Source organism: Malania oleifera, chromosome 2, assembly GCF_029873635.1.
Source record: "Malania oleifera isolate guangnan ecotype guangnan chromosome 2, ASM2987363v1, whole genome shotgun sequence".
NCBI lineage: Eukaryota > Viridiplantae > Streptophyta > Magnoliopsida > Santalales > Ximeniaceae > Malania > Malania oleifera.
The window spans coordinates 143,341,356-143,485,534 of record NC_080418.1 but is presented as its reverse complement, the minus strand read 5'-3'; the positions used below and the strand labels follow the sequence as shown (position 1 = coordinate 143,485,534).

The window sequence follows — 144,179 nt, the reverse complement described above, 5'->3', positions numbered from 1 at the left end:
TGAGCCCCACTAAAGTTATTTTTCTTCCCAAAATACCCTCAAATTTTACTCTTAAAGCAAGGAGTCAAATAAAATAAAATAAAAATTTTATTCACATTAGCAAAAGGGTTACGTGTCAGTCACCCTTTTATTCGTCTTCTTTATTAATGCGAAATTTTCTGGAACGGAAAGGCCCTGTTCTGTGTCACCTTCACTCGCCTTCTAACCAGAAAGTGCAAATCAACGTCTAAAGTACCAACATCTCCTCAATCCTACCTCACAGCGTCCTTGTATTTTCTTCCTTCTTTGTTCCTGGTGCAAAATAAGTTCTTGCAGGTTAGTTGTCGAGCATTGCAAATTTCTCTGGACTCGACTCATTTGAACTTCCGGGAGAGGCAGTTCCTTTTCTTATGACTTTGCAATTTAAGCTTTTCCTTTTGTGGGTTTCAAGTTTGAAGTAACTTTTTTTACGTTCTTTGAATTTTTCTAAGCTGTTCTTTTTATGGGTTTTGAGGTTTCAAAGCTGATATTTTCTCATGTACGACTTTTATGAGTTACTGAGTCTATTTGCAGACTATATCTTTTTATGAGTTTTGGGTTTTGAAGTTTCTGAGCTTGTAACTACTTTGAAGTTTCCAATTTGAAAGAGAAAAAAAAGTCATTAACTTGCCCAGTTTGCAGTCATGAAAGCGAGATGATGCACTCAACTTTTCTCCTCTGCCATTGAATATTATTCTTTTGTTTGATTGATGTTGGAGTTCCAAAGGTAGCGGAAGTCTGAATTACAAGTTTGGCTTTTGACCACAAACGTCTTTTGTTTTTTTTTTTTTTTTTTTGCTTTAAACATAAATTTGGTGGTTCTTAGTTCTCATAGTGTTGTCGCTGTTCTTAATTTGCAATTAATATTTGGTTTTGATGATGATGAAATTTGCAGGCAATGGGCTCCATTTGTGAAAATTTGTGTTTTCTTATAGTACCATTAGCTTGACTGAGTTCAGTTTACAGGACACGGCCAGCGTTGGAGCTGTGATTTGTGGGCAAAGGTGATTTGGTAATCATGGTAGAGGAAAATGGTTCATATTTACCAAGGGAGAAGGGAAGAATTCCCCTGTTCATATTTCTTAAGGATGCAAGGTACTATTTAACTTTTCTCACGTTGCAATTCTTATTATTGTAGAAATGCTTACTTAAATGCCGGTATGATGAATGAATCATAAAGTGGTTAGTGACTGCATACTTGTCACTAATCAATTTTGGCTTCTGCTTTTTCTTATGTACTTTGCATATGTACTATTTAGATGTCCTGGCTGCTTGTTAACTTACTCCAATAGTGGCCCTAATCTATTTAGAGTTGCCATTATTCACTAACAACAGTGATTTCTTAAGAGTGCCATTATCTATCTGCCCCTTTAATTCTATGAGCAGAGTCGTTTTCAAGCTGGATGAACTTGGGTTAGAAATAGCCAGGATTGCTCTCCCCACTGCATTAGCTTTGACAGCTGATCCTATTGCTTCTCTGGTTGACACAGCATTCATTGGTCAAATTGGTAATCTTCACTTTCTATTTCCCATTGATCTAGCATATGTTCTGCAAAATCTAGTGTCAAGTTTGGTAGCTGATATGAAAGTGAAAATTGTTGCAAAACTTCTAAGTTCTTATGTTGCTTTGTGTTAGTATTCCTGGTTGAGAGTGCAGTTGTTTTGCGTGGCTAGCCTTCTTTGCTTTGTCTAAGTTTGATTAAGGACATTTTTGGAACTAAAATACGTTTTCAGCCTGATCATGGTCCACCTATCCCCAACTATTTGTTGTCATCTGTGTTTTGATTCCACAGTTGATTCCTTTAAAAGTTTCACTCAGTATTTTTTTTAGCCATAATATTTTTCAAAGGATCTAATCTTCTTAGCATCGAAATTTCTATCTTTTATCTAAACAGGTCCAGTAGAACTTGCTGCTGTAGGAGTTTCTATAGCTGTGTTTAATCAAGCATCAAGGATTGCAATATTCCCACTTGTAAGTGTCACAACCTCTTTTGTTGCTGAGGAAGATACTGTTGGAAGAGTTAGCCCAGAAGCGCAAGAGTGTGAATGCTTGGAAATGGGTTCAACCGTTGGTACTGAAAGTAAAGAGTTGATACCAAAGAATGGTATCCACTTTTGGCTCATACTGGTTCCTGAATACTATTATTCCTTAACATCAAATAATTCTTTCATATTTTCTTTAGCAGACTCCGGTGAAAGGACATGCAATTCAAGGTCATTTGGTTGCACAATTGATATGCCTAATGCTCAGAACAAAAGAAGAAATATCCCATCAGCCTCAGCAGCACTGGTTATCGGTGGCATTCTTGGCCTAATCCAAGCTGTAGTTCTCATTTTTGGAGCAAAGCCTATATTAAATTTCATGGGGGTCCATTCAGTGAGTGCCTTTCTTGGTAAAACAAGGAGAGACTCTTGAATTTTTGTACTTATTTTTTCCTTTTCCAGCTTTTTCCTTCCATTCATTCCTCTTACATAAAGTTGTCAAATCTTACTAAGAGATCTTAAAAACGTTGGATCTCTCCTTAAATTTTTTGGTGAAATAACAAAAAATATGGAGCATGATATAAATTACTTTGGAAGAAACATTAAACCAATCAGATTGAGGTCTCACACTACTCTTTAAGGTTATTCAAGCCCTCTATGGCTTAGCAAATCCTAGAAATTGGTGGAACAGAAACACTTTTGTTAAATCATCTGTCTCAAACCACTCCTGCAAAAATGGATGAGCCCAGAGCTTGCCCAAAGAAACACACTTCTTTGAAAGTTAAAAATCCCTAGAATTATCTTAGTGTGTTAGTACCCTTTTGTGTGAGTTACATGCGTTTGCACATAAAAATCACGTCCAAGCTGGACCTATTTACGGTCATATAAAACATCCATGAATCATGAACACATGAATGATAATGAACCTTGAAGGATACTTGCAGATATGCATGTACATGTACATAAGCCAATGAATCATCCAAGATGCATCTCATTTTTTGAAAATCACTTCAAATTCCAAGATGTGTGCATGATTCAATGACTGCATTATTATCTTTAATATTTAAATGCACCAATGCTTAGCAACCATTAACCAAAGTTTATATTTCTACAGGATTCCCCTATGCTATCTCCTGCACAACAGTACTTGACATTGAGATCATTTGGTGCTCCTGCAGTTCTTCTTTCCTTGGCCATGCAAGGGGTATTCCGTGGATTTAAGGATACAAAAACTCCTCTGTATGCCACTGGTCAGTAAAGCATCATGGATGTGTGTGTGTGTGTGTGTGTGTGTGCGTGTGAGAGAGAGAGAGAGAGATAGAGAGAGAGAGATGTGAAGTGAATAATTCAGATAATGTTCTAACTTTTTCTGTTTCACAAATAATTGAAGTATCTCTTTTATTTGGGTTCATACCTTCATTTAGGTAATACGTGTGTTTTATCTGATTTAATGTAGTGGCAGGAGATATAGCAAACATAATTTTGGATCCAATACTTATGTTTGTTTTCCATTTGGGAGTCAGTGGTGCAGCTGTTGCCCACGTTATATCTCAGTAAGTTAAACCCAATTGCTGTCCATATGAAGATTTTATTATCTTGCTGTATTGTTTATTTTATCCTACTTAAGACTTATCTAAGCTCCATTTTCAGGAAAATTCTCTGATGCTCGAATCAATTTTATGGCCATTATAGGTACCTGATTTCTGCTATTCTCATGTGGAGATTAATGAAAAAAGTCTATCTCTTACCTCCAAGTATCAAAGATCTGAAATTTGGACAATTTCTTAAAAATGGTGAGTTCTTGATTCAGTTCTGCTTCCATAAAAACTTTACCAGCATTCAACAATTATTTTTATTAGCCACAATGTAGTATGTACTACAGTTTTCCAAATCTAAGTTCTATATTCCTGAGGCACTGAGGCTATACTTTTAGCAAGAAATTTCTGATGTTAACTAAAATATACCTCTATGTAGTCCTTCCTCTAAACTTCAGAAGATAGCATGTTGTCTAGTCACATATAAGTTGTAGCTGTTGTGCCAGGTACTACTACTAGTTAAGTGTGAGGAAAACTCATTGAAGTCATCGCTTTTTTTTTTAATAGCAAAAGAAGAAGTTCATTAATAGATTAAGAATATACAATAAGGGGGATTAAGACATCTCCTTAACAAAATCTTGGACAAACCAGATGAAGATACCCAAAAAATAAGAGACGAGAAATGAAAGGATAACAAAAAAAAAATTCCAGCTAAAGTCATCTCTTATTTTAAGTTGTTGATAAGCAACTGAGGGCCTACGTTATGTTTGTTAATGTTGAATGTAAAACATTTCTGTGGTTTTGTAGAAAAAAACTGCTTAGGTTCTGGTTAGAGAGGCTCCAGTTATGCGAAGTTGGCTGTATAATGTGGAATGAGAATTTTGGGCTGTGTAGAGTTGAGCAGAACCTTTTTGTTTTTTTAAACTTTTGTAATTGGTTATAAGGGTGGTTGAGTTTGAGATGTTGTTAGTAGATTTGGATTACTATGCTTTTGTTTATGGTTCTGTATGTGGGATCTATCTTACGCTGCATTTGGGTGCATGGATTTGGGTCCTTGGATTTGGATTTGGGTGGATTTGGATAAATTTCAATACAATTTTGTATTACATCTTATTCAAATCCATTACAACTCAAATCCAATGTCTTTCCAAACATAGGGTTAATATACTTGTTGTGTGAATGAAGTTTCAAAAAGAGGAAAATTAAATACTAGTTCTAGTAGAAGTTTTCTTTCTGGATTGTTTTTGTTTTCGCTTCTGATGTATGGAGGGATCAAAGTGCTTGGTAGCTACTGCAATACAAACTAATTTTTGGCTCTTTCAATTTTTCATACCCCACAGGTTTTATTCATCTTTTGACAGGTATCTCAAAAAAACTGAAAATAGTATTCTCAACTCTGACTGTACTAAAAACCTCAATAAAAATTCTAACATATATTTATATGAATTAAGTAAGACCTTTGGGGCTCTTCATAATAGTATTTTATCCATTTCAGACATGAAATACCTCCTTACCTCTCAAAAGTTTCTAGAAGTTGACTATGGAAAGGAGATAATCCTTTTATGATTCTGGTTGATTGTCGATGTTTGTATTTTCTTTAGTTATCTTAGTCTGGTGATTCCCACCCTCTTCTCCACCTTTGAATAGGTTAATAACATTTTGTATTGTAGATTAGGACTAATTATCACTTCTCTGCTTGAACTCTAGGTTTTCTACTCTTAATGAGGGTCATCGCTGTGACATTCTGTGTGACCCTGGCTGCATCATTGGCTGCACGGAGGGGTTCGACACCCATGGCTGCATTTCAGGTCTGCTTGCAGATTTGGTTGGCAACATCTCTGCTTGCTGATGGGCTGGCTGTTGCTGGGCAGGTTAGGAGTGCAATAATTTGTGAATACAATTGCTTTAATGATACATATTCAAGTAATCGCTAAATAAAAATCATGAAGTACTTTTCCTTATCTGAGTTTTGAGAGAAAAAATTCATTTTTCCTTTTGAACACCTTGCTCTCAAAAGCAACCATCATTACTTCCTAATAGTAACTGAACCCAACCATCCATATTTCACCGTCTTGTGATAAAAATTTAACTTTCAAGGCAGTAGTTCAACTGTTTTGGAACATATCATTTATTGTAATATTCCAAGATTTTCTCAACCCCTGTTTGCAATTTCAAAATTTGTCATCTATGGTTTATTTAAAAATTTTGTTGATAAATATTTGTCCATTTGTTTTCTTATTCAAAAAAGAAACTACTTTGTTGGAATTAGTGTATTCCCAAGAAGTGGGGTGAATTGGGTATTTAAAACTTTTCTCCTAGGTCAATTCAAATTTCACAAACAGATTACACAAGCCTAGGGTCTTTCTATATAATCATAAACCCAATCAAATATTCAAACAATCAAACACATGTACTGCATATAATAAATCAAACATAAAACATACATGTGCTGAAATTGAAAGTGCGGAAAAATAAAAGCTGCACCAGATATGTTATCAGGGTTCGGCCAATACTGCCTAAATTCCCACCTCAAGCTCACAAGTAAGAGGATTCCACTATGGTTCGCTTAACGGGTGGAGCGGCACCTAATACAACGCCTTAACAAGATGGTGCACCTAGTTTTCTTAACCGGGTCTGAACCAATCCAGAACTTTTCACAAGACAAGTCTCCCTCTTCCGATCACACGTCGGGAATACAATAGATATTCAATTTTTTGTACAAACAAATATGCTTCTTACACTAAGCAGATATGTACCACTACGCACAATCAATTAAGATACTAAGCTCAAGTGAGATTTCATTAACCAATGTGTTAACTCACAACAATACGTGTGTCAATATGTATATGTGAGAGTGAGACCTTTGATTTTAAGATAACATATTTGCAATATGAATATTCAAAGCATCTCTAGAACCGTAAGCAGATATCTCAAAAATATTTTTCAAATATCAAGCACAATGGGTATTAGGGTTTAAGCTTGCTAAAAATGATTTTATCAAAACACAAAGCAAGCTTATGAAACTTGCAATAAGGATGCAAGTTCTTAAGCCAATGAAGAGTTTTTCCCAATCCAATATTTATAAATAAAATACAATGGGAAAAACTTTAAACTACTCTCCAAAAATCAATACACAACAAATGCAAGTGTGAGAGAGAGTTTAGCTTGTAAAAATGAATGTGAAGAACAAAATGATCTCTCTCAAAAATATGTGATTGAATCAGTATGAGAAAGAGATTTTAGCACTCTGTTTGTAAAAGATGGGAGTATGAAAGATTTAACGCAATAAATTTCCAAAGAAAAATTTTGCTAATCTATATGTCAATCTCATACTAATTATGACAAATGAGGGGGTATACATAGAGTTGGGCAAAAATATAACCGTTGGGGACATCAAGAGTATTTTGAAATTTGTTTAATTGAGTTTAATGAAAATTAACCTTGATTTACTGCGATAAAAATTTTACCAACCCGAGAGGTTTGATCGACCATATTCAAGGTTCGGTTGACCATATTATTGAGTTCGATCAACCGTGGCGATTTTGAACTGGAGATATGGTCGACCGTCTCAAGGAGATTTCGAATTCTTCATAAGTTCAGTCGACCAAGGCAAGTTCGGTTAACCATTTTCTAAGGTTCGGTCGACCAAGTCAGTTTTGAACTAATGGTTTGGTCGACCAAGTTGTTGGAGGTCAGATACATGTCAGTTCGGTCGACCGTGGAAGGCACATTCATTTCAGAACGATCAACCGTGAAGTCAACATATTGACTTCTGGTCAATTCGGTCGACCAAAGCTTTTGTACTACTTAGGGTTCGGTCGATCAAGACTGCCTACAATGTGCATTTAAGTCCTGATTTGGTTTCTGTGCTTCATCAATCCAGTGTAAATAAACATAAGGCATTTTAGGCTATATGATTGATGATTCCTATGGTCATTCTAAGGTTTCTTGAGCATATACACTCTATCATGCATGACATGCAAATATTACAGACCATTATTACAAACTCAAAAACTAAATGCAATTACAATAAAAACAAATGTCTTCAGTCTCCTTGCTCTTCTCTTTATGGAGTATGTCAGGTGTATGTGTATTATCCATCTTGGCCTCTATTCTCCTGTCCCTTATGTGTAATCTTAATTATGAACTTGTTGACATACTAAATACACACATAAGTTCTGTTGGGGGTGGATCTATAAGCAACAATCACACACGAAGAATAAACACAAATACATCCACACTGGAACACTGAAAATTACGTGGTTCAGTCGAATCGACCTACGTCCACGGAGCACACACCACTGCACTATACTGGGAGAAAAAATTACAAAGAGGAGCCACTGTTCAACTCTCTCTGTCTCTCTCTTCTCTCTCTCTTACTGCAACTCTCTGCACACACTCTCACTTCGCGCAGGTTACACTTACACCACTCACAGCTCACTGCAACACTGCATACACAGCTCACACTACACACCCATTCACTGCACACACAACAAGCCCATATATACACAAGGGAGAGCAAAAAAATTCAAAGGGCAGTGGCTAAATGTCAGCATAGCCGGCAGAGTAGGTGGAGGGCTGCTGGTCTTCATTTCAACATAGGCTGCATGGGGAGGTGCTACTGCCGACGGTTCCACACCAGCAATCCCAACAATCTCCCACTTGGAGACAGAGGCAGCATCTCAACCAGTGTATAGACGAATGATGTGCTCATGTCTGTCTTTAAGCATGAAGACCAATTGAAATTCAGCACAACTTCAGCTTTTCTGTAGTCACCATCTTCCTGTCTACTTGATTTCTGCAGACTAATTTGATGGCTATCATCTTCACAACTTCACAACTGGTGTAAAAATGCCGGTGTAGTCAATCCCTTCCTTCTACTCAAAGGCTTTAACTACCAACTGAGGCTTGTACCTTCTGGAACCGTCATGCTCCTCTTCAATTCTGTACACCCACTTGTTGTGAAGGCCTTTGGACAACTTCCACGTTCTGTTGAAGATGAGGGACTTCATCTCATCCTTCATCGCAAGCTCCCACTTGCTCGTATCTGCCACCTAACATGCTTCATCATAGCATTCGGGCTCTCTTCCATCTGTAGGAAGTAAGTAATCAATATACCTTCTGTCTGGTATATGGGACCGAGTAGATTTCCTAAGCTCCGGAGTTGGAGTAGGAGACGGTGGTGCGACGATCTACTCCACTGGTTCCTCCACCTGAGGATTCTCGATATTCTGCTGATGTGTCTAAACACATTCTGAGTGGACCAGTTCTAGTCCCTTTTTCTTTGGGGCATGGGTGTTTATTTGGAAACTAACCTTCTTCTGTTTCCTGACTATATAATCCTCACACATGTCAATCTGCACTGACTGTAGACCACTCAATTTTTCCTTTGAGTGCATCACCCCGAGTCCCTTCTCGCACATGTGACCAAGTCGTTGGTGTTAGATGTTGCTGTCATCATTTCTTGCAGCAACTGAAATAGACATGGAGGCATTGGAGGTTAAAAAAAGTGTTCCGCTTTTCTTACCTCGCGCAATCGTTAGTACACCCTTTGAAACTTTCCATTCATCGCCAATGAATTTCGTCGTGTATCCCTCATCTGCCAGCTGACCAACTGAGATCAAATTCTTTCTCAGGTCTGGAATATACCTGACATCCTTCAGCTTCCATACTAACCCGTTTATATTGATCTTCACAACTCCCTTGCCGGTTACGTCACAAGGTTGATCGTTGCCAAGGTACACCTTACCAAAATTACCTTGTGTGTACTCCTCTAGGCAATCTCTACAGCATGTGGCATGAAATGAGGCTCCGGAGTTTAAGACCCAAGACTCCTGCTTGCTTTCAAAAGAGCAGATCAACATTTCATCATTCTCGGAAGCAATATTTGCTTCTTTCTTTGCCCTCGTATCGAATTCTTTCTTCTGACTCTTGCACTAGTTCTTGTAATGACCAGTCTTTCCACAGTTTCAGCACTCAATAACTTTTGTGCTCTGGGAACCTGTGTCCTGAGTACCTCTGGGATTTCTAGATTTAGACCGTCTGGGCCTAGATCTGCCTCGGTTGTTTGATCGTCCATGCCTGTTTCCTCTGCCTCGACCCCTCGTGTTCAAGGCTGAACTCGAAGTGGAGCCATGGTTCGACTGCATTCTTATTTCCTCCGTCAAAATCATGCTGACGACTTCATCGTATACAAGCTTCGATTTTCCTGCGGAGCTACTGATGGCAGTAACAACACCATTCCAACTTTCAGGCAACTGACTGAGAATCAATAAGGCCCGAATCTCATTATCAAACGTTATCCCGACTGAGGTGAGTTGATCCGACAACTCGTTGAAATTATTCAAATGCCTACTGAAACTTTCACCTGCAGACATGTTCATCGTAAACAATCTTTTCATGAGATGTACCTTGTTTTCGGCTGAAAGCTGTTCGTACATATTAGAGAGCGCATCCATCAGAGACTTGGTGGATGTTATATGCTTAATATTGAACGCTACAGACTTTGACAAAGTCATTCTAATGGCTCCAAGGGCTTTTCGGTCAAGCAACTCCCACTCGCTCTCCTTCATAGATTTTGGCTTCTCCATCAGTGGTAAGTGCAACTCCTTACCAAACAAATAGTCCTCGATCTGCATTTTCCAGAAATCGAAGTTCATGCCGTCAAACATCTCGATCCGAGAACTCTTTTCGTTCGACATCTCGATTCACTGATCTAGAGACGGAATTAACTCAAACAGACAGCATGGTTGGATCCGAAACGGCCGAAAACCCTAGAAATGACTTAAGTTGCTCGAAAAACGGACCCAAAATGGCTTCGAAAAGCCCGGTCAAACCTGGTCAACTTTAATGAAATATTCCTCTCATGGACGGAATATTCCCTGGTGCCGTTAACTGCACCGTTTGCTAACGTGGCACCACGGTCCCCCTACTGATGTGGCACGGGCCCACCTCCTGTGGGGCCCACTTGCTGACGTGTCCTGGGGCCCACCTGCTGACGTGGATGATGTGGACTGCTAACGTGTCGCCAGGCCCCTGCTGACGTGGCCTCTGCCTGTGCGGCTGACACAGCACTGACGTGGCGCGCTGACGTGGAAATGCTGGCTAACGTGGCCCGCTGACGTCAGCGTCTTCAACCTCCGATTCGTGCGCCGGACGTTCGCCGGCGCGTAGGCGTACATGAGGACACCTTCTGTTCTGTTGCCGGTGCGTAAGGGCGCGTGACAACACGGTCTTTACGTCGGTTGTGCGTGCGGCTTCGTCCGAGCTCCGGTTACAGCCGTTGGCTTCGTCTCGGCGAGAGGAGTTCGATGGTAGCCTCAAAATTAAATTTTGAGCTATTGGACAGAGGCTCAAAATCCGGGAATTTTTCTCCGATCTGGCAATTCTACTCCAACCAAATTCTGATACCAATTGTTGGGGGTAGATCTATGAGCAAAAATCACGCACGAAGAATAAACACAAATACATCCGCACTGGAACACCGGAAATTACGTGGTTCGGTCGAATCGACCTACGTCCACGGAGCACACACCATTGCACTATACTGGGAGAAAAAATTACAAGGAGGAGCCACTGTTCAACTCTCTCTGTCTCTCTCTTCTCTCTCTCTTACTGCAACTCTCTGCACACACTCTCACTTCGCGCAGGTTACACTTACACCACTCACAGCTCACTGCAACACTGCATACACAGCTCACACTACACACCCATTCACTACACACACAACAAGCCCATATATACACAAGGGAGAGCAAAAAAATTCAAAGGGCGGTGGCTAAATGTCAGCATAGCCAGCAGAGTAGGTGGAGGGCTGCTAGTCTTCATTTCAACATAGGCTGCATAGGGAGGTGCTGCTGCCAACAGTTCCACACCAGCAATCCCAACAAGTTCACTGTGTTTCGTCAGCATCAAAACAGAGATCGGACTCAAAAAGTCAACATACTTTACTTTTACTAAATTTACACTAGTACCTACATTTTTTGAACTTTCAGTTCCAAATCATTTTCCACATTTTTTTCATTTTCCTTTGAACTAGAATTTGAAATTAGAACGCAAGAATTATTGTAGAGTTATCATGCTTTTATTTGAGGACATACATAAATCTGACTAATTGCTGTTGAGATTCTCCCCATTGTATTGTTTATTTCTGTATCTACAATAATAAAGTATGGGGAATGGGGTAATGCAAGAGAAAGCAACTCTTTTTTGGCAAAGGAAAAAATTCTTTAGAAACTAAGGGGGTCACTGTATTTCCTTTGCTCCTTTTTTTTAACAGTATATAGATATTTCTTATCCCTTCAGGCAATTCTTGCAAGTGCATTTGCTAAGAAGGACTACAACAGGGTGACTGCAACAGCATCTCGAGTACTGCAGGCATGAAAAATATTCCATGAAAGAATGCTCACATCTTTGAAATCTAATATGATCGTCCTTAAGAGTTTTTGGTTGATCTATATTGCAGTTAGGACTGGTTCTTGGTTTGCTACTCGCAATCATACTCGGTACTGGACTGCATTTTGGAGCAAGATTATTTACAAGTGATGCCAATGTCCTGCACCTAATCAGTATAGGCATCCCGGTAACTCCTCTTGTTTGAAAACAAGCTAAGAGAATTGCACTCAACTTGTTCAACACCGCATTTATTCCTGAACTAAATACTTCTTTTCCTCATATCAGTTTGTTGCAGCAACTCAACCAATAAACTCCCTGGCCTTTGTTTTTGATGGCATCAATTTTGGAGCCTCTGATTTTGCATATTCTGCCTACTCCATGGCAAGTATATATCCTTTTAACCTCATACACTCGGAGCCCTTTTCACTTCATTGATAGGATTTTTTACTAGTAAAAAGGCTTTCGTAGTAGAAGTTCAACTTTTTGAGGCTGACATGCTATCTATTTGTTTTTTCCCTTTTCCAGTCCTGTAAGCTTTTGACAATCAGAAAATGCATGATGTGCATCATAATAGATTTTCTCATATCTAAAAAAACTTTAAATTCTTCTTTACTTCAGGTTCTGGTGGCCATGGTTAGTATTTTGTGTTTGTTCATTCTCTCATCCCATTATGGTTTTTTCGGAATCTGGGCTGCTCTGAGCATCTATATGAGTTTACGATCAATTGCGGGCTTTTGGAGGTAATTGCCTAATCTGTTTGGTCATTCCCACTGCACTTCAGAGCAGCTAGCTTCTCAAACAGCTGAATGTAGAAAACCCCATGGATGCAATCTGAATACCTTTGGGAATGACAGTCTATAGTTAATATTCATAAATAAATTAAAAAATATATATTTATGTGCGAACCCATTTCGAAGACATTTTTAACAATCTGATCGTATAATATTGCAGGATTGGGACTGGAAGCGGACCATGGTCCTTTCTCAGGAGCTAAATGTGTGCTTTGATTGTGGCTGCAGCATCACTCCCCCAGACTTTCATGTGCAGCTGTTTGTTTTCATTATTTTCTGTTCATGGGAACTTTCTTTTCTTTTTCTTAGGAAAATACCAAGAGCTAAAAGAAACTGCACAGCACATATCATGGAAGACTGTTATATAAGGTAGCATTCTTCTTGCTGTCTTCTCAAGTTGTATGCTTCAGGTAATGTAGCGTTTATGTATGTACAAGAAATTCATAGGCTGTTTGTTGCACCCAATATGGGGCGAGAGAGAGAGAGAGTCCCCTGGCTTGTAATGAACTTCAAGAATCTGCAATCCTATAATTAGTTGAAAAGAGTACAGTAAAGGATCTCAGTCTGTGCATAAGGTTTTCGTTTGCTGTATACTTTTATTAATATATGTTTTATTCTTTATTTTGTATGATTGTGCCACTTAAATCTTTAATGAGGAGATCCTACCAGACAATAAAGTTAGGAATGTAAATTGTTCCATCAAGAGTATGATCTAAGAAAGAAGGTGGGAGCCTAAAAAAATTGAGAGAAGATAATTGTAGATAACTATTGACAAGTTTAAATATAGTATAGGTGAACAAACTTTAAGGTGAATAAACTTTTAAAAAGCTGCATTTCTAATATGCTTTGAAGTTATTAGACGATTTTTAATGTCATTCTTCTTAGATAGCGATTCGGAATTAGAATGACTACCCCTTTTTTTAATACCTTATCAAAAGGAATAGCAGTGGGTGCAGATTGTGTGCATTGTTTGACAAGTTTAAAAGTTCTTGTGTTTTAGTTTTTTAAATAATAATAATAATAATAATAATAATAATAACTGCATTATTATTTATAATACTACATTTTTAAAAAAAATCAATAGTAGTTGGCGTTCAAAAAATTATACAAATTCTGCATTCAGGAGCATGGAATTTAGATGCTAAATTTAAATCTAGTATTAAATTATTTTTAATTTTTTAAAATTTATTTAAATTTAAATTTAAGTTTTAAAATTCAATCTTTGGCATAAGTGTAAGATGGGAAGTTGTCGGTAAAACAGGAGCCAGTTCTTACACTCAGGCTTGGGATAGGTCATAGGTTGAACCCACTTCTTCAACCCACTTGACTTCCATATATAACTGAAATACAAATACTTAACGGTCGTTAACGGCTATGTTCTTTTCAAGGGTAAGGATTTCTCAAGCCTTAATGGACATTTCTTCATACTCAAACGTCCAAGAACTTCCTCTTACCCAAGAAAACGTCAAATCAAACACCCAAGAGATTGGAATTCAGTCATCGAACACCACACAAAACAGAAAAATGATGATGCAATTCTCACTTCATATACCCAAATGGAAGCTTTGGGCGATTTAGCCAACGCTTCCACTTTGCCTCTGATCCTCAAAAGCACGTGCAAGGGTAAAAGCCGTTGAAAGAGGCAAGAAACCCATTCTATTGTTTGAATCACAAATTTTATCATGGGTGTTAAGAAGCGCGGTTTATGTTTGATGAAATGACTGACAGAGATGCAATGCTGTGGAATGCATGGATGCTGGGTGTTCTTGGCATGCGGAATGAACGGTTATTGCTCGAGGAATGGACTACTTGACTTGGATCCCCATGTGGGTCCTACTTTAAAACCAATATTTGACCTAAGAATTTGACATCTTGTGTTTGATCTGATGATTCAAGGAACACTGACTTGAAATGCAAATATTTTGTGGGTGTTTTGATGTTTGGGTTCTGATGCAAGTTCTGAATCATTTTTGTGTAAATGCTCATGGGTCCTTGTTCAAGCTCATATCCTTTTAGTAGAGTTTCTGAAATCTGATTAGTATCAATATCCCTATCTAGGAGGATACTAAAGAATTTTTTTTTCTTGAAGGAGTGGTAGATTGATGGGCTCAAGGCTGAAAATGAGTACTTTGTGTTGGGAAGTGATCCACGAGCAATAATCGCACAAGCAAAATTACGCAACAAAAAAACGAGACCAGATTTACGTGGTTCGGTCCACTGTGACCTACATCCACGGGAGCACACAAAATCCACTATAACCACTGGGAGAATTATACAAGAAGAAGGAGGAGGCTACTGCCCTCAACTCCTCTCTCACTCTCTGTACAAGGATTCACTCTACCTCACACATAGCACACCACACCTCTTACAACGCACAGCTCTCAGCTGTCACACAATACAGCTCTCTGCATGCACACAACACAGCCCAAAGCCCACACACTTCAACTCTGCACTCACACACAATTACACACAGATATACACACATATGGGAAGGGGATAGTCAAACAAGGCAGCTGCAAAGTCAACATGGTAGGAAGAGTTTGGTGGTTGTCCGTCTCCAACGTCAACGATTGCGGCTGGGTGGTGCAGCTGTCGACACCAATACAAGCCACACCCTAACAATCTCCACCTTTATGAGTATCAACTCCCAAGTCTACAGCTCCACCTTGATACGAACTCGATCAAGGCAAGTCTTCAGAACTTAGTTCAAACGTCTGAACCATGTAAAGAGTACCGCCTTCTTCATATACAAACCGAACTCATATGTTCGTTCCTAGCGACGTGCAGCTATCATCATTTGAGGTCAAACCACCAACCACTGTGGTTCCCATCAACTGATATAACCCATGAGACTCCTTCCCAATAAATATTATTGAGTCACGTCAGGTCACCTCCATAACTCCGCCTGCGACATAGATTTAACAATCCTTAAAATCCAACCAACTAAGGGAGATCAAATTTCTTCGCATCCTTGGAACGAAGTTTACGTCATCCAAAGTACAAACCGCTCCAACTGTTGGGACCCTATGAGCATCCAGAAGAAAATGACACCAAAAATTTTACGTGGTTCAGTCAAGAACGACCTACGTCCACGGAGCACACGCCAACTATTCAATAACTCGCCGGAAAATGTTACAATTCTCTCTCTCTCTCTCTCTTCCTCCCTTCTTCCTCACAGCTCTCTCTGCACTCTCTGTGCTCTCTCTGCACTATGTTGTGTTGTTATATTATATCACTTTCCACGGCCTCTTTATATAGGCTTGGATTTTACATGATAATCAATACAATTTAATCACAAATTGGAAGTTAAAAGAATAGATTAAATGGAGAATAAATTCCACCGCATGAAATTAAAATTCACCACGTGTTTTCTGACTCGGCAATGCCACGTCTCCAGCTGTGTTTCTGGCTCCATCTCTAACAATCTCCCACTTGGAGACAGAGACACCTCCTCAACCAAAGTATCATAAATAAATGATGTGCTCATAATATGTGTCTTCAAGCATGAAGACCAACTGAAGTTGAACACAACTTCAACTTCTCTGTAGTCGCCACCTTCCTGTCTGCTCGATTCTTGCGGACTAATCTAATGGTTGTCTTCACAATTGGTGTAAAAATGCCGGTGTAGTCAATCCCTTCCTTCTGTTCGAAGTCTTTGACTACCAACTGAGGCTTGTACCTTCTGGAGCCGTCATGCTTCTCTTCGATTTTGTACACCCACTTGTTATGAAGGCCTTTGGGCAACTTCCATGTTCTGTTGGAGGTGAGGGACTTCATCTCATCCTTCATCGCAAGCTCCCACTTGCTCGTATCTGCCACCTAACATGCTTTATCGTAGTATTCGGGCACTCCTCCATCTATAGGAAGTAAGTAATCAATATACCTTCTGTCTGATATATGGGACCAAGTAGATCTCCTAAGCTCCGGAACTAGAGTAGGAGATGGTGGTGCGATGATCTGCTCCACTGGTTCCTCCACCTGAGGATTCTCGGTATTCTACTAATGTGTCCTAACACATTCATGGGTGTTTATCTGGAAACTAAACCTCTTCTGTTTCCTAACTATACAATCCTCACACATGTCAACCTGCACTAACTGTAGACCACTCAATTTTTCCTTTGAGTGTTTCACCCTGAGTCCCTTCTCGCTCATGTGACCAAGTCGTTGGTGCCAGATGTTGCTGTCGCCATTTCCTGCAGCAACTAAAATAAACATAGAGGCATTGGAGGTTACAAAAAGTGTTCCGCTTTTCTTACCTCGCACAATCGTTAGTACACCCTTTGAGACTTTCCATTCATCGCCAATGAATTTCGTCGTGTATCCCTCATTTTCCAGCTAACCAACTAAGATCAAATTATTTCTTAGGTCTGGAATATACCTGACATTCTTCAGTTTCCATACTGACCCGTTTATACTAATCTTCACAACTCCCTTACTGATTACGTCGCAAGGTTGATCGTTGCCATAGTACACTTTACCAAAATTACCTGGTGTGTACTCCTCTAGGCAATCTCTGCACCATGTGGCATGAAATGAGGCTCCAGAGTCTATGACCCAAGACTCCTGCTTGCTCTCCAAAGAGCAGATTAACATCTCATCATTCTCGGAAGCAATATTTGCTTCTGTCTTTACCCTCATCTTGAATTCTTTCTTCTGACTCCTGCACTGGTTCCTGTAATGACCAGTCTTTCCACAGTTCCAACACTCAATAACTTTAGTGTTCTGGGAACCTGTGTCCTGAGTACCTCTGGGATTTCTGGATTGAGACCACCTGGGCCTAAATCTGCCGCGGTTGTTTGATCGTCCATGCCTGTTTCCTCTGCCTCGATTCTCCATGTTCAAGGCTGAACTCGAATTGGAGCTACGGTTTGGCTGCATTCTTATTTCCTCCATCAAAATCATGCTGACGACCTCATCGTATACAAACTTCGATTTTCCTGTAGAGCTACTAATGGCAGTGACGACACCATTCCAATTTTCAGGCAACTGACTGAGAATCAGTAGAGCCCGAATCTCATTATCAAACGTTATCCCGACTGAGGCGAGTTGATCAGACAACTCATTGAAGTTATTCAGATGCCTGCTAAAACTCTCACCTGCAGACATGCTCATCGTAAATAGTCTTTTCATGAGATGTACCTTATTTTCGGCTGAAGGCTGCTCGTACATATTTGAAAGCGCATCCATCAAAGACTTGGTGGATGTTATATGCTTGATATTGAACGCCACAGATTTCGATAACATCATTCTGATGGCTCCGAGGGCTTTTCGATCAAGCAACTCCCACTCGTCCTCGTTCATGGATGTTGGCTTACCCTTCAACGGTAAGTGCAATTCCTTCCCAAACAAATAGTCTTCTATCTACATCTTCCAGAAATCGAAATTGTTCCCGTTGAACATTTCGATTTTTGAGCTCTTTTCATTCGACATCTCGATTTGCTAATCTAGAGATGGAATTAGCTCAAATGGATAGCACGGATTGATCTGGAACGATCGAAAACCCTAGAAATGGTTTGATTCGCTCAAAAAACGGACCCAAAACGACCCCGAAAAGCTCAATCAAAGTTTTCAGTCAAACCTGGTCAAACTGCTGACGTGTTAGTGGGACCCACTTGATGACATGGCAGTGGCCTACTGAGGTGGCGCCTCTACCACGTGGCACTCCTGTTGACGTGGCCCTGCTGGCGCGTGCGCGGTATGCGCGCTAACGTGGCGTTGAGGTCAGACCCGGATCAGTAACCGGATCTCGGGTTCACCCGGATCTGAGTCACCTATAGGGTTGCGTCGGGTTCTCTTCAGGTCGGGTGTAGGCGGAATGGGCGAAGAAGACTCATGCGGTGCGTGCAGCGCGTGGGGAGATGTTCGCCGGCGCGTGAAGAGGCGTCTTGCTCCGGCAAGGCACGTGCGGGCTTGTCTGAACTCCGTTCAAGCTCCAGGGGGCACTATTCTCTTCGTATCAGCGAGAAGAATACGTTGGTAGTCTCAAAACACACTTTCGATCTACTGGATAGAGCTCTGAATTGTTGAAAATTCCACTTGTGAGTTTGTCCCACATTGGAAAATTAAAGTGGATAATGGGTGCTTATACACATGGATGGACCCAAGACCCAATTAGCTTGAGCTTTTGGGTCAAATTGGTGTTCACCTATGTGTATCAAGCCCACCCATGGGCTCCTCCAGTCCTAACAAGTGGTATTAGAGCCGACGGTTCGTAACTCTAGGTGAGCGACATCGTAAAAGTTGAGACGGGAAGCTAATTCTCCTGACGTGCTAACAGTTGGAGGACCAAGTGTGTGGTTAAGGCCAATAAGGATCATCTAGGCTGCGGATGGATCCGAATAGGGTCAAGACATGGGAGGTAGGATTGGTTTGGAGGCACGTGGAATGCAATCTGAGGCACGTAAGACGCCAGTGGTAAGGCCCACTTGAGCAACTGTTGGAGAATTGTCCCAGAAGGGAGACGGTTTTCGTTCAAGGGGGAGCAGGAACTCACAAGTGAGGGGGAGATTGTTGAAAATTCCACTTGTGAGTTTGTCCCACATTGAAAAATTAAAGTGGATAAGGGGTGCTTATACACATGGATGGACCCAAGACCCAATTAGCTTGAGCTTTTGGGTCAAATTGGTGTTCACCTATGTGTATCAAGCCCACCCATGGGCTCCTCCAGTCCTAACACCAACGGGCGTCTTCAGCTTCACAGATCCAATCCCTCTAACATCGCATGAAGACCCATCACCGAGTAATTCCGTACCACGAACTTCTTTGAAAGAATGGAAAAATTCTTTCTTAAAACAAACATTAACTGAACTCCCAGAGTCCAAAACCCATCCATCATTGTTTGGACTGTCATGAGCATTCATGTTCTTTCTCGTCAACTTCTGGCACTCCCTCTTCATATGGCCATACTTCTTGCAATATCAACACTGCATATTTCTTCGATTTTGTCAATGTAAGTTGCTCACCGTTACAAGGACCTCGTCATTACCATGCCATGTGGCATGCTTCGATATATTGACACCGTCCCGTGTCTTCTTTTCTTTTTCGTATCGTTTTCGATCTTCACAGTCCCTCTTGAAGTGCTCCTTTTTATCACATCAATAGCATACGACCTCGCTCGTATCTTATCCTCTTGATTTTGAACGTCATTGTTTACCTCCAAGCTTTCGATCTTTGCTTCTTCCTTGTCTCTCACTATTAGCTACCAAAGCTTGCTCACAAGCCGTCACAATCGGTTTTTTTAACGTCTCAAAATCTTGAAGTGATGTCATCACATCATCCAACTTCAAGGTATCCTTCCCCATGAGCAATGCAGTTACCAAACCATCAAATGAAGCTGGTAGAGATGAAAAAAGTAGAAGCGTCTTATCCTCTACATCAATTTTTACGCTGAGGCTCAACAACTAGGTCAAAATCTTGTTGTTATCATTTATGTGATCAAAAAGACTACTTCCCTCGTTCATTCAAAGTTGATAAAGTTTCTTCTTCAGAAACAATTTATTGGTAAGGGACTTTGACATATACCTTTGCTTTAATTTCTTCTAGAGCTCCATCGGTGAGGTTTCGTCTAACACCGAATATTTAACTTCATTTGCCAAATACAATCAGATTGTGCTGACCGTCTTCATCTCCAATTCGGTCCAATCATCATCTTTGAAATCATCTGACTTCTTCTCGATCAACGGCTTAATCAAGCCTTAATGAACCAAAATATCATTTACTGTGCTCTCCCACAAACTGAAGTTATTCCGCCCATCAAACTTCTCCACCTCAAACTTTGAAGTGCTAACACTTATCATTCTACTCCGAATCTCATAAAATGGACACCTTCAATGGCTTCGGAACGACCGAAAACCTTAGAAATGGTTCAAGCCATTTGAAAAACTGACCTGAAATGGCTCTAAAAAGCCTGGTCAAACTAGTCAAAAAAAAGTCAACTCTTCGTTAACTTTAACGGAATATTCCCTTTCTTAACAGAATATTCCTGACGGCGTTAACGACCATTGACGTCATTACTGACGCCGTATGCTAACGTGGCGCTGCGGTCCCCACCTGTTGACGTGTTCTGGGCTCACCTCCTGTGGAGTCCACCTGCTAACGTGGCACCTGACCCATCTTATGTGGGGCCCACTTGCTGACGTGGCACAGGGCCCACCTACTGACGTGGCACCGGGGCCTACCTTCTTTGGGCCACCCACTAACGTGGCACCTGGTCCACCGTGGGTCCCGCCTGATGTCGTGGCACTGTGCGGCTGCTGACGTGTGCAAGGCCCGTGTTGACGTGTCTATTGACTGGGCAGCTGACTTAGCGCTAACATGGCGCCATGTGGCCCATTGATGTTGCCTGACACTTCCTGACGCAGGCGCTGACTCAGCGCTTACGTGGCCACTGACGTCAGCGTCTTCAACCTCCGAAAGTGCGCCAGACTTTCACCGGCTCATGGTAGCGGGTGACGCTCTTTTCTGATCAGTTGCCGGCGCGTGAGAGTGCATAAGGACGCGTGGCGACGTGGTCTTTCGGCCGGTGGCGCGTGTGAGCGCATGTAGCTTCTTCCGAGCTCCGTTCAAGCTCCGGTTATTGTCGTTGGCTTCATCTCAACGAGAGGAATGTTTTGGTCGTCTCAAAATCGAGTTTTAAGCTACTAGGCAGAAACTCAAATCTGGGAATTTTGCTCCAATCTGACGATTTTGTTCCAACCTTGCTCAGATACCATTTGTTGGGAAGTAATCCATGAGCAACAATCGCACAAGAAAAATTACGCAACAAAAAAACGAGACTAGATTTACGTGGTTCGGTCCACTGTGACCTACATCCACGGGAGTACACAAAATCCACTAAAACCGCAGGGAGAGTTATATAAGGAGAAGGAAGAGGCTACTGCCCTCAACTCCTCTCTCACTCTCTCCAAGGATTCACTCTGCCTTACACACAGCACACCACACCTCTCTTACAACACACAGCTCTCAACTCTCTTCCAATACAGCTCTCTGCATTCACACAACACAACCCAACGCCCACACACTGCAACTCTGCACTCACACACAATTACACACATATATATACACATATGGGAGGGGGACAGTCAAACAAGGCAGCTGCGAAGTCAACATGGTAGGAAGAGTTTGGTAGCCGCCCGTCTCCAGCGTCAACGATTGAGGCTGGGCAGTGCGACTATCAACACCAATACGAGCCACACCCTAACACTTTGCAAGTTTTGGCTTCCCAAATTGCACATGCAAATCCATCAATGAGCATCTAGTCAATGCATGCTAGTGGGCTTAACCATTTAATCCCAATAAGCCTCATTTTTAAGTTGAGCCCGTGTATTTAACTGAGCCTAAATAACCCCACTTGACAAGAATCAAACATGTTAACTAGTCAAACCCTGTTTGCCTTGGAAATTGTTGAGAATTCCACTTATGAGCTTGTCCCACATTGGAAAATTAAAGTGGATGATAGGTGTTTATATACATGGATGGACCCAAGACCCAAATAGCTTGAGCTTTTGGGTCAAGTTGGTGGTCACCTATATGTATCAAGCCCACCCATGGGCTCCTCCGGTCCTAACAAGTGGTATCAGAGCCGACGGTTTGTAACTCTGGTTGAGCGACATCGTAAAAGTCGAGACAAGAAGCTAATTCTCCTGACGTGCTAACAGTTGGAAGACCAAGTGTGTGGCTGAGGCCAATAAGGATCATCTAGGTTGCAGATGGATCCGAATAGGGTCAAGACGTGAGAGGTAGGATTGGTTCAGAGGCACGTGAAATGCAATCTAACGCACGTAAGGCGCCAGTGGTAAGGTCCACTTGAGCAACTGTTGGAGAATTGCCCCAGAAGGGAGACGGTTTCCGTTCAAGAAGGAGCAGCTGGAACTCACAAGTGAAAGGGAGATTATTGAAAATTCCACTTATGAGCTTGTCCCACATTGGAAAATTAAAGTGGATGATAGGTGTTTATATACATGAATGGACCCAAGACCTAAATAGCTTGAGCTTTTGGGTCAAGTTGGTGTTCACCCATGTGTATCAAGCCCACACATGGGCTCCTCCGATCCTAACAGAAAATTCAATGATGATTAAAGGAACCTGAAAATGTTTTATGTCTACAGCCATTATCTAACTGTGTCAAATATAACCAAAATTTTCTTTCAAGTCTGTTCCATTTCTATTTTCCACGTACATTTTGAAAGTCATAGTTTCATAGATTGTTAAAATTGCCCAATTTTCCAACCTTTACAAATTTTTGTATCAATACTGTTTGTCATAGAATTGTTGATAGCGGGGGGAGTTGGAGGCTAATATCATGTCTTGAACTATTGTAGCTGGGCTGCTAAATTATATTCTGTGCTTGGTATCACTGACAAATTGGGCAATGCCAAACAAAACATGAAACGTCAATGAGCTCATGTACTTAAGTAAATCCTATTTCTTCCAGCTTTTTCTTCTAGCGAAGCTGCTTTTTCTGTTTCAGAAACTAATGAAATAACTGGTGGTGTAGGTCATACATGGATCCCCTCAATGTAGTGCTGTTTTTACACATTATCTAAAATGTGATGATATCCATATGACCCCAAAGCAACCCAGGATTCGTCACTTCAAATCAAAAGCCATATATGATGAGAAAGGAATGCGGCAGCAGAGCTGGGGTCTCTGATTCTTCATGTATTATTTGATGCAAGGTATACAACTTTATCTTTGTCAGCTGTACCACCTCCCTAAACACTGCGAAGTATCCATTTTCACAACTGTGATAGGTCATTTTATTAAATTTTTGGACTATTTCAAATTGCCATTGTACTTCCTGCAAATGACACTCATATCCACTACCTCATTACATAAACATCCTCAACATGCATCTTCATCATTCTTAATTATTGCTGACCACCTCATCACGGATGAATCTATATCTTCATTTGCTTATGATTTTCTTTCCTACTTGAGTTTCCTTTTCTTGCTGAGAAAAGGAATTCGGGCCTACTTCCATTAAATCAAAAAATAAAATAATATTTCCTGTATTTGACTGCACATTGATCTGGAATTTCGTTTCATTATATTTGCTGATACTATTGGTGTGCTTCTTATCCATTGTATTTTTAATTCATGTATACAGTGAACCTCTAACCCCAGATGGCATAGGAGCCTTGTGCACTGGGTGTTACTTTTTTCCTTTTTTCCTTTGAAGTTCACACACACACACACACGCACAGGGTAATTCAATATCTGAGTTTAATAATCTGCTCCACATTTTGTAGGATTGGGACAGATGACGAACAACCATTCTAAGGAGGCTGCTTCTTCCTTTGTTATGGTTTAGATATTGACGTACTATAGCATTTCCTTTTAGATGACTATACATGCCTTGCAGATGCCTTTGCCACTCATAAGGGTAAACATTCTTTTTAGAAATTTGACTTCCCTGCTCAAGACTTTTATTTCTACATTTTTTAAACAATTGTGAATCATTATACATGAAGTTATAATTAATTCAAAAGAATTCAAGTAGAGAACCTCAGATTATTGGTGCATACGCTCTCCCTTTGCTGTATATTTTTATTAATTTATTTTCTACTAGTTGTTTTGTACGATTGTGACACTTAATCTTCAATATAAAGGGAACCTCTAATAAAATAGAGTTAGGAAAGTGAATCGCACCTTAAGAAGAAGATTGAGATGGAGTATGAAATGAGAATAAGAGGGTGGGAGATCAAAGATACTGAGAGAGAAGAATCTTGTAGAGAGAGATACTAGCAGATTTAATTGTAGTAGAGGTGAATAACCTTTAAAAAAGAGACATTTGCGAGGTGCTTTGAAATTATTTGCTGTTATTTCTGCGCTTCATGTGTCATCTTTTTAGTGCCGTTTCTTAGATCAATAGAAATGGCTTTCCCAAATTCCCGATTGCCTTAGGCATGAAGGAAACATTAAAAATTAGGCTAGGCCCAGCATGCCATTTTTAATACTACCAGTGGGTGCAAGGAAACTCTTAATAGTGTGGGTAGACCAGGCCTAGAAAGGAAGATTAAAACTTCATTTTAATAATAGTCATTACGTACGTCCTTATTTTTTGGTTTTAGAAAGTAATTGTATTGTCATTGTTAGTATTATATCTCTTACATGGTACAAAAGATCAACAGTAATAGGTTATTCTAAAATTTTCAAAAACAAGACTGAAATGGGGGGAAGTGATGGACGAAAAAGGAGATGGATTCTTAAATTCGGGTATAGAGTAATGGATGTCATGTGGTTTGGAGAGGTACTTGGCTCATCAACCCACTTGACAACCATAACTGAAATACAAATACCAATGTATTTGAAGGATTTCTCAAGCCCCAATGACCTTAAAATTCTAACTACCATACGAGTTCTTTTAAGTAAGCTAGCTTCGGACTATTGCAAGTTGCCATAGCCCATCGTATTGCTTACAAATGACACTAACGTCTACTACCTCATCGCATGGACATTTCAACACTGATCTCTCATCAAAGCTCCATTATTTCCAAGTTCCTCCATCTAGGATGAAATTACATCTTCATTTTCTTATGATTTTCTTTCCCATTGAGTTTGCTATTTTCCTTCAGCATTTCTTGCAGTTAATGCAGAAACTACCTCACCATGACTGCATGTGCACCATTTAGTACTGCATTAGAAAATATATGCTGGCACGCACACTGGCACTTAGGAGCAATTATAGGCATTGTGAAATGTAAATCTGTGGTCAATAACAAATTGATAGGCATGGGAATCTAGTGAACCAAGTATTGTCTTTTGTTTATAGAGAGAGGGAGGGTTATTCAATATCTGAGATTAATTATCTGCTCCTCATTTTGCAGGATGGGGACAGTAGAGAGGCTACTTCCTTTTAGATGACTATATAAAACATCCTTTTCAGAAAATTTTGACTTCCCTGCCCTCAAGACTTCTATTTCTTCTTTTTTTACACTATTTAAAATCATTGTACATGAAATATTGTGACCTGGATTGTGCCGCACTGCATTGATGTAACATTGGTCGGTTTGAAATTTGGGTTCGATAGGATTCAAAGCTTCAATCAATTGCATGTTTGAATGACAGTCTGTATTTAGAAATTTCAATATGACAGCTTATCATCTTACTTTTATGTGAAGACCTGGACAAAATTGTGAGATAGGATGATCGTGATATTGTGAAGTGAATTATAGAACTTTATATGCATAGTTCCTTGATTAGAAGAAAAAGTTTTCTTGATTAGCAGCATTATTAGAGAAAATAAATGCTCTGACATCGACCGACGGACCAAAGGTTACATGAAAAGAATGGCCTTGCTTTTGCAGGAATACCGTTTGTCACATGGTTTGAGTCGCAGGATCAAAGTCGTGAGAAGTGATGTGGCATCCCATGATTGGACGATAATTTCATCGCAACAAAGTCCGAGGAAATGAGAATCAAAGAGGTGAATTCAACCAATCATATAGAGATAACAGTTATAGTGATAATCTTGAAGAATCAGTCCATGGTTTACTTGTTATTCCTTTTCTCTGTGGGTTGATAAGAACTGGTGGGCAGCCCACTAAGTACAGGGATTTTTAGATAAACAAGATGTAATATGATAACATTGAGTTGAGTTGATTGCAGTGATAGCAAAAGAGTGTATAATTGAAATTTTAATATTTTAAACCTACAATGAACACATGGCAATCTTACCATATAAGAACTTGTGATGGATCATTATCAAAACCTAGCATTTATTTGTGTTTATTTTATATACTGGTAAATATGTCACGTGAATATTGCACCTGATTGCAAATGGATAATATCACCAGAAACATTTAGATAATTTAAATTTTGTTTAGATGTTTTTGAAAATAAATTAATATACATTGTCACAATAAAGCTTAGAAATTAAAGTAGAAATACTCAAGAGTTATTTATAAAGATTTATGTTTTTAAAAAATAAAATTTTAAAATACAAACACAAATATGAGATATTACAATGACACAATAGAGATATATACGACAATATGTATAAAATAGCATATCATATGATAAGAAAACAATAATTGAACAAGTTTTGAGTTTAAAAAATAACTTATTGAGTCGAATTTGAGTGGCATATCAATAAAGTTTGTGTTTTGTTATAAATTTTAAAAAAAAAATGTTACATATACATGAGATTATTTTTCATATTAATTTGTAATTAAATCAAGTTTAATTGAATCAAGATTGAGTTTAATAATTTTGTGATCAATTGAGCGTCAAGCTCAACATTTTCGAGTAAAATCAAGTTTGAGTATAGTCAAACACCCCCTAATCTACCTGAATCCCAAAAGAGTTAACCCCAATTTAAAATGGATCTAGCTTGACCCAAATGGAATTCGGGTGGATCCACCAAACCTCACATGTTCCTCAATGAATTCTAACAAATACTATGGGGTTGAACCATCCTACTCAATGGACCAGATTCAGATCAAGCTACAAAAACTATGGGGTTGAACCATCCTACTCAATGGACCAGATTCAGATCAAGCTACAAAAATTCAAATCAAGTTGAACCAAATACGGATCTTTAACCCAAACTAAAAAACAATTTTTTGCAATTTGTGTGTCCTCTCTCTCTCTCTCTCTCTCTCTCTCTCTCTCTCTCTCTCTCTCTCTCTCTCTCTCTCTCTCGTAAATCCACACAAATTGAAATCTAAAACTCCAAATTCACACACTCAAAAGGAAACATTGATTCCAAGTTTTGAATCTAAATTTGTGGGAATTTAAACAAAAGCTTGATATAATTTTGTATTACATTTTGTTCAAATTCACACCAGCCTAAATCTAAATAACCTTCCTTTCTAAACACTTTTCACACCAACATTATTTTCATGAACCGTTTAAAGATATTATTTTTATTAATTGGGATCAATCTCAAGACAGTTGAATAAAATTTCTATATTGATTTACTGTTGTGCCCCTCTTTACTCTATTAACCAATACCCAAGCTTGCTTAGAAAATCTTGATCATGCTTAGAAGCAAAAATTGGAAACCTACTACATTGGAAATCAGGGTCCTCTTTAGCATAGGATTGAAAGGGATATTTGATTTTCATCAAAGGCTGATTCTGCTTTTGAAAAAAGAGATGATTACTCCCTTTAGAGTAAGTTAATTGCATGTTCTAATTGTGTTCCTGAAGTCAGAGTAGAGATGCAAATTCAGATTTACAAACATTTGTGGCTTTTGCATATTGGAGGGAGTTTCCAAATTTCTCAGCACCCAAACAGGATATAATTAATTGTTGGTGAACCAAGGATCACTCATACTGCAATTGACAATGGCACAATATAAGATTACAAGAAATAAAAGAAAATTAAACAAACACAATACTATATATATATATATATGCAGCTCAACACTAAAATTACATACCCAAACAATTATTATTTTATCAGAGAAATTCAACAAAATGTTTGCTACTATCCAAGTGTGAAAATAAAGATGTCACGAATAAGTTTAACACATACGATTTCCACAACTTGTGAAAACTTACAAATTCTTTCTCAATCAAATAAAAGAAAGGTATAGAAGAAAAAAAATCTAAAACTCTATTTGGGACTGAATTTTAAGGTTTGGATTTAAATTTGTATAAATTTGAATAAATCTGAATACAATATTATATTAAATTTTATTCAAATCCACACAAATCTAAATTCAAAATAGATAAAGTGAACACCACATAAATTCTCTCCTTGCCTTGAACTTAGAGGCTACAAAATTCATAAATTTCTATTTATCTTTTTCTTCTTTTCATGTACCTTGAAATAGTACTCATTTTATAAGCACCACATGCATATATAATAACCAACATTGAATAAACAATCATACTAAAAAATCATGACATAACTTAAAGATATGCTCTAGCATGCTTAGGAGCAATAACACACATTATTTATATAGAAGGTTTTAGAAAAAAAAATAATAATAACTTCCTATTTCTAATTCAAATCTTAAAAAATAAAAAATATAATTATAACTTTATAATTTTTTGAAAAAATATAACATAAAATTATTTCTCATAATCAAACATATACAAGGATATAAGGTCTTAATTTCCCATATAAAAACTTTTCTCCCCCTTTTTAAGTTTATTTTTATAAATTCCATGGACCACAAACTTATAACTTCTACCTCAATTTAAAAATAAAATCACTATTTGATGCCTACAAACCCTATGTTTGGAAGAAAATTCAAATTTCAATTTGTGTAAATTTTAAAATATATTTATATATATATAAAATATAAAATTATATTACATTTTATTCAAATTTAAATATGAAATCAGTTATATAGGTTTACCATAACTTGAAACAAAAGAAGCTCATCATGACCTCATCTATCAAAAAAACAATCACCCTCTCTTAAAATTAAACCTTTGTTTACTTCTTTAGAAAGTTCCACACTTAAATCATCACTCATTTTTTACATTAGTATGTTGTACTAATTAATTTGAGCAACTTTTTCATTTTGATGTCTTACACCCTAATTGAAATCGAGTTTTGGCATTGGATTTGAAATACATCCACGTCACCTTTGATTTGCAAAATGAAACATGATAATAATAAAATGAAGCTTAAAATTAAATTATACATACACAAATAAACACAAATTCAATTCATTCCATTTTATTCCATTCCCACCTATTTTTGCCAACTCACTCAACACGTCAGTCCAAGTACTAACATCAATCAAAGACTTATCAGTGTTGAGCAACTGTAAAATTTCCCATGATAACATCAATAAAAGACTAATGTTGTACAGATCTTGGTAATGGGTGCCCTTACTTACATTCATTAATATTAATAATTCCACATATATATATATATATATATATATATATATATATATATATATATAAAAGATTCAATACAGTTAAAAAAAAATTCAATCATCTACAGAATTAAGTGCAATTGAAGTTTTCTTAAAATGGCATTTAAACGGGAGTGCATCCATTAACTTCAGTACTTTTTAACCCAACAGAAAACAAGCAAACTTATTAAATAAATAAATAAATAAAACCATTTTTCATTCAATGCAGTCGGACACCATCAGTCAGAACCAACGACTGCAATAAATGAAATAATGTAGGTCACCCAAACAAGTCACTAAAAAATTAAACCAAATGATGGTGCTGCAGTAGGTAACCAGAATATATATATATATATATATATATATATAGAAGAATAGAAGTACCTAACCAATATCATACACAACAAAACCAAGATGCAGATAAGATGAGCACTCCAGCAGAGTTTAATTCCTTTCCTAAAAGAAAAGGACACTAAAAATCCAAATCCAAATCCAAATCTCCCTTAAGAATCCTGCCTTGATGGATAGGCTGGGTGCGTTTAGGTTTGTTTTAAGAATTTAAATTTTTTCTAAATTATTTACCATTTATCTATTTATAGCTTATTTTGCTGGAATCAAAATTTTTCTCCACCATAAGTGAGAAATTTTCTAGTAAAGAAAAAAAGAGATGTCCTCTTTTACCAAAAAAAAAAACCCTTGCAAAACCAGTTTGTTTGGTCCGCGAAACAATAAAAAATTAAGAAATTCCCACTCCAGCAAAGAGCCAACAAGTTGAGGGATTAGTGGGGAAGGAACATAGAGGTGGCACATGATACCTTAACACCCCCATTATATGAAAAGTAGGTTCTGCATCACATCTCATTTTCAAGTGAAAATGCCCCACCCCCACAACATCTCATCTCATCTCATCTGATCTTCTCAATAAAGGTGGAAGGTCCAAATGAAAACCCTTTTGCACCACCAGCAGCTCCCCATTGGGATCCACCTCATCGCTTACTTATTCCCACGCTTTAATGAAACAGAAAGAGGGAGAAGCAAACAAATAAAAGAGGAGAAAAAGTAAATGCAGAGGCAGCCAAAGGAGAGAGAGAGAGAGAGAGAGAGAGAGAGAGAGAGAGAAATGAAGGATACAAATAATCGTACTGATAAAAAATAATAATAATAAACTTTAATACACTGTTACATCACCAAAGAACCAAATGCCCCACATACAGTCACTTTCTGCCCCTACAATAATTCATTGACAATTGGAAAACACATCATCATCGTCACTATATTTCTTTCTTTTTTTTCCTCCCCACTATATAAATGCATTCCTTTTTCTTTCTGCAAGGGCCTGGTCAAAGCATGGGGAAGAAAAAACCCATGCAAGAAGAAATATAACATCCCCCTCCCTCTCCCTCTTCCTGTTCAACCCCAATTACAATGTTTATCCCAAATGAATAAATACATTGAAGTTAAATGATAAAAGGGACAGCAAACCAAAGCTTTTGGTTTCATCTTAATGAAGCATGTAAGCTATTTATAATATAAAAATAAATTATTGGGAAATGAAATGGGGAAAATACCTGACCAGGGCCGAGCCTTTGCTGATAACCCTGCCAGGCCTTCTCATCCCTTCCTACATCATCTGTAATAATAATAATAAATGATGAAAATGAATCTACTTTTTCTGAACTTCGACCTTCATGCGGCCTCTATTGTAACTGTTACCTTCCTTAGTTCTTACTCTCGCAGCCTGCACCACCAATCAACTAGAAAGCAATTACATCTCCTGCTTTCGCTGCCTCAAGCCCAAGTCTCAGTAAAAATGACTTCATTTCCTACTATGCAATAATTTGATCAAGCTGCATCTGTTCAAGCCATGCTCCTAAAACTGTTGCATGATCAACGTTATCAACAAGAGAGTTTGAATTTGAGCCTTCGCCAGATGCAGGTGCACCTGAAACTGGAACAGCAGGCAATTCCTTAATTTCAGGTGGTGACTCTTTCACCAGTAACTGAACCCATGAAACGTCAGGTTCCTCTCCATTATGCCCATTTGAACAAGCCCTCTGAAACCGACCCAGTTCTCCTTTAACAGACCAATCAACTTTTCCATTAGACGATTCCCATTTTGACCAAGAATGGGCAGGGGAACCAACAATTCCTGCACCATTAGACCCAAGATCCTGTGGGAGGCAGGATCCAAGATCCCGCGAGCTGAAGCTGCGTAGTTGTTGCTGCTGCATATCACGATGAGCAAAAGCAGATGGCCAAGGGCCCACTGGGGACAGAGGCTCAATGCTTCGAGGTGACATCCTCCCAGGAGATGGAATGCTGTAAGAGGCCGGCAAGAACGGACGATCAACACTTTTTGGGGAGAAGACATTTGTGTTGACTGGAGATAACACACTTTGCTGTTGCTGGAATTGATTCAGAATCACTGATTTGTGAGATGGGGAAAGAACTGACGAAGCAGCAACTTGATCGGAAAAACGCGGAGATGAAATCTCAGCTGAGAAAAGCTCATCAAGGTTCGAAGGCGTTAGAATTTTTGATCGAACAGGAAGATTTGTGGATGAAGAACTAAGATGTGATTGTGAGAAAGATGACAAATCATCAAGGAGCTGCTGCTGCACTTCAAAATCCTGCAACATATTGAACTCCTCCGTTGGAATATCCCGTGCATTAATAGATGATCTAAGACGGCTAGTTTGGAGATTGCTGCCAGGAAGGTGCAAAGTTGGAATATTTTGTTGCGGCCAAGCCATAGTTGGATGTGAAAAACCATTACCAGATGGAGACATGGGCGGAGTAAATGGAGAAGGTGACATGACCGAAGCAGCTGAGGGAGAGCCAGGCAAAAGGCTCATAGCTGCAGCCATATCCATGACAGTAGTTGAGGCGGCTGATCGAGGGGATGGAACAGCCGATCCAGTGGACACATATAGGGGCCGGAGTTCCTCAGGTGTGTGGGCAAAGAAACAGACTCGTCGAGCACAACTTGTGCCATCCTTGCAGAGACGAGTCCTATATTGTGCTGGATGGAGCCAACATTCAAAAACCCCATGAGCATATTCACACAAATCACCACGTCTGCATGCCCCCTTCCGAAAATCAGGACAAGGAACACAACTGTAATGGAACTTCCTTGGGTCTCTTCTTCGAGCATTCTCACCTGGATGAACAAAAGGGCACTCAGTCCAATCATGGGAATAGGCTCGGGAACAAGGCCTGACCTTGAATGAGAACATCCGAAACTCATCTGTAGAATAGATGCTGTTTTTTATATCGGGAAGAGACGGATCAATCGGGTATTCTTTCTTCTCAGGGGCAGAAGAAACATGGACATCATAGGTCCTAGAAGTGAAGGGGGAAGATATCAAATCCAAGGCAGATGAAATATCTGGAGACGAGGAAAGGGATGGTGAGTTGGATTTTGAACTGATAGTGGAAACCTGCAAATCCTTTAAAGAAACAGTTTCACTATTTTTGAGTAGCTCTTCAAGAGCAACTCTCAAATAGGGAAGCTTCTGATGAACAACAATAACATCTATTGGGCAACGTCCATTGGCATCAGTGGAATTAAGATCAGCACCAGCAAGTACAAGCATCTTGACAACATCAGCTGCATTAACAGACCCACCAGAAGCCGCACAGTGAAGGGCAGTGCTCTTATCTGGGCTGCAAGACTGATTTACATCCGCCTCAGAAAGAGAGAGTATTAGTTTAACGACATCAACACTACCATACATAGCAGCAACCATTAATGGGGTTCTATGCATAAAGGTCATCTGTTTTGAGCCATTCTGGCGCCCATACCAAAGCCCCATCTCATTGATAGCAGAAGCATTACACTCAATACATTTCTTGAAACCCTCAACATCATTGTTTGCTGCAAACTCAAGCAAACTTGAGAAAGAATTGTTGGTATTAACCATTTCAGTATGGTTATTCATATTTTTTCTTACAGTATCAGTTTCCAAGGGAGATGATGAAGATGGGGTCTGGGGATTTAACTTCTCTGGACCACTACACATGCTTCAAATAGCTGGAAATCAAACTGAAAACACAGAAGCCACATAGAATCAAATACTAATCCACACGAATAAACAAATAAATAATGATTCCCTGGAATCAATCCACCACAAAATATAAAAAAAATAAAAAAGATGCCCATCTCAATCCACCAACTCCATCACCTAAAACCAATACAGAACAAAACTGTAAAAAGAGTGAAGCGCATAAGGACTTGAAGAGACTCACTGAAATTGCAGAAATACTTCCTAAGGGCTACAACAAGAAATTGGCCAAAATACATTAAAGCTTTGGCTGATTTATATACAATAATAAGACCACAAACACCCAGAAGATAAGGAAAGAAAACTCTGGTGCTAATATGGAAAGTGCCAGGAAAATTCAGATTTGTATCCAAATAAGTCCTGACTTTCTGTATACCTTTAGAAAACTCTCGTTTGATAGTATTGCTAAAAATATATATACAATAAATATGGGAAACGTCCTAAAAGAGTAGAGTGGGATGCCAAGATATGAAGTGCGAGGAGATGCAGAACGAAGAACTATGGAACGCTTCGTGAACTACAGATCAAAATACCCACATAGGAACACTAAAAAAAAATGTTACTGATGGGGACATATCAGAAGACCTTTTCTTTGTCTATGCCATAAATAAAACCGTACTACAGATGCTCTGCTGGGTTGCTGAGCAAATGCTGCAATAAAATAAATAAAAAATCTTTTTCTCATATTACGTATTATGCTATTTTAATTTCCAAATAAATTAGAAAACTTTCTCTAGAGTCCAGAAACGCGAACTGCTGCAGTTGCTTCTCTCGCTCAAAAAATAAAAATTATTTAGATTTACAGTTCACATATCTTTTCTTTTTCCACATTTTCTCAGCAACCAAACGGAGAAATTCCCCAAAAAAGGATACAGCATCACATCATTTTAAACTAAATTTAAAAATCAAACTGCGCGGGTATTGCATGACTCAGAGATCAGAGCACAATCGCGGTGAGTTCAAGATACTTACAGGCCAATAAATAGTATCAAGAGAACCGTCGCATAGCATAAAGCACTCATCCAAACAATTTGAAACAAGAAAGCAAAAACAAAAGCAAAAGCTACTCACTGATTTCCACAGTATTAATCGAGAGCGAGCTAACAAACAGCGTCATCATAAAACCGCGAGAATCTGCAAGGAACTCCGCAACGCATTCATCGATCTGCCAAGCACAAGCAGAAAGAGAGAACGAAAGCTTGCATTTGCGACGAAGGACGACCAAACCCCGCCATTTTCACACACACACACAGAGCACGAGTCGTCACAGTTCAGAGTCTTCAGACAGAAACGAGAGAGAGAGTGAGAGAGAGGAGAGAGAAGAAGTTGAAATCGTGATGAAATGAAATGACTTTAATTTGAATGGAATTTATTTAGGTTTGGAGCGGAGTTGGGGGAGATGAAATGGTGTTGAAATTTACCCGAAATTCACCGGGTTTAAATTCGGAGAGTAAGGGGGACCGGCTGAGGCGGTGGAGGGGGAGGGCAGTAGGTGTGAACTGAAAAGAGGAGTTGGTAACCGGACAAGGCGGTGGACCCCGTCTCTTTGTCCAGTGAAGTCGATTGGAATAGTAGTGGTGTCCGGGGGTCGGATGTTCTCTACGGATCCGTTCGAACGGAATCCGTCGGATCTTCCTTGGGTCGGAGCTTTTATTCGGATCGTATCAGATTGTACGTTGGAGCTCCTTTGGTTGACGCAATATTTTTATCCTACTAATAAATATAACTTTTTATTTATGTTGAGATATGTAAAAACAATATCTCTATTTGTTTGGAATGAAAAAATTGTGCATGAATTTGAATTTAAGTTTTAACAAAACTATTTTGTAACTATAAATTTACTATGAGCAAACTCAAAAAATATTAGGAAAAGAAAAGAAAAATATTAAGAAATTTTTATTTTTATTTTTGGTTATCGAGAAAAATAAGAAATAAAATAAATAATATACCAAATAATATAAAAAGTATAATTTTATTTTTGATAGAATTTAATGTAGAAGGAAAATATAATGGAAAACAAATTTCCTACTTATTTCCCTACTTCTCTTTTCCAAAATGAAATTTTTAATCCAAACAGACCCTTAGTATTTTAGTAAAAATAATGGCAAATAAATTACTTTAGTTAGTACAATTAATGGTAAATTTCATAAGTTTAAAGAGCATTATTAGGAAGCAGTGTAAACACCAAAATTATACTCTTTTTTTTAAGGTTCATGCTTTTTTTTTTTTTGGAAAAATTGGAACTTTGCTATAATAAGCTAAATTGTGTGTACTCGGATTATTCGAATGATTTACTTCTATTTTCTCAAGTTGAAAATTAACCCAGAAAAAAAGTCTAAGGTCCATGAAAATATATGATATAATTTAGTTACAAAATCTCATGCCAACTTCACACTGTTTGTAGCATACTAGCATCTAGAGTTTCACTATTTTAAAAATATTTAAAACCTAGCTCTTTTATTAATTTTTTGTTTTCTCCTCATTCTAATCTTCACGTCTTCTCTTTTGTATACCTCTACTTTTATTCTTAATTTTTTTCTCTTTGTCTTTTTTAATTTTTAATTCCTTTTGCATACAAGTGTGCGATCTCTCTCTCTCTCTCTCCCCCCCACTTTACTTAGAGTGGGCACAATCAAGCTTTTGCTATAATTTTAACTTCAAGGGGACAAAATCAAGCTTTTGATATTGATGTAGTTCTCATTTTGTTGTTGTGAGCAAAAAGATTTAAGTTATAAGTTATGCAATCAGCGATTAGTCGTCATTGAGACTCCTTAGATTCATGTCTATTCTTTTCTCTCTCTAATTTTTCATCTTTTATACAATGCATTTAGTATCCATAATTACCTTGAAAAGTGTGTGTGTGTGTGAGAGAGAGAGAGAGAGAGGGCTGCATTTCCAACCCCTTACATAGCAAAGATTTTACTAAATTTTAGATTCCTTTTTCAATTTTAACCTTGAACATTCATGACAACTTGCTACCATAGTTATTCTATTAAACCCTATATTTTAAAACAATATTTCCCTCAATAAAAACTAAATGCTTGGTTGTAGCGTTATACAAGTATAAAAATTATTTCTACTAAATTCTTAAAATTCAATGCCATTATTTTTTTTTCCAATCACATCATTTTATTTGTTACAGGCTAACAAAATTTGATCAAATATTTAGCCTTTGAAAGTAAGTACTTAAATTTGTAACACTATCCACACTGTATAATGTTCTTTTGGTATGTACCATTTGTTGGTTCTAGATTACTCACTATTGATAATAAATGCAAGAGGAGTAAGTGTAAATATCATGCATGTATCGATGTATTACATCTAACTATTATTGTAAATGATGTCTAAATTCTTTATTATTATTTTTTAAATAATCAATTGTCGTTACTGGTACAACCAAGGTATTCCAAACCCGCTTGGACCCTCACTCCCGACCGCCATATGTCAAGCTAAGGATAATTAAATTCAATTTTACAAATATTTGTAGATTCTATTTCATAAATTATATAGTCTTTCTTGTATAAAAACTATAGTTTATGGACTTCATTGCCAAATGAATATTGTTCAAATAACTCAATAGTCGAAGTAAATTTTCACCAGTTTTTTTTTTTTTCAAAGAAGGGTGGCACCTCTATTTATTTATTGATAAACCCTCACTTTTGGTAGAGGAATACCGTGGTTACAAGACAAGTAATCGGAGATTACAATAGAAAAAAAAAAAAAAAAAAACTTTAAAAACCTCTCAAAAAACTATACCAACATCCAGCCAAAATACAATTTGGTTTATGTAGCTAGCTTAATATATACAACTTACTCCATTCAGCATCTATGCCCAATTCATATAGTATTTGCAAAGTATAACCAACTCTAGCTAATTTCTCTCCCAAATGAAATTCAACCCATGATTAGCAATTGCGATACAATCATTCTAGGGAAATATTTGTTTTGGAAGATGTCCATATCATTCTCATTCTATATATTGTTCAAAAAATCTAATTAGCAGTTTTATAAACTTGTTGTCACATTACAATCTTCCATTCTTTTTTGTGATTAATTCTTTTATTGGTATGCTACAATGTTCTGTCATAGCTTTTAATGGGATTGAAGAAAACTTTAGAGAAAGTTAATATTTAAATATACGAGTTTAGTTTTTTTTGTTCGTGATAAACAATTGATCAATAAAAAATAGATATAACTTATATTGTGTTTAAATATTTAAAAAGTCCATGTCGTACTTTTCGGGTCAATAATGGTCCATTCTTTTAAAATAAACTTTAGAAACAGAAAATATAATTTCTTCTTTTTTTATTCTTGAGTTTGTATTTTAACCAAGTGACTATAGGTTTTGAAACTCGTCAAGACTTAGGGTCTCAAGCCCAACATTGGTCGTGTGTAGCTCCAACCCCTACCAAAATTCCTTTAAAAAAACACCAACCAAAATTATAAGCCCGTACTTTCATGAATAACAAAAAAAAATTGACAAAAATATTGATTAATGGAATTATTGTTACTTAACTAAAGGTTATTATGCATAAAAAACTATCAATTCATTGAAACTTCTTATTTATGTTGAAATATGTAAAATAATAATAATAAATTATGCACACGTATTCATTTGAATTTGAATTTTTACTTTGTAGCAAAACTATTCTGTAATTGGGAATTTATTTAAGTGCTCTAATAAAATTAATGGGGAATATCATAAATTCAAAGTTTAGTAAAAGGAAGCAAGCGTAAATACCAAAAAATCTTACTTAAAAAAAAAAACTAGTTCCTTATGACTCTTTTGGGAAAATAGAAACTTTGTCTTAATAAGCTAAATTTATTAGGCTTATTAGAGTGCTTTTGTAGGAACCCGAACCAAGAAAAGAAAAGGAAAAAAGAAAAAGACAAGAGAAAGGAAAAAAGAAAAGAAGGAAACGGTTTGGGATAAGACCAAACCGTCGACGGTTTGAGGAACTTTAGGAAAACCATCGACGGTTAAAGAAGGGCCACGGTTTGGTAAGGCCAAACCGTCGACGGTTTTAGAAATCTCAGGAAAACCATTGCCAGTTTTTCCTGATCTGAAATTACTTAAGTGAGAAGTAAGCTTAATTTTTCACAACTCTAATATTTTGTTCTCTCTCTCATTAGGGTTTTAGAGTCTCTCTCTCTCTCCCATCTCACCCTCTCACGTGTCTCTCTCTCTCCTCCCGGCTTGCCGATCCTCATCCTTGACTAGTTAAGAGGCTACGGTTTCGTTCTCCAAAGCTCTAGGCAATTTTTCAATAAATGAAAAATGTAAACCGATTAAACTAAAGTATATGGATACATGTATACTATGTATGATTTTCTGATTGAATCAAGCATATGAAAATGAAGGTTTTGGTATTTTATACGTATTTGAGGAAAACTAAAGCGAGTGGGATGATCATCTCCTTTTTCCTATAAATCATATATTTTGAGTTAAACTTAACCCTAGCGATAATTATACCTTTATTTTCAACAAAATGTATTTTTCCTGGGCAGTTTATTATAGTATGATATATCATTCAAATCGTGTGGCATGAAAATGTTGATTATTATTGCATAATTAAACCCAATGGTTTTTATGGTATTATACAGTGAAAGATACAGTTTTATACTAAATTATGATATGACATGTTTTATACAGATCTATGATATATGACGATTTTATACCGAGATATGATATGATGGTTTTATACCGAGTTATAAATATGATGGTTTTATATCGAGTTATGATATGACCAATTTTATATAGATTTATGAACATAACGGTTTATACCAATTTATGAAAATGAGATCATGTTACCGTTTTTGCTATGTAAATTATATATATGGTTTATGAACCCTAAGGGACTAGTCATTATGGAAGTTTGGTACCGCAACTAGTGAAAGTATTAGTGCAGCCATAGTATAGTGGAAGTGCAGACCATGGGGATAGTTGATTTGGATTTGGACGCAAAAAGTTGTTGTACCCCTCTAGAGTCCAGACTAGGCTGGGTAGGCAAATCAGACTTACAGACGTACATGTTTGACTTAGCCTTGTGGTAGGCCAGCCATGGCTAAGTCCAGTTTTCGGATCGCACAACCCGATCATGGGGGTTATTCATGATGTTATATGATGGCCCAATAAGGAAGGTTCTCTATTCATATATGTAATTTATGAAAAATGAGTTATAATTAGTCGAAAGTATGTTATCAAGGAAATTATGTTTTCTCAGTTATATAGGTGTGAGTACAATTTTCAAATGTTATTTCACCTACAGTTAAATATATGAATGTATTATGATCACACTAAAACTCATATTAGCCACACACTAATAATAATCTAATTCATCTTACTGATAAGTATGTCATGCCCTGAACCCTAAAATGGGACCCAAAGGTGAATTAAGTAACATAACCTGTTTCTATATCAATATAAAACATACATGATACCATATACAAGAGGGTCGACCCCGTGGGGTAACGGATGCCCTATATACATACATACAATACATGTCCATACTCATCAATATACGCAACGGAATACGGTCTTTCTTTACATCAAACTGTACCATACCAGAGTCTATACCATACAAGGTTAAACATACCTACAAATACTATACATACCACGGGTGTCTACAAAATCCATCAGGACAATCCGGTTACAAAATTTGTACCTATCAGGTACTAATAGTAGCTAAACACACACCCCGCTTCCGAATGCTAGGATGCTAGTTTCGGCTACCCGAAAGATCTGAAAAACATTTGTATATATATTCGGGGTGAGACACCTCTCAGTAAGGGAGAAAATAAGTTATATTAGTGTGTGGCATACCAGTGTCATTTTCATACTTCATAACACATACATACGATACAGTTTGAAACACATACGTACAGCTTCAAAACAAGTTCCATACATTCCCATACAATTCCATACAGTTCCAGTATTTTCACAAAACCATTCCAGTTCATACGATACTCAAATACATACATACATACATATGGTCAGTGTCGTCACACTACTCACAACTGCACAAGTCACCTAGTCTCACAGCGGTTACGTTCCAACACATTAAACTACGAAGGTTTCCGACTCAGGCCCAATAGTGAATCCATTGCTACATATGCAATTACACAAGGTCACCTGGTCTAACCCCGATTACGTTACCATGTGCAAACTATGCTGCGTCAACCTAGGCCCACTGTGGTCTGTTGCTACATTCGGTGACCAGTCAAATCATACTGGTGATATTTCGCACCCCGGATATAGAGCCGGCCACTCTTGCCCACGGTAGTTAGCCGTTACAAGGCATAGCGTACGGTAGTTAGCCGTTACAAGGCATAGCGTACGGTAGTTAGCAGCCCCTAGCCGTTTCACAAAACCTGGAATCACTTTGGAACTCACGTCCCTATACATTTCAACGTACGGTAATAAGCCGCCACATAGCTTTTTTTCACAAATACTTGGAACAACATACAAACATACACACATACCACACTTATTTGGTTTATGGCAAATCATATCGTTTACAATTTCAAGTATACAGTTTATGCAAATATGGATTACGGTCACCTCAATAATACATTTTAAATAACATAAACAGTTTTCCAATCAAATAAGAGATGATACCCGAAATCCCCAATTTTTCCGAAAACTATAACCCGAAAATCCCGTGTTTTCACCCGATAGATTTTCCCAAATAAGTAGTCAAAACATACATACCATCGTAGCCTACAGGCTTACCGATCCTGATTTCAAAAATGAACTGATATAAACAAAATCCCCTTACCTCAACCCGAAACCGAACCATGAACTCTACGGCCCTCAAAACTATGAACCGAGACTCCGAAATCTACAAACCACAATACTAAACATGCTTATAATCCATACTACTACACATATACCGAATCAAAAATGAAAATCGAGCCTTACCTCGATTTTGGCCCAAAACCCGAAAATGCTCGAACCAAGATTTCGATCCACAGAAGTTGTAGAGAATCCCTCCACGATCCTCGTGGTAACCTCAGATTTTCGATTCTATTAATGACTGGCTAGGAAATCTAGAGAGAGAGAGAGAGAGTAAAGAGAGAGATATGAGGAAACTTAACGAAGAAGAAATGAGAAAATCCCTTTTATACCCCTTCTGACCCGCCCGATTTTCGTCGACGAAAAGTACCTTCATCGACGAAAAATCAATGATTTCGTCACGGATGTCGGTAGCCTCATCGACGAAGTCTGATATTTAAACTTTTTCAGACCTCTGGGCTTCTTTTCGTCGACGAACCTCTAAATTTCGTCGACGAAAAGTCTACTGCCTTCGTCGACAAAATCTGCAGAAATCCCTTTATATTTTTTGGGTTCTTACAAAGTTTCTCACCCCAATATCCAATTTATTTTTCAGGACCTACAGGGAATCGAGCCTAACGTGCTACGGGGCTGGGTTTAGATTTTGTAGTTATTGTAAGTGTAAGCAAGACACTTGTTTATCATGTTTTGGTTTATTTTGGCATGTAATATATAACATGGAGACATGTATGGGTAATAGGGATGGTTAGAACTCTGGTAATGTGTTCGAGGTTTAAATATCTTCTACTGCATGTTTAAACTAAGTTTATGGACGAGGACACCTAGGACCCCTATTTGGGTTCGGGTCGTTATAATTATGGTATCAAAGATATATGTATGGAATAATAGCACTATGGACCTGTAACGACCCGAAGAATAATGGTATTTAAATAATAAGGAGGAAGGAAAATGGAAATAGAAACAGAAGAAGACAGTAGACTTCGTCGATGAAGGCATGTTTCGTCGACGAGAAAATACCGAGAGAATGTTTTGGGTGATTCTAAATTTCGTCGACGAAGGGAAGAGTTCATCGATGAATTGCCTATTAGACTCGTCGACGAGATGACGTGACTCGTCGACAAAGGCTGCAGTATAAATAGCCCAAACCTTGGTTTAATCGTAGAAATTCGACGAAATTCTTCCTCTCTCTCTCTCTCTCTCTCTCTCTCTCTCTCTCTCGCACTCGCTCTCACTCTCATTTTCTCTCTCTCTCTCTCTCTCTCTCTCTCTCTCTCTCTCTCTCTCTCTCTCTCTCTCTCTCTCCTACGGTCCTTCCCTCTTCTCTCTTCGATTTCGGCCCCGTTAGTCGTCAGATCGACAATCTGAGGCTACCACGACACTCCTGGCGGAGTTCTCTCCAAGTTTATTGGGGCGGATCGTCGGTGGAATCAAGTTGAATTTCTCCCTAGAATCAGGGTAAGACATTTTATTTAGTTTTTAGCCTTCTGGTAGTTGTAGGAAATGATGAAGACAAATATTTAATGATATTTTGTTTTGGAAAATGTTATTTTTAGGGTGTTGAGTAGGAAGCCTTACGGGTATTGGACCAGTATACCATAGGGGCTTTTCAGTAGTCAGGTAAGGGAAACATGCTATGTTAGGAAACTCTTTTATGATTTCAGTACGAACTATATGTCTTTACCAAGTTATTATTTAGATTATATATATTTACAGTTTCCAGAACTTTATAATATTAATATTTATTTGTGTGGCTTGAGTTGATAATGTTAGCCTTAAAGGCTACGTAAGCTTAATTGTCTTATTTTGATGATAATAACCCATTAGTGGTTCTAAGTAAGATTATCTTTGCACAATAAGTCTTAGTAAGAACAAACACAAATGCAAAGATTAAGTAGATTCTTAATAGGTTAGACATCATCAAAAAGGGGGAGAATGTTAGCTCTGTCAGCTACACTATCTTGGTTTATATGTTTTGATGATATTAACCTATTTGTTGTTTCTAATATTTTCCATCCTTGCAGATCTTATCTAGTATAGGTACAAAGTGTCAGATACATAGAGGTACCAAATCAGAAGCAAAGATCGGACCTAGTAGATATCAAATAGAAAAGATCGGAAGGACATTGACTCAGAAGCACCAAAGCACATACCGGAGTTTTTATTGTGTATAAATTAATTGTAATAAGGGTTGTGTGAGTGAGTGTGTATTATAACTCTTGCGGTTTGTGTCTTGCATGATTTTTGAGTAAGAGTTGAGCCATTGCATAAGCATATTAGGACACATGAGCATATATGATCTGCACAAAAGTAACAAACTCATAATTCATAGTTTTCAAAGTAAAAACAAAGAGGTTGTCAAAATAATCCTATACTCAATTAAGTTTTCAAAATAGGACAAGTGTTAAGTAATATATGAGTTATAAAAATTTTCAAAACTTGGTCCCGATTTTACAAAACTAGCTCTACGTCCTAAAGTCCTAAAAGTCAAGCATATTTTCAATAAAGGACATACTAAGCATATAAGATATCGAAACGAGTTTTCAAATATGTTTTCATAAAATAAGATATCTTATATTTATGGGGAAGCTCTCTTGGACAAGTTTTAATCTTAATTAGAATCAATATATTTCATATACTTTTGTCCAAGAATGTTTTAAGTCATTAAAATGCTTTTTGACAAGGAAAAACAAAGCAATCGCACTACCGTAGTGCAACCTTGAGTCCTAAACACTATTCAGTATTTTGGGCATGACTTTTTCTAGAAAAGTTCAAATGGAACAATCTTGGTGTCCCTGGAAAGTTAAAACAAAATTCAACAACTTTCATGTTGATTACTTTTTCTGATTCAGGGATCTCATCGATTAAAATAGGGGATTTGTCGACGAGGCGCAATGTATGATTAGTCGACTAGTGCGGGGCCTAGTCGACGAATTCAACGGGCAGAACTGCTCCAACGGGCGGAAAATGGCTAGTTTACTAAATAAAATAGTTTTTCTTCCCCTCAACGGCTAGTTAACGGCTCCTTTGGCTCTTGGACTATAAATACAAGCTATTAGACTTGTATTAACATGGTTTTGAAGGTCTTTGATCATTGTTGGTAAAAAACATCATTTTATACAAAACCTAGCACATTGCATATTAGTTCTTCATTCCATGTGCTCATTCTCTCTTGCTCACTTATTGTGTTTGATTAAATTCTTGAGAGAATAGTGTGAGGTTTGAGTTGTAAATCATATTTGCTCATTGTAAGGAGCATTCTTTGTAATTTTCCATCTTCTTGTGAAAGGTTCTTTGTGAACCAAGTTATAAGGTTCTTTGTGAACCGAATCAGTAAAGACTCTTTGTGAGCGGTAGGGATTTGTTCCCGAGTTTATAAGGCTTGCCCCATTGCGGAAGGAGCGATTATAGTGGATTATAGAATTCTTGGCTTGGTGCTAAGGCGTGGACGTAGGCTTGGTGCCGAACCACGTAAAAATACCGGTGTTGTTCTTTCTCTCCCTTACACTCTTTATTTTATATCTTGTGCATGATTTATGTTTATATCGCGATATAATTTCTTGTATCTTGCCAAGAGTTTTTATTTTGTAGAAAAATACATATTCCACGAAAAGAGTCTATTCACCCCCCCCCTCTTGACTATATACATCGGATTGAGACTCCCAACAGATAACAAAACAGTACTATATTTATAGAATTTGTTAATACCATGCTTATAGTTATTAACAAAAAGACATGATATTTGCATGTTTATAGAGTGACGAATTTTTCAGTGTACAATATACTAAAAAATATGCATTTTCAGTAATTTTAGTATAACATGTTTATCAATACCATAACGCCCTAATATATAGATATTCAAACAGTAGTTCAGTTATACAGAAATCAGATTTTCAGTCAGGTTATTTAGAATGTCAGATAAATTCTATGGGGTTATGGTTATTTTAGAAACCACAATAAAAACAGTATATTACAAATATCAGTTACCTATATAGTATCAGACCCTAATGGATCAGACAGTAAAGCATGGTACCTTAGCTACAGATATTCAGTTCAGAGTACAACCACTTTACTCAGATAGTAAGTGGTCGATCGTGCCCACGTCAGGACAGACTCTTCGTCAGATAGGGATTGAGAGGGTCGTTCAGACTGTCAGAGTTCAGTTGACTTACCCTGGTCAGCCAGCCAGGATAGGTCCCGCCTTCGAGCCGCACAACCCTGTCATGAGGGGTTAAATCATGACATACAACCATCCAGGGAAATTTTTCAGATATTATGAGTACTATTAGATTTTAAGAAATAGTAGTATTAATATGAAAAGTAATTTCATATAGATTGGCATGTTTAGTTACGTAGTCAATGGTTTTTATTATACGTTATGTAATATCAGCACTTTTGGATTCAATTATACATATTATTATTAAATCAGATTATTTTTACCAAACTATAGCTTAGTAGCCACACCCTAGTAATAGCATGTCTCGTCTTACTAAGCATTGGCTCATCCCAGTGTTAAATTATTTTTCAGGTGAACCAATTAGGCGAGCGAAGTAGGCTCGCAGGTAGAGGGGCTGTTGTACTGCCCTTTTGAGAGTGAGTATTATTTTTGAGTGGCATGTTTTGTAAACCCTTGGTATATGTAAGGGTAGTTTTTGAGAGGACAACAATGTTTGTGCCATTGTGGAATGATTTGACACTCTGGTATTGTATTATGTGTAGTTTTATTTTATATGATTGACCTCCCACTGTTTAGGTTAATGATTGAATTTAAAACTAGTAAAAAAGATTTTATTTTATTAGCAAGTCGTTTCAAGACCCCACCGAGTTCGGGGCGCTACAGTTGTGGTATTAGAGCCCAAGTTGATAAGTCCTGTAGACTTTGATAGATAATCTTACCATAGTATGGGTTCGTGTTAAAATGAGGATAGGAACGGGTATATGAGGATACTGGTAGGTTATTTTAAGTTTTGTCTCGCATACTGGAGGCAAAAATCCCTTGACAATCTTTTGCGTTTTTCCTGAAACGACAGTTTCAGAAAAGCCACGGTAAATGTAGAGACCTGAACCCATAAAATAAGGAAATAAATAAGAAAAATGGTCAAAAGGCAATTTTAACAGGCTTCGTCAACGAAGCCAAGGTTCTCGTCGACGAAGGCCCTTCTGTGCTTCATCACCCAAATTCAGAGCCTTGGCGATGAAGAGATCTCGACCGACAAAAAAAAATATCGGACAAGGGTTCGTCAACGAAGGAAGAGGTTCGTCAACGAAGAGCCTTCTATGGATCGTCGACGAAGGCACCATTCGTCGACGAGTTTGACTAGGTCAAGGGGTCTATAGATATCATTTTTAGTTGCTTAATGGTTAAGAAACCACGAAAGCTCTCTCTCTCTCTTTCTCTCTTTCTCTTCGATCCTTTGCTGTTCGTCACCCAAATCCACGATCCGACGTTACTACGTGGATCAGGGGTAAAACATCTATGATTAGAGCGGATTAGATCTTCGTTTTGAGGATTTTCGGGTTTTATCCCGAAATCGAGGTAAGATTTTAAGTTCATTTTTTATTCGGTAAATCTATAGTAAATAGGATTATGTTGAAGTATTGTGCTTTGGCTTTTAGGTTTTGAGAATTCAGTTCGTTGTTTTGGAGTTGGGTAGTTCGTGTTTCAATGTTTAGGGAAATAGGTAAGGGGATTTGTTTATATCAGTCTTTTTTATAAAACTAATCCGCTAGAAAGTTAGCTTATATTTATATGCACATATTGAATGCTTATTTGCAAAGTTTCACCGGGTAAAAATGCTGGTTTTACGATTTTATGGTTTTGGTAAAAATGAGGGTTTTGACGTATGATCTCCAAACTTTTCAAAATTTTGTTATTTGCATTAATCTTAACGTAGGAGATGCTTGAACCCCTTGTTTTCTATTTAAAAGTTATTTTCAAGTTATATACTATATATAGCAGATTTTTGACCAAACAAGTGTGACATATGATATGAAATGGAATATACTGAACTGTTATACACGTATATGAATTATGAGAACTGAAGTTCCATTTTAATATCTGAAAATGTGGAAAATAGGTGTTGGTTATATACTGAGCTTTATATGTGAAAAGGGATAAATCGAGAGTGTGTGTGCCCGTTTATACCACAGTATGAATGAATGAGTTTGTGAAAATACTGGAACTATACAAGTGATTTGTGAATTTGAAATAAGTTAATTCGTTTTATTATAAATTGAATATATGATATTGGGACCGCAGTTTGTTACTATGAGAGCTTTAAAAAGCTCAATATTATATGAAACCTTAAAAAGCTTAAGCGCGGTTTCGTTGCTATTTTCTATATATAGTGCAACCACACATCTGATTTTCAGTGTGGGTATCGAGATAATCGGCTAGGTAGGAGTGGCCACTGGTGGATTAATGGACCAGGTGGATTCAGTCAGACTATAGTAACCATAATGACTGATAGTCTGCGTGAGGTAGGGCTTGTTCAGGGATTTATGATCGCACAACCTGTGCCAAGGGGTAGTGTTGACATTAGTTATAAAGTTCCAAAGTTGGACGGTGTTCTAAATATACATATACATAATTTAAAAACTAAAATGGGCAAAGTCATAGGTTTGAGTACAGGGCGGAGGGATTGTACAGTGTATGAGCCTGTACCCTACCCTAACCTCGGGAACTCTCGATTGCAATGATGCTGAATTATTTATTGCAGGAAATATATAAATATCTCCTATATTACAGTATTTAGAATATGCTTTATATGTAACTGCTTTCAACTGAAATAAACACATGTTGTCACGCACTGATGTAATATCTTCCACCTTTTTGAGAAATGTCTCACCCTAATATACAAATATTGTTTCAAGTCCTACAAGATGTCAGTCCTAGTTGCTAGAGGGACTTGGAGTGTCGTATTGTGTATAGATTATGTAAGTGTTTTGTATATGTAATAGACTTAGATCAGAATATATTTTTAGAGATTGTAAGAACAGGTTATGTTTTAAGCACGATCGTATGTATGTGAGGATATAGTTAGAAAAGTTGTGTATGAGATTACAAATCAGTATGAAACACTTGTACATCCCTATTCAAGGCGGGTTGTATATGTATGTTTATTAGAGACAGGTGTATTATACAGGTGTAGTAGCACTCCGGGGTCGTATAAAGGGCCGAGGCATTACAGTAAATCTATCGACAACTTTTTTGTTTTTGAGTAGAGAGATTGAAACTTGAAAAATTAGAATTAGAACGTTAAGTTGGTTGGATATGTCATAATTTTTGCTGTGATTAGAGGTCAGTACCTTTAAATGACTAAACGTATACAAGAAAAAGGATTAGTGAAGTTTTATGGGACCAAACCGTCGACGATTTTCTGTGGCATCCACAAATTGTCAACGGTTTCCTCCAAAATAGGCTCTCGGGATCTCAGGTTTTCCATCAACGATTTCAGAGGTCTTGGTAAAACCATCGACAATTTTGTGTCTGAACAATGTGAATGAACCTTAACTTGGACATTATATTGGTTTCTTTGTTTAACAGTTGTACCAATCATGTTAAGATATTGAAATTCTAAATTCATTTCTATCCTATCTTCAGGATAGATCCCAAGGATAACAACGAGAACGCCGGAGGAAGTAGCAACGAGGGGACTTCCAATGAGGACGACATTGATTCTACATTAGTGCTTCGTGGTTTTGCCCAGCAGTTCATGGCCAAGATCATACAGAGTTCAAGGGGGCAGAACTGTCCCACCATTCTTCCGGGTTGTACCATTGAATAGTTTACCAGCATGAATCCTCCAACCTTTGCGGAAGGAGCCGACCAAATCATAGCAGAGAATTGGGTTAAGGAGATCAAGGAAATACTGGCAGTATTGCGCTGCACTGATGAGCATAAAGTCCTTTACGCCACATTTAAAATGACGAGAAAGGCTAAGCGTTGTTGGATAGCTGTGAAGCTACTTGAGGAGCAGAGACCAATACTCGCAACCCTAACGTGGAACCGTTTCAAAGTGATATTCTTTGATAGGTACTTCCCTGCCTCTACCAAAGATGTTAAGGCAGAGGAGTTTTTGAACTTGACCCAGGGGCACTTGGCAGTTCAGTAGTATACAGTCAAGTTTATTGTGCTGTATTGCTTCGCCCCATATATGGTTCCAAATGAGTCCAAGAAGGCGCGGAGGTTCGAAAATGGCCTGAGATAGGGGATCTACGAGCAGGTGGTGGCATTTCAGGTGCAGGATTTTTCGGAGTTGGTGGATAAAACCACTGTAGTAGAGACGAATCTACATAGAAGTGCAGAGTTTCAGAATCAAAGAAAGAGACCCATGTCTTTTGGTTTTCACGCAGGTGCGAGTCAGGGTCCTTGGAGAAGGCATGGTAACAGCGAAGGTCAAAGATAGGAGATGGGAAATGGGGCATTTCAAGGTAACCCATCATACCCTACTTGTCCTAAATGTAATAATAGGCATCCGGGGAAATGCCAAAGTGGATCGGGTACCTATTATTGGTGCGGTAGACCTGGCCACGTTGCACGAGACAGTAGTGGGCCATCAAATAATGCACCCCTGCCTAATCAATACCAGGGAGGGAATCAGGCATCTTGAGAGTAAGGCAACTACCAGAGAAACACCGCCTAGACGCAGGTTTATTCTCTTACCCTGAAAGACATAGAAACTTAGTAACTCAATCGTTGAAGCGAAATTTCACTAATTATTTATATTAAAGCCTCTATAAGTCTCAAATGCATTTGGTTTATGTAGTATAATAGACTACAAAATTTTATCTCATGTTAGTGAAGTGTAACAAACTTTAACTAGTTTCTCCCCGAAATGAAACTCAACCTATCATTAGTTATTGTAATACAATAATTTGGGGAAGTAGGTGTTTTAAATTTGTGATTACATTACAATCTTCTTTCATTTAGTTGTTGATTTTTTTTAATTGGCATGTTGCAATATTATGCATTGTCTTAAATTGGGATAGAGGATTCTTGATTAATACACATAATTTAGTATGAGAAGGAAAAAGGGATGGGAGAGGGGCTACACCCTATTGTGTAGCTCGAACTCAGTGCGAGCTTCTAATGAAATAAAAAATCATTTAACATTAAAATTAGATTATAACTATTTTATCTAATTATTATATTTTAAATTTTTTTTTAGCACTTGAAGAACAATTTATTATGCCTGATAATTGAAAATTGGTAAAAATTAAATTTTGAATGTCCTCATTTTTTTTTTCAAAATTTTAGAAATTCTATGAATGGTTTTATTTTTAAATTATTTTAAATCTGCACAGTCATTTTATTTAAAATTTTTATATAGAACAAATGATCAGTCCGCAAAAGTTAATTCTTGAAAACAAAATATTGAATCAATAAATTGTCACAATAACAAAAAATTGTAAAATTCAATTTTTAACTTTTGTAAAAACTAATGATACAATTAGAAAATAAAAAACACAAACAAATGCATGGTTATAACTTGTTTTTTCATTGTATAGCAGGGAAAATGTGAAACAAAAAAAAGAGGTGATACCAAATAGGACTTTAGTTTATAAATTGTATAAAAAAATTTATCACACACATTATGCACAATCTTTAATTTTTAAAAATAAAAAATCATCCAAGAAGAGGAAGCGAAACTAAGACACTCTTCTCCAAAAGTCGAAACACTAATTTTAATCCCTATCTTGATTAAACTTATTTTATATTTACCATTATTCTTCATACAATCACTAATATTAAAAAGATATTGACCTTTTTTAAGATTTGACAAAAAGATATTTACAAAACAGATACTAACCCCGTCTTACATTTTGCAAAAAGTCAAATGTTTTTAAGAGAAGTCCGTGTCTTTTCAATAAACCTCATGAGAGGTTAATGAAAATTTTAAAACTTGAGGGAGATAGTTATTATTGCATATTATATATATATATATATATAAATTATTTAGTTTATTTTTTAAATTGTACCTCTCACCAACTTTTACATTATTATTTTTATTAATTTTTAACTTTTGAATTATTACAAAACATTTTCCTTTAATTTATATTACTAATTAACGTGACACAAAATATGAAAACTATTCCACTCCACGTAACAATGTTACATCATCTTAAGCCAAACTAAAGAAAGTAAAAGAAAGAAAGAAAGAAAGAAAGAAAGACAACACCTACAATCTCTTTCTCTCATAAATAAAACGAAGCAAACAACACAAACGGCCCTTTCTCTCTCCTGCTCTCAGTCGAGTAGAGAGTATCTCGGACACGCACGTGCGGCGCACGCATGACATACGTGCGGCGACGATGCCAGCCTCAGCTTCGTCTCACCGGCCGGAGGCCCTAATTGCCCGGCTGAGCACCGCCGACGGCGAGGCCAAGCTCAGGGCCCTCAGAGAGCTCAAGAACCAGATCATAGGCAATCGCACCAAGAAGCTATCCTACATCAAGCTCGGTGCCGTCCCTGCCGTCGTCGCGGCCCTCTCCGCCGCATCCGCCGGTGGTGACACCGACGCCGAAGCCGGCGTCTCTCTCCTCGTGCAGTCCGCTGCTGCCCTCGGCAGCTTCGCCTGCGGCGTAGATGTTGGCGTCAAGGCCGTTCTCGACGCTGGCGCTTTTCCACGCCTTTTGCAGCTCATTTCCCATCCTAACGACAAGGTCTTTTTGATTAATTTATTGATTTTCTGTCTAGTTTTACATTTACTTTCTGTTGTTTGCCGAGAATATTGAAGAAAAGAAAGGAAGACAATTTCTGCGGTACTTTGATTGCTGATAACATGTAGGATGGTAAATAAAAAGATGACAAATTTGAATCCTGTATTCTTTGTTGATTTAGTTTTGGAGAATCAATGAGCTAAGCTAGACAATTTGGTTGAAGCTGAGTTGGGTGGAGTTCTTAATTTTGATTTCTGAAGTGCATTCATTTTTCATTCTTTATTGCTGTTCCTGCACACTGTTCCTGTGCCTTTATTTATTGATAAACCTTGTCTACCTATCAAAAAGACAAAAGAAAATCATTGACTCGTTGGTTTTGCAATTTTGTTGGGTTGGTTGATTTCTGCTTTGAAATTTAATGCATTTAGAAAAAAGTTGAGCTTTTTAATTTTAAAATAACGTTTGGTTCAACATTAATGAAGTGTGAGAACTAATGAATGGCAATATCATTAACAAATCATGGTTTTCCATGATGTTGGTGTGCATCTATAAAAAAGTACAAACCAAAGAAATTTTACTGATGCCTAAGGGTCAGAATGAAGAGACTTAATACTGCAAGATTTTGTAAAGAAATGCTGTATAAGCATTTGTTAACAATCAAATTTAGACAGAGGAATACTGTTGCTACAATGTCCTTTTATTTTTGGTTCTGTAGATTGGGCTACTTGGTAAGTTAATATGGTATTTGTGAACTGCTGCTTTTTTGATGTGATCATATTGCCAAGAGTGGCTCTAAATGGAGAAAAGGATGTTGAAAGTGGTGATGTGTATTGAGCATTAATCATGGAAGTGCTAGAAGACTGTATTTTTGCCTGTGGAGGACCGAGGACTTAATAAAGTTACAAAGCATTCACTTTTGGGAATTGGTTGTACTTGACATTGGAAGATAATTTGAATGATGATTCAGATTGTTGTCAGATAAAGAATGAGTATTTCCATAAATGTATAGATAAATGTGAGAACATTGAAGGTATGTAATATGCTATAAAATTGAGCAGCACTTGTAAAAATCAATGTTAACACAGAAATGCCAAACTGTTCGAAGAGATATGCTTTCTTCCTAAAATCCTGTGGACTGTTTTCCTACTCTTACTTGTAATAACATCTTTGAGTGGTATAGATTTTTTTTTTTGATTAACAAAGGAAATTTATTAGAAGGGCATCAAGGGGATGCTAGCCCAGAGTACAGAAAGTCCACCACCCCAAAGGGTGCCACAAAAACAAAAAATTACATTATAGTCATTGACAACAATTCCACTATGCTAGCTGGTAACCACAATGAACGACTGCTCTTTGCTGATCTGGAGTGCTGAGATTGAGTTTTTAAACACTCTCCTGTACCATTCTTTCCAAACACACCAGAAAATTGTGCGTAGAATGAGAGATGGCCTACCTCCTCTTCTTTGTTACTCAAATCCCCCTCCAGGACTAGAGCTCTCCTCCCACAGAGCTAGCAGTAACTCACTGTTAATCCGTTCGAAGTCAGAGCCATATGCCAAAGATTCCTGGTCCATGGGCAATGAAGGAGAATCTGCTTAACTGATTTTGCGTCAGCCATGTAAGGGGGGCATTTGTTGGTGACGGACAACCCCCTTCTTTGCAAGTTATCAAAGGTCAAGATCTTACCATATTTCGTCTCATAGGCAAGAAAGGTAACTTTTGTATATCTGAGACCAAGAGGGTGCTGTTTGACTCCAAAGGAAAAAGTGTTCTTTAGAAAGATCTAATGGTGAAGATCCCCTTCTTACCTAGGTCCAAACTGGATGATTTGTATTGTTTTGGTGCTTTGAAGTTATAAAAATTGCTATAGAAGTCTGTGAGTGGAGTTCCCAGTGTTCCGCATTTCTAAAGAAGGCAATGTTTCAAAAAAAGCTTCTGATTTGAGGTTTAGAGGTGCTGAATCTGCTGACTGATGCAGGCATCTTTGTCACAGGCCAAGTTGTAAATAACTAGAAATAAGACACTAAGGGCCTCCTGCTTGCGTCACACATCATGCCAAAAATACATGTTATCCCATTCTCCACATGGAATCTAGTACAAGAAAAGAAGTCATTCTGGCCTTCCTTGATAAATTTCCACACCCATACAACGTGTGGTCCTCTACTGGCTTTGGAGGTCAATCATTATGCTCAAGCCCATATTTCAAGGCGATGATTCCCCGCCAAATTTGATCTTTCTCTATCATGAATCTTCATAACCATTTCCTAAGAAAGCCTTTATTGAAAATGTGGAGGGACATTAAACCCTAGCCTCTTGACCGAATAAGTTGCTTCACCATGCCAAGGTGGAACTTGAATTCCACCCCCAGGCTCCCCCCAAAGAAACCTCCTTTAAATTCCTTCAAGTCTCTTGGCAACAAAAGTTGGAAGAGGTAGGAGGAACATGAAAGAAATGAGAAGATTTGTCAAGGTGCTTGTAATAAGAGAGAGTTTGCCACCTTTTGACAGCAAATTTTTTTTCCATCTTGCTAGCCCTTCTTCAGAATTTCCAATAATGGGGTCCCATTCTCTACCACTTTGTTAGCTATGAGGGCTGCATGTTAAATTATCACTTTACCTATAAACTTAAACTATTAGGTTGTGGGCCAACAATGTATATCAAGCTTTAACACTCCCCCGCACGTGCAGGCCGCCAGCACTTGGAGAGATAAACATACAGTAAATTTTTAAATACCATAGAATAAATATGGGCGACGAGACTAGAACCCAGGACCTCTTGATAACTAGCTCTGATACCACTTGTTAGCATCAGAGGAGTCCATGGGTGGGCTTGATACATATGTGTGAGCACTAACTTGACCCAAAAGTTTAAACCTATTGGGTCTTGGGCCCAACCATGTATACAAACACCCATCATCCATTCAATTTTTCCTATGTGGGACAAACTCACAAGTAGAATTCTCGACAATCTCCCCCCCTGAACGGAAATTGTCTCCCTTGTGGGAGTAAACTCTATTCTCTAACAGTTGCTCAAGTGGGCCTTATAATCGCGCCTTACGTGCCTTAGATTGTTTTTCATGTGTCTTCGAACCAATCCTACCTCCCACGTCTTGACCCTATTCGGATCCATCTTCCAAACCCAGATGATCCGTATTGATCTTGGTCACACACTTGGTCCTCCAACTGTTAGCCCGTCAAGAGAATTAGCTTCACGCCTCAATTTTTTTATAATGTCGCTCACCTAGAGTTACGAATTGTCAGCACAAAGATATGTTGATGTCTTTATACATGAACTGTCTTTTAGCCACAAAGGCATGTTGATGTTGCTTGATGAATTTTGGTATGGCTTTTTTGATCCTCGTTGCAAGGACTTTAGCAAGTTGATTGGACAAAAGTCCTTTTTTATTAATGGCCTCAGATTTTTCCAGAATGAGAGTAAGGAATGTGGCATTGATGTTGCTAAAGAATCTACCTGATCTAAAGAATTCCTCAAAGGTGTTGATGTTGATAAAGTCTTGCTTGAGCATTCCCCAATTTGATTGAAATAAAGACGAGGAGCGCCTATCTAGACCTGGCACTTTATCTCCATTGCATTCTCTGATGGCTTGGAGGATTTTTGCTTCCTCAAAAGGTCCCTCTAGCCACGTTGTGATGGAGGGGCTAAGAGATTTAAAATTTATACCATCCATTCTAGGTCTTTAGCTTTTAGATACAAAATAAACAGCTTTATAGAAGTTGTGGATGCGTCTTTTTATTTCATCTTCCTTTGTCAAGGTGTTCTCCCTGATTTCAATGCTAGAAATGGTGTTTAGTTGTGGTGAGCATTCTCTTTCTAGGGGAAACATTTGGCATTCCAATCTCCCTCTTTGAGCCATAAGGCTCTAAATTTTTGCCTCCACGAGATCTCTTCAAGGCTAATAATCTTGATCAATTCCTTCTTCAACAATACTCTTTTGGCCCTTTCATTAGTACTAAGCCCTTGTCTTAGCTCCCTTTCGTCAAGAACCTTGATGTCCTTGAGAATAGTGGTCTTTTTTGCTTGAAAATTTCCAAAGGTGCTTTTGTTCCACATCTTGAGCTTTTCTTTCAACCCCCTCAGTTTTGATGCTAGCACGAAGCTAGCTTTCTCCTTAGTTTGAAGTGTGGACCACCATAATTTAATGAGTTTCCTAGAGCCATTATGCTTTAGCAGCATGTTCTCAAAGTTGAAAGGGGTTGGCCCCCATTTAACTCCCCCAGTGTTAGTGAGAATAGGGAAGTAGTTTGATGTGGGTTTGGGAAGGAGTTTCTGAGAGGCTTAGGGGAAGTGTGTACCCAAATCACTGAAGTAAGAAATCTATCAATTCTTGAGAAGGAAGTCAGCACTCTAGTGTTGGACCAAGTGAAAGTTCTGCCCATGAGTGGAAGATTAGTGAGGGCATTCGTATTGGTGAAGTCTAAGAATTCTCTCATGCAACTATTCTCCACTCTACCCCCACTTCTTTCATAGATTTTCCATGTTGAAATCTCCTCTAATAACCCATGGTACGCCCTATCAGCTTTCTATCTCCAAGAGTTCATTCTAGAGAAGGTGTCTATGAGGTCCTTCACCTAAGTTATAGACCCCGGTGAGAACCCATAGAAAAGCGTCGTCCTGGTTTTTAAACAAGCACGAGATAGAGAAGGAGCTGATGGAATGATCCAGCATCTCCACAACATTGAGATTCCACAAAACAAGAATGCCTCCTATGTTACCCACAGCACCAAGGGAGACCCAACCGCAAGTCGCTCATCTCCAGAGATCTTTGACTAAAAGTTGTTCCATAGTTTCCACTTTGGTTTCATGTAAGTAGACAATTTCACTTCTCCACTCCTTGGGAAAGGATTTGACTAGGCTCCTTTTAGATTTATCATTTAGTTTCCTCACATCCTAGGAGGTGGGTTTCCTTAACAAGATTTAAAAATGCAGCCTCAGCTACTGTTTGCCTCCACCATATCTGTGCATCCTCCCAATTTATCATAATTTACTAAACATTCCAAGTGTTTAGCTCCCTGTTTGTGTCCAGTTTCTTGTTGCTACCCAAAGGTTTCCTAAAAGTACACTCTGCCTCCTCTCTTCTCTCGTCTCTTTTTTTTTTGGATCTCTTCAAACAGTTTCATAGCCTTGTCTTCAAAGCCATCGAAAGGCACACCAATGGCTTTGCTGACCAATTTCACCTTCTGTAACACCCAATCAGATACCTGCTCCTTTAAATGTGCGCTTTCCGGGTCTATTCCATTCATCACTTCATAGCTGGGGCTGTACTGCACATTGGTAGGACTGAGGCTGATTTGTAAATCAGTGGCAGCAGCCTGTGTATCAAGGGCCCTGAACTGAGCCGATGTTTGCTCAATGAACACTATGCAAATGGAAATTGGTTATTAAACTTTATGTTCAAGAAATTAGTAGCACTAGTAGATTTTGATACCTTGGATCTATAATCTATTATGCAAGCTGAAGGAGAAATTGAAGAAATGTAATACGTAGAGTTATAGTAGGTTGGGTAAAATGGAGAAATGCTTCATGTGTGCTGTGATTGTAGAATACCCTTAAAATTAGAAGGGAACTTCTATAGGATAGTTGTGAGACCAGCTATATTATATGGATCAAAATGTTGGGCAACTAAAAAAGTACGTATCCAAAAAGTTTAAGTTTCTGAAATGAGAATGCTAAGGTGGATGAGGGGTATAACATTAAAAGATAAATTAAGGAATGAACAGATTTGTGGTAAATTAGGTAGAGCTCCTGTAGAAGATAAGGCAAGGGAGGAGCAGCTCATATGGTTTGGGCATTTGTAATGTATGCCAAATACTGCACTAGTGAGAAGGAGTGAGCTAGTTATTATGAGGGGCAATAGAAGCGTAGGGGTAGACCTAAAATATGTTGAAATGAGATAGTGAGTAAGGATTTAGTAGCCTTGAATTTGTCGGAGGAAATTGCCTATGATCGTGTAAATTGGGTGAAAAGGATTCATGTAGCCAATCTCACCTAGTGGGACTTATGGCTTGATTTGTTGTTGTCGTATGCACAAATATTAAAATGACAAATCAATGATTTGCTTATTTCTCTATAAATGTAAAGCAAAGAAAATGGATATCCTCTGAGCATTTTTCTTTTGCTGCAAAATTTAGAGTATCACCAAGATATGTTCCTTCCTCAAAATTACAATCTCGACCAAATTCTCCTTAATGCAGTTTGCTTTCATGTGAATTAGTTCAATCTTTCTCAAAATTCCTCTCGGTAAATTAATTTATACAGAATATATTATTTAATCAATCTTCACAATATTTGTCCATACCATTTCTTATCATATTGTACTTGTCCCATCATTTCCCATCATTGCATAATTCCGCATCCAATTTCTTTCTCTCTCTCTCTCTTCAAGTTCAGGGTAATTGTAGTACCTTTACTTAACCATTGAATATATCTTTGATCTCCATATCTAACGGAAAACACCTAAATTCCATGAGATCTCATTAATCTTCACAATTTTTTTTTTTTGATAACAAAAGAAGAGATTTCATTGATAAGAGGAGAATTCATAAAAAGGGAGAAAAAGAATTCATCTGTCAAAATTGTGGGAAAATCCAGAAAAAACAAACTAATAAAACAAAACTAGAAAAAACATAAAATTAAGAATAGAAGATTCCTCCAATCTCATGAAATATCAGAAAAACTAACTCCCTTAAAGCAACCGAACCCCACACTGTAAAGAATCCAGGTAATGAATCTTCTCCCAAACCAGCTGCCAATTCTATTTTCTCCCTGAAAAAAATACATGCATTATTCTCCAACTTTAATCCCACAACACTGCAAAAATACGATGTTTCCATAGTGTCATCCTCTCCTTCCTTCTACCAAACACCTCAAAAGAAATAGACAACAATTCCTCCACCAACGCTGGACAGACCCAAGATTCTCTCATCACACCAAATAAATTATTCCAAATTTTCCAATTATATTCACAGGGTAAAAATAAATGAGGTGTCGTTTCCGAATTCAAATATCATAACACATACATCTGGAGATAAGGCCTTCCAAGTATCCCTAGCTGAAGAAAGATGACAATTGTTCAATAACAATAACAAGGATGGAAGTTCGAATAGTTCTCTATCGTTAAAAGGTCTTCTAAGATGAAAATTCCAAGAACCCAAAAGGCTACCCGAATCAACCACAAAGAGAGAAATCATACTATCTTGCCAGAGCTCAAACAAAAGAGACACAGAAAAGATGTGGCTAGATATCATTCCCCAACCACAGATCTTTCTAAAATTGAATCCGTGAACCCATCCCCACCACAAATTTAATGAGAGGCGTAAACAAGTGATAAAATTGAGAAATAGATCTCCAAGGGCTCTCTGATGAACATCTCAAACTAACATTGGTACCCCACCCATTCTCACCCATCTTGTACTTGCTTCTAATCACACTATGCCAAAGGGAGAGATCTTCTATAGGAAAATGCCATAATGACTTAGCTAAAATGGCAATGTTTTTAGACACAAAATTTCCAAGACCAGCCCTCCCTCCAATTTAGAACTACAAACCTCATCCCATCTTATTAAATGATCCCTAAAGCCTCTGACCTCAGACCACAAGAAATCCCTCATGATTTTCTCAATCTTTTAGCAATCTCTACTGGCATTCTACGAACAGACAAATAATATAATGGGATACTAGATAAGCAGGCATAGATGAGAGTGATTCTACCCCCTAAGGAAAAAAGAGCCCCCTTCCAACCGTCAAGCCTCTTAGCAACTCTCTCCATTACCGGGTTCTAAAAAACCTCATGTCTAGGATTGCCCCCCAATGGGACCCCTACATAAGTTGGATGTCACTGTAATATACTGCAACACATCTCGATCAACAAACATATTAATATTTGCTAAACCACTTTTCCCATATTTATTTTGAGCCCCGAAGTTCTCTCAATAACTTTGAGGATGCTGAGAACGCAATTAAAAGAAGGCTTGTGGTCTTCTAAAAAGAAATGGGGATTATTTGCAAATTGAAGATAAGAGACCACAACTCCCTCCCCCCCCCCCCCCCCTTCTTTCTAACCCTCTCACCACCCCCCTATCCACAACTCTATCGACCATTCTACTCAATAAATCGACTATTAAGAACAAAAAATGGGAAAGATGATCTCCCTGTCTAATGCCTCTCAATGCCCTAAACTAGAACTTAGGTTCCCCATTCATTACTACTGAGAAACACACATTAGATAAACAACCCACAAACCACCTGTGCCAATGCTCACTAGAACCGTTTCTCACAAAAAAATTTATCAAGAAAAGTCCAACTAATTCTAATATAGGTCTTCTCCAAATCCAATTTGAAAATAAAACCCCTCGTCTTCCTCCAACAAATATCCTTCACTACCTCGTTAGCTGCCAAAATAGCATCCACAATTTGCCCTCCCATCCCCCCCATACAAAACAAAGGCACTTTGAGCTGTAGAAATAGTCTTATCTAGCACCGCACTCAACCTATAAGCTAGAATTTTGGTGATAATCTTATAGACACTAGAGACTAGACTAATAGGTCTGAAATCCTCTACTTAATGGATTATCCCTTCTATTGCTTGTTGTTTTGTATTTCTCCCATAATTTCCCATCATTGCATCAGTCCACATCAAGCTGCTCTCTTTCTCTGTCCACATCAAGCTGCTCTCTTTCTCTATTTGTCTCTCTCTGTTCGAGGTAATTGCAGTGCCTTTTATTTAACCATTGCATAGATCTTCAATGTCCATATCTAAAGGCAAACAACCGAATTCCATGAGACTTTTAAATTGGATTTTAAAATAATAATCCAAATTATGAGCATACATGGTAAGGTGATTTTTTTTATTTAATGAAAAAATTCTATATAATTAACCCAAAGAAAAACATTTTTGCTGCCCCATATAGAAAAAAAGGGGGGAGGGGTGAGGGTAAAAACTTAAGTTAATTATATGGTATCACAATGCAAGAAAAAAACATATCACTAAAGCCTATTCAATAGAACATGCATGCTTCTATATGCCACAATGAAGGTTTTAACAATCCATGACATTTTGGAGTCAAGTGCATGTATATGCTAGACCCATTGGATCCTTTGGAAATACAGTTAGCTCCACTGTAGACATGACATTTGAAGATTCAAAATCTAAAGAGAAATGGGAAAATTCGACAAAACAAGTTCTAGAAGGTGCTACAATGACATTTTGAGAGGACTTTTTGTTTTTCACTAGCATTTGGCTCTTATATTGAAATGGCTCTTTTGGATTGAATGAATCTAGAAAAAATCTCTACCTTTATCTTAAAGTATAGTTGCCCTAAACCAAAAAAAAAAAAAAAGCACACAAAAAAATTCCAAAATGAGAGTAGATGTATGGTAGATTGTGCACCCTGAGGGGGGGGGGGGGGGAGGGGGGGAGAGGGAAAGGAAGATAGGATAATGATGTCATTCGAATTTATATTATAGCAATTTTAGTTAATTTCCATGGGGTCTTTTGCCCCAATCTTGTTCAAAATTTATAAAATGCTTGATTTTTGTAAGCTGTTTGAAGAAAAACTCAATGAAATTAAAGACATCAAGCCTTTCTTTGAATGGAAATTGTGGAATCGATGAAGCATTTGTCATTTCTTTGCATGCCATCCTTGGTGCAAATAGGTGGAGAACTTCCTTGAGACAGCACTGTGCTATAAACAATAGCATTTGGGGTGGTGAACTATTATATTCTCTAAGAAGGCATGTTTGGTATGAAATTGCTGGGAAAGCCACTCATCATGAAGGAGAGAAGTTGAACCCGTTACCTCTGGTCACACGGTGTCAACTCTACCATTGCACCAAGGCTCCCCTTCTCAAGAAGTAAATTGATAAGGGTAAAATTGATTTTAAAAAAAATTCTTCACAGACGATTACCAAAGAAAAGACTTTATGCGTTTAGAAGTAGTATAATTACTAATATTATTAGTAAGGAATAAAACATATGCTAGAAGGCACTGAGAAAAAAATAATTGATTCAAGTAATGTATATGTGTGTGTGTATATATATATATATATATGCAGAGTGTTCTTGTATTTATCTTTTTGTTCAGTAAAATGACGAAAGGATTACACTGGTTTGGTGCTCAATATTGTCTCATTTCCATAGGAGGTGGTTGTTCAAGCACCATGGGCGATAATTTTTGGGCTGAAACAACCTGACTGGATCTACAGGTCTGTCCAGGTCTGGCCGAGTTTGAGCCTGGTTTGCTCCAAATCAGTTTATCAGTATGACCCACCCAGCTGGTTCTGGTTGAACCATATGGAACTAGTCACTGTTCATTGTTTTAAAACTGGTTTTATGTAGCCACCTTTAAGGATGCTATCTTTAACAAAGGTCAAGCCTGTAATGTTTCTTATATGAGTACAACTACCAGTGTTTCTATGAAGCTATTTTACTCCAATTTATTGGATAATCATGCTGTGAATGATGCTGCACTAGAAATGGTATGGGTTAGAGCACAGGCACAAAATTATTCTCAAATATCATACTAGAGATGCCAAGTGTTATTAACTGTATGGCATGACACTTTACTTGGCAATACTATAGAATCCATCATATGTTTATGAATCAGGGTTTAATGATCTTAGGAATGTTGTTTTAGCCATTTACTAAACTTACTAAAATATAGTTCATATTTTATGCTAGACTTTAATCTCAGCTGTTCATGCTACGGTTGCGGTCTTTATCAATGATGCACTTGGAAATAACCTTGCAAAGTGTTTTAAGGACTGTTGTAAATTATGGGCTAGTAATGTGTGGAGTAGGGGAAATTTTTTGGCTTCACTTTGGTGCTGTGCTGTTTGTTTGCATAAAGGAGCACAGCTGCTTGATATCCAAAGAAATTTGAGGGCTTTTGTTTTTGTTTCTATTTTGTAGTAGGAGGATATCTTGTCCTGCTTTCTTTGTACTTTTCTCTCTCATTGATAAAATTTTCTTCATTTTATCAGAAAAAGGGGTAGGCTGCAGTGAGGAAGGAAGAAGGTAACATGCAAGAAAAATCAGTTTTGGAGCATTCCCTAATTTATATATGTTAAATCTTGATATACATTGTTGATCCCTAATTTAGCTTTTTGTTCAAGTGGTTACCTAACATGGTATCCGAGGCAGGTTGCCAGGAGGTGCTAGCTTCTAGTTTTGTTGCCTGTTAGTTGATAGAAAAAAAGCCTCCTCAGTTTATTTCACATCAGGGATCATCCCTTTCCTTTATATACTACTGAGTAATTGACATAACTTTACAGATGGTCCCTGCAAGTGGGTGACTCAAATGTGCTGCTCTGAGTGCAATTATTTCAATTTGTGAAGAGTATTGACTTAATTGGTTAAATTTTTGGTTTTCTGTTTCTGTTCTGACTTAAATAAAACTTGTGACTTTATAAGATATATGATCTGTAAGAGCGAAGGCCTTGAGATCCTTAAAATGACTGTTTCATATGCTACTTCAATCAGCCAAAAATCTATTTTGATGGGACATTTCCCATATGATAAATATGTGATGGCGAAAAAATGCTTCTAAAGAGGAGATGGTTTTGGATATAGATTGAAATGCCTGGACAAATGTTGGAAATGCCTTGAGTGAATATAGAATTCCAACAAATTTTTTTTTATTTGTACATACAGAAAATTGCATGGTACATAATGTAGATTAGTGATTCAACTGTTATTCTACTGAATTTCTGATCATGGAGAAAGGCTGCTGACATTATTGTGATTTTGAAGAGGAAAGATCACATTGGAAACAAGTGCACCGTGGAAAGAATCCACCTTGGAGAACCATGTGGCAGCCAACCAGAAATATGGTTTCTTGTCGCCATTTCCCCCTTCCTTTTGGGATCACCTTCTTTGATGAACAAATGTAAGGAAGAGAGATATGTGAAGAAGTATGCATGAGGTGTACCAAAAAAAAAAAAAAAAGTAGTATGATAGAATATATTGCCATGTGAAATGCTGGGACGAACTGTCAGCTATGGGTGATCTAGAAAGATAATTGGCTAAAGTAGCATTCAATCTCTAAACATGCAAGGGCATTGGTTGTCAACGAGACTGCAAATGTCTCTTGGCATATACTACCCATTTGGATAGGAATGGGGACTAAATTATATTGGTGAAAGGCAGTGGCGCAATAGAATATTTGCACTTTTGCTTTTTATTTGCTCATTGTCCATCTTTAATTAATTATTCACTTTCTAGAAATTGAGAGGCCTAATGAGGATAGGAATGTGGACTAAGTTATGTTGGTGAAAGGCAGTGGCGCAAGAGAATATTTGCACTTTTGCTTTGTATTTGCTCATTGCTCATCTTGATGGGGATCAGCATGTTTATGTCATTTTCAGATGTTGTGACACGTGGATGACCTCACGATGTCCATATTTCCTTTGCCGAAATCATGACACGTGGGCAACCTCCTGATGTCCACATCGATTCATAATTGTTTGTAGATTTTGAATGGATTATTTGAAGACTTGTTTTGAAGACTTTTCAGTGTGAGAAAGACCTGAGTAGAGATGCCGAAGTAAGTCCGAGTTCAAGACCCATGTGGGCCCCACACGGCTCCATTGGGCCCCACACGGAATTGGGCCTCCCTTTTATTTTTGTTTGTATTTAATTTGTAACACATGCAAGAAAACTTGCTTGCATGTGTATGTTAGGAAATTGTGTGAGTATGTCTAGTGAGTTGGAGTGTTAGTAAGTTGTGCTTAGTATTTATTGTGTCTAGAAAGTGGGAGCATTTATTTTGTTAGTAACTTGTAAGATTAATTAATGTGTCTAGTAAGTTGGTGTCTTTATTATTTGTGTCTCCCATGCTTGTGTGGGAATTATTAGTTGTTTAATGTCTTTGTCCCCCCATGTTAGCTAAGTTTATTAATGCTTTGTCCCCCCATGCTAGCTATATATACCCCTTCATCGTAAGAACTATATGTAGAGAGAAGAGTATTGATATTGAATTAAAGGGTATTTCCTTTGTGAAGCTTGTTAAGCTTTGTTCAATCCTTGTGATTGTGTAGTGAGAGGCTACGTTGTTCTCCTCAGAGATCAGGTGGTGAGAGACCACTAGTCTATCCAGCGACTCTATCCCTATCGCACCTTCACACCTTTCCCTCCATCACCTGCACGGTCATCACCAAGATACACCCCAAGGCCACCAATCCATCATTTCATTTGCTGCATACATATCCATATTTCAAAGTGTGCACGAAGAACTTCAAACGAGTTCTAACTATCCTCCAACACATCCACACGGCCACACCACCCCCCCCCCCCCCACATGGCCACTTCCCCTCCATTACATTGCTGCGTTCGTCTCGGTGTTTCAAAGCTTGTTCCAAGGAATTTTCTGGCGTGGTCTAAGACTTGTGTTCAACAACGTCAAGTCGTCCAAACAATCCTCTTGGTAATTTTAGTACTTGTGTTTGAATCCTTGCTATATATTGTAAACCCTTGCTTATATTGAAGCCTTTGCTGGAAATCTGAAATTACATATTTGAAAAGCCCTTTGAAACCATAGATTGCAATATTGATACTTGCTAGTTTAAAATCAATTGTGGGAATATTGCTTGCTAACAATAGAACTTTATTCTTGAAATATTGAAATAGCATCGTTTCCGTATTTAACTTGATTCCTTTGTGAAAGAACTCTTGGGACTTAAATCTGATCAGCATCATACACTGTTTAAAAATTCAACAACATGTGAAATGAAGCTTGATTTATTGTGTTTATGTTTAGTTAATTGAGTTTTTAAATCAAAATGTCTTGAGTGTATGTGCTTGTGTGAGGGTTGAAACCGTAGGACTAGGTCACCCTTACCTGTCCTACGTCACATCTTTAATTAATTATTCACTTTCTAGAAATTGAGAGGCCTAATGAGGATTCTGTCTGGCGATCTGTGTCTATCACTCTAGTGAAGAATGCCTCACACCTTTGGTGATTGAAGACTGAACCATGCGTTGCCTCTGGTTTTTTGAGTTGGGGGCTTATTTCTTACAGCATGATACTTGCTCTGGTAGCTGTTTGGGAAAATATGTTGGAGCAGTGATAATGAAATGAACACAAAGTCATTTAAGCCTGTTATTATACCTATAATATCTACATTGTTCAGTGGGATCTTTAGCCTGTTATTAGTTTTGCAAGATTTCACTGCTTAATCATTTGGCACGGTATCCTACTTTTAGGTGGTTTTTTGTGGTCTGTTATTCATGTAACATGATTTGAATTTGGATCTCATGTAACAGCGAAAAAACTGGTTTTCAATCCTTTCAGCCATTTCTTGATTTGTTACTTTTGCTTACCGTGTTATGCATTTTAATAGTGAGTTCTCTGATTGTGATCTGTTTAAATAATTGCAGAATAGATCCAAAATTCTTACATATTGTCTGCTTTTAAAGGGTCATCTGATTCTTTGGTTCTGAATCATATTTGGATGGTTTTGTTTGCTTGTCAGGTTGTGGATGCTAGTGCACGTTCGCTTCGAATGATTTATCAATCGAAATTGGCTCCAAAGTATGATTTTCTACAAGGGAAAAATGTGGAATTTCTTATTTCATTATTGAATAGTGCGAATGAAAATCTTGTTGGACTTGGTGTAAGCATCATAACACATTCTTGTCAGACAAGCACTGAGCAGAAAGCATTGTGCGATGCTGGGGCTTTAAAGAAGCTTATTAGTCTTCTTGAAGGTTCTTTAAATCAGAGAGATGCTACTTTAGAGTCTCTAGCTATAATTATCAAGAACAATGCTGAAGTCATTTCAAACTTTGTTGAACCTGAAAGTGGAAGAGCCTTGAATGCTGTAACTGAGTTAACAAAAGATCGGTATCCCCGGACAAGATTACTTGCCTGCATATGCCTGATTGTCATAAGGAACTCCTCTCCTTGCTATCTGCAAGATGTAGGAATCAAAACTAAATTGATACTGATATTGCTTGAGCTTCTTGATGATCCTAGTCAAGTTGGAGATGAAGCTTGCTTTGCTTTGTCCTCTTTGATTGCTGAAAAGGAGGATTTACAGAAACTAGCATTTGAGGCAGATGCTGTTGATAAACTTGGCAAACATTTGGAGCGGGACCTGTTGCAGCCTAAACGCATCCAAGGAATATTGCTTGCGTTGGCTGATCTATGCTTGAAGTTGGAATGCTGCAGGTCTAGGCTCTTACAATTGCAGGTCTGTTGATTTATGGGCTGTATTATCTTAATTATTTGAAACTCATTATGTTTGTCTGTAGTTTCTTTCCTTCAGAGTTTTCCTTTTCATTTGGTAATTCTTGCTCTTTAAAATTCAAGGCTTAGTCTTGTTTTTTTTTCTTTATTTTTTGATAAGCCATCAGGGCAATGACCTGGATTTCCAACCAACTTGTCAACCTCTCCAGTTGTGTAATATGATATTTTCCTCTGAAAGAGGAAACAATTAACAGTTTAATTGAAATGTGAAAAATTGAATGAAACAGAAAGCAAGTACAAATAATTAGAGTTAACGAAAAACAAATAGAAGGCTTAAACTTAGAATTGTCAAATGAGGAAAAGACTAAAAATATAAGATTTATTCGCAAAATTAGAGTTAATGAAGTTAAGTTTGCACTAAAAGGGATAAAAAATGGGAAAGCTATGGGACTAGATAACATTTCAATTGAAGTTTGGAAATGCTTGGGTGATAACGAAATTATATGGTTAACTAATTTATTTAATACAATTGTAAAAACTAAGAAAATGCCAGATGAATGGAGGAAAAGCACTTTAATACCTATATACAAAAATAAAGGAGATATTCAAAATTGTAATAACTATCGGGGAATTAAACTTATGAGTCATACGATGAAACTATGGGAAAGAGTAGTTGAACAAAGATTAAGGTTAGAAACGAAGATCTTAGAAAATCAATTTGGTTTTATGCCTGGGAGATCTACCACAGAAGCTATTTATCTTTTAAGAAGATTAATGGAAAAGTTTAGGGAAAAGAAGAGGGACTTGCATATGATATTTATTGACCTTGAGAAAGCATATGATAGGATACCTAGGGAAGTTCTATGGTGGGTTTTAGAAAAAAAAGGGTGTATGTTGTAGGTATACCGATGTCATTAAGGATATGTACGATGGAGTAATGACTAGTGTAAGGACTATAGATGGAGAAATTAGAGAATTTCCAATTACCATAGGTGTACATCAAGGATCTGCTTTGAGTCCTTATCTTTTTGCTTTAGTGATGGACCAATTGACTAAGAGTATTCAAAATTAGGTTCCATGGTGTATGTTGTTTGTAGATGATATTGTATTAGTTGACGAAACTAAGGACGGAGTAGAGGCTGAGTTAGAATTATGGAGAGAAGTTTTGGAATCTAGAGGCTTTAGGATAAGTAAAAATAAAACAGAATATATGAAATGTAATTTTAGTAATGATAGGAGGAATATTGGAGACAAAGTTAAACTTGATGATGAAGAAATAAATAGCACTTGTAGATTTCGATAACTTGGATCTATTATACAAGTTGAAGGAGAAATTGAAGATGATGTAATGCATAGAGTTAAAACAGGTTGGGTAAAATGGAGAAGTGCTTCAAGTGTGCTATGTGATCGTAGAATACCCTTAAAATTGAAAGGGAAGTTTTATAGGACAACTATAAGACCAGCTATGCTATATGGATCGGAATGTTGGGCGACGAAGAAACATAATATCCAAAAAGTAAAAGTTGCCGAGATGAGAATGCTTAGATGGATGAGTGATATAACATTGAAAGATAAATTAAGGAATGAACATATTCGTGGTAAGTTAGGTGTAGCTCCTATAGAAGATAAGATAAGGGAGGGACGACTCAGATGGTATGGACACTTGTAACGTAGGCCTTATAGTGCACCTGTGAGGAAGAGTGACTTAGTTACTGTGGGGGGCAGTATAAGGGGTAGGGGTAGACCTAAAATAACTTGGGAGGAGTTAGTGAGTAAGGATTTAATATCCTTGAATCTATCAAAAGAAATGGTCCATGATCGCATAAATTGGCGGAAAATGATTCATATAGCCGACCCCACTTAGTGGGACTAAGGCTTGGTTTTGTTTGTTTAGAAAGCAAGTACATCACCCAGCTATGATTGAGAGGTTCACTTAATGCCAAGTCTCCTTTACTTGTTCTATTTCGATCATAAACTTGTACATATAGGTTATCTTGTTTGTGGTACTTTATTGGTGTTTTTAATGCCCCTACCCTTTACTGAATATCACTTCTTTGGGTCAGTATGTACGTGCTGGTATTCAGCATCTATTTTAGCACATACTTACAAATACTAACTACTACTTGACCCCTGATATGGCGTGAGAGACTGGGAGCCTTGTGAAGTAGGTGTTGCACATTTCTATAACATGGCTTGTTAAGCTTTGAGAAGTGGGGCACCTTTTACATTTTGCTAAGAAACCTCAAAAGATGTATGGCTGTTTACATTTGAGAATCCATTTGTCTGGACATACTTGTTTCTACTATTAATATGATAGAGGAATCTAGTGTGTGCATCCTTGGACATATTTAATTTCTTCTCTGATATATTGCAGTTTGAAAATTGCTCTTTTTCTTTTTGAATTCTACACTATGAGTGATGAGACTAGCTAATGAGTGGGCCTATCACCCATGCTTGAAATCTCTCCGATTCTCATCCTCATCTCAGGTTCCTGTTGGAAATATGCTATTTTTATTCCCCATCTAGTCAATTTCTTATAATTGATAACAGGAAAAGAAAAGAATTTGAGGATTGAGTGATTTAACCTGAATAGAGCCAATGTCATGTTGGCCAATCAGGCTAAAGATTCGGGAACAGTAGGGATGCAGGTTGGGTAAATATTGTTAGAATTGGTGTATTCCCAAGAGGGGGGGTGAATTGGAATTTTCAAATTTATCACCTAGGTTAAATAAAATGCTCGTATAAAACAACCTAGGGTTGGTCTATATAATTCCAAATGCGCAGATATAAAAGATATGTGGAAATTTAAGTTAAGCGCATCATTCACATAATAACATACGCGTGCGGTAAATGTAAAGTGCAGAAATGTAAATAAACACACGATATGTTATCGAGGTTCGGCCAACAGTGCCTACGTCCCCGCCTCAAGCTCGCAAGTTAGAGGATTCCACTAATAGCTCACTTAAGGGTGGAGCGGCACCGTTTACAATCAGGTCAAATTAACACAGGGCTAACCTCAACCTTAACCAGGTCAATTAGCGGGGCTGACCTCAACCTACACGCCTTAACAGGACGACGCACCTAGCTTTCTTAACGGGGTCTAAGCCAATCCGGGACTATTCCAGGGCTAGTCTCCCTCTTCAGGCCCGTGCCTGGAAATACAACCAAAGTGTATTACAATCAAATGGTACAGTGATTGTGCTTTCGTGTAAAACAGATATGTACCCGGATGCGCGCAATAATATACACCACAAATATGAAATAATATGTAAGCTCAATGTGGTCTAGATGATTCAACTCTCAAAGGTATTTTCTATCGGTGTAAAGCGTACGTGAGAGTGTCAAACAAACAATCTTTGTATCACAAGATATTCAACAAATAGTTTCACACAAAGATGTCAAGTCTTATGTATTTCAATCATTAAGATATCTCAAGCATGTATGTATTAAACGATGTATATGCTTGGTTTGCAAAAGACGTGTAATCTTTGTATTCAGCAAATAATATATGAGTGAAAGAATATTGCAACAAAGATTTTATCACACTAACAAATATCTCATCAAATATTTTCAAGATAAAAACACAGTAGATATTTGAAAATGTTTTTGCAACCAAAATGAAAATACCCTCTTCTTAAGATCTTGCAATGAAGATGCAAGCTTAGAAGATCTAACAAAGTTTTCTTAGGAAATGCTTATTAGCAAAAGCCTCCTAAGAATCCTAAGGTTTGGCTCTCAAGAAAATCACATCAAACAAGTAGCATAAGGAGAGCAAACCTATTAAACAAAACACTCAATCAACTTACAAAATATGTAGGCAATGCTAGAAGGCAAGTATGAGTGGTTTGAGTAATAAAATGAGTAGTATAGGGTTTTTATTTTTCAGAGAATTCTTCCCTAATCAAGGTGGCTAATCTCTGTTAATCTTTGCAAATGAACTCATATATATAGGCAAGGGAGAAAATATGACCGTTGGGGACCTATAGGGTATTGTTAGAAAAGTCTAATGACGTTTAAGGCATTTTAACCCTATTTAGAAAAATATTAACCACGGTAAAAATGGGACCAACCCGAGAGGTCCGGTCGACCAGAAGTGGTTTGGTCGACCAGGACTCAAGTAGCTCGGTCGACCGGGGGCATTTTGAACTGAGTGGTCGGTCGACCGGGCAAGGGCGATTTTCAAAAAACACCGAGGTTCGGTCGACCGGGGCCTTTTTGAACTACAGGGCTCGGTCGACCAGACCGCTGGGAATTCTCCCAAGACCCTTCGGTCGACCAGGTAGTTGGAGTTCAAATCTGGTCGGTCGACTGGGAGGTCAAACTGTTGACTCCCAGGTGGTTCGGTCGACCGAGGTCAAATGACCTATAAGGGCTCGGTCGACCGGGCCAAATTGAACTGAGTTGGCCGGTCGACCGAAAGTGCACCAATTGTGCATTTCGGTCCCTTCTTGCAACATATAAACCCTATTCAAGTGCCTATTACATACAAGTGCAAAGGTGAGTGTCCTAAGGTCACTTGGGGTCCAATTTGAGATCACCGAAAAAGTCCGGTGTCGGTCGACCTTCGGTCAACCAAAGGTTCACCCTGAGGTCTTTCTATGGTTCGGTTTGAGCTTGCAAATTAAATCATGTTTGTGATGTGTGTGCTTATTACAAACCGAAGAACCCTAATTACTATTACAGACAATTTTACTGAAAATTATTACAATTAAGAGTTATGAAATTGTCTTCAAGCCTTTCTTGCTTTTGTGCACATCTTGATCTTATCATTCTTGATTCCTGCACAAAAACTCAAACGCTCATTAGATACAATGAGTATTTGTCATAATCAAAACCGGGCGTGACCAATAAGGTCAACAAATATAGTTAGGCAAGTCATGGTGGAATCCATTGGCATTAAACAGTGTAACAATTAGATATTTAAACACTGAATTCTAACAGAGTTGAAGGTATTTGCATCTTAATGTCTACACACACCCAGAAATACTCAAGCACATATGTTTGGCTAATAATATTAATATCCTTCTTATATAGATGTACGAAGGCTTCTTTTGATTGACAAAGTATTTACATCAGCTTGAATGCAGTTGTTACGTGAAGGGTTGCTTTGAAATCCATTACTGAACTAAAAATAAAATGCACAAGCCTCTCTGGCAATTACCTGGATAATTGTTTAGAAGGTTAAAATCAATACCAAATATATTATTTGATCTCACTAATTCTGATAGCTCTTGTTTTTTTTTTTTTTTTGATGATTAATGTTGTATTGCTTAAAATATCCAAGGGGGAGACACCTATAGACATCAGAGAAATACATCAATAAGGAACCAAAAAAAAGTGTCTATAAACTAGACAAAGGATTCAGGCTGTCACAAAAAGGGCCCCTCACACAAAAAATGTAAGATGGTGAACCATATATTCTTTGGTTTCTCCAAAGACTCAATACCATCAAAGCTCTAAAGTTTTGCTCTCTCCAGATCAGACAGAATAAAGCACTATGAGGTTCTGAGCCACCACCCATTTGATGCCCTAAGCTACATAGATCAAGCTACACAAGTCCTTTACCTGCTGACTGTGTAAAAGTAGATGGTTTACTTCCTCTGCTGTCCTCCTTGCACAAAAAACACCTATTTACTGTGCACAGCCCCTTTTTTTCCATCAAATTATCAACAGTTAAGATTTTAACCCAAGCAGCCTTCAAAAGATTAAAAAGCAACTTTTGAGGGCAACTTAGTGGGACTAAGGCTTGGTTTTGTTATTGTCATTGTTGTTTTGAGGGCAACTTTTCCAGATTGCTTTCAAAGGAAAATTGTCAGTATTGATATCCTCTACCTCCTATTCGTAGATAATAATATTTTATTGTAAAGCTTTGTGACCTCAAGATATCCCATCTGAGACTGTCAGCCCCCTTCCCCTTGCCCTTTTGCTCCACTGTGTGGAATCTAGCCATGCTATTTCAAAGAGATTGCATTAACAGCTGAATCTGTGGAAAAGGGAATATGGGTTTGGAAGGGTATTTCTGTGAATAGAGAATGGGAAAAAAGCCTTGTCCTTGATCCCTCTCACCATCTTTTGATGCAGAGAAAGAAATGCTAGGGCTCATGAAGGAACTTCTACTTCTCCCACGATCCTCAAGGATACATGGCCCTCTAGGCTTTTTTCCTGGTTTACTGGGCTGTACATGTTGGAAACTCATTTCAATTTCGAACCTCTTGGATATACAGCCACACTGTTGATTGTTCTCTTTTTATTTTTTCTCTTCTCTCCTGCTTGTAAATGTGTGGCACCCTCTTGGAGCCCTTTTCTTGAATTCTTTTTTTGCTGATCTATTAAAGAAAAAAATCATTGCGCTTTTAAATCTCAAGTCTACCTGATATCATCCCTTTCTGTATACAGCCAGATACTGTGTTGTTGTGATTTAATGCTAGCTTAAAATCCCTGGAAATTGTTCCTTCAAGGCTGTCATTTTTCTCAACAATGTTCATGGATTTTAAAGCTTGCATTAAATCAGATCCGGACGGTAAGTTTCTTGCTGCATACAGAAGGGGATGATCTATGATGCACTTGAGATTTAGAAGGTAATTACTTCAAAAGTAATTCTTGAGAAAAAAAATCCATGAGTATTTATTGAATTTTTAATGTGAATGTGTTGCACCAACCACCATGTCAAATTGCCCGTCTAATTACATTTACCCAACCTGCATACCTACTTTTCCCAAATCTTTACCCTGATTGGCCCTTGCAATTGTTCCTTCCATGCTGTCTCATGGCAGGAGGATTGATCTTCCCATGCATCCTGTGTGGGTGCACAGACCTCCATTATTTCCTTTAGATGTAATTCTTGTCAAAAATTCAGCTTCCCTGTTCTACTATTCTTTAGCCCATCTATTAATAACCTCCTTCAGTCCTACCAAACCCAATGCCACTCTTCAGCACCCTCCCCCCTTCCACACTCTACTGAATGTCCGCTCCGAGTTGATCTGTTTTATATTAAACACAACAGTCGGATCTCCCATAATCTCCCTGATCTTTTCCAGGCTATCTCTGTTCTGTATCACCAACTTCCCCCTGCTATACTGATTGTCTTTTTCCTGCTCCCATCTAAATGTTTGATGCCCCCATATTCTGGCATCCTTCCTATCACACTTGTCCATCTTAGTTTCCTGCAGGCACACCAGATCAGGTTGCCACAGCCTCTAGAAAGTTCTTAAAACAGCCTTTTTCCTTCTATCATTTAATCCCTTACAGTCCATGTTGCTGTTTTGAGATTAATCTTCTAATGAGTCTGAAAAATCACTTACCTCTCTCACACTGTTCACCCTTTCATAAGCCCTCCTGTCATAATTACTGGAGGTCTGTAGACTTCTTGTCTCATTCCCCTTGTCTCCTTCTGCCTTTTTTATTTCCCTCTTCCTCTTCTTTTCGATGCTAGCAAAGAGTCTGAAGGCCTCCTTTGTCACATGTCTCTCTCTAGTACAATAAATTTCAGTGGGCTGCCATCACAAACACACTCATCACCTATCTCTGTTATTTCTCCTTTCAACACCTTCAGGAATCCTTCTGGGATTAGCTGCATCTGGCCACAGCTATTACTCCCTAATCTGAGCTTTTCTCTGAAGGAGTGTCTTATTTGCCATTGAGATGCGTCCTTCTCCCTTTGATCTGGATCTTAATAAGGACCAATCCCCAGCTTCGAGCATGACCAATCATTATTGCTCTATCTGAAGGGAATGGGCGGGCAGAGGTGTGCAAAGTGACTGCCCTTTCCTCTCTGTTCTCTCATATTTCTTAAAAGGTAGCCATAATGATAAGCAGACTGAGTCCCCATCTTCCAGTTTGTGCATAATAACCTGCACCCCAATATCACTGTCCGGTCATGCTTGTTCCTTGGAGAAAGTTTCTTGTTGCACATCAGCCCAATCTTTTGAAATTTATACTTTTTTACCTCCGTTCGGCCATACTTTTTCTCCATAATCATCTCTACCTTGGCATAACTCTCTGGAATTCATATTCAAAATTTTAATTTGGCTTGTGACATAGTCGCCGACCCCAGCCATGCTGGGATATTGTACCCCCACCATCTCACCTTCACTTCCATCAGGATCGGTCTCCTGTCAAGCTTAATCTTCATGTGAACACATCGAAGCTCCAGTTGGTATCTGGTAGATCTGCAAAGCCCCCAAATAAATCACTGAGTACTCTGAATAATTTTTTCTCCCTCTGAGGAATAGGAAACCCCAAAGATGAATCCGTATCTCATTTGGTCTGATTCCTCTGAGACTCTTGAGTGCCAGCCATCAGATGCCACCAATTAATTAATATGTCAGCCCTTTCAATCCGCCATCACCTTTGAAGCATTTTCTTAGCATTTCTTTCCTCCAAACATGAGTAGAAGCAACAATCTGTTCATATTGTATACTCTGACCCCTAGTTCTATCTTCCTTCCCATCTTTGCCTATTGCTCTTGTGAGGAATAATTCCATCACCTGTAAAGCTATGATAGCTATCCACCACTGCTAACCCCATTTCCTGCAGATCCTGCCTTGCAGTCTCCACCTCAACTGAAATGTTCCTTTCATCTTTGGAGCATTTCCAAATGGTTATTTCAGGGCTTCATCACTTCATCCCAGCAATGACATATCTGTAGGGAGCCACAAAAATTCTTTGAGAAATTTTTTCCCAAGAGGTCTCTCTCTTTCCTGCTCAAGTAGTCCATAAAAGCATCACTTTTTATTTGAAAGTACATGTAGGGAGAAAGATGGCTTCTTTTGTTGAAGATTCTTCTTTTTGGCAACTTATGCGGATAATTTTCATGCATACTTCTGCACCCATCTCCCTTAGTCTTTTGATAATTTTGATTGATTTGTTATCCTCTTCCCCCTTGTTATCCGCATCTTGTCATCAATATCAATCCCATTCGCCTGGAGAGAGATATTTGAAGTTTTCTGATGCCCTTTGCTCAATTCTTTATGAGGATGTTGATATTGATGGGATGTTTCTATGTAATTTTTAATGGGGATGATATCCATGTGAACAAATTAAAGAAATTCTTTTTGAGACAATCATGAGATTAGAAAAGAGTGGCTAGCCTACTATTGAATAGTTAACATTATGATTGATGTAGAACCAAGCGCCTGCTGTTGCACCAAAAAACCATAGCTGAAAGTAGGAGTGCTACTCAAATCTCTTACGGTACAACAACTGAAGCACCATGTTTCGACTCTGATTTGAGCAGGGTCTCTGTCGCATGGGCTGGTTGCTGCCACATCTTAGCCAACAATCTCCCATGTGCAGCTGCCCATTGGCGTTGATAATTGAAGTTATAACCATGGCTCTCTCACCATTTGGATTGATACGACTTGCCGCTGCACCAAAAGCCATAGCAGATATTGAGAGTGCTACTTGAATTCCTATAGCAAGTCTTTGTGCCACATTGCAACTGTGACTTGACCCATACCCACATCCTCTGCATTGTAGGCTGATTGTTGTGACATCTTGGCCAACAGTTGTGATGGATGAAAATATGAGCTTATATAAAGATGTGTCACAAGTGTCAGGAGTATCATTATTGAATGGTAGGAAGTTAAAACCTTGGATGTGTTCAACTCAAACTATTGATATGGCAGGTGGATAATCGGGGATGCTTTATGGGGTGTAGCTGCAGATGGAGTATGAGCATTGTGGAACCTTGCCCTTGGGCCCACGCAAGAAAAATAATTTAAATAATTTTGGTTAAATGGAAAGTTTTAGGTTTTAGAAAAATTCTTCATTTTAAAAGTAGCTTTTCTCTTCTCTTCTGTTTTTTTGAGAGAAGGGGGGGGGGGGGGGGTGGATTTTTGGACAAAAAATGATTTTGGATCCTTTCCAAACTTTCTTAGGTGTGAGAAAGCCATTATTCCTAAATCATATTAGTCAAAAGGTAGGACAATGGGAGCCTTGGGTCATGAGTTTGGGCCACCTCCTCTAATTTAATTTTTGATGGTAGGAACATGCTGTCAAGTATGGTCTTCATCATAAAGGTTGGACCTCAAAAGATCCAAAGGAAGCTTACGGTAAAGGTGTTTGGAGATATACCAGAAAAGGATGGGAGAAATTCTTCTCACTCATCTACTTCTATGTGGGGATTGGAGAGGGTGTGTTCTTCTGGCATGATATCTGGTGTAGCAAATCCCAGCTCAGCTCCTCTTTCCCTTCCATATTTGGACTAGCTTGTGACAAAATTGCCCTCATTAGCCAACATGTGGAGTTCATCCGTCAGGGAATTGTTTGGGATATACATATGAACAGGAATGGTTTCAATTTGGTGCTTGTTACTCTGACAGATTTTTCTGCAGTCTCTGTAAGATTCAGTGTCAAGCTGATTTTGATGATCCCAAATGGGTTTTGAGCAAGGATGGAACTTCATGGTTAGCTCTTTTTACAAACATCCTAGCTCCCTGGCTGAGAGTAGCACAAACTTCCCTCGGAAACTTATTTGGAAAATGGAAGCCCCTACTAAGGTTGCTTTTACTCTTGGAAATATCCTTACTGTACACAATCTTCACAAAAAAAGGTTTCTCTCTTGTCAATATATGTTTTTTATGCCTGGAGCAGGAGGAATTAGTTGATCACGTCCTTTTCATTGCTGTTCTTGAACCTTCTTCAGTGTTTTTTTTTTATTGTCAAAGCTCTCTCTCTCTCTCTAACTCTTAGTACCTTCACTCTTCTTGAATCCTTGGTGTCCAAATGGGCTCAACAGAGTCCCATTTATAGGCAAAGGGGAGCCCAACTTTCCTTTGAGGTTTGAGATGGCTGATAAAAGTCAAAAAATACCATCAAAATTGATCAAGAGGTTTGGGTTGTACATTGACTGAAAAAGAAATAGCATTTGTTGTTGGCTCCCCACTAACTCTTGCTTTTTTTGGGACTTTTTCTTCTCCTACTTGTTTTGTGCTTTGCCATCAATAAAGCCAAATATCCACATTTAATGCTATTGTCTTGGCCCTCCAAATAACCCCCAAAAATCTCATTTAATCACTAGCATGCCATGCTCGCACTTGGGGGGTCCCAATTTCTAGAATTCACATTCTAACCCTCTACTAAAGGTGAATTTCTTTTTCTTAATTGAAATGGCCGCTCAATTATGTTCACTGCTATTAACTGTAGCTAGATTGGTAATGTTCTGGAACTTCTACTCATGACTAATTGACCAAAATTCCTACTGCTTGGCTTCCAACTCTCCTTTAATCACCTAATGAAATGTGAATAACCCATCTCTTTCTCTCTTTGAAATAAGGGGTGCATCTGGTTCTGTTGGTCCTTTAAACAATAGTCTTCTCCATATTGCTACATTTTTGCAGTCAACCATTTTGTGCAACTACTGAACTTAATCACTTGCTGCCATTGCTATTCACTTGATAGTGATTTGGCCAAATTACATGCATGAATGTTCAAATGATTTATGGCCAAATATTAATAAATTGTAATGAATATAGGTCTTGAACTTGGTCACTGATGCACTTACGCACAATAGTGCTGAAGTACGTGTTGCTGCTTGCATCTGCTTAAAAAGTGTCTCGCGGTCAGTTAAGGTTAGTAATCATGCGTGACAAATATTATGATTTTTAAGTTCTCAATTTTAACCTGTAGGAAGTTTTGCTAACATAATTTCATTCAGAATTTAAGTGCAGGTCATTTTATGACTGAAACGATTGTCATGCCCTTGGTTCAGCTTTTACATGACCCTTCAACTTCTGTGCAGGTATGCTAATCACATTTTATGGCTATTTAGATTTGTTAGCTCTTTAAAATAAAGATTTTGAGGAGTGAAAGCTACTATATTTCCTTATGGCATGTTAACATTATTAAGTTTGCTATGGATATTTTCATGCATTTATGAATTGAAGAGCTTCAAGCAATTGAATGTAGCTGTTTTTTCAGCATGTATATGTTTGCCCGAGTTTATAATTTGGTCAGACAGCTATGATCAGTTAAAGAACTGCTGAAGAGAGTGCCAGAAATCCTTTTATTCTCCAGAATTTTTTTTTTGGGTACTTAATGCTATATAACATGTGATGAACTGTGGGATTTACCACAAATTTAGTATGGTGGAAGAAATAAGTAGTCTAAACCATGAAGACAAAGTTTTGGGTACTTAATGCTATGCATGCATGTAAATGTGTGCATGAGAGTGCATGTGAGATGTGTGCATGAGAGTGCATGTGAGATATGTGTGTATGCATGCATGTAAATGTATGCATGAGTGTATGTGAGATGTGTGCATGAGAGTGCATGTGAGATATGTGTGCATGCATGCATGCATGTAAATGTGTGCATAAGTGTATGTGAGACGTGTGCATGGGAGTGCATGTGGGATATGTGTGTATGCATGCATGTGAGTGTGTGTGACATGTCTGTATGTAACTATGTATGCATGTAAGTGTTAATGTGTACATGAATGTGAGTGTGCGCATGCATGTATATGACTATATATGTACATATCTGTGTGTAATTATATATATATATGTGTGTGTGTGTAGTATATAGTATATGTGTGTACATATACATAATATATGTGTAGTAATATTATTATATACATGTATATATGTGTGTGTCAATGTGTGTGTGTGTGTCAATGTGTGTATTTATGTAGTAGATATTAATATATTTGTGTGTGAGTGTATATATATGTTTGTGTAAATATATATATATATATACACACACACACACACACACACATATATTTTGTGTGTATAAATATATATATGTGTAGTATGTATTATTACATATATATCTATATATATATATATATGTGTGTGTGTGTGTGTGTGTGTATAAAAGGGCAGCCCGGTGCACAAAGCTCCCGTATATGCGGGTATATTGTTGTTTGTGGTTTGACTCTTATACTTTGGATTTCATAAACCAAGAAGGAAGAAAAACATAAAGGGGCAACACAGCAGGGACTCGTCGATGAGTGCCCTATGCTCGTCGACGAGATACTGAGAGCATAAAATGGGCTCGTTGACGAATGCCCCATTCTCATCGACGAGTGTCATTCTCTGAATCGTCGACGAGTGCGCCTGGGCTACGAGCAGTTTTTTGAATTTTGAATTTGAACATTGGGGTGGTTGGGTAATCGGAGGGAAACCTCTGAGTGACTGTTATATATGTCATTTTGGGCATGTATTGAGTGTGTGTGATCATTTGGGAAGTGTATTGTCTACTTTGAGATTTCCTTAGTGAAATTCTTGTGCCATTGCTTTCGTGGATGTAGGCTTTGCCGAACCATGGAGATCTTGTTGTTGTTCATGTTGTTTATCCTTTTCTGGTTTTGTTTTTCATTTATTTGTTGTATTTATTCCGCTGTACTTCGTATTTATCCCATCCATATCACAACAAATTGGTATCAAAGTGATTGTTGTTATGACATCGAGATCATCTTCTGCAAGATTTGACATCGTCAAATTTGATGGAATCGGGATCTTTGATTTATGGCAGAGGAGAGTGAAAGACATTCTTGTACAACAAGGAATGAGAAATGCATTACTTGATGTTCAACTAGATGGAATGGATGAGGCAAAATGGAGTGATTTGCAAGCAAAGGCTGCTTCAACAATACGCTTGTGTTTGGCCGACGAAGTACTCTATTGGGTGATGGAGGAGGATTCTCCAGCGGCTATATGGCGAAAGTTAGAGAGCTGGTACATGTCCAAATCTCTCAATAATAAACTTTTTCTTAAGCAATGTTTGTATTGACTTAAGATGGTTGAAGGATCAAACTTAGATCAACATATTAATGCTTTCAATCAAATTATTAGTGATTTGATGAGAGTTGATGTTAAGTTTGATGAGGATGACAAAGCTTTGATGTTGTTAAACTCTTTGCCCTCGACTCATACCTATGAAAATCTTGTGACTACTTGTACGTGGGGAAAAGAAATTCTTGATCTTGAAGAGGTAACAAGTGCTTTGCTAAATTTTCATCAAAGATTGAAAATATGTGATGAAGGAGAAGGACTTGAGGTAAAGGGTAATAACAAGCGAGGCAAAGGAAAATTCAAACATGGATCAAGTTAGAAATCCCGAAATCAATCCAAGAAGAAGAAAGAAATCCGGTGTTATAAATGCGTTAAAAAGGGGCATGTGAGACCGGAGTGTCCGGATTGGAAGAAGGGAAATTCTAAGAAACATGAGGGTACTTCAAAATCTGTGAATGTTGTTCAAAAAGGAGGTTCCGCGTGTAGTGATGGTGATGTTCTATCAGTTTCGGCGGGGTTGAATAATCTAACGGACTTTTGGATACTTGACTTGGCATGTTCTTATCACATGACTCCGAACAAGAGTGGTTAAGCACTTACAAGTTAGTGAATTCTAGATCAGTTCTTATGGGTAATGATGCTTCTTGCAAAATTATTTATATAAGAAATGTAAAGATAAAAATGTTTGATGGTGATGTAAGAACGTTGTGTAATGTAAGACATATACCAGAGTTGAGGAAGAGTTTGATATCACTCGGAACTTTGAATTGTAATGACTTTAATTACAAGTTCAAAGGTGGAGTTCTGACAGTATGGAAAGGTAATCTGACTGTAATGAAAGGGCAGAAACTGGATGGAAATATCTACATATTGCAGGGAACTACTGTTGTAGGTGGAGCTATAGCCATAGATGTTGAATTAGATGAGACCGTCTTGTGGCATATGCACCTTGGGCATATGGGGGAACACAGCATGAAAGAACTACACAAGAGGAAATTGTTGAAGGGCTTGAAGTCATGTCAGTTGGAATTATGCAGGATTTGTGTTCTTGGAAAACAGAATAGGACAAGGTTCAGATCAACTATACACAAGACAAAAGGTATTCTTGATTATGCGCATTTAGATGTTTGGGGTCCGGTTAGAGTTGCATCAAAGGGCAGACGTGTATTATGTGAGTTTCATTGATGATTACTCACAGAAGGTCTGAGCTTACTTCATGCGTCACAAATTAGATACGTTTGCCAATTTTAAGATTTGGAAGGTTGAAGTGGAAAACTTAACAGCAAGGAGAAACAAATACTTAAAGTCGGATAATGGGATCGAGTACGTTGATTCTCGGTTTATGGAGTTTTGTGTGGAGTAGGGTATCAAGAGACATTTTATAGTTCGCCGGACACCTCAGCAAAATGGTGTGACAGAATGGATGAACTAGACTCTTTCTGAAAGGGCTTGGTGTCTCAGGCTTAATGTAGGGCTACCAAAGAACTTCTGGGTTGAGGTAGTGAGTATGACTTGTTTTTTGATAAACCGATCACCAAGGGCGTCACTAGAGGGTAGAGTGACAGAAGAGGTTTGAACGGGAAATACAGTAGACTACTCCAGATTGAAGGTATTTGGGTGTCCAGCCTATGTTCATGTATCTAGTGAGGAGAGGTCTAAGGTTGACCCAAAATCTCGTCGTTGCATCTTTTTGTGATATCCAAAGGGTGTCAAGGGGTACAAGCTATGGGACCTAGTGGCAAACAAAGTGGTGATCAGTAGGGATGTAGTCTTTGATGAGAAGGCTATGGTGAAGCGTATTCAAGAGTGTGATGAACAGAAACAGGAGCCAGAAAGCTGGGGCAGTGATGAACATGTTGTGCAGGTGGAGTTGGAAGCTCAGGGCAACGGTAATGATCATGGTCCTATAGTTGCAGAGGAAACCAGCAAGTCGACGATATTCCTATACGGAGATCTAGACGTACTATCAGACCTCCACCAAGGTATGGATTTGAAGAGTTAGTATATGCTTTCCTTACTAGTTGCAACGATCCAACTACATTTCAAGAGGCAGTGCACGGCTAGGAGAAAGATCGGTGGATGGTTGCGATGATTAAGGAGATGAAATCATTACATAAGAACCAAACTTGGGATTTGGTGGAGCTTCCAGATGGGAAGAGACTGATAGGTTGCAAATGGGTATACAGGAAGAAGAAAGCAATTTCAGAAAAGAAAAGAGAGAAATTCAAGGCACGGTTGGTAGCAAAAGGATACTCACAGAAGAAGGGAATAAATTATGATGAGATCTTTTCTCCAGTGGTCCGACATACTTCTATCAGAATTGTGTTGGGGTTGGTAGCCCATTATGATCTTCATTTGGAACAAATGGACGTGAAGACGACGTTTCTTCACGGTGACTTGGAGGAACAAATCTACATGGTACAATCAGAGGGATTCATTGAATCGGGAAAAGGAAATTTAGTTTGCAGGTTGAAGAAATCTCTTTATGGGATGAAACAATCTCCAAGGCAATGGTATAAACGGTTTGATTCTTACATGATCAAGATTGGCTACAAGAGGTGTGAGTATGATTGCTGCGTATATGTGAACAAGCTTGAGAATGGTTCTATTATTTTCTTGTTATTGTACGTAGATGATATTTTGATAGCTGCAAAAGATTTAACTGAGATGAATCAGTTAAAGGACCTGTTGTATAAGGAATTTGACATGAAGGATCTTGGCTCGGCCAAGAAAATACTTGGGATGGAGATTCGCTGTGACAGAACTGCAGGGAGATTATGGCTATCTCAGGGCGGTTATGTACAGAAGGTGTTGGAGAGGTTTAGCATGGCTGATGCAAGACTGGTATCTACACCTTTAGCGAATCATTTTAAATTGTCTACTGCAGGTTGCCCAAGTACGGATGAGGAAATCCGGGACATGTCAAAGGTCCCCTACGCTAGTGTTGTGGGGAGTTTAATGTATGCCATGGTGTGTACGAGGCTAGATTTGGCTCATGTGGTGAGTGTGCTAAGTAAGTTTCTCTTTAATCCAGGAAGACAGCATTGGGAAGCCGTCGAATGGATACTTAGATACGTATGAGGTACATCGGGATAGGACATCATGTTTGGCAAACAATAGGGTTGTGCTTCAGTTATGGGGTTTGTAGATGCTGATTATGTTGGAGATATGGATGACAGAAGGTCTATAACGAGATATGTGTTTACCCTTGTAGGAGGACCGGTGTGTTAGAGATCTATGGTACAGTCTTTGGTAGCATTATCCACGACTGAGGCGAAATATATGGCAGTTGCCGAAGTTGCAAAGGAAGGATTATGACTTACTGGTTTAGTCAGAGAGCTGGGATTACAGCAAGATGAAGTGGTGCTGCATTGTGATAGTTAGAGTGCCATTTACTTGACGAAGAATCAGATATACCATGCTAGAACCAAGCACATTGATGTGAGGTTCCACAGGGTTCGGGAATTGATTGCTTCGGGTGAGCTTGTGTTGGAGAAAGTTCACACGTCCGAAAATGCAGCGGATATTCTAACAAAATCAGTTACTTCTGAGAAGTTCAAGTGTTGCTTGGACTTACTCTATGTCTACAATTGATAAAAGGGAGACAAACCCAACCAAGCGTTTCGAGTTCAAGGTGGAGCAGTTAGACATGTTTTTCAGGGTTCTCCTAAGGGGCGTATAATCGCCAAGGTGGAGATTGTTGTTTGTGGTGTGACTCTTATACTTTGGATTTCATAAATAAAGAAGAAAGAAAAACATAAAGGGGCAACACAGTAGGGACTCGTCGACGAGTGCCTTGTGCTCGTCGACGAGTAGATCCCGAGAGTAGAAAAATTTCAGAGTTGTGGAGATACCGAGAGCAGAAAATGGGCTTGTCGACGAATGCCTTGTTCTTGTCGACGAGTGTCCTTCTCTGAATCGTCGACGAATCCCTGTACTCGTCGACGAGTGTGCCTGGGCTGCGAGCAGTTTTTTGAATTTTGAATTTGAATGTTGGGGTGGTTGGGCAATCGGAGGGAAACCTCCGAGAGATTGTTATATATGTCATTCTTGGCATGTATTGAGTGTGTGTGATCATTTGAGAAGTGTATTGTGTACTTTGAGATTTCCTTAGTGAAATTCTTGTGCCATTGCTTCTGTGTATGTAGGCTTTGCTAAACCATATTAGTCTTGTTGTTGTTCTTGTTGTTTATCATTTTCTGGTTGTGTTTTTCATTTATTTGTTGTATTTATTCTGCTGTGCTTCGCATTTATCCCATCCATATCACAACATATATATATATATATATATATATAGATATATGTGCATATTTATAGGTATTAATGTATATGTTTTTATTTGCGAGTGTGTAGCATGATTAATATATATATATATATATATATATATATATACATATGCATATACATATATTATTTTATATGTATGTGTGATCTAAGTATAATATATGTAGTATATATACAATAATGTGTATGTGTGTATATATTCACGAATGTTAGTATGAATGAGTATATGTGCGTTTGTGTATGTGCGTGTGTTTTAATGTGTTTATGTGTGCGTATTTCATTTTATTTAAAATTTCAAAAAAGTTTTGAAAAATGTTGAAAGTAAAAAGAAAATTAGAAAAATGTTAAAAAATATAAAAAATAAAAGTTTTACCACATGATTCCCACAGTCTATCTATTTAAAATAAAAAATAAAAAAAATTTGTGTTCTTGTAGTATTTCGTGATTTTTAATAAGGCCGATGATGGAGCCCCAGATTTTTCAAAACTCTTGCATCTACCCATATTGCACTTTCAAACCCCTTTTTACAAATACCAGTAATACAAGCTCGGTCTCTTTTTCTTAAAACTTTGATTTTCAGTCTGATAAAGCAAGTCTGACATTTTACAAATCAAAATTTTCTTTTCATCAATCACCATCACATTCATAATCATATTTCATAAAAAACTTAGGGTTCTGAGGCTAACCCTCTTTTTCAAGCAATACTCTGGGCTTCTTGAAGCCATGTTGGAGTGCTTGGACATCAATTTTATCAATGAATGGCCAAAAGGGGTATTTTCTCTCTTATTTTCTTTTTCTTTCTATTTGAAGGCAGCACATACATAATAGCAGTAACCGTTTTGTGAACGGGCGTCGTTAGGGGTGCTGAGAGGTTGATAATCACTGAGAGGTTGATAATCACTGAGATGATTGGTTGATCACCTTCCCTATGCACAAGTGTACTCCCAAACTATAAATCTGGTTTTTTGCAGACCTTTGGCAGGTTTTTTTTTTTAAATAAATATTTTCCCTATGTTTTTTTTTTTTTTTTTTAAAAAAGGTGGCGACTCTGTTTTCAAATGCTTTAACCCCCTTCCCTAAAACTCCCTTTCTTTCTTGTTTGGGGGCTGCCAATCTCTCTTTGTCGGCACCCTCGGACAGAATCTGGCATCGACACACACTGACCCAAAATCAATACTCTGAAGAAAAACCTAAGCGAATCCACCGTTTCATGGAACTTGTTAAACAGTACAATGCCTCATCTGTAACATTTTTCTAATTTTAACAATTGAATGGACATGTGGATTTTTTTGACATTTAAAGAACTTGTTGGCAGATCATCCTGTGTCAGCAGTGCATGCATAATTTTGAAATTTCTGTACCTTCTTAATTATCTAATTTAAATCTTCCGCCAATTATATTATGTTTATTGTTCTGAATCAGCAATCACATGGCAATGCAAAATACATGAGGTATAGAAAATGCAAATTGTGTGTAATTGATGCTGTGTGGTGCTGTTTCTATGGAATATATTTCTTTTAATAAAAATTTAAACCCATTAAACAAATCTTTATCAAACCCTCAGGATTTTTCATTGTTGAAACTTTGAAGATCAGAAGGGGAGTTGGATCCTCCCTATTTTTTCTCACTTGTTGTTCTTGACATATCACTGTAGATTAGAGTTGGATCCATACTGATTTCAGGTAAGTGTTATGCATCCAGGTCAATCTACTGCAATAAATGGTGATTTCATCCCAAAGACAAATGAGGAGAATGAAAAATAAAGAGAGATCCTTTTTCACATGAAATATTGGACTTTTCTCATTAAAGCTAGAAGTGCTTGAAGGCCTGCCAATTATGCTTGATTCAGTTCCTGTTTTTCACCAAACAGTAATAAAAAAATTATATGCATTGATGAGAATAATGAGACTACAATTAATGCATTGAAAATAATTTCCCAATTATCGGTTTAGCAAACACACTTGAATGGATATCATCCTATAAAAGCTCCCAAATTTTGTCAAAGTTTGCAGATTGTAACAAATCTTCCCTCAATCCTTTATGTTCTAGGTTGCAGCTCTTGGTGCCATTAGCAACATAGTGGTTGATTTTACGCCGCACAAGTCAACTTTTGTACAATGTGGAGGTGTTAAACAGCTTGCTCTTTTATCAGAATCAATGGATTTTACTATAAGGTCAAGTGCTATATGGGCTTTGAGGAACTTGGTATTCCTTGCTGGCAAACGGTGTAAAGAAGGGATTTTTTTGGAGCTTAAAGTATCCTCATTGGCAAGCCTTATATGTGGTAAACCTCAATGTTCATGTAAATATCATGCTTGAAATAAAATTCGTTTTTAGTATGTGCTTTTGAACTTGAAGTGTTTCTTGTTGCATTGGCACTGTAGACCCTGAGCCCTCGGTCCAAGAACAAGCTTTGGCTTTTGTTCGCAATCTTGTTGATGGATGCATTGACTCTGTCGAGTATGTGTTTGCTGAAGATGGTATTATCTTACATGCTGTTGGGAGGCAATTACAGAGTGCTGAGAAGGCTGAAGTTGGGATTCAGGTTAGAAATATTTCTTAGTGGAAAGGTATGGAAGCCACTTTTGGTATTGTTATTTATTTTATAATATGAAGTAACAAATTGGAGTGCAATATTGATTAATGTGATTTTCCATAAAAGAAAAAAGATATTTCATGGAAGAAAAAAGAATGTACAAAATGGAGAAGAAGAAAACCTCATAAAATGCAAAGGAGTACAAAAAATATAAAACTACAATCAAAATAACAAGGCCTGCCAATCTTGCTGCCGATCTGAGAAGCACATCCCTTTACCCCTTTAAAACAACCAGCTGCAAAAGACCAAAGCAAAGTGTTGGACACATATTGGGTGCATATCAATGTTTGACACATGTTGAATACTGATTTAGTCTCTTTAGGACTGTGGTTGTTTCCTACAATTAAAGACTTGATCTTAGAGGGGGCTCTAGCTTCACAAATAGTACAATGAAGTGCAAAGGACATGTCAGAACAAATCAAATGCTCTAAGAATGATTTACAATAATAAACCCCTGAAGAATCTAAAACCCAGGATCGAATGTCCCCCAACTGGAAGGATGACAGGCCTCTAATAACAACAAAAAAAAGGACTCTTCTGCTACCCTATCATCAAAAGACCTACGAAAATGGAAATCCCAAGAGATACTTTGCCCACTCGAAGTCAAAAAAGAAGAAATGACAGCATTATGCACCAAGGAGAGATGACACAAATGAGAAAAAGAAATGAATAGTGCAGAATCACCCAACCAAGTGCAACAACAACAAGAAGAAGAAGCCTTGAGGGCCACTAGGTGGGGTCGGCTACGTAAATCCTTTTCCACGAATTCACCCGACCAAGAGTGTTTTCCTCTATTAAATCACCCAACCAAGTATCTTCCCAAACCAAGTGTGAGAACCATTACCCACAACAAATATTTGGTATAAGGGGATGAAGAGAGAACAGATCTACAAAATACACTTCCAAGGATTCGCAAAAGAACATTGTATTGTTGAGGAGGCTGGCTGCAGCAAGTGTTATTTGCTGGACCTATGTCCCTAAGGCTTATTTCTTGGAACGTTAGGGCCCTCAATGATAAAGCTAAAAGATTTGTTGTGAAGTGCCTTTTTGAATAGAATGGAAAGGGGGCGTGATCTGCTTTCAGGAATCTAAGTTGGATACTCTTGACAAGAATCCCATCACTGGTATTTGGGAATAAAGCAGTAGCAGCTGGATTTATGTTAGAAACTTAGGGCTGATGGCATTGCTGGAGGGCTCCTGGTTATATGGAAGGAAGATGCAGTTGAACTAGTTGAGCACACAACTGGAGCGTGTCCTCCCTCATCGGCAAGTTGGATGAGAGTTTATGCTGGCTTTTTACTGATTTGTACAGGTAAGGTTAAGGATCAGCCAGACACTAAGTTTTGATTGAGCCCTATGAAGTTAGAACAAAATGGGATCCTCCTTATTTTGATTGTCTGTGAGGAAAACTTTCCCAAGGTGACCCATGGCTTCTCCTAGGCCCACATTTGACAACTTTTTATTTTTCTGGACTCTGAGGCAATAAAGTGGGGACCATCTCATTTTTTGCTTTGAAACCATGTGGTTCAAACAAGAAGGTTTCAAGAAACTTGTCAAGGAGTGGTCAACTCTCGACTTTGAAGGCTTTGTAGGATTTGTGCTTACTTCCAAGTTAAAATAGAGTAAAAGAAAACTCAAATGATGGAATAAGAACACCTTTGGAGATATCCATGCAAAGAAAGAAGCCCCTTTGAGGGAAAATTTAGGATCTTGATGGTGAAGCAAGGCCTCAATACAACACCAACAACAAACCAAACATTAAGTTCCACTAGGTGAGATCAACAACATGAATCCTTTTCTGCCAATTTATACAATCATGGGCAATTTCCTCCGGCAAGTTTAGGGCTATTAAATCCTTACTATCTCATTCCAAGTTTTCTTAGGTCTACCCTTACCCCTTCTACTGTGCCTCACAATAACTAGCTCAACATTCAATGTAACACTCTTTGGTTTATGTTGCAGATGCCCAAACTATCTGATTCATCCTTTTCTTATCTTATCTTTTATAGGAGCTACATTTAACATTTTGCGAATAAGTTCTTTCTATAGTTTATCTTCTAATGTTATACCACTTACCCACCTTAGTGTTCTCATCTCAGCAACTTTTACTTTTTGGATATGTTGTTTCTTAGTTGCCCAACATTCTGACGCATATAACATAGTTGGTCTTATAGCTGTCCTATAGAACTTCCCTTTTAATTTTAAGGGTATTCTACAAGCACAAAGCACACTCGAAGCACTTTTCTATTTTACCTGCCCTGCTTTGACTCTATGCATTACATCTTGCAAGGCCTCAATGACGAAGATAAAAGCAAGAAAAATCTTATTGTGAAAAGAATTATTGGAGATCATAAATGTGGAAAAAGGAGACAAAAGTCTTAGCCTTATGGCTTAAAGTGGGGGGCCACAAAATTAAATTCTTCCATTGCACACCCAATGCTTATAGGAGGTACAATACCTTGAACAAAATTGTAATTAATGGAAAAGCTTTAGATGAAAGTGAGGACATCAAAGAATGTTGCAAATTCTATGAAACCCTTTACTGGAAGCCTTCTGCTTGGAGACCACATAATGAGGGGATAAATTTCAGCAGAATCTGCACCTTGGCAGTTGGTGGTTGGAACATCTTTTAAGTAAGGAAGAAATTCTTTGTGCCTTGAAACTTGTTATTGGTGATAAAGCCCAAGGCTTTGATGGCTTCACTGTGGCTTTTTTCCAAACGGCTGGATGTTCTTAAAGCTGGTGTTATCTTTGATGAGTTCCATTGTACATGCAGATTTGTGGACAACATGAACTCTTATCTTTGTTGCTTTGATCTAGAAGAAGGTGGGGGCTGTTAACATCAAAGATTTTCACTGGGTTAGTTTGATGGGCAGCATCTAGTAGCCACAAGATGTTTTCCAAGTTTCTTGCTAAGACTGATGTTAGGATTCCTAAATCAATTGGGATTTCTGATTAATGTGTTAGGGTTCCCAAATCAATTGGGATTTCTATTTAATGTTCTGATTCTAGATTAATTGGGATTCTATTTAATGTCGGGATTTTTATTTAATGTGTTAGGATTCCCAAATGAATTTGGATAGAGTTCACTAAGGACTTGGATTAGGATATTTTACATTCCTAATTGAAATTGGGTTCCCTACTCTATATATATGTAAATCCACATGGCCGTTTTTGTTCAAGCAATAACATAATTCATAGCCTTTGGCTAATTTGGAGGTAGATCCCCTCAAAGTGATCAACCATATTTTCTCTTTCTATTTTCCATCCTTTCGATTTTCTTAATTTCTCATTGGTAAAACCCTAAGGTATTTTCATTTGGTACTAGAGCTGGCATTCTTGTGGATGCCGCTAACCCACTGACAAAAGCAAGATCTTGAAATTCTTGATCTTCACTCATAAGCAATGACCTTAGAAATATTAGTAGAGTCCCAAATGGAAGCTAGGCTAAGGGTTGAAGTTGGCAATATATTTAAGCCTTAATTTGAAGAGATCCAAGCATCTCTCTCTTACTACTCATCACATCTTCCTTTAAAGAGAGAAAAGATGATGCCTCTACGTCAGTTAATCATAAGGAACATCCGTACGTGCGCGAAGGAGGTTACTAAGGAAAGCGTGATCATGGTTCTTCTCATATGAAGGTGGAATTTCCTCAGTGGGATAGTGATGACCCTACTGCTTTGGTTTCTAGTTTTGAAAAATAGTTTTGCTTTCACTGTACTCTAGAAACATCTAAAGTTGAGATTGCTGCTATTACTTTGGATGGCGATATGACTAGTTGGAAGCTCGTTATGGAATGCCTTCATGGGCAGAATTTGTTTCTGGATTACTTGCTTGATTTGGGTCCACTAGATATGAGAATATTGATGGAGAGCTTGCCAAAATATGCCAAACTAGCATTGTCTTGGAGTACTAGACACGATTTGAGTAACTATCAAACAGGTTTAAAGATTGAAACATAATCCAACTTGTCAATACTTTTATTGAAGATCTCCTACCTAATGTTTGGTGTGAGGTCAAAGTGTGTCGGCCATAGACTATGACCGTTGCAATTTCCTTTTCACGGTTAGAAGAAAAGAATTTGGGAGAAGAACAATGCCACTCCATCAAGACCGTTAGCAAGTAGAATGTCAGCAACACTATCACAGCACTTGCTCCTCGCAATCCTTTTGCCAAATGATTAACTCAGAAGGAACTTAGAGAGCAAATGACAAATGGTTTGTGTTGGCATTGTGATGAGTAGTGGCATAAAGGGCACAGTTGCAGCAAGGGATGACTCTTGATGATTGAACCAATGAAGGTGCTAGAAGAGGTTGAAAATGATTGCACTAATTCAAATAAGGAGGGTGTGGTATTTGATGATAATGATGAATCTATCACTTGCTCAGTTCATGCATGAACTGGGTATGCTAATCCCTAAACCATGAAAGTTAATGGCTTCCTAAAATGCCAACTTGTTACTTTTTAAATGATATGCGTAGTGTTAAGGGTTGACAATGTGATATGGGTTAAATGGGGAGGAGAGATGGCGTCACCTATATTGCCAGGGATTTTTATACTGGATGTCGAATTACTTGGATGATGACTTGTATGGTTGTCTTATTGATTGAATAAAACAAATAGTTCCACTTATCATTGAGTATGAATGTCGCTTGCCTTCATGATTCATTATTGTGGGAACTAGGGGTGAGCATAATTTGGTGAAAACCAAATTAATCGGCCGAAATTGGCCGGTTCGGTTCGGGTAAAAATCCCGGTTCGGTCGGTTTGGTTATAATTCTACAAAATTTCGGTTAATCGGTTTCGGTTCGGTTAAGGGTAAAAAAAATTTCAGTTAACCGATTAACCGAATTACTAATTAATTAGATTTTAAATATAATTTATGAATATAAATTTTGCTTATGCAAGTGCATTAAGGAGTTTAATTAACCTATTTGGATTCTTTGTTCTATGGTAAAATATTATTTTCATTAATAATATTAATAAATAAGGTATTTAATTAAGTTGGATTTGGTTTTAAAAAAAATTTATAATTGTATTATATTTCTAGCAATTAATTTTAAATGATTTCGGTTAAAATCGGTTAACCGAATTACCCGAATGGGCAATTCGGTCGGGGTCGGTTCGGTATCCTTCGTCAATTCGTTCGGTTCGGTTAATGGTATTATTAACTGAATTTTTCGGTTAATTCGGTTAATTACTCGAATTTAACCGAACCGACCGTTTGCTCACCCCTAGTGGGAACTAATATTTCATGATTATGAATGGCTTTTGAAACCTCTCTGGTGCTCATGACTGCAGGTTTGAGCGTGTAGTTGTTGGTTGACTCTATTGAGGGAGTGCCTTAATGAGTGCCGCACCGACCCTTAATTGAATTTAACTTGGGGGTCCATGAAAGTTGGTATCAGAGCATAGTGTGCGTGAATACCTTGAGTTGTAAAATGAGAATTTAAAATTTTGTAAAAATAGAACAATGTTGAAGTATGTGAGGCAAGGATGACAAAAGAGAAAGGCGTGCCTATTGAGTTGAGGCCGCCAGAGAGAAAACACTAAGGGTAAAACCTCTATAGTGTATCTAATTTTGAAAATAGAATTGTGGAATTGGAGTAATTCACGACATGTATACAAATCCCTGTTATGGAGTAGTTGAAAGCCTTAAGAATAGGCTGAAATGCATTGAGGGCATGATGCCATCTTTTCCATCTTATGGGGGAAAAAGATCAATAGAGCTTGAGGTATTCGAGAGGAGTACTAAGTAGTTGGAAGCCTTGAGAATAGGCTGAAACATATTGAGGGCATGATGCCATCCCTTATCCTAAGGGGGAGAGCCAATAGACCTTGAGGCCACCCTACAAGAAACAAACCAATAGAGCTTGAGGTCTGCCAGAGAGTATTGAGTTGTTGGAAGCCTTGAATAGGCTAAAACACATTGAGGGCGTGATGCCATCCATAATCCCAAAGGGTAGAGCCAATAGAACTTGAGGCCTCCCTATGGGAGTTAATTAAGATCATTGCTTATTTTTGTGCGTGCAGAGAATGTAAAAGACTCCATGACAATTTGATGGGTAAGTGGGTAGAGGACTTCTAGTAGGACTACAGAGAGAGGGTAATGGTTCATGCCAAGCACCTAGGAAAGTAGGCAGGATGTCATGCCAAGTGCTAAAGGGTAGGTAGGGTGAACGCTGCACGCTCTGGTAAGTCAACATGGTAGAGAGAGGGTAATGGTTCATGCCAAGCACCCAGGATAGTAGGCAAGGTGCCACGGCAAGTGCTAAAGGGTAGGCAAGGTGAATGCTACACGCTCTGGCCAGTTAATCTCGAGAAGGACCTGAAAGCCTTTGATGACTTGAACGATGGTATGATGAGAGATTCAATTTATTTCAATATCCAAAAGACAACCAACTAGAGTACCTTTTTAGCTCTTTACCAGTCAGTAGTTGTAGTTACCTCACACAGTGGATGAGTCGTATCCCTTTTCAGCTCTTTACAAGTCAGTAGTCGTAGTTCCCTCACACAGTGGATGAGTCGTATCCCTTTTCAACTCTTTACCAGTCAGTAGTCATAGTTACCTCACATAGTGGATGAGTTGTATATAGTAGAGACTAAATATGTAGAGTATAGCCTTGTAGACAAGTAGTCAATGACGAAGGTCGCCAACAACAATAATGGGAAGACTTCTTACAGCACATCGACGAGGCCGTCGATAGAGTGAGTGGGGGAGTGTTAGCGGTTGACAGTGTGATCTGGGTTAAATGGGGAGGAGAGATGGCGTCACCTATATTTGGCAGGGATTTTTATACTAGATGTCGAATTACTTGGATGATGACTTTTATGGTTGTCTTATTGATTGGATAAAACAAATAGTTCCACTTATCATTGAGTATGAATGTCTCTTGCCTTCATGATTCATTATTGTGGGAACTAATATTTCATGATTATGAATGGCTTTCGAAACCTCTCTGGTGCTCATGATTGCAGGTTCGAGCGTGTAGTTGTTGGCTGACTCTATCGAGGGAGTGCCTCAATGAGTGCTGCGAAGCCCCTTAATTGAGTTTAACTTGGGGGTCCGTGACACGTAGCACTAATAATTTCATAGGAAATGAAAATTGCTAAACGACAAGTCTATCTTGTGGAGCAGTGTGAAAAGTTTGATTTGAAGGTTGTAGATGGAAGGACCTTGACATGTCAGAGCAAGTGTCCAGAGGTTAAACTTACTTTTAAGAATTATGGGTTGTATGTTGATTTCTTTTTGCTGCCACTAGAAGACCATGAAGTGGTTTTAGGTCTTGAATGGAAAAGCACTTTAGGTGATATAGCTTGGAATTTTTCTAAACTATTTATGAAGTTTGCCATGAATGGCCATAGAGCGACTCTTAAAGGCAAATGTTGTGGTAATGTCACTACAATTTTCAACCATCGTTTGGAGAAGCTTATTAAAAAGGAGCGACATAGCTACTTGGTACAACTTTGACCATTAGATGAGTTACGACATCAATCTGGCTAGTATGAAGTGCTAGAATCTCTTATTTCAGAATTTTTTGACCTATTTGTGGAGCCACAGGAATTTCCGCCTCAGCGAACAAATGATCACTGCATTCCTTATATTAATGTCTGTTCTTATTGATACTCTTATTTTCAGAAAGCAAAAATATAAAAGATAGTAAAAGAAATGTTAGATGCCTACATAATTCAACAAAGTTTTGGTTCATATTCTTCTCCCGTCTTATTGGTGAAGAAGAAGGATGGCTTTTGGCGAATCTGTGTTGATTATTAAGCATTGAACAAGAACACGGTGAAGGATAAATATCCTATCCCTATTGTGGATGAATTGTTAGATGAGTTGGGAGGTGCCCAATAGTTCATTAGACTCGACTTGAGATCAGGCTCTCGCCAGATTCTAGTACATGGGGATGACGTTCAGAAGACTGCATTTGGAACTCACGATGATCATTACTAGTTCTTTATTATGCCTTTTGGGTTAAATAATGTGCCTTCTACCTTCTGAAGTCTCATGAATGACATTTTCCGACCTTACCTACTTCAGTTTGTTGTCATATTTTTTGATGATATCCTGATATATAGCTCATCTCTTGAAGATCATTTATGTCATTTGCGAACTATACTCACCACTATTCTTGAGCATCATTTGTTTATCAAGAAATCTAAATGCAGCTTTACTCGACCGCATGTGAATACCTTGGGCATATTGTTTCCCAAGAAGGTGTTTCAGTTGACTCTTCTAAAATACAAGCGATGACAGACCAGCCTATTCCACAAATAATCAAAATATTGTGAGGATTTTTTGGGTTGGCTGGTTACTACCGCAAGTTTGTCAAGGATTAAGGAAAGATTAGCTCTCCATTGACCGCTCCATTGACCTCTTGACTGAAAAAGGATGCATTCAAACAGAGTGAGGAAGGTGACCAAGCCTTTGTCAAGCTTAAGCACGCAATGTCCACCACTTCAGTTATTGCCTTGCTAGATTTCAACAAAGAGTTCAACATCAAGTTTGATACATCAAGAGTTGACATTGGTGCAATTTTAATGTAATGCAGACACCCTATTGCTTTTACCAATAACACCCTTTCTCCATCCCACATCAGCTTGTTTGTTTATGACAAATACATGCTAGTCATTGTGCATATAGTTATAAGGTGGACACCGTATTTAATTAGATGGTATTTCCAAACCCGAATTGATCACAAGAGCCTAAAGTATTTTTTGGAGCAATGAATCTCTTCTATGGAACAGCAGAAGTGGTTCACTAAAATTGTTGGGCTATGACTATGATATTATTTACAAGAAATGGGCTGAGAATGTGGTAGCAGATGCACTTTCATGACTTCCTGAACAAGTTGAACTTTTAGCTATTTTTGTTCGTGCATGTACTATGAACAAAGAATGGTGGCAAAATCCAAAGACTGGAGGTATTATCCAAAAGCTAGAAGAATGGCCAACTTTAGTCCCACCTTACTTTTTGGACTCTTTTAACTTACTGTATAAGGGGAGGATTTTATTAGTGCCTAATTTAGCCCACAAGAAAACCATACTGTAAGAACTACACGCATCACCGGTTGCAGGTCACTATAGTTTTCTTAGAACCTACAAGAGGATTTTGTAGGAATTTTACTGGAAGGGAATGGAGGGTGAAATAAAAAAATTTGTGGTAGAATGTGATGATTGTTAACAATAGAAAGGGGAATTGTGGTGAGTCCAAGCCTTCTACAACCTCTTCTTATTTGAAAAGAAGCTTGGACTGATAACTCTATGGATTCATTAAGGGACTACCATCTTCTCATGGTAAATCTACTATTTTGTTGTTGTGGACCGCCTCACAAAATATGCTCATTTTTGTGTTATAACTCACCCTTATACTACTGCAAGTGTTGCTTGTACTATTGTTGAGAGCATTGTCAAGTTGCATGGAATTCCTCTCAATCTATTGTCAGTGATTTTGACGAAGTCTTTACCTACAACTTTTAAAAGGAGTTTATCCGTTTGTAAGAAACACAAATATGAGCACTGCATATCATCCACAATCAGATGGTCAAACTCAAGTTATTAATAGTTGCTTGTAGACTTATATTTGTTGCTTTGCTAGCAACAAATCGAAGGATTGGGTATGATGGCTTCCATGGGCCGAATGGTGGTACAAAACCACTTATAATCCTCCATCAAGTTGACTCCATTCAAGGTTTTTTATGGTCAAGCTCCTTTTGTTCTTTTTAGGTATTCAGCTGGATCATCCAGAATTGATCAAGTTGATAAGGAGTTACATTATCGTGGCAAAGTGCTTCAGCTCCTCAATGAAAATCTTGTTGCAGCTGAAGCTCATATAAAACAAGAAGTTGATAAGCACCATAGTGAAAGGGAATTCTTAGTGATTGGGTATTTCTCAGGCTATAGCCTTATAGACAGATATCTGTGATTATTTTTTTTTCAATGAAGTTATCTTCTCGGTTTTATGGGCCTTATATGGTCTTGGAATGTATAGGTCTTGTTATTTATCATCTTGAATTACCAATAGGTTCTAAGGTACATCTAGTTTTTCATGTCTCGTCTCAGGGGAGCAAGTTACTATGCAAGGCCACTTGTTTGATACTGCACCTACTGGTGAAGTTCTAGTGTAGCCACAAGCAATAGATTGCTGAATGGTCAAAAGTAGAAGTTGAGACATCATATAAGTTTTAGTTCACTAGTCTCACTTACCAGCTGAAGATGTAACTTGGGAAACTTATCAATCCTTGGAGGAGAGATTCCCAGAGTTTATTTTTGCTCAGCCTTGAGGACAAGGCTGATTTGAAGGAGGTGGGAATGTTAAGATTCCTAAATCAATTGGGATTTCTAATTAATGTGTTAGGATTCCCAAATCAATTGGGATTTCTATTTAATGTTATAATTCCAAATCAATTAGGATTTCTAATTAATGTGTTACTATTCCAAAATCATTGGGATTCTATTTAATGTTGGGTTTTTAATTTAATGTGTTAGGATTCCCAAATCAATTAGGATTGAGTCTATTAAGGGTTTAGATTGGGATATTTTACGTTCCTAATAGGGGTAGGGTTTCCTACTCTATTTATATGTAACTGTACGAGGCTTTTTCATTCTACCAATGCCATAATTTATAGCATTTGGCTAATTTGGAGGCATATCCTCGAAGCAATCAGCCCTATTTTCCCTTTCTATTTTCCATCCTTCTAATTTCTCTATGATAAAACTCCAAGGCCTTATCAACTGAAAACCATAAGCCAGAGGACAACACTGACCTACCTCTGTTGAAGGAAGGCAAAATAGATTAAGACGCTGCCATTATTGCTTCAGAAATTGTGGATAGCCACTCTAGAGCTTGAAAGAGAGTTGCATAGGAACTCTAACGGAAAATTTTTTTGATCATTTCCTTCTCTCAAAAAATGCAAATTTTCAGTACAAATCAGGGTCTTAAATTTTGAGTTCTTAAAATTTCAAGGCTTCAAAAATACATAATTTTTTATGGAAATTTTGATGGCAATTCCAATTTTGATTTCGACTTCAAAAAATGATAAAATTAGCAATAAAGCATTGAATTCTTTGATGAAACTTCATAAACTATTAATATGTGTAATAGTGCAAGATTTAGAACTAAAATATGTAAGAATCAGATAAGGAAAAATGCTGCAGAATAGAATATGCTTCAAGGCACGTTACAATGTCCCACTAGATCATTATGTATTGAGTCAGCAAATATGTTTCCAAGATACAATGAAGCCTAGAATATAATCTGATATTAGTTTGCGTTATACACAAACAAAAACTGATCACAAACACCCTTAGAAAAATCTGAACAAATTTTCTGGAATTCTATCTTTGTAGAAAATAGAATTCAAATTTGAAAAAGATATAATTTGTGGAAGCTTTATGTAAAAAAGAGGAGAGAATGATGAATTTTATGTATATTTCGTGGAGTTAATTCTGTCTTTAAATAGACATAATTATGCTTTTTCCGAAAGGTTGCATCTGTTCAAATTGTGAAGAAGATTCGACCTAGTCACACTAGGCATCGACCTGGTCGCGCCAGGTGTCGACCTGGTCGCACCAGACATTGACCTGGTCGCGCCCCTGATCGAGACTCTCAGGAATTCATATTCAGTTGATGGTACCATTGACCAGGTCGCACTTGGTCTCCTTGTCGCGCCACTTGATCTTAAAAAATAAAAGATTAATTTTAAGTTATCCGATCATGATCAACGGTCACGATCTTGTAACAATGCAAGCGTGCAAAGTGTTAAGTACTTGCGTGCCAATTAAATGCGCCACTAGCGCCCTACAGCCCACGCCGCGCGCGCGCATGAATGCGTGTGCATGTGTGGACAGTGCTCTAGGGTGCACTAGAGTACACACTAGCACTATCTCTTAACCAACTTAAAGAGATTATTCCACCTTATCATTTATTAATGACCCTTCCTTTACCACTTTTTTTAATGTGGGACAAATCCACATAACATTAAATACTCCTCATGAATGCTTTAGAAAATTCATAAATGGAAGACTTTGAAAATCCATAAAATTATATATTTTATAAAATATTTCAACAAAATATTATAAATAAAATACATCAAAAATAGGTATGTGGTGTATAAGGTGCAATAAGTGTAATATAGCAATCATATTAAACATATTTAGTTTATATAAATGAAATTCATAAATCAATAAACATTATTATTATACAAATATAGGTAGTTTAGAGATGAATAGTAAAATAATTTATTTTAGCTAAAATCTAACTTTAATTTTTCATATAATTTCAAAAAATTGAAATCTATTGATATCATTTTTGTAATAATCTTTAGTCTTAAAAAAAAAACTAAGGTAAATTAAGAAAGAAATTTGAATTTGGGTTTTGAATTTCAAATTTGAACTCACAGGAAATTTCATTCGACAGTTAAAATTTCGATAAATTTCTCTGATATTTTGAGATTTCAAAGTGTCCAGTAATTTGTAAAATTTTGATGAAAATTTTGTAAATAGAAACTGACTACCATTTCGATTTTGACGGTGGGGAGATTCGACAATTTCATGGATATTTAAGACCATGCTTCAAAGAGGTTTGAGTGAGTTCTGGTGATATGAGCATTTAAGCAGTAGCTGGATATATTTGAGCCAGATATCCTAGGACTTGTTTGTAAATGTTGACATGCTAGGTAAAAGAACTTGGTCCTCGTATTTATCCCACATTATTAGTTGTATGATTATCTTATAATATCATGTTACCTTATTTATCCAAATTATCATATAATTTAACAAGAATTTATGTGGAATTAATATTCATATGCAAGAAAAGTAGCTATTGACAGTGGAAGAAAGTTAATGAACTGGTAGCATGAATTTTGCTTGGCGGTTGTGGAGTTTGTTTTACAGAATTTTTGAGCAAATTGGTTTGTCTGGGTTTTGTAATGTGTCTTTTTTTTTTTTTTTTCTTAAAGCATTTGGGTTTTGGGCAAAGGAATATATCTCCTCTATTTTTTGTTTTTATTTCATCTCTTAGTTTTGTTACTAGTTTAGCAGATTTATTGTCCTCCATTATTTACATGCATATTTCTTTAAACAATTCTCTTCTATTGTAGAAAAACTGGTTGCATAAATATAAACCCTGTTCTGATAACATATTATTTAAAGGACTTATTGTGGTTCCCATACCCATATACGAGTGTGTTTCTTGATGGAATTGTCATGCTTAAAATGACAATAATGCTATATGCTTTTTATAATCTGTCTATGTTGCACCCCAGGGGAGGGGCGGTGTGGTGGGGAGGAGGAGATATGGAGGTTTGCTATGTTCAATTTCTCTATTTAATTGTATCTCTATTTATCCTCGTTATGTAGGGTATGTATGTGCTCAGCAATGTGGCAACTGGTAATGAGTTTCATAAAGAAGCTGTAATGCACCAAATCCTTGCACAAGCAGGCAATAGCTCCCAATCTGTTATGCTCAAATTTTTGCAGAGCAACGACAGCCAGTTACGTACGGCTGCAATCTGGGCAATAGTGAATCTCATTTTTCCTTGCAGTCCTGGCGCATTTAGTCGACTTGTAAAACTACGTGATGCTGGCATAGTCTCCCAAATAAAGAATATGATTGAAGATCCATGCCTGGATGTAAAGGTCATTAATAGATACCTGAATTCTGATAACTCGTCACTTTTGAGTTGTTTACTAAACTGCATCTGATTCTTCATTTGGTGCAGCTTCGTGCAAGAACAGTCCTTGGGCAGTCTATGACATTTGGCAGTGGCTCATAGTGATAATTTTTGTATCATCCACTGAATCCAAAAGACAACAACGAGAATTGGATGCAGATTGAACTTTTTTGCTTCACCGACAACATGGTATGCTTCAATTAAGGTTTATAATGACTTTAGATTCTAGCATTGGAGGCTTTGACTTTGTACCACTAATACAGTGAATGAAATTTCTTTGCACTACCTTATTTAGAATATAATAAAATTCTAATATTTTGCTTGAAAGGGCTATTTTATCAAAAATAATTAATGGCAAAGAATAATAAGCTGGAGAGCTTTATACATTGAATTTCAATTCCCATATAGTAATGGGTGTATATAGGATCTTTCAAATAGGCTGGCTGACAGTAATCCATGTAGAGCTTTTGAGATTGTGTTTTAATTTGATAACGTTGGTAACTTCATCCAAGTGCTTACTTGGGCAGTATTTTCTCCCCCACCTTTTATTCTTCTGTTAATGACGTCTTGTTTGGTTGATTATAATTCATTCTTGTTGCTGCCATTGGTTGTATATCCTCAAAGTTGCTTCTGAAAACAGGATTGGTTGCTGGATTTGATGCGCATCAAATGTCTACTTCTATTGCTATCGTTCCCTTTTGCAGGGTAACACATTGCTTTCAGTTTTTCTATTCAAAGCAGATGGGAGCGTGCTTGTTTTATGGGGCATTACTAGCCAGTTCATAAGGAAAAAATTTCATGTTATTGCCTACACTCCCATTTCTGAATCTGATATTTGTGTGCGTCAGATGGTCCTTGTAAAATATAGCCTTTTCAGTGCATTTTGTGGCTCCTAAATGTGTACTCGGGTGTCAAATTATTGCACCATCTAATATGGCCTTTTCCCTTTGATGTTTTAGCCGTAGTGCTCATAATTATGTAATATATGTTTAATATAACGTTAGGTACTATTTCATCCTTCACCCACAGTTCCATCCCATTTCCAAATTGATTCATGATTATCTTGGAAGAACTGCAGATAAATGAGCTGGATAATGGTTAATATAATAATTGTTGCCACCAAAGTGACAAATCATTTTCTGTCAAGCCACTGTTCCAAACAATTATGTTTTAGTATAGACATTTTTTAACTAATTAAGAGAAGAAACATGCAGCCTCCTGCTTTGAATGCGCTTCAAACTCAAATTCTAATTTTTCAAATTGCTTGGAAAAATAGATACAATGTATTTCTAGAGTTAGTCGTAGGAGTTGATAATTATTTATTTATGCTGCAATGTCCACTGGCTAAGAATGGCAGGGCATAATCTCTCAATTCATTGAGTTGGGAGATTAGTTCTGCCTAAGACCAAAATAAATAGAAATCTGTAAAAACCTAGGTAACTCAAGGATCAAATGGTTCATCAGGAAATTCTGTCTGTTGAGCCACATCCTACTTGAGAAAACTTTTAAGTAAAATGGGTTGCAGACAGCTTGCAGCTTTATATCTCTCCCAGTTGATCTAAAATGGGTGGATGAAATTTATATATACATGTTTCAGAATACATCTGACTATTCTTATTAGTTGGTGGAAAATAATATAAATGAAATTCTCAGAGACTGAACTAACATTGATTTTAAGAGCAGGAGTCCAAGAAAAGGAAAATCAAGGAAGATAAAGCATCAGTGTCAACCAATCTTCTCTATGTTTGTGTCGTCGGATGGCCATATCACAGTTTCAATGAGTCGCTCACGCATCAACTCCAAATTCTGATCTGATATCTCCTTATATATTTCAGCATGATCACATTTCTAGATCACAATGACAGCCAAAAAATACTGAGTGTTTCTTTCAATTTCTACTTGAGTGAAAAAATAAAGCTTGGAGGAGAAATTATTACCTTGACCCATTTTCCATAGAGGTGAAGGCGTGTTACCATGACTCTTTCAGCAAGCTCTTGCTTCTCCTGTCATTCATAACAACAAAACATGCCAACTTCACTGCATCCTTAGTTCGCCTGGTTTCTCAGAAGACTCATACAGGAAGTTTCAAATCTTATGTCTTGGGTTGTTCAGAAAATCGATATCAATTCATCCTAGCTAAGCTAAAATGGCTATATTAGACTAATGGGGTGGCAGCAGTTGGTTTCCTGTGTTCTAAACAATGATAATCTAATATTATATATATATATATATCAAACAACCAAAGTGAACATGATGTTTATGAGAACTACCTTCCCAAGAGTGCGTAAAAAACGTTTTGCATCTCCAGGCTTATGTGTTGCAACAAAACTGTCAGAACAAGAACAAACAAGATTTAGATAAAACAGATATTGCTACATCAGTTTAACAAGTTTCGTAGCCGATGTTTTCAAGAAGTTAAAAGATGACTTCTGATTTGTGCCTCTGTTCTAAGGTAATTTTGGAAAAATTGAGTAGGGTTGACTAGGTTTTGTGTCAAAACGTTTAAGGTGATATAAACTTCAGACGTGAGCTGAAAACAGAATTCACCCCAATGCATACTTTAAAGCATCTGCAAGTTGGCCGTCAATGGCCTGAAGTTATCAACTCCCTAGCACAAAAATCCATTTGTAAGAAATCATTATACTTTTGAATGTTATGAATAGGGGGAAATTTTCTATACTGGCTCATCCAGATGATTGTTTGGACCAGAGGCTTATCAGCTGTTAAAACTGTACCCATTCCCAATCAACTATCAACAAAATAATGAAAATAGGATACAAAAATGCATTGAAAACAGGAGAGGTCATAATGGAACAATTGCAAAGAGTATTAAGTCAAAGCTATTTCTTAGGAAATTTTGGCAAAGAAATGATGCCACTTACTCATAAAACCATCGATACTGCGTTGGGTTCATCTCATAGAGTTGGTTAAGAACAGTCCTCACAGCTTTGTGTGTGAAATAGTTGAGTAATGTCTACAAAAAAAATAAAAAAAGACATGGTTGAACTCCCACAAATGCTCGAATAAATGATAAAACACCTGCAGTATCTAGAAGAATATATCAGTAACATGGTTGTTTCATTCAAAATAGCCACACAATGAATGCTACTGGAAAGAAGACTGGCGTACTAATACGAGTCCAAGCTGATAAGATATTGTTTTTATTAAATTGAGTTCCAACGAGGCATTATAGATACATGCATCTCGCTAATAGGTCAGATATGTTCACAATCTTCTAAAATTAATATACAGTAACATCAATGTATTGGTTTATGTACACCCATTGACCATGATAAATGGATAAAGCATAGATTAAATAATTGAGTTCTCAGATTTTACTCTCATTATTGGTTAATGGCTATTAAGTTGAAATTCTGCAAGTAGAATAGCCATAGCCATGGTGCCACCCATGTTAGACAGTTCTTGCCTATCAAAGATTGAAGTAGGACATCAGTTTGCTCTTTTCAGTGATTTTGTCGGCAGCAGAGGGCTAGCATTTGGCAAAGGAGATGTACTAGTTTCAGAATTCAGAAACCATGGCTACAGGTCTCTCTCTCTCTCTCTCTCACACACACACACACAGAGTATATAAATAAAAAGCAACCGACAGAACCGTAGGAACCAGGGCTAGAACATTCCTTGGTTCAACATTCTCCTTGATGGTTGCCTTGGCGGAGGAGACCCCGATGCCTTTCCGGGAGAGATCTTGATGTGTGAGGGGGAGATTGTTGGGTTATCCCACATCGGTTGTGAAAGGGGCTAGTGGTCAGTTATTAAGTATAAGGAAAAGTCTCACCCCTTGAGCTAACTTTTGGAGTTGAGAAGACCATAGACCACCCAACATTGGTATTAGAGCTCTTTTTCTAACGAACTTTCTTTTCTTTCCTAATGGCCGTTTCCTCTGAATCTGTTATTGTCAACACTCTCGATCTTCTTGGCAGTGACAATTCTTCTCCTATCACCATCAATGCCGGCTCTCAGCTTCTTTTGAAGCTGACCCTTTCCAACTTCCCTTCTTGACGTGTCCAATTGGCATCATTGCTCATTGACTATGACCTCCAGGGCTATCTTGACGGTACCACTGTATGTTCGTCACGAACCCTTTTTACCAGCACCTCCTCTGTCGGTTCATCTTCTGCAGCTATCTCCAATCCGGCTTTCTGGCGTTGGTTTCGACAAGATAAGCTGATCCTTTACGCCATCCTTGCATCCATCTCCAAATCGATTATGCCGCTCATTGTTGCTTCAACCACTACTCATGATGCTTGATCCAAGTTGCAACGATTGTATGTCAATCGTTCACGCACTCGTGTTATATAACTTAAGGAGGAGTTGACTTTTATTCAACGAGAGTCTCGCTCGGTCTTGGAGTATCTCCATGCCATCAATGTTTTAGTTGATGAACTTGCTGTGATTGACTCTCTCGTCTCAGCGGATGACATTACTCTGTATGTCCTTAACGGTTTTGGTCCTAAATTTCGTGAGATTGCAGTACCTATTCGGGCACGTGAGACTTCTCTTACGTTTGAGGAGCTTCATGACATGCTAGTTGGCCACGAAAGTTACTTGTGACATGTTTGATTACGCGTCAGATATGCGTAATTAGGCATTTAAATTCATGCATTGACGATTATAATTTTAATTAAATGTCTGATTATATCCATTATTTTGATTTGTGAGCTCATTTGATAATTTTTAGATTTTAATTTGTGAGCTCATTTGATAATTTTTAGAAAATTATCTTATTTTTGTTGAAAATTTATGAGCATTTGTGTTTTATTATTGTAGGATAATTTTTGGACGTCAAAGTCGAAATTAAAATTCACGTGAATGAGCCATGTTCGTGGAGAGTTGTGTACGTAAGTTGGAGTTCAAATCAAGGGCATGTACATCGAAGACAAGACCGTGAGCGTCCAAGGTTTTCTTGGATATTTAAAGAATATTCTTTTGAAAATTAAAGCCGAACCATGCCATGCAACATTAAATGAGATGGGCCTTGTGTGTTAAGAGAGCTGGCAACCGTGTGAGCTGAGATGGGCTGCAAGGATGAGAAGAAAGGCCAGACTGGGCCGGGTGGGAAGTGGAGGCATGCTTCTCGGATTGCACAAGCCATGTACGCACGCGCTGGGGTTTTAGGGCTTCATTTGGGGAGTTTTAAAAAGTCTTTTTGGGCCTCTCTACCTCGGGCATCTCAGCGCCTCAATTCTCATTCTCACCCCTTCTACTCTCTGTCTCAACTCTCTCCTTCCCTCTTCCCTTCTCTCCCCCTCTCTCTCTTTTGTTTTCCTTCAACTCTATCTCAGCCTTTCCTTCTCCTCTTCTCTAGTCTCTGTCTCTCTCCCTCTCTGTCTCGCTTTCTCTCCTCTCTGCTCGGCCTCTCTGTAAGTCTCTCAGCTTACTCTCGGTTTTTTTTTTTGCTGCAACTCGTGCTGCCCCTGCTGTGCTAATAACCCCACGAACCCGAGAGCTTTGCCTTGCAGTTGCAACTGCCTTCAACTGCTCCGAGTGCTACTGCTGCTCCTGCTGTGGCAGCCGTCTCTCTCTCCCTCTCTCTCTCTCTCTCTCTCTCTCTCTCTTCTTTCTTTCTTATTTTGAATCTTGAACAATTGTTGGAACTATTTTTTTTTCTATTATTAAAAAGTCAGTCTTTTTAATCTCTTTCATCTCAAATTTTTTTTTCATTGGCTTTTATTTTTAATTCTCTTTATTGAAGGTTTCATTAAAGTCTAAATTTTTAATTAGTTTTGTTCTTGTTTGAATTAATTATTGTCTTAAGTTTAGGGCTTGATTAATTTTGTGCTTATTAGTAAAGATAGTTTTTTTTAGTATTCAGTAATTTGTTGAATTTTAATTTTGTCCGTTCTCCATATTAAAACTAGTATCTTTATTTAGTGAACTTCAATTAGTGTTTAGCACATTTAATGTTTATTTAGTTGAATGTTGTAGGTCTATTTCTCTCATTATTTTGTGTTGATTCTGGTTTCTATTTAGTTATTTTACACGTGTTAAATCTTTTACATTGTTTTAAATTTTATTGTAAAAATCTCAAAAATTCTAAGAACTTGAATCTTAACTGTGTTCAGTAAACTTTTCGTTTATTATTTTCTTTTGGAATTACACTAAATTTGAAATTAGATTGCATTCCCTAAGGAGACGATCTGATCCTTGAGCTAATTATTACACGATTGAACTCCTGTACTTAGGATAACTTCCGAACTGCTCATTTTTCGAGTGAGTCAGTGTTAACACTTCCAATTCCCTCTTGGTTGCCACTGCGAACACTATTTAGCGCTGCACTACCGCTTCTACATTCAATCGCAACCAATGTTCTAGTCTTGGTTCCTATGATCAGCGTCGCCCCAACTCTAGTTGCTATAATCATAGGGAGCAGTCTAATAAGCCTCATATTATTTATTAGCTGTGTGACAAAGTGGGCCACTTGGCCAAGATTTGTCACTCGGCTTCAGGAGTGAAGTCTGTAAATTGTGCCACTACCAACGCGTCCACCGACAAAAAATGGCTTGTGGATTCTACTGCTTCTCACAACATCACCTTTGATCTTACCAATCTCTTTGTTCACTTGGAGTATGATGGCACGAATGAGGTCGTCATTGGCAATGACTCAGGTTTGCGAGTCACACATTTTGGCTCTATGTCACTTCCCTCATCCTTGAAGCCTTTCAAATTGACTAATACTCTTTGTGTTCTTAATATTCACAAGAACTTAATCTTTGTTTATAATTTCACTCGTAGCAATAATGTCTATCTTGAGTTTCACCCTTTTTTCTTTTTTTTTTTGTTTGAAGGATCGGAGCATGGGGGCGACTCTTCTTCGCGGTAAATTTCAGGATGGTGTCTATCCAATGCCGATGACGTCTTCCGTTAACAAGTCTTTTATTTTAGCACTTGTTGGTGAACGAACAACATCTGACACCTAGCATAGACGACTTGAGCATCCATCAAATAAAGTGGTTGATTTTGTTATTCGTACTTTTTCCCTTCCAGTTGTAGTGTCTCATGTTTTTTCATCGTCTATTTGTAATGCTTGTCAATGCAATAAAAGTCACAAGTTGCCTTTCTCTTCCACTTGTTTTGTTAGTACTCATCCACTTGAATACATTTATACTGATGTTTGGGGGCCTACGACTTCCACTTCACTCAATAGGTTTTGATTTTATGTATTGTTTGTTGATCACTTTACTAAATATTGTTGGATGTTTCCCATCCGATGAAAAAGTGATGTTTGCTCCATTTTCTGTCAGTTGAAGGGGCTACTTGAAAAACAATTTGGTTTTCACATCAAGCACTTGTACTCCGATAATGGGGGTGAATATAAAGCTCTTCGTCATTTTCTCTCCTCTAATTCCATTAGCTGGCTTACCACTGCTCCTCATACACCTCAATAAAATGGTACAAGTGAACGTTGGCATCGGCACATTGTCGAAACCGGTCTCACTCTGTTGAGTCAGGCGAGTCTTCCTCCATCTTATTGGTCCTATGAGTTTCAGGTAGTGGTTTGTTTGATAAATCGCATGCCCACTCCTATTTTGAAAAATAAAAGTTCATTCGAATGTTTGTTTGGTCGTCGCCCTCGATTACAAAAAATTGCACATTTTTAGTTGTCAGTGTTGCCTATGGTTCAAATCTTATACCATTGGTAAACTTCAACCAAAATCTACACTTTGTCTCTTTCTCGATTACTCGAGTTCCTAGAGTGCCTATAGGTGTATGGACCTTGTTACATCTCACATTTATGTGTCTAGGCATGTGGTTTTTGATAAATGTGTTTTTTCCCCTTTTCTTCCTCTGCCCATGTTGCTGTGTCTTTTCTGTCAGTTTCAGGTGCTAACACACAATATCTTGCCATACCAGCGGTGCCTTCCTTTGGATGGATACCCTCCTCTCCCACCATTGTGACGGATAACGCTCCTGCAGCTCCGGCTTCACCCTCCCGGTTTTCATCACCCTCCCTTGCACATTCTCAGCCAGAGGTAATCCCTTCATCCACCACACCTGCATCTCTGGCTCGGTCCACCCGTACTCATTCTATGACTACCCACTCTATGAATAATAATCATTGACCCAAACATCTTTACCTTGTCACTAGACACCCTCTTCCTCAACTTGTCGAGCCCACATGTGTGTCTCAGGCCTTGAGGGATCCCAAGTGGCGGCATGCTATGTTTGATAAGTTCATTGCGTTGGTTAAACATGGCAGATAGGAGTTGGTTCCATAACGGCCTGACAAATAATCCGGGGCTTACGAGACTGCTCCCTACGATTATGGCAACCAGAGTTGGGGCAACGTTGACCACATGAACCAAGACTAGAATGTTGGTTGGGGTTGAATGTGGATGCGGTATTGCGGCGCTGAGCTATGTTCGCAGTGACAACCAAAACGGAATTGGAAGCGTCAACACGTTGTAAGTAACTTTCGTGGCTAACCAGCATGTCATGAAACTCCTCAAACGTAAGAGAAGTCTCACGTGCCCGAATAGGCACTGCAATCTAACGAAATTCAGGACCAAGACCGTTGAGAACATACAGAGTAATGTCATCCGCTGATACGGGAGAGTCAATCACAACAAGTTCATCAACTAAAACCTTGATGACATGAAGATACTCCGAGACCAAGTGGGACTCTCGTCAAATGAGAGTCAACTCCTTAAGTTGCATAACAGGAGTGCGTGAGCGATTGACATACAATCGTTGCAACTTGGACCAAGCATCATGAACAGTAGTTGAAGCGGCAATGAGCGGCATAACTGGTTCGGATACATATGCAAGGATGGCGTGAAGGATCAACTTATCTTGTTGGACCCAACACCAGAAATCCGGATTGGAGACAACTGCTGAAGATGAACCAATAGAGGAGGTGTTGGTAGAAAGGGTTCGTGATGGACATACGGTGGTACTGTCAAGTTAGCCCTGAAGGTCATAGCCAATGAGCAATGGCGTCAATTGGGCGCGCCAAGAAGGGAATTTGGAAGGGGTCAGCTTCAAAGGAAGCTGGGAGTCGGCATTGATGGCAATAAGAGGAGAGTTTCCACTGCCAAGAAGCTCGAGAGTGTTGACAATAACAGACTCAGAGGAAACGACCATTAGGAAAAGAAAAGAAAAGAAAAGAAAAGAAAAGAAAGCTTGTTAGAGGAAGAGCTTTGATACCATAAAGAGAACGTATAACACTTTCATTGATGTAGACATTTCCTATATATATGACTTGTACAAGATATAGTTGTTACAAATTAAAAAGTATTTAAATACAAATCAAGAAGATCCTACACTATCAAATACAAACAAATATTCAAGTAATACAATTGAAGAATCTCAGATCATTGCATACTATTGAATATTAGTCAATCTCCAATTGATAGGATTCTCAGCAATTCAACAACCAACAGAACCATCGACGATTTGCAGTAATCTATCAACGATTTTCTCCTGGAAAATATTTTGCCTAAAACCGTCAAAGCAACCGTTGAAGGGTATATAGAAATCGTCGACGGTTTGCTAGAAAACTATACAATTTGCTTTATATGCCCCCTCATGATAGACGTGCCATTAGTTAAGCCGATCTTGGAGCATAGAGAGTGAAATTTTTGACGGGATAGAATTACAGCCTTAGTCAAGAGGTCTGTAAGTTGATTGTGAGTGCCAACATGAGAAACTTGCAGCAAACCTTTGGTGGCAAGATCACGAACAAAATGAAGATTAATAGCAATATGCTTCATCCATGAATGCATAACAGGATTAAGACTCAACTGAGTAGCATCAATATTATCACAAAATAAATGCACGGGCTTAGTAATCGGAATACCGAGTTCATGAAACAATGAGAGAATCCAGACAAGCTTAGAGGTGCCTAAACCAAGAGTCCGATATTCCGCCTTAGTGAAGGAATGAGCCATAGCACGATGCTTGTGCGTGCTCTAGAAAATGGGACAATCACCCAGAAAAATAAGATAGGAAGAGGTGGAGGATCTAATATCCCTATCACCGACCCAATCAGCATCAGAGAATCCTTGAAGAGTGAGATTCTCAGTGCGCTTGAGGAGGATGCCATGATGAAGAGTGCCCTTTAAGTATCACAGAGTGCATTTGGCAGCGGTATAATGAAGCTGAGATGGTTTATGCATAAACTGAGCTAGCTTATTGATCGGGAAGGCAATGTCAAGCCAAGTAGAAGAGAGATATTGGAGAGCTCCTATAATTCGGCGGTACTTAGTCTGATCAGCAGGAGAAGAGCCATCTTGAAACTAAAGAAGATCCTTTGTGGCAAGTGAAGTCATCACTGCCTTAAGACCATCCATCTTGGTGCGAGAAAGAAGATCCCGAATATACTTTTTTTGGGAGAGGAACAGTCCACGAGTAACTGAACTAACCTCGACACTAAGAAAATTATGTAAGGGACCAAGATCCTTCAGAGAAAACCAATGACCGAGCTGCTGAACAACCTTAGAGATAGGAGCAGAATTACTTCCAGTGAGTAAGAGATCATTCACATATACCAAAAAATAGAGAGTAACATCATCACAAGTGTAAATAAATAGAGAGGAATCAAATTTAGACTGCTGAAAACCGAGTTGAAGAAGACAAACACTCAGTTCCTGATACCAAGCACGAGGTGCTTGTTTCAAGCTATACAAAGACCTCTTTAACCTGCAAACATGAGAAGACATATTAGAAACGAATTATTAACATTCAGTTATTGAAGTGGCCAATTTTTCTGAACAGCAATGGAGGACAACTTGAATAGTCACAAACTTCACAACAGGACTGAACGTCCTCATTATAATCAAAACCAGGCCGTTGATGAAAACCTTTGGCCACTAACCATGCTTTAAAGCAAGAAATACTACCATCAGACTTTCGTTTGATACGAAAAATCTATTTGCAGCCAACGAGTTTGATTGTGGAACGCAGTGGAACCAGCTCCCATGTGAACCAACGCAGTGAACTCTTCGGACATAGCATGCCGCCACTTGGGATCCTTCAAGGTCTGAGACACACATGTGGGCTCAACAGGTTGAGGAAGAGGGTTTCTAGTGGCAAGGTAAAGATGTTTGGGTCTATGAATATTATTCATAGATCGGGTAGTCATAGAATGAGTACGGGTGGACGGGGCCGGAGATGCAGGTGTGGTGGATGAATGGATTACCTTTGGCTGAGAATGTGCAGGGGAGGGTGATGAAGACCGGGAGGGTGAAACCGAAGCCACAGGAGCACTGTCCGTCACGGTGGTAGGAGAGGAGGGTATTCGTCCAAAGGAAGGCACCGCTGGTATGGCAAGATATTGTGTGTTAGCACCTGAAACTGACAGAGAAGACACGACAACATGGGCAGAGGAAGAAAAGGGAAAAACACATTCATCAAAAACCACATGCCTAGACATGTAAATGCGAGATGTAACAAGGTCCATAAACCTATGGGCACTCTGAGAACTTGAGTAACCGTGAAAGAGACAAGGCGTAGAATTTGGTTGAAGTTTATCAAATAAACCGTTGCCTGAAACGCATAAGACTAATAAGATGGAGGAAGAATTGCCTGTCTCAACAGAGTGAGACCGGTTTCAACAATGTGCCGATGCCGAAGTTCACTTGTACCATTTTGCTGAGGTGTATGAGGAGCAGTGGTAAGCCAGCTAATGGAATTATAGGAGAGAAAATGACGAAGTGCTTGATATTCACCCCCATTATTGGACTATAAGTGTTTGATGTGAAAACTAAATTATTTTTCATGTAGCCCTTTCAACTAACAAAAAATAGAGCAAACATCACTTTTTTGTCAGATGGGAAACAACCAATAATATTTAGTAAAGTGATCAACAAACAAGACATAAAATCGAAACCCATCAAGTGAAGTGGAAATGGTAGACCCCCAAACATCAGTATAAATGTATTCAAGTGGATGAGTGCTAACAAGAGAAGTGGAAGAGAAACGCAACTTGTGACTTTTATTGCATTGACAAGCATTACAAATAGATGATGAAGAAACACGAGACACCACATTTGGAAGAAAAAAAGTACGAATAACAAAATCAACCACTTTATTTGACGGATGCCCAAGTCATCTATGCCAGGTGTCGGATGTTGTTCGTTCACCAACAAGTGCTAAAATAGAAGACTCGTTAGCAGAAGACGCTATCGGCATTAGATAGACACCATCTTGACATTTATCGTGAAGAAGAGCCACCCTTGTGCTTCGATCCTTCACAAGAAAATAAAATGGGTGAAACTCAAGATAGAAATTATTGCTACGAGTGAAATTATGAACACAGATTAATTTCTTGTGAATATTAGAAACACAAAGAGTATTAGTCAATTTAAAAGGCTTCGAGGAAGAGAGAAGAGACATAGAGCCAACATGTGTGACTCGCAAACCTAAGCCATCGCCAATGACGACCTCATCCGTGTCATCATACTCTGAGTGAACAGAGAGATTGACAAGATCGGAGGTGATATTGTGAGAAGTAGAGGAATCCACAAGCCACTTTTTTGTTCGTGGACACGTTGGTAGCATCACAATTTACAAACTTCACTCCTGAAGCTGAGTGACAAGTCTTGGTCGAGTGACCCACTTTATCACATAGCTGACAAATAATCTGGGGCTTACCAGATTGCTCCTTGCGATTATAGCAACTAGTGTTGGGGTGACGCTGACTATAGGAACGAGGACTAGAACGTTGGTTGCGGTTGAATGTGGAAGTGGTAGTGCAACGTTGAGTGGTGTTCGCAGTGGCAACCAAGACGGAATTGGAAGCATCAACACATCACAAGTAACTTTCGTGACTAACCAACATGTCATGAAGCTCCTCAAACGTAAGAGAAGTCTCACGTGTCCGAATAGGTGCTGCAATCTCACGGAATTCAAGGCCAAGACCGTTGAGGACATACATAGTAATGTCATCCGCTGAGACGGGAGAGTCAATCACAACAAGTTCATCAACTATAACCTTGATGTCATGGAGATACTCTGAGACGAAGTAGGACTCTCGCTGAATGAGAGTCAACTCCTCCTTAAGTTGCATAACACGAGTGCGTGAATGATTGACATACAATCGTTGCAACTTGGGCCAAGCATCATGAGTAGTGGTTGAAGCGGCAATGCGCGGCATAATCGATTCCTAGACAGATGCAAGGATGGTGTGAAGGATCAGCTTATCTTGCCGGAGCCAACGCCAGAAAGCCGGATTAGAGACACCTGCAGAACATGAACCAACAAAGGAGGAGCTGGTAGAAAGGGTTCGTGACGGACATACAGAGGTATTGTTAAGATAGCCCTAGAGGTCATTGCCAATGAGCAATGACGTTAGTTGGGCACGCCAAGTAAGGAAGTTGGAAGGGGTCAGCTTAAAAGGAAGCTGGGAGCTGGCATTGCTAGCAATAAGAGGAGAGTTGTCACTGCCAATAAGCTCGAGAGTGTTGACAACAATGGACTCAGAGGAAATGGCCATTAGGAAAAAAAAAAAAAAAGCTCTTTAGAGAAAGTGCGCTGATACTATAAAGAGAATGCATAATACTTTCATTGATGTAGAGATGTCCTATATATAAGACTTGTATAAGGTATAGTTATTACAAATTCAAAACTATTTAAATACCAAATCAAGAAGATCCTAGGCTATCAAATACAAACAAATATTCAAGTAATACTTTTGAAGAATCACAGATCATCGCAGACTGTCAGATATCAGCCAATTTTTAGCTGATAGGATTCTCGACATTTCAGCAACCGGCAGAATCGTCGACGGTTTGCTGAAATCGTCAATGGTTTGCTGAAATCGTCGACGATTTGTAGTAATCCGTCGATGGTTTGGTGAAACCGTCGAAGGTTTTCTCTTGGAAAACATTCTGCCTGGAACCGTTGAAGCAACTGTCGAAGGGTATATAGAAACTGTTGACGGTTTGATGGAAAACTATACAATTTCCTTTATATGTGGATGCATCTGTGTGTATGAGTGTAGATATTTATCTATTGTACCAAAAGTACTTGATGGTAATGTAGAAAGTGCTCTTGTTTGTCATCGAAAGAAAAGATTGCTCCAAATAGGGAAACCTCATATGAACACATATTTGTGTTAGAAGTGTCATGGTAGAATGTTAATGGATGACTAGGTATATGATGCAAAGGCACATCTTCAAAACATGTAGCATACCTGGTTTGTTCTACTTTCACAATTAGCTAATTCCATGTAACATCTCTCTCCTTCAACCTTTTTGATCATTCTGCTTTAACTTGTGAGTTCCTTTTCCTCTAATCCCTCAACCACACTTTAATTCCGTTGAAGTGCGATGAACTACTCAATCCCAAGACTAGAGTCAAATGCAAGATGGCAAGGAGAGTAGATGGAATTTCAATAGAACTCCAGAGTTTGCAGCCAGTCCTTGCTTCTTATCCATGGAGCTTACAGCTAATTTGGTTTGTTAAGAGATATATTTTGTTGCAAAAAACCATGAAGACAAAGTTTTCATCATTCAAGTGTTCAGGACTCGAGGAATGATCAAAATAATTTCACTACTTCTAGAAGGAAGGAATCGAGTCATAAAAACCAAAATGTCTAAAGATTTGATTTCCCTCATTTAGTACAAGGCACCCCAGACAACTATTGGTATAAACAAAAGTCAATGGTTTTCATTTGAACTTGAACCATTAAGGTATAAAGTATTGGTTTGAAAGCAGCCCATCAAGAAATACAATTCTTACAATTACTTGTGCTTATGTTCAGACGCTCAAACAGATAAACAAAGTGATGTGCTATTCAGCAGATGAAAGATTAGGAGATCAAAACAGAAGGAACAAGTTATCAATTCTTAATATAAAAGCGATAACCATAAATCTGAAAAACAAACATTTCATCAGACTCTTCAAACAAAATCATCTAGACATGGAAGTAATTTTGCAGAATTCTTCACAATTTTCTTACCGTCTTGACATCCTCGAAACTGTCATCGTACTGGCCGGCAACTTCATTGACTATCACAAGACTCCGACCCCTGCGCTGCTTCCCCGAATTCCGATTAACAACACGAGAACGCGATTTCCCGGAAACCCACCGTTCATGCCCTGAATCAACAAAAGAACTGCTCAATTCCAACGACCTCGGCCGCCGCAAATGCTTTCCGGCGAAGGGGTTTCTATGCAGAACCATTACATCCCCACTACTCTTCAGATTCATACTAGATGAAACCAGTGAATCCAAACACAAACAAGGGCTGGTGTGTGAATCAACAACCGACGACCCAACCACAGCTAAACCCCCCACCATCCTCTCTCTGACAGATAACTAAAACGAAAAGAACTTTTAGAAATGGTACACCCAGATCAAAACTAGGCAAAATTTCAATCTTGCAGGGAACAATTCAAGAAAGTAAGAGACACCCAGCAAGGATAATTGAGGAATGATTAATGGGTGTCCGAGAAATTTGGAGATTAACGAGTACAGTCAAAGATTCATAAAGTGAGAATGAACAAGAGTGAAGATGGGGACGGAAAATTGAACTCAAAGACTGCAAGGAAAGCGTGTGGGAAAAATGAAAATGGTATTTTCAGTTTTTGAATTGGATTTGTCAACCCTCACCAGACAATTTTTTGAGGCCCATATCTTTCCATCCATGTTTTTAATCAAGCAAATTCATTACGCTACAGCAGATTTTCGTATAGTCTCTACCCACCTAGACGGTTTCTCCAATTTGGTGGCTTTCTTGTCGCTACGAAGAATCTTGAATGCGCTAAGCACGTGGGACACGTTGCCACGAAAAAAAAGTAAACACCCATTTTGGGAGCCAAAGAATTATACTAATCAAATTAATTGGTTTTTAAACAAATTAATCATGACATATTAACCCACTAGTAGGTGTATTAACCTCTCTAATAGGGGTGGCAAAGCAGGTTGAAATCTAACGGGCGACTCGTGACTGTCCGTTTAAATTAGGTCTGAGTTTGATACAAACTGACCCATTTATAAACGGATCGATCCGAACTTGATCCATTTATTAAACGAGTTAGGTGGGTTCAAGTCGGATAACCCATTTAATTTATTATATATATATATATATATATATATATATATATATATATATATATATATATATATATACTCGGGATGCCTTCATTTGGGCCGTTGGGCGTGCTTTTACTATTCCCCCTCCCTAACAGCCGAACGTTGGAGACTTGGAGTTGGTAGCCCACCGCTCGAGACGCTGGCACGTTACTTTTTAGCCTTTTCTCATCTCATTCATTCGCATTTGTGGCGCATGGAAGACCCTTCATCTTCTACCTTCCCCTGCAACTTTTGATTTCTAGTGCTTCAAGTCTTCCGTCTCACTGCTGCAACTCATTCCCTTTGCAAAGAGGCTAATTCTCGTGTTTTCTTTCCCGACCAAGACATCCTTTGGGAATTTTGTTTTTGGTTCCAGCTCCATCATTGTTTTCGATCATAAACTCAATTAGTGAATTTGCTCCCCTTCTTGCTCGAGGAGAGGAGGCTTAAGCCAATCGACGATTTCCGACAAGTCGCCTTCCTCCATAGCTACCTTTGAAGGGAAAGTCAGAGAAGAAATTGCAGAGAGATGTTGCTGCAGTTAAGAAGAGAGGCTTTCTTCCGCTAGGCAACAAGCATTAGATGAAGCTGATTTTGTAACGACCCAAAAATTTCTATCCATTTTTTTTTCTTTTTTCTTTTTATCTGTCACACTATAAAACACAATCTCTGATGCCCTATAATTAAACATCCATCATCTTTCACGACCCAGAGTAGGTGTCATGGTAACCTGTGCAATCCCTATATTCTACTTATGCAGCGAAAAAACATAACCCAAAAATACGCAATACCAGAGTTCTACAGACCACCTGTATATACATACACACATATACATCATTTCCCCAAAAATTCCAAAATACTGTGGGCTCTACTATCCAGCCCAAGACTCACCCCAAAGCTACGTCGACTCAGCCGGCCCTACACGCCTCTGTGGATTACTTGAAATATTTATAATGTTGGGGTGAGACACCTCTTAGTAAGGAGAAACATGTTATTACCAGTGTATGACATATGAGTCTGTACATAAAACATAACTTTTAATTAAAATTGTAAATATGATATCATGTAAAAAGTATCTATACAATAATCCACGTTTATGTCATTTAAAATACATTATTTTTTGAGTTATCTATTCAATTATAGTTCTATCTATATTAAATAATCTCTGTTTTCTATGAATGCTATAAATACATAACTCTGAAAACTTTCCTGAATGACTATATGTCATGATTTAACCCTTCATGACAGGGTTGTGCGGCCCGCAGGCGAGACCTATCACTGGTTGGCCGACTAGGATAAGTCAACTGAACTCCGAAAGTCAAATCGGCCTCCTCAACCCTAATCGACGGGGAGCCTATCCACAACATAGGCATGATCAACTACTGAAAATCTACATACTATCTGAGTTATGTGGTTGCACTCTAAACTGAAAATAACTACGGTACCATGCTTTGAAACTGAATTGGTCAATTAGGATCTGATACTATATATACGTAATTGATATTTCTATATTACTGTTTTACCATAATTCTGATATAACTGAACTAACCATAACATGAAATAACTGAACTGAATATGTTGTATAATCTGAATAATTGTATATCTGAATATTGAATATCCTGAAGATTTAAACACTAAATATCTAAAATGTTATGGTTCTGAAATCTGTAAATCATGGTATATTGAAAATGATGTATTATATATATTTTTGAATATATTCCACAAATTATGATTTTGCAAAATTTGAAAATATCTTTCTATCTGTAGATATTTATACATGTATAAATATCATACATCATAATATTCTGAAATGCGAATAAATTCTGTATAACAATATTTTCTGTTAAGATACTGTAAATCATGATATCTGGAAATTGTATAAGTACTGTACTAATTCGATACTAACTCATGCCACAACTAAATAAAAGCTTATGTATTAAAATCTGTATAAATCTATATTCTGACATATTCAAATCACACCTTGTACCTATATTCAAATATTATAATCTATACTGATAAAAATTCCTGAATTTGCTAGCATAACATATTTTCCTTACCTAACTAGCTGGGAGGCCCGCCACCAACTTATCCTCACACTAACAGCGTACTATTCCCTAAATCCTAAAATAATACATATTTCTAATAAATCAACTATATTTCCCCGAACCTACATACTTGTAATTTACCGAACTATAATTTACCTGGGCTCCTGAAAATATTCTCTGGGGTCCTCAACCCATGCCTGCAGGGTCCCAAAAACATCCTAACCTTGAAAACATCACACCCTAATTTTATTCCACAAAACACTAGTATGTTCTCATAGAATACAAAATCTCAACTCAGATAAGCCTGCTTATATTGAAAAGACCCAAATAATCTACTTACCTTGAATTTGGGATGGTACCCAAGTAGGCCTAACCAACGATCTACTCCAACATATATGAAGAGAATCTTTCTAGGAGTAGCGTGGCGGCTTCAGATCGTCAAACCAGCAAAAAACGAGGCCGAAAATGTAGAGAGAAGGTAGAGCAAACCGGCTAGAGAGAGAAAAATGAAGGAGAAAATGAATTTTTTTGCAGAAAGACGATTTTCAGCCTTATAGAGAATGCTTGTCCATGTGTAATCGTTGACGAGCCATGTCACCTCGTCAATGAGTTCAAGAAGGAGTTTCGTCAATGAACGCCTGCTCCTCATCGACGAAATTCAGGCCTTGAAAGCTGTTCACTCGATAACTTCTCATTGACAAGACACATGTTTACGTCGACGAGCCCAAGAGAACAATTCATCAATGAACGCATTTCCTTTTCTCCCTTTTCTTTTATTATTTAATTGCTATAAATATCCCGGGCCTCTATGGATTTGATCCCCCATTTGTTCTTTTGAATGCAAACATCGACTTCTGATGTGATTGGTGTTTTGAATGCCAGATATTCTTTAGAGACGAGGACACTTTCAGGGATCTCTTTAACCTTATTCTTGTATTCTTGTTCACCTTGAATCTTATTGTATCTTCTAGCCAATCGACATGATTCGAGTTGCCTTTCAAACCTCCACGACCATATGTTATTGCTCCAATAGTCCAATTGTAGCTCTGCTTCTTAGAGGAGTGCAAATAATTTGATAAATTTCACTGCTTGCGTCCTTCGTTTCAAAGAAAGGAGTGCTTTTAAACTCCTACTCTCTAATACTATAAAGAGAATTCTTCATATCATCTTTTGAAAATATCAAAATTTTCCCTATAACTATCAATATTTTTTCCTAAATATTTCTTTAAGTATCACAGCTATTTCAAAATGCTTTTATATTATGTCAAATTTATCCCTATAATTACTCATAATTATTCAAAAATACCTCTTAATTATCTACAACTATCCTAAAGTGCCCTTATATTATTTAATTTTTTATTATTTTCTTTATAATTTTTTTTAAAAAAAAATTAAAAATAAAGAGGCATGGACCACACACATTGTGTGTGCCTATGGCTAGGTTTGAACTTTTATGGTGTAAGTTTAAAGTTCGAATCTTAAGATAATTCAAAAGGACTAAGGGATTGAAAATAGGTTATTTTAGATTATTTTGCATTATTTAATTCAAGTTTAATACAAAAATTGAACAAAAAAAATAAAATAAAAAGGAGATTAAGAAAAAAAAACATGTTTAGAGATAAATTTCATGAGGCCAAAATAGATAAGGAAAATGTTACTTATCCAACATATAATTTATAAGCCATAAAGTCATGAACCTAGAAAGCATATTAAATCACTCTTCGTATAAGTATGATCTTTTGAGCAATAAGGCCGTGAATTTAGGAAGTGTAGTAAGTCACTTGTTGTGTAAAACCCCCAAACAGCACAACAGAATATATTTGTGTTTGTATGTAAAGGATCAAAGACACAATGCAACACTTTAATAATGAAAATACAGAACAATCTACAACCACATCAAGTATATGAAAGCAATCATAATCACAAGAACACAAGGAATTACGTGGTTCGACAATGCCTACATCCATGGGAGCAAACAACAAGGATTTACTATCTCTTGTGTAAATTACAAGAACAATACATCAATCCTCTCAACTCTTACAACTATCTCTCTACAAATACATCCAATAAGACATATAAATAGAGTTTTCATAGGTTTCCCCATCAAACCCCAACCATACTATTGTCCCCCTTTCAAAATTAAAAAATTCGTGCTGGGTTCCCAAGCCAAACCGTTGGTGGTTTCAGACAGAATGCAATTTGTCTGAATTGTGGTGCCAAACCGTCGATGGTCCTAGCCAAACCATCGACGATTTCTCTGCTGCTCCACCAACACCTTGATTTTCTACCATATTTTCTCCATTGTACATACATTCCACTCAGTAAGTGAGCCACATATCACAACAATATCGCGAATATACGCCCCTTAGGAGAAACCAAAAACATAGCCTGCTACTCCATCTCAATCGTAGGATGTTAGGTTGGGACCATATCCCATCTAGCAATTGGAGACAAACACCAAGTCCAAGCAATGCCACTTGAACTTTCCAATGGCAGCTTTGGCTTCTACCATCAATCCCGATTCAGTTGTAGATGCAACAACCTGAGACTATGCCCTAAGCTTCCAACAAGGCTTTCCCACAATAGAAAATACAAAAGTTGCTGCAAGCCTTCTATCACCAAAGCCCCCTATATAGTTTTTAACAAATCTCACAACTGACGATCCACTATGTTGCCTACTGAAACACCCCATTGCACCTAGGGGTGAGCATAATTCGGGGAAACCCGAATTAACTGAATTAACCGATCAATTTCGGTCGGTTCGGTTCGGTTAAAAAATAGGTCGGTTCGGTTCGGTTATGGATGTACCAAATTTCGGTTAATCGGTTATCGGTTCGGTTAAGAGAAATTTTAATTCGGTTAACCGAATTACCCGAAATAATAATAAATTAAAATTTAAATATAAACTAATAATATATATATATACGCGGGATGGGGGAAAGATTATTCTAAGAGAAATTAAAATTATGAATTGAGTTTTAAGATTATTTTTATTGCGTAAAAATAAGACTAAAGTTTGAGATTGCGTAAAAATAAGACTAAAGTTATAATTATAATCTATTTTTAATAATTAATTTAAAATAAATTCGATTAAATTCGGTTAACCGAATTACCCGAAAAGGTAATTCGGTCGGGTGAGGTTCGGTTAACATCTTTTATTCGGTCGGTTCGGTTAATAAAAATCATTAACCGAAAATTTCGGTTAATTCGGTTAATTAACCGAATTTGACTGAACCGACCGTTTGCTCACCCCTAATTGCACCATCATGGGGGATCATTGACATATCGTGGACATAACAGTCTATACTTGGGTACCAAGTGGTAGACATTTCACAACGATTCTCCACAGAACCCCCCTAAGATGGCAAACAAAGTCTAACTACGGTTCCGTCCACAAAGCCGCCCTGAGATAACACCAATCTCTTTACATCCCTGTTTATGTAAATCTTCAAATCAACACCCTTCTTGGTCGTACCCAACACATTTATGTCAAAACCTTTCACAGAGTTTTCAACTATTTAGTCTAAGTCAAAGTCTTCCCAACCAATAACATGTCATGCACACATAACAGATTCATCACTCCACTACATCCTATTACCCTCTTCCTCATTGGAAGCCTCACCAACTCCCACACCTGGTTCTCATGCAATACTTTAATTTCCTCCACCCTAGCATTTATCCATCTATTTTTCCATTTGTTGTTCATGATAATTTGAAAAATGGTAGGAACCTTGTTTGTTGTTAGTAATGAATGCATAAAACTCCAAAATGTCAAATTTATACCTGAGTGGTAGTCTCATAGTGCACAGAGCCCACCGTGATTCTGTTGGTCTCTCGACTAAAACTCTTTGCAATATGAACAATGTCATCTCTGCCCTGAGTCTATAGCTCCATCTACATCACATGCCCATTTATAATGTGATCCTGTTAACCCGAGATAGAACTCCCCGCATTTTTACCCTGAGTATCTAGCTCCACCTAAATTACATGTTTGCTACTACTGCAATTTTCTATCATTTGTTTCTCCTCCTTTATGGGAGTACGCTGCTCCATGGCTTTATTACCCAAAGTCATGTCCTCGATCACCCCTTTGTTTGCCACAGGATCACCCAACTTGTACCCACCTTTCTTATACCCTAGAAAGATACTATCCAGACATAACACCAAGCCTAGATCCTCCATCACTAGAATAGTACACAAGTGGACATCCACTCACACCTGAGTAATCTACTACAAAACTTGCCCACAATTCACTTGAAACTCTCCCATCAAGTGATACCTTTCGTGATCAGTCACACAAGAAACACGCCATACTCACTAACTTCACCAAGAAGTATCTGTAATGCCCCAAACCTGATGGGGGCCCGGAGTGCTATTCCTAATAACATGTCTCTCATACCATATATATAATGACCTGAACCCGAAGTGGGGTACCGAGTATCTGTCCATAACTCCTTACCTGACATGTAGCGGAAAACATAAATACCACAATAACTATACTAGAGTTCTAATACCACCATAATTATACATATACCTCCAATATCTTAATTTTTTACATCCCAAACAGTCAAAAGCGTATCTACATACACATATCAGTGTCTTACCAGAACTTACCTACACAACACTAACTAATCCCTCCCCTGAGCTCTCTGGGCTTGGTTCCTGGTACTTCCTGAAATGTTGAAACTATTGGGTGAGACACTTTTCAGTAAGACGGAATAAATTATCATCAGTGTGTGGCAGATGAGTTTTTACATAAGCAAAACATAACCATTAATTTAACTTTAACTGAAAAAAGCATTTTTATACTATAACTCACACCTATACAATTTTAAATACATATTTTCTACTCAAACATACTTTAACTTAATAAATAATCATGTTTTCATAAATCTACGTATATATACATAAAATAATTTCCTTGATGGAACTATCATATAACATCATGTATAATCTGTAACGCCCTAGAAAATGATATACTTGGGAATGTAAAAAAATAAAATAATTAATTAATTAATTAATTAATTAATATAATATAATATTATATATATATATATATATATATATATATATGTTAAATGATAAAGCTTTAGGAAATCAATTTCTTATAGAGTCTAGAGCGCTCCCCCCACCCCCAACATCTCTCACTCTCGTCCCTCTCCTCATCTCTTCTCCCACTCTTCTCGATTTCTTTGGCTAAATGGGTGTCAATCGAAAATCGAAAAATACCACTGAGCTCCATTTTCCGCCACCGACATTTCTATTGGAGTGAATTTGTCGTAGGAGTGACGTAGGCATATCTACTGGGGTAAGGTAAATTCTCATTCTTACCTCAATTTTTCTTAAATCATAAGTCAAATTGACGATCAGACACCACCACGAAAATCTATGGATGATTCTCTACAAGTCTAGTAGAGTAAATTTCTCGTGGGGTCGTTGTAGGTGTAGCCCCAAAACTACGATAAGGGAGTTATTTAGAAATTAATTGTTAGTTAAGTAATGTAAATTTGGAAATGTTAGAATATTGGTCATTCTGGGGTTGAACTAGGGTTATTGAATCCAGGGTTCAGGTGAGAGCTATGGGTATGATTTTGAGATCCCTGCATGCATAGTTCAAGAAACCGAGTAAGGGGAATAAATTATAATAGTATTTGTTGAGAATTATTGACTGGGAAATTATGTGAAAATGAAATATGATATTTTGCTTGAAATTATTATGATATGATTACCAGATAAAAATTGTGTGGCATATGAGTTATACTAAGAACATGTTGGAATTGGGTTATGTGATTTGCATGAAGAAAATGGGAATATGATATAAATATATATACTGAAAGGTTTTGTGTAGAGATGATTTAAAAGAAACTCAGAGCTATGTATATACTGAGTTGAAACGAAATGAGAATTGTTTTATTGAGAAACAATGAAAATAATATATGTATATGTATATGTATATTGAAGAGTTTTCTGAGAAATGACGAAAAGAGAAACATGAATATGTATATTGGAAAAATAATGAAATGTTTTATTGAGAAATGCTGAAATGTGTGAAATTATATATATATATATATATATTAGTATGAGATGAAATGTGAATATAGAAAATCAGAATATTGCAATGTAAATTCTGCAATATGAATATTAAAATATGGAAATTGAAATGTAATTTCTGAAATGTGAATACTGAATTGAGAATGATGAATGAAAATATTGGGAAATATGAACATTGCAAAGTGCGAAAGCTGCAATGGGATCATTGAAATGTGATTGATGAAATGTCAAAATCACATAATGATTGCGGGTATGTGGTAATGATAATCCTAACGAATGGATTTGGAAACCCTAATGATGGGTTGTGATATTAAGTACGGTACCATTGCTAGTGGTGATAGTGTAACCACGCAGACTCTTGGAGCGTGTGACATGATAGTCAAATGAGCCATTTAGTAGAGTTATTGTGCCCCTTGAGTCCGGATCAGGGCTATAGGCTGACTCGTCGCACTACAAACGTGGAATATGTGATATGATATTTTGATCTAACTAGGTTGACCAACTGCGGTTAGATCCAACTCTGGGCAGCACAACCTTGACCATGGGGGGAATCATGACGTGGAAAAGAGATTCTCAGGGCAGCCATGAGTTACATATGCGATATTGATACTGGGAACCAAGGATCCTCATGTGCTGTAAAGTAAAATGGATATGTGTGAGTTAATAACATAAATAATTGAGGCGAAGTAAAACTCTTTGCCTGAGGGCTTACTGAGTGAGATGAGTGCCCTAATGAGTATCAGTTGTAGTCGAACCCGAGTTGATCGGGTAAGGTTACAAACGATATCAAAGCAGAGGTGAACTGGATGTATGAGCATGCAATCTCCCCTATCCTCAGAAACTTCGCTAGTAAATATGGGTTGTGTAAAAATGAATTTGAGAAATGGTTTTAAAGCTTATAAAAGCTGGTGTTTTATATCTATATGATTATGAACATATATGTTAGTGTATTTTCTCAGATGAATTAATGATTTGAAAAGTAAAATATGTTAAAACTGAACTCATATTATCACACATTGTAAATTATTTATTCTGTTTTATTAAGATGTGTCTCACCCAAATTATCTAAAATTTTCAGGAAATAGAGACAGACCAAGTGATAGAGCTCCGTGTTAGTAGGAAGTTGAGACCCTGATATACCAGATGAGTTTTTGGACTAGGGAGCTGTAATTCCCCTAGGATTGTATTGTTTTTTGGTATGGGATAGAAATGTATGTATATGGATATTGATACTCTGAGTATTGTACTCTAGATGATATGTACATTATGTCTTCCGCTGTTAGGTTAATGTAAATAAAATTTTTTTTTACTTGGTACCCAATGCGGGTCGGGTCATGTAGGTGGTATAAGAGTTGTTGATGTGGCCGATGTGATGTTTGATGCGTATGATTTAATTATTATTTATTATTATTAAAAAAATGATATGAAAATTAGGGCATCACAATTTGGTATTAAAACCTAGGTTGCTTGGTTCTGTAGAATTTAATAAACAATGGAATACAATACTAGAGCATAATAATGGATTGTGAGGAGAATAAGAGATGGGTGTTGTGAGATATGAATCAGTTATTGTTAGAGGATGAGATTGGGAATTTAGGGTTCTATCTTGCGGCCTGGAAGTAGGAGTTCCATGGTTGTTTTTGTGTTTTTCCTATGGTGACGATTTCAGAAAAAACCATGGATACTATCGCCGGTTATTGTTTTTGAGTGGTAGGATTGAATCCTAAATTGAGATTAAGGATGACAAGATGAATGGTTATAGAAGATTATTTTATCGATCCTAGTTTGTTAAGTGTATTAGTGGTATTATGTAGCATCCCTCAACAGGTGATGGTAGAGATGGTTAGGAGTTTAGGGGAGTGGAGTTGCACGATTGAGTAGTTCACGTGTATGAACCCTCACTTTATTTTTTGGAGAGGTTGATCCTTTAGTGGCCGAGAATTGGGTCCAGGATATTGAGTTCATGTTGGCAGTGGTCCCTTGTACTGAGGAGCAGAAAGTGTCCTTTACTGCATTCAAGTTGACTGGGGAAATGAAACGCTAGTGTAGATCAGCGAGAATGTTAGAGGAATAGAGGCTTGAACCTAAAGTGATGACATGGAACCGTTTTAGAGAGATATTTTATTAAGCAATACTTCCCTTCTGTTAATAGGAGTGCAAAAGCAGTAGAGTTTTTGAGTTTGACACAAGGACATATGATGGTACAACAGTATGCCGCCAGATTTATTGAGCTGTCCCGCTTTGCTCCATACCTAGTGTCAAATGAGAAAAAGAAGGTGAGGAATGAAAACTAAGATATAGCCCCAAGAGGGGGGTGAATTGGATTTTAAAAATTTTCTCTTAATTCCTTACTTCTTAACCTCTTTTATTTCTTTTAACCAATTCTTGACTTGTTTGTTTAATTTATCAATCACACAAGAACTTAGTTATTTTTATTCAATCCACAACACTATTGCTTAAATAATCAAGTAATCAATCAATCAACCAAACCAATTATCCAATCAAACACAATATCCAAACCAAGATATATAAGATACAAAATTTCACCTTTTGTTTGTTTGCAGCCCTGTTGTTAATGCAATCCCTTTGATAATGAATTAGCTTTCTCAAAGTGATTTTAAAAAAACATTCACACTCTTCCCAAAATTTAGAATTCAAATAAACTCTTAGTTAATTTATCTTTTGGTGTTAACCAAGTAACGTATTCCCTTATGGTTTTCGCAAAGTATGGTTTAATCAATGTACTCCTTTTCGATTTCCGCAACCCAAATCAAAATTAGACTTTAAGTTTACTTGATTTCCAAATATATGTAATATATATGATTACAAATTAAATCATCCATGCAATTTATATGTGCTGAAAATAAAGAGTAAGGGAAAGAAAGAGTGAGATCGGGATTTTTACATGGTTCGGCTTATACCTAGCCTACGCCCTCGCCTTTGGAAAACCACCAAAGGATTCACTAAAATCAGTTCTTTTGCCTGGCGGAACAACACCGTTTACACACCCCTTCAGTAGGCTAGAGCCCGCCTCTGCAAACAATATACCCTCGTTTGGTCACTCCTTCAATTAGGCTAGAACAGCACCTCTCTAAGCGATATCCCCTCGCTTAGCCAACAATCCGAATACCTCGAATTGTCCAAGAACTACAAAAGATATGAAGTAATCTCTGCTATAACACTCTCAAAACATGGTAGATTAGTACAATTTTGGCTCTAGGTACTTTAACAATTTAAATACCAATAAGAAATAGAATTGAAGCTCAAGTGTAAAATTCACCAGGGGTTCCTTTCTGATTTGAGAAAACTCAGTATAAGAACCTTAGGTTGGTGTTTCAGTAGTAATTCAGATGATTTCCCTCCAGCAAGAGTATGAGTAATATGAAACTTTGAGAGAGATTGAAAGATTTGATGCAAGTATGCTGTGTGATTTCTTGTATGTGTGAATTCTTGAGATTAAAGGATTATTTATAGGCAATTTAAGATTAGTTTCCTTGTTCCCCAAGTGACTTGGAGTGTCCACCAAGTTTTCATAACGTTCATATTTGAAAAACCAAATTTTGAAATTTTCCCATTGGAGCTTAAAAAAAAATCAAAACCCGTGGAGTCAGTCGGCTGACTAGGCGATTGGGTAGTGTATTTCCATAGGGTCAGTCGGTTGGACAGGTGGCTGACACCTTTTTGTCTTCCAAAAATTAAAATCAGGAAATAGTCAGTCGGCTGGCGTGACACAGTTCAAAATGGATCTGTCGGCTGGGTACTGTCAGTCGGCTGGGTAGTTTCAGTGTATTGAGTCAGTCGGCTGGACAATTACTTTTGCTGTTGTTTATCTGTCAGTAGGATGACTAAACCTAGAGTATTTCTAGTCAGTCAGTTGACCAGACCTTTTTATGATTTTTCAATTTTGGTTTTCAAATTTAATTTTACTATCTTGTTTTGGTCTTTCATAAAATAATTTTTGGGGTTTTAAAATAGGTCTCTAAGTCCATATATTTCCCCTAAAGAGCTTCAACAATATTTTAAAAGATATTTAGATATTAAAGCACTTACATAAAGACTTCTAAGCTATTTGTCATTCTTAAACACTTTAAGTCTTCATGCTTTGGCCTTTTTCTCGACTTCAAGCTTTAAGATACTTTGAGCTTTTCATTGAGTTCTCTTTAATATCCATGCTCTCATTGTCTTCAAGCTTTAGTATTTTGATGCTTAACTACTCGGAGAAGCTTTCACTTGACTTGTCTTTGATTTTCAGCTTTCATCTATGACAAATGTGAGTGTTGAGTTATGTATTCCTGAAATAGAGTCACTCAACAGCACATGTTAAAACATCTTCATTTGTTATCATCAAAACAAGATTGACAAGCCTAGTTAGGCCAACAAGGAAGTTTGAGGAGGGCTTGAGCCAGGGATTATATGAGCAGGTTGTAGGCTTCCGGGCCCAGACTTTCTCAGAGATAGTTGGTAGAGTTAGAGTGATTGAGAGTGGCCTACAGAGAGGCATTGTGGCACAGAGTCTGAGGAAGATGCCCGCGCCTCCAAATTTTCAGATAGAGTCCAGCTGGGGGCTGTGGAGAAGGCAAAATAGTAGAGGTGATCGAAATCAGGGGATTGGAGACTAAGTAGTACAGGGTAGACTGATGCCCCCTCCCTGTCCTAGATGCTATAGGAGACACCCAAGAGAGTGTCGAGTCACAAAGGTGATACGTTACCGATGCTATCGACCTGGCCACATAGCAAGATATTGCTGAGCCCCACTAGCAATTGCGCATGCTTCTAGACCGTATAGAGGAGGTTGCCAGGTATACCGAGGTGGTCAGCAGAGGAATACTGCTTAGAATGGGTTTATGCTTTGACACCGGTAGATGTTGAGGCGGCAGGAGATGTCGTGACAGGTACTGTTTCAATATTGTCATATAAAGCTACTACCTTATTTTTTTCAGGGGTGACTCATTCTTTTATTTCTGGGAATTTGTTGAATTTTATTGGATATAAACTCAGTCGTTAGATATCAGTTTGTCAATGTATACATTTAATGGAGCAGTAGTGTTGAGTAGGAAGGTACTCAGGAACTGTCCAGTTTGGATTTAGGGGAGGTATTTACCAGTTGACTTGGTAATTTTAGATATGCATGAGTTCGAGGTAATTCTAGGGATGGACTGGCTAGCTGTTAACTACGCCAGTATGGTCTGTTATCAAAGAGAGGTAGTATTTAGACCTCTAGAAGGACAAGAGTATAGATTTGTGGGGTCATGTGTGCACACCCCACCACAATTGTTACCCACCATTCAGGAAAAGGGGGTTGTTGCTAGAGGGTTGCCAGGGATATTTGGATTGTGTGAAGGTAGTATCAGAAGGGGAGTTGAGGGTAGAGGATATCCCAGTAGTGAGGGATTTTCCTAACATTTTTTCTAAGGATTTGCTGGGACTGCCTCCAGATCGTGAGGTAGAGTTTATTATTGATCTGGTTCTGGAGACGACACCAATTTCGAAGGCGCCTTACAAAATGGCATCGACAGAGTTGAAAGAATTGAAAGAACAATTGCAGGAACTGTTTGATAAGAGATTTAGTCAGCCTAGTGTGTCACCTTGGGGAGCACTGGTTTTATCTGTGAAGAAGAAAGATGGGTCGATGAGAACGTGCATTGACTACATATTTTCATATTTTCATAAGTCAGCCAAAATAGTGGGGATAGTTTAATCCTAAAATTAAGATGCCCATAAGAATGTAAGATACTAAGTGGGCAACAATTGAACTCTTATGTTTTGTGGAAATTCTTTATTCCCTGGGAAGTGACATTGTCATTATAAGTTGAAAACAAACATGAGAATAGGATGTCATGGACATCACATTGCCAAGTATTCTGAAGGATCCTGTGAACCAAATAACACCTAACAAAATTATCTTTAGCAACTTACTTAGAAGAAAAATCATTATGATACTCAGACCTTTAGCAATCTTCTATCCAGAAAGAAACCATACATACTAGGACTCAGAGCTTTATCTTTTCGCTCTATCCTATGCAAATCTTACTTGGCAATGGGACACCCATTTAACCACTTAGGCATCAGCTTGGTTGGGATTTGATTCGTATATAGCTTAATGTGAAATCTTCTGTGGTTATCTGCAATTGATTATGACTTTTGAAACCATCTTCAGAATCTAATCCTTCTACCATTAACAACTCCCTAGCACAAATGAATATCACACTTTTCCTTCCTAGTCCATTTCACACAAGATTTATGTCACTAGCCAATGTCCAATCATTGATCATGGCTGACCAAACAACTTCATTTGTATTGTATTTTATACCGAAAAACTAAGACACGTGTTTATTGCATGTTTGTCCAATCACTGGAACAAGATCATGGTTGACTTGAAGTCAGTATATCCGGACTTGACTTTCCATAATTGCAATCCATGTTGTCATTGAGGTTATTTTCCAACTATGTTTTGATATTCAACGTGTGCCACCATAGGTTAGAAGTTGAGTCTTAAAAACTGTTTAAAGTAAGAAAAAATAAATTTAGAAACCAATTTGGAAAGAAAATAATACTTTACCCTGAATTAAAAGTGTAAGCCTGTGCATTAGTTTGACATTAAAAAGAACTTGGGTGATTAGAATTCCGGGGAATGTTTGGGAGTTCATATAATTTTTATTCAAATGAATTACAAAGTTATGGTGAGAGTTTTGAAGTGCCTTTTATACAATTGATTTAATGGGCAAATAATTACACACCCTGGTCTAAGATGTCCCAACAGGTATGGTCCTTGATGAGTTTGAGTCATCAATGCAAGTTCTCTGTTTAAAGATGAGGCTAACCATTGGTGGTTATCTATTTTTTTTTTTGGATTACGCACCGGGTTTTCACATGTCCATTTTACGGTCCACGTGACTAATCCTGCACCCCTTGAAGTCGACCTCACAACTCCAAAAGGAGGTAAATTTCAAGAATTTAGGGGTAGAAACGAACCCAGGAGGGTTTGAACACCTGACCTCGTGAGAGGTACTCTCGCAGTCCGCACTACCACCTGAACCACACCCTGGGGGCATTGGTGGTTATCTATTGATCATACACCTAGTTGTTTGTTTTCAAAAGAAAATAGTACTTAGAGATCCAAATGGAGTGAGAGTTTTCTTTCTAACTAACAAGCTCTCATATTTGGCATCTTGAGTGGTTGTGAAAGGACAGAATTTGGGCACATGTCTAGGGTTGTAACAACAATGAAAGAAATATACGAGTTAAAGAATTCCAAATTTCTTTAACCTTAGGTGATGAATTTCTAGATATTTCTCCCAGATGATTTATCGGGGCTATCACCAAGAGGAGATTGAATTTAATATTGGTTTGGTGCTAGGAATAGAGCCTATGTCGATTGCTTCCTATAGAATGGCATCAACTAAACTAAGGCAACCTAAGATGCAACTAGAAGATTTCCTTAACAAGAAAACTGTTCGACCTAGTATATCATTATAGGTTGCACCTATGTTATTCACTAAGAGACATAATGGGACCTTTAGGATATGAATTAATTATTGGAAGTTGAATCATGTTACATTAAGAAGTGAGATGAATCCCTTACAACCACTCAGGAGTAGTCTCCTTGCCTGAATAGATGAAACTAACTGAGGCGGGGATTGCACTCGCGACCCTATAAACCTAAATTCTGGTCTTCCTGGAGATCTGAATATCACTTCTCTTGAACGGTAATCTGTATGGCAAAGTTAGCTGCTAGCTAATCCATGCCGAATATGACATCAAACCTGTGCATGTCTAATACTATCAAATCAGCAGACAAAATTGTTCCCTGAATATCAACTGGACAACCTCAAAGCACTCAACTACACCTCAATAATGACCCAGTCGATGTAGTTACTAACAGTTTGATGTCTAACAACTGTGTTTCTGCCCCACACAATTTAATACATCCCATAGACATGAACGAGTGTGTGATCCTTGAATCAAACAATACAATAACTTTAAAGGAAAACATTCTAACCATACCTGTCACCACGTTGCCGGCTGTTTTAACATCACCTGATGTCAAAGCAAAAACTCTAGCTGGAGCCACTGCTGGCCTCCACATGACGCATGATAGCCTCCTTGATAAGGTCTGAGAGCAGGAGTGATATCTGGTGGTGTAGGGCAGTCTCACACCATATGTCCCTATTTACCGCAGCGATAGCAAACAACTCTCCCCACTCGACACTCTCCCTAGTGTCTTTTCCCACAATTCTGACAGACAGGAAAATTTTGCACCGCCTGAACCTCACAACCTCCAGTCTCCTGCCTCTGTTCTCTGCCATATTTTCCTCTCCTCCACTGACCTTACCTAGATCCTTACTGGAAATCTGAAGGCGCAGATCTCTTCTTCTGTCCCTGCTCCTCTACGTCTATACGCTCACTAATCTCGGCCAAGGCAGTTCTATCGACTAACTTAGCAAAGTTCTGTATCTTTAGCACTACCACCTGCTTGTATATGCCTTGCCTAAATCCTCTTTCAAACTGTCTTGCCTTCTTTAAACCGCACCACTTACTTCTGGACCGACTGCTCTTCCTGTTTCAGATTCAGGAACTCTTCCACTTTAACTTCCCTGACAATGGCTGGGAAATATCTGTCAAAAAATAATTCTTTAAATCGGTCCCATGTCATAGCTATCGACGTCGTCCTCTGCTGCTTAAGAAGTCTCACAACAATCCACCACCTCTCGGCTTCTCCTGTCAGTTTATAGGTGGCAAAGAGGACCCTATGCTCTTCTGTACACTGCAATACCGCTAAAACTATCTCGATCTCATGCATCCAATTCTGGTGGCTGCAGGATCAACTCCTACTGAAAATGTTGGAGGATTCATCTTGGTAAACTTCTTTATCATGCAACCATAGCCTGCATATGGGCCTCCCTACTCTTTAGAGCTCATAGCGATCTCAGCCATAACTTGGTGAGCCACGCTGCGTAGTACCACAATAGAATCAGTCCCGCCTGCACTTGAGGGCCTTGCTCCATTACTACCGCTCACATGGGCACTACCTCCTCCAGGGTCCATCCTGAAAAACAATAAACATGATTTAGACTCAATCCTTATAATTTATTCGCCTAACATAGTCCCTTATTTTAACATCCTCATCTTATTTCTAGATACAGTTCTACATTCTAGGAAAACAACCCAACAATAGTTTACTATGGTTTTCCAAAAATCGTCACCTCGGGAAAAGCACAGAAACCACCACGGAAGTCCTGCCTCTAGACTATGGAACAAAACCTTAAATTTTTTTCCTATATTCTAGTATCGTTTCCGCTGCACTCTAAAGTCTACAGAACCTAACAACCTAGGCTCTGATACCAAACTATAACGACCTGCTTATCTACCATATTATTTTTTTATAATAACAATATCCAACATAATAATCCTAGAAAATCATAATCCACCTGGACCCAAGGGTACGAAGGGTATACTTGAAGTACAATACCGATATCTAAGCAGCAGGAAACGTGAAATCATATACATATCAAACTACCATACAAAACAATACCAAATTTTACTACAACTTTCATATACATACACATAACCCAAAACATCCAAAAACAAGTCCTAAGGTCGTCACCCAAAAATCCGTCTGACCCTAGTAATAAGACTTACCCTTCAGATAGGGTAAAATAGCTGAACTCTAGTGCTGCGAAGCTTTATCCGCCATTCTATCTGGGGCTCCTGAAATGTTTATATAATTTGGGGTGAGACACTTCTCAATAAGGGAAAATAAACTAATATCAATGTGTGGCAACATGAGTATTTTTGTGTTATACATATAATAGTACATAAACATACTTAATAAAATAGTCTGTATCATATATGGGAAAACTTATTTAATTATAAAATGATATAATGTATTGAATTTATATATGTATAAATCATCTCATATACTGTACATAGAAAACATCTTAGATGGTTAGCTGGCCGGTGTCATGTCTTACCCCCATATGACTGGGTTGTGCGGCCCGAAGGTGGGACCCGATAATGATTGGCCGACCACTACTAAGTCAAATAAAAAGTCTGTAAGTACAATGATCCTGCCCCTCCTGGTCCAGACACCAGAGGGACGCCTGCACTACAATAAGTCACATCGACTTCCAATCTCCCACTGCCCCGTATGACAAGCGGTAGCACTAACATAATCATGATCGTGATCATACAGTTACAGTACCGTGTTTCGTGAAAGCCTAAACCAAGCCAATTAAGTTCTGATAATATATAACATACTTCCAAATAATGATACATGACTATACATAATCATATATGTCATGTTAATATTTTCATATAATTTTGTATAACATAACATAAAAATCTTTGGCACTTATGTTGACATTTTGTATTTTATAAATCATGGCTCGTACGCCGGTATTACATATCATTTAAAATCCTCGGCCCGTACGCCGACATATCATATAAAAGCCTTGGACCGTACACCAATATATCATATAAAGACCTCGGCCTATACGCCAATATATCATATAGAAACCTCGGCCCGTATGCCGATGTGTATATATATATATATATATATATATATATATATATATATATCTTATAAAATTCCTTAGTTTGAAAATCCCTATAGCATCTTAACATTTTCCTGAAGCAGTAAAAACATCATATTCTATCATCAAAATTTCCATGATAAAATTTTACTCATGCCACACAATTTAAGTATTAATCATATTTTCCAATCAACATCATTATTCCCAATATAATTCTACAATATGCATATTTATCTGAAATTAAAAGCTATAAAATAGTAAAAACATTTTCATAAGTTCTTGACTTAGTTTAATCCTTTACCTGATTTTTGAAAAGACCCTACAACGTTTAGTTTTACACTCGCAAAATTCCTCGTTCAACACCTTGAAAACAATATCCCCCTTAACAAAATTTTAGTATTTCTTCGAGTACTACATTTTCTACAACTGTAAAAAAGCCATAAACTAAATAAAAAGCCTTACCCTGAATTTGGGATGAAGTTCAAGATAGCCCCACTAACAATCCATCCCAGTAGACTTGAAGAGAATTTTCCTAAGAGTGTCGTGGGGGCCTTAGATTGTCGAACCGGCGAGAATTCAGCCCAGAATTTTAGAGAGACGGAGGAAAAACTGAAGAGGAGAGAGAGAAAAACACTATTTGTATGAAAAATTTGTGCTGAAATTCACATTTAGGGCTATATATACATTGGCCTTCATTGACGAGACACGTCACTTCGTTGACGAGGCCACGTAGGAAGTTCGTTGACGAACACCTATTCCTCATTGACAAAATTCACAACTGCATATAGCCTCTCAGTATCTTCTCTTCGACGAGACACGTGTCCCGTCAATGATCCCAATAAGCCACTTCATCAACGAACTCTTCGCGTTCGTCGACGAGGACCTGTTGTGACCCCCTTTATAATTTCCTTTTCTTCCTATTTTATTATTTAAATACCATAATTCTTTGGGTCACTACAGGACCACTTCAACCACTTGATATCCCTAAGAAGAAGTGGGTGCATATCTTGATGGACTTTGTATCAGGGTTGCCTTCGACGGTGCATAGGCAAAATGCTATATGGGTTATTATGGATCGACTGATGAAGACTGCGCACTTTGTCCCGATTAGAGTCAGTTACTCTATGAATAGGCTAGCAGAGCTTTATGTGTAGGAGATTGTACGACTTCATGGCATCCCAATTTTCATTATTTCATATCAAGATCCACGGTTCACTTCTTAGTTCTGAAAGAGTTTGCAGGACGCCTTGGGATCTCAACTCACTTTCAGTGCCACATTTCATCCACAGACGGATGGGTAGTCTAAGAGGACCATTCAGATTCTAGAGGATATGCTACGAGTGTGTGTGGTGGACTTTGGGGATAGTTGGATTCGTTATCTACCGCTCGTTTAGTTTGCATATAATAACAGTTATCAGACCAGTATTGAGATGGCACCATATGAGGCTTTGTATGGTCTCTGGTGCTGATCTCCGTTGTATTGAGATGAGGTAGGCGAGCAGCAGATTTTGGGGCTGAAATTAGTTCAGCAGACCTCTGCAAAGGTCGATCTTATCAGGGAGAGGATTAAAGCAGCACAGAGTCGGTAGAAGAGTTTTGTAGATACTCGCCGACGGGAGCTAGAGTTCGAGATTGGTGATATGATATTTGTAAGGATTGCTCCGATAAAAGGGGTGATAAGGTTTGGGAAGAAAGGCAAGTTGAGTCCTAGGTATATTGGGCCATTCGAGATCTTGGAAAGGATTGATCCAGTTGCCTATCGAGTGGCGTTACCCCCAACGTTGTCTAGAATTCATAATGTTTTCCACATATCAGTGCTGAGGAAGTATGTTCCAGATCCTTCACACGTGATAAGTTATGAGCCTTTAGAGATCGAGGATGCTTTGGCATACAATGAGGTATCAGTTCAGATTCTGGATCGAAAAATATAGGAACTGCGAACTAAGGATATACCATTAGTGAAGATGCTGTGGCGTAATCATGTAGTTAAGGAGGCTTCTTGAGAATTAGAAACAAAAATATGCCATAAGTACCCACAACTTTTCAAAGAGGTTTAGCACTAGACCGTTAAGTACGGCTGCATAGGTAAGTGTTGGTTTTGTATGCAGATTAGGTAAGGTAAGTTGGTTAATTTTATTAGTTATTTTCGGTTTTGTATATGGATGGTCTTTGGGGAGAGGTTTGTTTGATATTTTAATCACCCAAGATATTGTGTGTAACCACTGTATTCCTTCGCCATAAGTGAGGGTATTCAATAAACTTGGGATAGAGCCGCTATGTGGGTTGATACCAACTCTTCGGTAGAGATGGATTATGAGATAAGGATATGATCGGTATCAATTAGAGATTTCGAGGATGAAATTTTTATATGGGGGGGGGGGGAGATTGTAGAAACATGAAACCAGAAAATAAAATGAAATAAATAACAAAAAAGAAGGAAGGAATATTTAAAGGGGCAAAGCAGCAGGATTTGTCGACAAATCCCTTGTTTTCGTTGATGAGTTCCCTTCTGTGGTTCATTAACGAAGTTCAGGTGTGGTCGACGAAGAAATATTGAGCGAGGGGAAATTTCAGGCTTAAGGTTCTTCGACGAACCCCTTCTTTCGTCAATGAATGTCCTTTTGCAATTTGTTGACGAAGGCTCCATTTTGTCGACGAATTTGGCTGAGTCAATGACCTATAAATACATTTTAAAGCTAATTCTTGATTAAGAAAGTTAAATATATATCTTTAAACTGTGCCCCACCCTTTCTTTTTCTACGATTCGTTGTATGTCACTCAATTCGATGATGGGAAGTTACCATGAGGATCTAGGGCATTTCTCTGCAAGTCTTGCAGAGTGGATTTTTGAATTGGGTCTTTCTAAGCATCACCCCAAAGTTGAGATAAGGGAAGAAATGAGCTATTTGTCTAGCATTTAACTGTTTAAATGGGGTGTATGGCCTGGGGGTGTTTAATGATTATTATTTTGGGGTGGAGTGGTTTGAACTTGGGAAATGTGTTTTTAGGGTTTTGGAGCCCGTGTTGTCGTGGGTGGGCTATAGGAGCGTCGTAGGAACTCTCTCACTAAACAGGTAAGGGGATTAAGTTAAGTTAGAGTTTTATTAAAGTTGAACCGATTATATATATATATATATATATATGTGTGTGTGGTGTGTGTGTGTGTGTGTGTGTGTGTGTGTGTGTGTGTGTGTGTATGTATGTATGTATGTATATTTATGATTTCAAGGATTATTTTGAAAATCGATCGTTCGAAGTGGACTTTATAAATTTAGGATACATGATATGGTTTTTTGGATAAAACGAACGGTGAAAAACTGGGTTTTATCTTGTGAACTTCAAATTGTGTTTTTCTTGGTTGTTTAAATGGTTATATTCAAATATTGAAATTGTGTGGCAGGTGAATAATTGCTATGTGTTATGGTACAATTGAATTTGGGAATGGTTGTGAAATACTGAATTGTTTGTGAAAATATTGGAACTGCTTTTGTGAAATGTTGGGTTTTATTTAACGGCCGAAGGCAGGGTTGTATTTAACGGCTGTGAGTCGGGTTTTACTTAAGGGTCGAGGGCTGGATTGTATTTAACTGCTATGAGTCGGGTTTTATTTAACGGTCGAGGGTCGAGTTTTATTTAATGGTTGTGAACCGAGTTTTATTTAACGGCTGAGGGCCGGGTTGTATTTAATGGTTGTGAGTCGGGTTTATTTCACGGTCGGGGGCCGAGTTTTGTGAAATGACATATTTTATACAGAATGAATTTATATTACAATTTTATTACTTAAATTGCATGATGTGGTTTAAGAACCCTGAGGACCAGTTGTGAGCATGGTACCGTAGCTATGGAATTATTATTTGGCCATATGCGCCCACACTGGATTGAGAGGTGTAGGGTGGTTTCAGCCAATTATCCTACGTAGAGGTGGTACCTTCCCTAGGGTTCGGATTAGGAAGTGGTAGGACAATTGGACCTGCAACTGGGTTGCGGATGCCTACAGGTGTATATTAGCTGATGGATACTTTGACTTTGTCTGGGTTGATCTCCTAGGGCTAAGTCCAACCTTCCAGCCACACAACCCGTCATGGGGGTTAAGCATGTCGTTAGTCTCAGGGAGTGTCTTATACGCATATATGCTAATTTATGTAAATGATGTCTTTAATTATTGATCTGGTTTATACGGTAGAAATGATAAGGGTATTTTCAACTGTGCAGAGTGATTATAATGTATAACTGTTATTTTCGGTTAAATGGAGAATGGAATGTTTTCTGTATACACTAAAACTCATTTTGGCCACACACTGATATTAACTTAATCTACCTTACTAAGAAGTGTCTCACCCCAATATACAAATCATCTTTTCAGGATCATCTCGAGGTCGAGTTTAGCAAACTCTGGGGCGGGGTGATAGCCAGTTAGTTTTTGTGAGTGTCAGTAGAACTCTACTATATTTAAGTTGTGTTTGAAGTCCCTGAGTTTGTAATATGGGTGTACGAACGGAGTTAGTTTCTTTCTTTTGATTGGAATGTAATATAAATATCGGGAGGCTTTTGTGTATGTTAATAGTTTAGAACTTTGGTAATGGATTTTGGAGAATGTTTTATTTATTTTCGTTGCAATTATATAATGATTATGGTATCAGGTACACAAACATCAATAAAGTAGCACCTCGGGCCCACGTGGCGAGTCGGAGCGATACAAAAAGTGTTTGAATAACTATCTTTGAGATGGTTAACCAACCAATATCCTTATTGGCACCAATTCATAGTATGGTTACTGTAATTACGTGTATATGCTTTTAAAGTAAAAGAAATGAAAATTTAAAAAACAAAGGAAAAAGACCTATTTTTGGTCCTCCAACATTGTCATTACTATTCAAGAGCACTCTAATATAGTTTCAAGAAGTTCAGTATAATTCTAAAAGGGATTGGCTTCAAAACTTTAATTTTGAAAAAAAAGAAGCATAATGATGATGATTAAAAAAAATTGGTTTGAAAATATGTGGTTATATTCTTGATTTTGAAAATAGGGGTTTAAAGAGAGGACGTTGGATTGTTTTACCAACCTTAAAGAAGACGCGTGAATGAGGTAGGATTGTATTACCGACTTGAAAATAGGATTTGATGAAATACATGAGTTTTGAAAATCTGAGCCTTCATCGTTGACTAGTCAAAATTGAAAAAACTCCTTAAAACCTTTTTTTGGACTTTTGGAAAACATCTTTAGTTGGGGACTCAATTATTACTAAGTAAACAAATAACGTTGATTCTTTCGACCTAATTCTATTGGTTGAGACGATAATCTCTCTCCATCATACGATCTTTAAAAGTTAAAAACTTTTGTCATGCCTAAAGATAAGGAGGAGAAGACACTATATAGTAAGATCTTCCTCTTATCTCATCATAAGTCATTAATTATACTTTGGGAACCAAAAAGATAAACTTAAATTTTTTTTTTGAATTTTTCATAATTTTATTTTTAAAAATTTTAAAAATTAATAAAGACAAAAAATGACAACAATAACAAGCTTGCACACACTAATACATATGCTCAATACATAATAATATATGAATACAACAAACACACACACACACACACACACACATATATATACTTAGGCACACATACATATATACATACATACTCTAATGGTTTAATTACCTTTAGTTAAAGTGTGACAAACGAGGTATAAATTAATACAAGTTTGAAGGAATTTCTAAAGATTCGAAATTTGAAAAAATTTAATGAACTTTCAAGACCTTTTCTTTTCTAAATTTGATTGTAATTCTAATCATTTTTGAATTGTAATTATATGTAATATGTTAGAATTTGATTGAGTTTGGGACAAAATAATTGAACCAAGAGAGAGAGAGAGGACTAATCCAGGCCTTCCAGCTTAGGGTGGTCAACTGGCCCATAGGGGGTAGTCACCTAATCTAGACAAAAGTTAGAGGTATTCGACTAGCCCTTGAAGGCAGTTGATTGACTCACCCAGCTTTAGCCTCAATGGCTTGATTTCTACTCTAACGGCTAGTACCAACTTGACCAGTCTCGATAAGCGGTTGACCAACTTGATAAAAAAACCTTTCATAACGAGTATAAAATGACTAATATTTTATATTTTGATATATATATAATATCAAAAAGCGAAATGAACGTTTTAAAGACATATCTCTCTCATAGTTTGAAAGATAAAATTGCTCTACTTTGTTTAAAGTCTCTTGTTCCATAACTTTCTCATCTTCTTCAGAATATTTTTTGTTATGTGCTCACACTAGTGAATCTTTCCTTTTGGGGAAAAATTCTCCTTACTCGTTCAGTTATGCTGCATTAGAGTCTTGCCTTTGGAGAAAGCACGAAGTTGTAAAGCTTTTATATCTAATAGAACCTCAAGATGGGTTGAACCTTGAGAAAGTGGAAGTAGGCTTGAGGAAGCTGAAACCACTATAAAAGAGTTTGCATTTACTTCTCTCTATCTTTTAATTTTTTTTTTGTGTGTATTTGCATTGGTTGTTTGTGTGTATTATTCATTTGCAATTAAAATTAAATTTTTAAGTAATTGAATTCACCTCTTTCTTGAGTTGCCTTTGGAATATAAAAACTAATCCTCCCAAATCCCACTCCCACAATGCAGTACCCTCACCTTCTCTAAACTTGGAAGGAATTCCTCCTTCAAATGAAGGATTTAAATCTTGGTCTCCCCAATGAGAAGTTAGGAGGTGAACTGAGTCAATGACTGAATTTAAATTAAATAAAATATATCATTTCAAAACCCAAATATATGTGCATTGGAGAGAATAACGTTCCACATTTAATTTCTTTCAGTTTTTCATATCATTGCATTTTTTTGGTTTTGTATCCTAAGAGATATTCCAGTTGTCAAAACTTGAGATCAGTGATTTGAATCATGTAATAGGTAGGAAGCAATATGAGATAGGAAATGGGTTTTCTCGCATTGTGTATTCCAAACCTAATATGAGCTTCCAATTGATAAAAAAAAAAAAAGAAAATTATTTTCAAAATAGCGAGTAAATAAATTGAAATCCCCTCGAGGCAACTTACTTAGACCACTCTCGTCCTAATGTACACAATAGGTCCCGTGCATTCATCGATGAATAATCATCATGATTTCCCACTCATACAACTTTTACAATAAACAAATCATAGCTCAACAAGTCCTACACATTAATGAATAGAATATCGTTTGGTATTCCATTCGAGTCATTTTCAATTTATTAAGGCTTGGTAGGCTTTGACAATTTTCTAGATTTGAACATTTCATTTTCAAGTTGGAGTATCTCATTACATACATGTTTAATTATTGATATTATTGAATTTTTGTTATGCATGAATCATGCACGCAGCACATCACAAAATCAAATCACACAAGTATTTAGCACACCACCATAATTCATTTTCCTTAATCAAACAAAAAATTAAAATTCCATTTGATCTACAAATCCACATAGATAATGTAATTTATACAACAAATTTAATAATATCATTCATTCATACATACATATATACATACATATACTTATTTATATTACATATGTCCTAAAAAGTTCATCCACAATACTCAAGAGTACACTCATAACTCCAACTTAGTAATATGTTTTTAATTGTGCACACTAGCACAAATCTAATTAATGAATAAATCTAACAGATTTCACCATAGGATTTAAGAAAAAATATTTTAAAATTCAAACACCCAAAAACTAATACTTTCATAGCACTTCAAAAATCCAACAATATAACCAACTAAAACACTATTTGAACGAATTAATTTCAAAAAAATATATTCCAAAATCAAAATTGAGCTTGACTTAGCTCTTAGGGGGAGATGATCCTAGAGATTTGTCACTTTACTTGAGCTTACTAATTTAAATATTGTTGAACATTTTAATTTTTGTTTAAGTTCATTAAAAGACCGACCGGTTGAATTTAGACTACATAACAGA

The 144,179-nt window shown here is 37.8% G+C and overlaps 4 protein-coding genes across 14 annotated transcripts; 2 read left to right on the top strand and 2 right to left on the bottom strand.

The window, feature by feature from the left end:
* Positions 1–168: 168 nt before the first annotated feature.
* LOC131147853 (protein DETOXIFICATION 42) lies at positions 169–13,270 on the top strand. Of its 2 annotated transcripts, XM_058097472.1 has the most exons (14): positions 169–315; positions 985–1,113; positions 1,405–1,526; positions 1,914–2,123; positions 2,205–2,395; positions 3,116–3,251; positions 3,458–3,554; positions 3,694–3,794; positions 5,244–5,407; positions 11,841–11,912; positions 12,001–12,117; positions 12,216–12,311; positions 12,549–12,670; positions 12,882–13,270. In XM_058097472.1, the coding sequence occupies exons 2-14, from the start codon at positions 1,037–1,039 to the stop codon at positions 12,922–12,924; spliced, it is 1,548 nt and encodes a 515-aa protein (XP_057953455.1). In that variant the 5' UTR covers positions 169–315; positions 985–1,036; the 3' UTR covers positions 12,925–13,270. The 2 variants fall into 2 exon arrangements, with proteins under 2 accessions (XP_057953455.1, XP_057953456.1); XM_058097473.1 differs by lacking the exons at positions 11,841–11,912; positions 12,001–12,117; positions 12,216–12,311 and having other exon boundaries at positions 174–315.
* Positions 13,271–30,664: 17,394 nt separating this feature from the next.
* On the bottom strand, positions 30,665–34,977 carry LOC131147852 (zinc finger CCCH domain-containing protein 30-like). 2 transcript variants are annotated; one of them, XR_009134953.1, is made up of 3 exons: positions 34,679–34,962; positions 31,257–33,588; positions 30,665–31,173 (listed from the first exon to the last, which is right to left on the bottom strand). XR_009134953.1 is itself a non-coding variant. In XM_058097471.1 (2 exons), exon 2 carries the CDS (start codon positions 33,563–33,565, stop codon positions 31,370–31,372), a length of 2,196 nt encoding a protein of 731 aa, XP_057953454.1. In that variant the 5' UTR covers positions 33,566–33,588; positions 34,679–34,977; the 3' UTR covers positions 30,665–31,369. The 2 variants fall into 2 exon arrangements, 1 of the variants encoding a protein (XP_057953454.1); XM_058097471.1 differs by having other exon boundaries at positions 30,665–33,588; positions 34,679–34,977.
* Positions 34,978–51,553: 16,576 nt separating this feature from the next.
* Positions 51,554–108,753, top strand: LOC131147850 (uncharacterized). Of its 9 annotated transcripts, none has more exons than XR_009134952.1 (10): positions 51,580–52,064; positions 66,549–67,268; positions 78,739–78,834; positions 78,921–79,004; positions 87,334–87,568; positions 87,669–87,829; positions 101,243–101,521; positions 101,605–101,745; positions 106,345–106,937; positions 108,363–108,753. XR_009134952.1 is itself a non-coding variant. In XM_058097467.1 (8 exons), exons 1-8 carry the CDS (start codon positions 51,714–51,716, stop codon positions 101,656–101,658), a joined length of 1,980 nt encoding a protein of 659 aa, XP_057953450.1. In that variant the 5' UTR covers positions 51,561–51,713; the 3' UTR covers positions 101,659–101,883. The 9 variants fall into 9 exon arrangements, 4 of the variants coding, with proteins under 4 accessions (XP_057953450.1, XP_057953449.1, XP_057953451.1 ...); XR_009134950.1 differs by having other exon boundaries at positions 106,345–108,182; XR_009134949.1 differs by lacking the exons at positions 106,345–106,937; positions 108,363–108,753 and adding an exon at positions 102,197–102,578 and having other exon boundaries at positions 51,554–52,064.
* Positions 103,110–117,243, bottom strand: LOC131147851 (chaperonin-like RbcX protein 2, chloroplastic). Its single transcript, XM_058097470.1, has 5 exons — positions 116,477–117,243; positions 104,439–104,530; positions 103,827–103,884; positions 103,494–103,559; positions 103,110–103,404 (listed from the first exon to the last, which is right to left on the bottom strand). The coding sequence occupies exons 1-5, from the start codon at positions 116,816–116,818 to the stop codon at positions 103,282–103,284; spliced, it is 681 nt and encodes a 226-aa protein (XP_057953453.1). The 5' UTR covers positions 116,819–117,243; the 3' UTR covers positions 103,110–103,281.
* Positions 117,244–144,179: the final 26,936 nt, after the last annotated feature.

Excerpts from the sequence above, each read along its gene's own strand:
- LOC131147853 (XM_058097472.1), top strand. The coding sequence starts at position 1,037 with ATGGTAGAGGAAAATGGTTCATATTTACCAAGGGAGAAGGGAAGAATT. Across the intron at positions 3,252-3,457 it reads AACTCCTCTGTATGCCACTG|TGGCAGGAGATATAGCAAAC; the intron begins GTCAGTAAAGCA and ends GATTTAATGTAG. Across the intron at positions 11,913-12,000 it reads CAGCATCTCGAGTACTGCAG|TTAGGACTGGTTCTTGGTTT; the intron begins GCATGAAAAATA and ends TCTATATTGCAG.
- LOC131147850 (XM_058097466.1), top strand. The coding sequence starts at position 51,714 with ATGCCAGCCTCAGCTTCGTCTCACCGGCCGGAGGCCCTAATTGCCCGG. Across the intron at positions 67,269-78,738 it reads CTAGGCTCTTACAATTGCAG|GTCTTGAACTTGGTCACTGA; the intron begins GTCTGTTGATTT and ends TAATGAATATAG. Across the intron at positions 87,830-101,242 it reads AGGCTGAAGTTGGGATTCAG|GGTATGTATGTGCTCAGCAA; the intron begins GTTAGAAATATT and ends CTCGTTATGTAG.
- LOC131147852 (XM_058097471.1), bottom strand. The coding sequence starts at position 33,565 with ATGTGTAGTGGTCCAGAGAAGTTAAATCCCCAGACCCCATCTTCATCA.
- LOC131147851 (XM_058097470.1), bottom strand. The coding sequence starts at position 116,818 with ATGGTGGGGGGTTTAGCTGTGGTTGGGTCGTCGGTTGTTGATTCACAC. Across the intron at positions 104,531-116,476 it reads GTTTCGAGGATGTCAAGACG|ACATTACTCAACTATTTCAC; the intron begins GTAAGAAAATTG and ends TTTTTTTTGTAG. Across the intron at positions 103,885-104,438 it reads CAGTATCGATGGTTTTATGA|TTTTGTTGCAACACATAAGC; the intron begins GTAAGTGGCATC and ends TTGTTCTGACAG.